At 44.1% G+C, this 117168-nt stretch overlaps 6 protein-coding genes, 3 long non-coding RNA genes, 1 other non-coding gene and 1 pseudogene across 17 annotated transcripts in view; 5 read left to right on the forward strand and 6 right to left on the reverse strand.

Annotated features, from left to right (window-relative positions):
- Positions 1-3236: 3236 nt before the first annotated feature.
- Positions 3237-19192, forward strand: drd4-rs (dopamine receptor D4 related sequence). Of its 2 annotated transcripts, none has more exons than XM_023791298.2 (6): positions 3237-3508; positions 9999-10136; positions 10603-10886; positions 11104-11216; positions 13833-14425; positions 16271-19192. In XM_023791298.2, the coding sequence occupies exons 3-6, from the start codon at positions 10632-10634 to the stop codon at positions 16471-16473; spliced, it is 1164 nt and encodes a 387-aa protein (XP_023647066.1). In that variant the 5' UTR covers positions 3237-3508; positions 9999-10136; positions 10603-10631; the 3' UTR covers positions 16474-19192. The 2 variants fall into 2 exon arrangements, with proteins under 2 accessions (XP_023647066.1, XP_023647067.1); XM_023791299.2 differs by lacking the exon at positions 3237-3508 and adding an exon at positions 5727-5976.
- trnaw-cca (transfer RNA tryptophan (anticodon CCA)) lies at positions 14952-15023 on the forward strand. Its single transcript has one exon. It is a non-coding gene; the product is annotated as a tRNA-Trp (tRNA).
- Positions 18809-18909, forward strand: LOC111833328 (U6 spliceosomal RNA; annotated as a pseudogene).
- A 2389-nt stretch (positions 19193-21581) lies between the features above and the next one.
- Positions 21582-27381, reverse strand: LOC111833229 (uncharacterized). Its single transcript, XR_002835704.2, has 4 exons — positions 27280-27381; positions 24883-24946; positions 24182-24443; positions 21582-22222 (listed from the first exon to the last, which is right to left on the reverse strand). It is a non-coding gene; the product is annotated as an uncharacterized lncRNA (long non-coding RNA).
- Positions 27382-39658: 12277 nt separating this feature from the next.
- LOC111833239 (uncharacterized) lies at positions 39659-49757 on the forward strand. The gene is made up of 3 exons (XR_011983108.1): positions 39659-39868; positions 47473-47631; positions 49487-49757. It is a non-coding gene; the product is annotated as an uncharacterized lncRNA (long non-coding RNA).
- LOC111833238 (kielin/chordin-like protein) lies at positions 44479-67158 on the reverse strand. 2 transcript variants are annotated; one of them, XM_072700803.1, is made up of 18 exons: positions 67020-67148; positions 64651-64712; positions 62331-62884; positions 61012-61084; positions 59659-59786; positions 59080-59227; positions 58835-58917; positions 58293-58386; positions 54454-54606; positions 54283-54380; positions 53918-54011; positions 50064-50237; positions 49810-49892; positions 49531-49624; positions 47446-47610; positions 47203-47234; positions 46668-46704; positions 44479-46419 (listed from the first exon to the last, which is right to left on the reverse strand). In XM_072700803.1, exons 3-18 carry the CDS (start codon positions 62817-62819, stop codon positions 44882-44884), a joined length of 3483 nt encoding a protein of 1160 aa, XP_072556904.1. In that variant the 5' UTR covers positions 62820-62884; positions 64651-64712; positions 67020-67148; the 3' UTR covers positions 44479-44881. The 2 variants fall into 2 exon arrangements, with proteins under 2 accessions (XP_072556904.1, XP_072556869.1); XM_072700768.1 differs by lacking the exon at positions 64651-64712 and having other exon boundaries at positions 67020-67158.
- Positions 67159-78034: 10876 nt separating this feature from the next.
- On the reverse strand, positions 78035-82990 carry LOC111833266 (uncharacterized). The gene is made up of 2 exons (XR_011983191.1): positions 82528-82990; positions 78035-78301 (listed from the first exon to the last, which is right to left on the reverse strand). It is a non-coding gene; the product is annotated as an uncharacterized lncRNA (long non-coding RNA).
- irf5 (interferon regulatory factor 5) lies at positions 82195-89164 on the forward strand. Of its 3 annotated transcripts, none has more exons than XM_023791362.2 (9): positions 82197-82537; positions 85427-85619; positions 86166-86352; positions 86456-86487; positions 86623-86650; positions 86966-87358; positions 87623-88012; positions 88372-88490; positions 88722-89164. In XM_023791362.2, the coding sequence occupies exons 2-9, from the start codon at positions 85446-85448 to the stop codon at positions 88920-88922; spliced, it is 1524 nt and encodes a 507-aa protein (XP_023647130.1). In that variant the 5' UTR covers positions 82197-82537; positions 85427-85445; the 3' UTR covers positions 88923-89164. The 3 variants fall into 3 exon arrangements, with proteins under 3 accessions (XP_023647129.1, XP_023647130.1, XP_023647131.1); XM_023791363.2 differs by having other exon boundaries at positions 87044-87358; XM_023791361.2 differs by having other exon boundaries at positions 82195-82537; positions 86456-86650.
- A 936-nt stretch (positions 89165-90100) lies between these two features.
- Positions 90101-103714, reverse strand: tnpo3 (transportin 3). 2 transcript variants are annotated; one of them, XM_023791359.2, is made up of 23 exons: positions 103414-103714; positions 100911-101111; positions 100317-100390; positions 99847-100003; positions 98379-98522; positions 98050-98225; positions 97581-97719; positions 97348-97494; positions 97079-97186; positions 96683-96774; positions 96192-96331; positions 95802-95993; positions 95300-95391; positions 95138-95214; positions 94982-95042; positions 94764-94904; positions 94558-94674; positions 94365-94459; positions 93696-93852; positions 93442-93609; positions 92456-92568; positions 91296-91371; positions 90101-90793 (listed from the first exon to the last, which is right to left on the reverse strand). In XM_023791359.2, exons 1-22 carry the CDS (start codon positions 103531-103533, stop codon positions 91311-91313), a joined length of 2772 nt encoding a protein of 923 aa, XP_023647127.1. In that variant the 5' UTR covers positions 103534-103714; the 3' UTR covers positions 90101-90793; positions 91296-91310. The 2 variants fall into 2 exon arrangements, with proteins under 2 accessions (XP_023647127.1, XP_023647126.1); XM_023791358.2 differs by having other exon boundaries at positions 94982-95063.
- Positions 103715-106654: 2940 nt separating this feature from the next.
- On the reverse strand, positions 106655-113100 carry LOC111833313 (calumenin). 3 transcript variants are annotated; one of them, XM_023791486.2, is made up of 8 exons: positions 112965-113054; positions 111930-111970; positions 111234-111465; positions 110766-110959; positions 110121-110287; positions 109629-109689; positions 108364-108563; positions 106655-108072 (listed from the first exon to the last, which is right to left on the reverse strand). In XM_023791486.2, exons 3-8 carry the CDS (start codon positions 111455-111457, stop codon positions 107968-107970), a joined length of 951 nt encoding a protein of 316 aa, XP_023647254.1. In that variant the 5' UTR covers positions 111458-111465; positions 111930-111970; positions 112965-113054; the 3' UTR covers positions 106655-107967. The 3 variants fall into 3 exon arrangements, with proteins under 3 accessions (XP_023647254.1, XP_023647252.1, XP_023647253.1); XM_023791484.2 differs by lacking the exon at positions 111930-111970 and having other exon boundaries at positions 112965-113100; XM_023791485.1 differs by lacking the exon at positions 111930-111970 and having other exon boundaries at positions 112925-113072.
- Positions 113101-114365: 1265 nt separating this feature from the next.
- The window catches only part of gtf3c6 (general transcription factor IIIC, polypeptide 6, alpha), a 5362-nt gene continuing 2559 nt past the window's right edge, over positions 114366-117168 (reverse strand). Inside the window, exons 6-7 of the mRNA XM_023791461.2 lie at positions 115008-117168; positions 114366-114863 (exon numbers count right to left, since the gene is read on the reverse strand). The exon at positions 115008-117168 is cut by the window's right edge and continues 932 nt beyond it. The gene's annotated coding sequence lies outside the window, so the exon portion shown is untranslated. The remainder of the gene's footprint in view (positions 114864-115007) is intronic.

The raw sequence follows: 117168 nt of genomic DNA on the forward strand, positions 1-117168 counted from the left end.
CCAGGAAACCGGTCCCCATAAGGGAAAAAAAATGGATATTTGTCACGTTATGGGGACATTATGTCCCCATAAGGATAGGTAAACCCGCTCACACACACGCACACACAAGCACACACACACACACATATGCACACACACACACATGCATGCACACACACACATGCACACACACACACACATGCATACACGCACACACGCACACACATTGGCGTACCTATCTAACTGGGGACCTTCCATTCTATTGCAAAAATCCTAACCCCCCCCCCCCCCATTCCCACTCACACAGATATACCTTTAAAAATGATATAGGCCAATTTTTGAAGTGCACCTATGCATATATGCATTTTTGTATTTGTTTGCTGAGGAGGATGACATTTTTTCACAGCTGTCCATCTTAGTTAATCATTACCATTGTCTGTATGCAAAGTAGGAGGACAGCACCGTCTCAGGAAGATCCATCGGGAAAACGTTTTAAAAGCACGCAGACAGCTCTGCATCAGCACTGTAATACCTCGTGATCGCCCAGGACGCCTGTGCCGTCCGTACTGCTGCGTCTGACAGGCACTAAATATAGTTAAATGGTGGCACTTAATGTACCTGTACATTTATTTAAAAACTTATTTAAAAAAAAAGGAAAAATTGTTTTTGTGCATCATGGGAAACCGTTTCAAAATATTAGGAAAATAACCACTGTTTCAGGATCAAATGTAGGTAGAATTAAAATTCCTTGGGGTACCCAGAAATGCCTCATTAAAAAGCCACAATGTACTGTATACGTGGGCTGCTTAAAAATCTTTTGAGTTTCTTTTCCATACAGAAGAGGCTGATTGGTGCTACTCCCGACTCCTCCTCGGAAAAAAATGACTGAATTGCTACTGGACTGGCGCCCCTTTCATCCCTTTTCATCAAATGTTAATAAAACATAAAATAGCGATCGCCCGAACGTCTCATTCAGCAGCCACTAACCTCCACACCGGGAGAGCACCACTGAGACAGTATTAGGCTTATTATTTCTTTAAATTTAAGATTCCCAATGAACAACTAAAATCACATGTAACCAATACAATGAATTTGCTGTACGGTTCCACTTTACGCGGCAGTTTTTTTTTGTTTTTTTTTTTTACAAAGACGACAGTGAAACCGGGATTTATGGCTGGAACAGACAGTGCTTTGAATACCGACTAAAACAGACTGTTGTGGGTGGGCATGCTTAAATTACATCAACGTTAATCTGAACAACCACTGAGTAATGCAAGAGGGGGAAGTGGGGTTTTTTTGCACAAAGTTGTGGTTATTTAAATAAAACTGTATCTTTCAAAACAACAAAAACAAACAAAAAAAAAAACAGCAAATAAAAAATAAATAAAATGGAAACAACAGTAAATATATCATACAAGACATTAGAATGGATATTGAGATGTTAGTTGTCTTTGCTTAGATATTTACCATTGCTTAGATATATTCCGTTAATATGAATGACTAGTCCATGAATCCAATGCTGACACGTGCTGGTGACTTTCTTACAGTTCAATACGTCAGAAATAACAGCGAAGATAAAGAGAGTTTGAACAGAGGCTAAAAAAGGTCTTCAGCACCTCACTGTCCACCCCTGGCCAGGAACCCAAAACTAATTCATTATCCTCTAATACAACATTTAAAACACAGACAGGACTCAATTGATAGGGACGCAAGATGAAGGGATGCCTCCCTAACAACACCATTTTGTCAGTATTGACCTCCCATCAGGAGAACGACTCCTTACTCATGCTTACATTCAGTCTCGGCGTTATGGCTTAATCACAGCCGCTCAGCTTGTAGCAAACACACCCTTCTGGATGTTCCATTGTATATTACGCCACGGGCATCACATCCAAATATTTTATCAGCTTGGACACTCGTAATGAAGACATTACGATTCAGGCCAAGAAAATGGGCCCAGATTAGGAATGAAACAGTTTTGCTCATAAACGCATGATGCTTATAATGCTTATCAGCCAGTCTGGCGCTGAGATTCAAACATTTCCAGTAGTAACAAATTAATAAGCAGAACTTGGTAAAGGTAGGGAAAGAATTAAGTATGGTACAGCAAAAGTGAAAATGCTCCACGGAAAAGGAACAGGACACTCTAAAGTTATAGGATTCTGAAGGATGATACCAACCAAAATCCCAAAATGAGAATTTGGAACTCTTGACCTGGTAGAACCTGAGAGAAGCACCACTCCACTCCACTCCAGCAGGACCAAAGCGGTCTTAGTGAGGCTCTATCGAAGGCAGGTTCTTCTGCTATGGAGGGGACATCACACAGACATACACAAAGATGTCACAGTAAGTAATTACAAGGCTAGCTTTTGTCTGTCGGTCTCAAGGACTGTCATCCACTCTGATCATGTCTCTCCTTGTTTATTTAATTTAGATCCATAAAATCCACGGTCCGGAGCTCGCTGAGTAGTACCACAATGGTTTTCTGCTTAGTTGGATTGGGGACCCAATTAGTGGAGGCTGAGAAGCAGCTGAACCATAACTCTTCATCAAATGTAAGATGCCAGACTTTCCTCTTCTGAGTCTCTTGACACCTGCAGACTAAAACATCTCCAAGCTGCATTAAAGGCATAGAAGAAATTCACAATCTCGATATTTATTGCATGAAGTGTCCAAATCCTGTTTTGTTCAGGTTGTTATGTTGTTTACGTAACACATTCATTACACATCTATTACAAGGTCCATGAAGCCCCATGAAACAGTAAAGTAGAAAATTTGGCTCAAGTGTTGCCATCTAGAAGCTGGCACTGAAAGCCCACCTGCAGATTAAATACAGGCTGCTGGTTTGACCTCACCTGAAGAGAGACCAGTGGTGAGGGTTGACAGCGTGGTGAGTATGGAAGCAAGATCAGTAGCATAGACTGATTGAAGCAGGAATATGTAAACAAGATCAGCAATGAGGGTTGGAGGGTGAATATGATTTCAGGGAGCAGGAATAAGAGAAGAGCCACTTTAAGATACTGCGGAGTCTTCAGGAAGAGAGATGTGTATGTGGCTGGCAGCCAATCCCAGTCGCCCCAGCTACTAGGGAAAATTTCACAAATGATGGTACTTACTGTAACCTCAATGGAAAGGAAAAGAAAGCAAGAAAAGCAAGGGGTGAACTGAGAGAGAGAGGGACACAGAGAGAGGGAGGGGGGGGGGGGTTGCGCGCATGTTTCACCAGCGTGAAATCATATGTGTGAGCACCAGGTGAAGTTTCACTGTGCCTCTTCGCAGCTGTGTTGTCAAAGCGACGGCTGGCTGAAAGTTTTCTACTTCGCAAGGGGAGGATCAGTGGAGAGCAGACAGAAGGAGCAGCTGCTCCTTTGACTGGCACCTGGAAAAGGCGAAGGAGGACACTGAGGAAGCAGGGCAGCACAATTCAGACAGAACTGCAGGGATGGGAGTCTCGCTCTAGTGATGAGTCGATCCGAACTCAAAGCTCGTTTCCTGGGGGACAATTAGAGAATCAGCCTTGATGGACACTGTAAGTACTGTACATTCTATGTTTTATTTCTTTAAAATGTTTCTGTTAAAAATACAATTATATGAATTCATGTTATGTGTAGATGTAAGAATGTGGTACCTAGTTTATCTTTTGGAAGAGAAGAATTTTTAGTGAAAGGGAAATTCACAAGGCACTTTAAGAATTAAGGGGAACACATTAATGGACACTTGACTTGATTCATTTGACTCATTCAACTTTAAGGAGCACTCTGCTGTCTGAGTCGTATAACCTCGCGTGTTCACATTTTGTGCCATTGAAAGGTCCTGCCGGTACATTTAGCACGGAAATTAATGCATTTTATGGGGCAATCTCGTTTCTGAGGACGAGGTCCTAAAAAGCCTGTGGATCTGAAGACAGTCATTCCAGTGGCCTTTTTTTTTTTTTTAAATCTAATTACTCCCTGCTTTTTCTTTGGGGGGGTTGTATGGGGGGTGGAGGGATGGATCCCCTGTCTGCCCCTGCCTGACTATCGCATTTCCCCCACATATTTCAAATGTTATTTTATTGATTTCCATCTAAATGCTCCAGAGATATATAATGATACAGCCAAATCAGAGCAGGCACCTTAATATACCTCTGTTTGCCCTTTATCAGTTTTTCGTTTTAATTAGTTTGTAATGTGACACGCTCTTGTGTTAATCGAGCAGAACCTCACAACCTGTTGCTAGGAGTTTTGCGCTGGTCACATGCTGTGGATTTTTTCCCCCGCTTCCGTCCATGAATTTGTATGCAAATATGTAACACAACTGTAATTTACCCTCTTTGCCAAACGTGCATGGTGTTCATTTGCAATCCTGCGAGGAATACCGATTAGCAAACGTGGCACGCCGTTCATTCGCATGCGGCGGCTGTCTCCGGAAAGCCAGACCTGCCACCTCCTGTATTCCACGGCACACGCGGCCCGAACGGGAACTCGGAGTCACAACCTCTCCCGTTCCCTGCAGACAGCTCCGCGCCTCGGGCAGAAACTCAGTCAGGATCCCCGGGGGAGAGGCTGTTGATCAGCCACAGTTGGGTGTGGAGTGCCTTGTGGAGAAACAGCGGTACCCCTCGCGTGGGCAGGCCGGACATCACCGTAATGATGGAGTGGGTGTTTTCCCACGCACTTCCATTCAATATGGAAAAAAAACACATCTGCTGCAGCAAGAAATGCAAATCCACAGCGTAGAAATTGTAACTCTATTAGAGTTGCCATTCTACCGAAATTATGTCCTTCATTAACCTCATTTTGAACTAGTGAATCGATGCCAGTCGGTTGCTAATTTAGCTCTTTCCCAGTACGTTTCTTACCTGTAATCTCAGACACTTTCTCCTCCGCACCTGCCCACGCTCTGTAGACCAGCATCTCCTCAGAGACACTTTGCTATTAGTCGACAAGGGAGTCGACCCACTGTCCGTTTCTTTTGGCTGATTAATAACCTCATAGTTTTCCGTTAATATGCATCCATGTCACATTTGTAAATGATATCAATCTGTAACAGCCCATCCACCTCGGATCTGACCCCTTTTCAGCAGCTTGTGGGGTCGACTCTCAGGCCAAAGAATATAAAGGTTCATCTTGCCCTACAGTACATATTATAAATGTTTTACATGCTGTTATGATATAATCAGATCCACCTCCCTGCATTTTCTGCTTCCCCTCCCCTGAGTGTCACACACCTGGTGAGACAGTTTTATTTAATACTTTAGTGTTGGCCAGTTGCAAGGATAATGAGTAACGCTTATCAGGTGAGTAACATTTTTCAGTTTTTTAGAGCTTTGTTGCCATGACATTTCATCTTTACAGATTCAGAGTTGATCAATGATTATTTCTTTACTGCCGTTTTTGCTGTTGTGTTAAAATGTGAGTTATTTAGATAGGAGTGTACGAATGCTGCATCATCTTCCCATTGTTATTAAAATGCCTGTTGAAAAGCTTTTAACCTCAACATTTTTCCCTCACGTAGCATTATTCTCAAACTTCCAGATGGTGGGGCAGTATTCATGCAACCCCCCCCCCCCACAAATGAAGAACAGGCAATGGGTGAATTTTTCAGTGACTTCACATCAGGGAAACAAATGATGTAACTGCTTGCTTATCTCATGCAAATTCATCAGGCAATCAAGCAATTTGTGCAATAATTATACCTCTCGTTATTCCACTCTACATTTTGTCCACTGATGTCACAATTAGCTCCAGTCTTGACCTAATAGGGAGATAAACACCAGAAATATTTAAGAGACGGGGGGATACAATCATGACTATAATGGCAAAGTGATGTTGGTATTAATAATTGAGAAGGATTATTAGGATTATTCATTGGCATGGTATCAGCTGGACGTTCCTCGACCACACCATGGTGTGATTAGCAGGGGAAAAGTCAATGGACAAAACGTAAAGGTCCAGTGCAGGAAGGAGGGCTGTAGCTGCTACCCCGGGGTGCCGGGTTCAAGCCAAGTGGAAAGGGGTGAGGAATCTCGACATACACAAGACATCAAAGTAGTTAGAAGGTTAAAGGAGAAGTGTTGGAAAATCAGTGTGCGCTAAACTATCCAAAAGGTGCTACACAGGAAGGGAGAATTCACACAAAAATCGACCAGGAGCCCTTAATTGCCCCCTAGAGGTGAGGTTGGGGAATAACCGCTTACACCAGCTTGAGATCTCTGCCATGCAAGAGAAATGCAAAACCTGGAGAGGACCAGGCATGCTCTAACCCATTTGTGAGTAAACTTGGGAAAGAGTCAAGAACGTTCAACCTGAAGAAAGACCTCAACAGCCTCATGATGGTAGCAGAAGCCTTGAGCCATCAGAGACCTCTGCGCTTTGCGTTGCTACGTCTTCACGTCTACAGAGGGTAAAGTGGAAAGCAAGGTGAGCTGAACACGCGATGTCAGTCCAAGCCACTTAATATAGAAAACCTGCTGCCATCGGCCAATTCGATTCATAAACTAATTCATGAATGTGCATTGATTTCAGTGAGGCTCATGCTCATTTCTCTATTCATCTTCCCGCTGTTTAATTTTAACTCTAATTCACATTTATACCATTATCAGTTCCCTGTTAGCAGATGCGTGGGACAGAGCCAACCAAGCGGGGAAAACTAAAAGCAGACACACTTTCGTTGGGCGATAAAAAGACTGTCTAGGGGTCACGCGCTAACAGCTTCTGAAATGTCACTACATCACCCGTGACCGGCCGACGCTTCAGACTCAATCACATTCTGTATGGAGACCCGCGGATGTCGGCTTTCCGCACAAGGGGAGATGGGTTCACACATCACACGCCAATGTCTCGGTCATTTTCAACGCCCCGAAATGGCTCATTACGCTGCCTGAACATATGCCTTAGATAGGGCTCATTTCACAAGGGACTGGCGAACACACAACTGTGATTTCAATCGAGGAAATCTGGGCCTCGTTCCAACCAAAACGAGGACAGAAAAAGAAATTGTACAGCAAATAAGGATACAGAATTATCAGCAGAGCCATATTGCTTTTGCAATCTTCTATCTAAGGATAAAAGGGGTCAGATCTATAGAAAGTGGGAGTCAACACTTCCCTAAATCAAATTACATTTTTGGAAAGCACAAAATAAGGCATAGCTAATAAACATAACCAAGGTTCTGACCTCAAGAGCTTCATACATGCCATGAGTTGGCCTTCTAGAGAATTCTTGACAGACCTGAGACGACAGTGATGGAATAACACACTCTTGACAAGACAGCTCAAAAGCTTCCATTCCAGAGAGACTGAATGTCACAGAGAGTAAAGTCATAACTGCCAGTTCTAATGTTAGTTATTTAATGTGGCCTTAATGTACATAGAAACATAATGATTTGGAGAATTTTCTGCACAGATGTTTATGCAGAAGCTCCTGGCAAATTGTCAAAATAAACTCTACGGCAGCCTTTCTGAGGATGTAAAGGGAGCAACAGGCAGTGCAGATATCCAGCAGAAATGTGCTGCACCTACAGAGCTGTAAATGTAATAAAGTCCAGAGGATCAGCAATCATCCACAGGTCAAATGATGCTTGGGAGATACCTACATCCATCCAGACATCATGCATCAGGAATCCATATTTCAATGGTGTTTTCAAATGCTATTCCGGTATGTTAAACTCTTTGCTAATTTGATAATTTGCTGAGGCGGGGTGGGGGGGGGGATGGATGATTTGTCAGCTAATTTTGTCGCCAAGATTTCAAAACACTGCAGTATGACCAAATATCATATTACCATAATACCACACAAGCTGAGGGCAGATTCCAAGTGTATGACTACATTTTTTGTGCCTCTTCCCTCACTAAAGTGGTAACACTTTACTTGAAGGGGCACAAATAATATTATGCTATTACTTATTTATTTACTTATTTGTATCTTTTATCTAAAGTAGCAACTATATTTGTTCATGATTTTTTCAGAATTTGTCCTTCTGTAGTAACTGAATTATTACTATTTGTGCCCGTCAAGTGTCACCAACGAATCGTTGCCTTTTCTAAAAAGTGAAATGTTCTTAGATAATCGGTCCTACCATTAAGAAACTGGACATTTTACACACTTTCAAGACTGCAGAGACTGTTAAACCTGCCATAATTTGTGGAACACAATTAAACTGCTGCATATTAAAAAAAAGATGTTCCTGCAATGATCCGACAGCCTCATTATTACACTTGCTTCCTGTCAGCATATCCTGTTATTAACTCTTGGTAATTATAATGCATCCTGACAGGGCCTCAAACCAGAAATACTATTGTTACCTTAAAGGGAAATCGCTTGTGAAATTCATTTTCTGTAAAGGGGTCCAAATTCTGAGTGGGTGGGGGATGTACAGCAATCAGCAGCGAGTAACTAAAGCCAGTAGTAATAATCGTAAGGTGACTTCAAAGCTTTACAAATAAGGTGTGAAGGCAGAGCTTCCTTGCAGAGGGCAGATTCCATTGTGCATCAGTACAGATGGGCGGTCACAGGACGACAGAGACAGAGAGGTGACAGAAAAATCCCAGGAATGACACGGAGTATTTGCTGCTACATTCTATCATGCAGAATTTATAACACTGCCTCAGATTGAAGACACATCCAGCAATAGTGTGACAAACACCCAAAATGCCACATCTCAGTTTTGCCTCTTCATTCCACGTTGGACTCTGATGTAAGACCGAGTTTCCTGTGCTTGGTTTTAAGTGTTTTCAGTGTTTGGTACCGATTTAAAAAAAAAAAAAACATCCTGGAACATTTCCAAAGATCATTATGGCCGAGTGCTAATTGACACGCCTCTCCAATCAGTTTATATACCTCACTCTCTGACATTTCCTGTTAAATTGGCATTTACATTTACATCATATTATTCATGTATTACATTGAGTCAATTCAGCGGTAAATAGCAGGGACAGACTGGGCCTCAGTCCTCACTGATTCCCACAGTATAAATCGATTACATTCAAACTACCATAAGCCAGATGTTATCAGGTTTACATATCCAACAGGAGTTCTCTGCCTCTCAATGCCTCTGTAATGAAATATTTCAATTTCTTGTCATTCTGTCCTCATACACCTGAGCTCCATTGAGCTATCACACCTTTCTGCATGTCACATGAGTTTTTTTGTTCATTTACCTTGTGTAAAAAGAACAACAAAGCCTAGCAGGACAGCCATTGGCCAACCATTCAGTCACATAAGATTTTTGATAATTTATCACTATCATGAACAAAATCCCTTTTAAAGGCTAGATGCATGTTCTCAGTCATCCTAAGAGCTGCCAGCATTTGTGGATCTGAGTCTTGGGTCTCCTGAGAACATGCAAGGTTTAGCGTGGCAAAGGCAGGAATACACAGCGAGCTGACCAACACGTGTGGCATAGAGCATCGACGACCAGGAACCAGCCAGCATCCCCACAGTGATCTCAGCTAACAGGGAAAGATGATCAGTCCCCCATATCTCACCATGGTGGTCAAAAAAGACCGAATGAGCTCAGCCAACAGCAGCCAAATCTTCTGTTTTCTGCAAAGTCATGCTTGACACAATGTCTATACATATAAACAGTCACCAGTTCTCAGAATTTCTGCTGTCTTAAACTCAATAACTTAGAAAACATTTTCTGCAAGCTATAAAAGGGCCAATTGAACAAAAAACAACATCCTACCTGAAACAGACTATTCTAGGTGCAGATGTGAGTCATAACTACATTCGCTCCTCACTGCTACTTTTGGTTTAGTCAACTGTGATGCCAATCCCCTAAAGCCAAGAGAATGGACTTGGAGGTACTAGGAATAATAGGGTCCTTCTGAGTCACAGCATGGACAAAACGGAACCATCTTCAGAGCTACAGAACTTCTAAGTCACAGGGTTCAGCATAATATTCACTGCCAAGTCACTTCAAAGTATTTCTTTGTGTTTTTTCCGGACAACTTTAAAACCAAGTGTATATATCTCACTGAAATAAGAAAAAAATGTCTCCTCACAACCCCCCCCCCCCCAACACATCTCCCCCGACAGGTGTCCAGAAAGTCGGCAGTGATGATGCCAGTCACGACTGTGGTGGCACCTTTGTCACGCTAGCCTTGCACCAGAGTGGAGACACACTTCACCGTCACGTCACAGCTGCCCTGCTCCCCAAGGCCTCGCCTTCTCAAGGTAGGAGCACAGCGTGTCCTCGCTCCAGACCTCATCTGACGTCTGTTCTTATCATTATTTACCCAAACAAAAAAAACATACACAAAAATCACAGAAGTACTACATAAATTTCTGATACCAGACAGTCTAGAATCTTGAGGGCCATATAGATGCACATTCTCAACTACAATCATTTAGAGCACTTTCCCCATTTTGAGCTTGGCGGATTAGTGTATGCAGATGTTTTTCACTCCGCTTGAGCATTGAAGCACTCATTTCCATATGATTTGATTGAATACTCTGTCTGTCAAGGTCTTTGGTGGTTTAGAAAGCCGTACGTTTTTTAGGACCACTACTAAAAGATTAAGATCAGAGGTAAACACATCATTGCAGATGCTTTAAGCAAACAAATGGGGCTTATTTTCCAAACGATAGAAAGAAAGAAAAGTCAGACGAAAACACATTAAGGTTCCCATGGTGTCCTCAGATGTTCGGATTATACTGGGAGCGGCACAGATGCCAGGGAGCACCATCATGGTCAATGTGACACTCAATGCCACACGGGAGCAGAACCAGGTGCAGTACAACTACCTGGCCCTGGTGTTGGGAGTCCCACTGGTTCTCATCATCATCCTGGGGAACGTGCTGGTGTGCCTGAGTGTACTGACGGAGCGCTCTCTGAAGACCGCCACCAACTACTTCATCGTCAGCCTGGCCGTGGCTGACCTGCTTCTGGCCGTACTCGTTCTGCCGCTCTACGTGTACTCGGAGGTAGGTCTACTACCAGAGTTAGCTCAGTATCCCCCGTCACATAAAAAGAAACATTTTGCCCTTTATTTTGAGCTCCGAAAGAATCTCCCTGAGTATTGCAGTCGTCTACATTCTTAGTAGGCATTCTCAAAGTTCATTTTAACCCATTTCTGTGTTACACAACATGGTTACTGTCACTATTTTAATCAAACCCTTTCATTTTGGGCCGTTTGTTCAGTTCCTGGGCGGCATATGGACCCTGAACACCTACGTCTGCGATGCTCTAATGACCATGGACGTGATGCTCTGCACAGCATCCATCCTAAACCTCTGCGCCATCAGCGTGGACAGGTAAGAGCGGTGGACTCACTTTCTGAGCATGGCTGTGATTATTCCAACACTTATCCTTCCCCTTAGCCCATAAAAGAGGTTCCATCCCTGCAGGAGTGGTTATCTAACCCCAAAAATGAGAGCTGTATGTAGCTCAGTTGGCTAAGCCTCTGTACTTGTAAGCAGAAGGTTGTTGGTTCGAGCCTGGCCTCATCACCCTTGTGGGTCCTTGAGCAAGACCCTTAACCCCCAGCTCCCTGGGTGCTGCTATGGATGGCTGCCCTTCACAGCCAACTTGCTCTCACCTACGTTGAGGGAAGCATAAAGAGAATTTCCCCATGGAGGTCAATGAAGTACCTATTAAATTTGTTGGATGTAGAAATGCACATACTGTAACAGTATGGCTGGTCAATGCAGAAACCATGCTAACTGCACCGTGTACAAAAGCATCCCAAAATGACGGCTCAAGTCTGTGCTCAACCATGCATAGATACAAGGGAAACATTTTGGGACCCCTGAACGTCACTAAGACATCATTATTCTAAAAGACACAGTTTGACAGCCTTTAAATATTCCTTTCCCGTCTCTCCAACATAAAATCTGAGACTTGCTCCACAGGTGTTAACCATGAGACACAATTTTTAGTCAATTTTGCAATCTCACGGCCCTGAGGTAGAAACCTCACAGATTGTCGGCTCATTTCATTGTGCTCCTCCAGCCCACTTGGCAAATTTTGCCCCAGTTGGCAAGTCGAAGGAGACTCTACTTTTTTGCTGTTTCACTCTTTTTTTACCACCCATCTCACTGTTTTCACTGCAGCTGACTAGTAACCCAACCAGACGGTGCACAGATCCCCAAACATAAGAACAGCGTTTCCTCTTAGGCGTAATCCTGACTTAAATGACAATGAAGGCAAAAATTAGATGGAAATCAGAGAGATATGGAGGGCTGGCTTCATCCCCAAGCAGGGATGACAAAGCCGATATTCACACAGACACATTCACATTCATTTTGCTGTGGATTTACAAAAGGGGAAACAAATCCATTAATATCAGCCTATTTCACTGCCACACACAAGCTATGTTACAAATGATGGCAATTTTGTTAATATGATCTGGGGAAGAGGAGGCGTCATTAGGAAAGGCTGCGCTTTACTTGAATTACGTTAGTCAGGGTAAATCAGGTGCAGGCTCTGATCCCTAATTGATTTTACCTGCTAAATCCACTTCACTCTCCATGCATATATGAAGAGGGGGAGGGCAAGCGGGCTAGCTTATGGAAGGATTTCTTTTTTTAGGGTCAAGAAAATTGAAATGTAGATTGTAGATATCAGGGAGAATGGTTAGAGAGGAAAAAAAAAATAAGTCCCCCCCCCACTGGTTTGTAAGAGCGTTTAAGCTGATCTGAGTGTGTCTGGGACTTGCCTAATGTACTGCGGTTCTTTGGGATGTACAATGTGTTAGGATTTTTAGCCTCCTTGTTGAGTGCAGTTATTTCTATTCCTAAATGGCTGAAAAAGCCAGCTTCATATTGCCCTGTCTGCTCTGCATGGTCTGGCTCACAGCATATGGAAGTGAATTAATGACAGAAGTCGCTGATGCAGAAAAGCACGTTAAGTTACAAAAAAGTCAAGCTTCATTGAAGCTTTATTATGGAGCAGGAAGATCATCGTCAATCTGAAAGTTCACAAATAATACCTGGGGCCCCCCGACCTCAACCAATAACAGTCTGCTAGTCTGAGTGGTACCCCAAGACTATAAACAAATAGCACTGCACTGTACATTTTGCATGTCACATTGCTGAGTCATTCCCATTGAATTGTTCATAGCCAACCGGCCATGAGTGTAGAATTTGTGCATCTGCAGGAGTGGCTGTGTTTCCATTGTTCTGTTAAATAATTAAGCCATTGTCTGAACACAACACAGTGCATTGATGCATAATGCAGGAGTACATATGCAGCTGAGCCAGGACAGCGATGGCAACATATTATGGTATGAAAATGCACCTTCCAGTACTGTGATGATTTTAAGCTAAAAGATGTTCAATGCACCATTTATTATGTTTACGACATAGCAAACACCCTGAATTACTGTATAAATCAGGGTTCTTCAAATCTGGACCTCGATTCCAAATCCAGGCCTTGTTTTCAGTTCTCCCAGGTAGTTAGTTTAATAATTACTGATTCTGATTGGTCAGAGGCTTCACACCCGGCTGACAAGTAAAGGAAGGCTGGAAAACCAGCAGTGCTCAGACCTCGAGGACCGTGAGTTGAATAACCCGGGTATAAATGAATGAGTAGAAACTATTAAGCAACCTACGGCTACAAATGTGATTTAGATCTTTAGGCTAAATATTCACTATACATAAAACCTATGAATCTGTCATTAGCCTGTAGAAAGTGTCCAAGCCATTGGCCCATAGACCTTGACAAGCTGATTGGTTGGAAGGATCGGAAAGGCTGAATATCAAATAAGGTTGCTGATCCAATATAAATACTTAAAAGGTCATCTTCAGTCTGGAGCTAGACTTTTCACAAGCTGTCCACAAATAAAAGGTCAGAGCAGGGGAATGGTACTCAGTGTTCGGCCTTTCCTCCATGGGCACATAATGGCCGACGTGCTTCTGCGGCTCTCGCAGGTACATCGCTGTGGTGTCCCCTCTGAAGTACAACAGGAACCAGTTCAGCATGAGGCAGCTTCTCCTGATCACGGCCACTTGGGTCCTGTCCTTCGTGGTGGCGAGTCCCGTCATCTTTGGCCTGAATCAGGTGCCCGGACGGGATGCCAGCGTGTGTAAGCTGGAGGATGACAGCTTTGTGGTCTACTCGTCCGTCTGCTCTTTCTTTGTGCCTTGCCCCGTCATGCTGCTCCTTTACTACTGGATGTTCCGAGGATTGAGGCGCTGGGGCGCCAGCCGCAAGGCCAAGTTGGCGCGGGGCGAGCGGCGCTTCTCGCTGGGTCTTCGCGGCCCCCGGCGCGAGCGCAAGGCCAAGTACCTGGTGCCCGGCTTTAGCCCCACTGAGACTGGCCCGGGACCCACGCCCGAGAGCGACCCCATCACCGGTCAGGCGGACAGCGCGTCAGACGCAGAGGGTCCCGAGCGGCCCCCAGACAGCAGCCCTGGGGAGAACGGGCTGCAGGGACACGTCTCCGGCTCTGGAAGGGGCTCCAGTAGCAGCCGAGTTAGCGGCCGGGAGCGCAAGGCCATGAAGGTCCTGCCTGTGGTTGTGGGTATGTATGAGGAATTACTTCCCCAGTACAATGAGCCTCAAGAACGTAGGGGGATACTTCAACATAACGTATATTTTCACTTTAGTAATTCTGCTGATGCCTTTACCTAAAGCAAAGTACATATTTTTTTGAGAAAACAGGGCCAAACAATCTTTGGGGCAGTTGAAGAGAAAATTTCTGTGGAAATTTAATAGGTTATTTCTTAGATTACATGAGGACTGAGTGAGTTCTGGTTCCCAGTACTGTAACATATGATGAGGAAGCCTGACTTTAGGTCTTTGGTGGTCTCGTGTCAAATAAAACAAAAACGGGAACGGAAGGGTAAATTTAGGGAATGTACTTGTTAAGTGAGATTAAAGGCCGTGTTGATGGGCCCACAAATGGTTCAAATCCTAATCGTAGGATTTGAACCAACAACCCTTCACTTATAGACACAGCATCCTAACCCCCACAGCCAAGTGCAGTAGACAGACTGTAACTGCTGTTCATCGGATTTGATCTTTCCTTTCCTTCACCAAAAGCAGCGGACCTTGTGGCGCAATGGTAGCGCGTCTGACTCCAGATCAGAAGGTTGCGTGTTCGAATCACGTCGGGGTCATTGGTCTATGGTTGTTTTATGGGGAATTGTGCAGGTTAGGGTTCCATGCCCAGAAGGCTGTTTCTTGAATCCAGTTGCCAGTAGAATAAGGCCCTTAACCTCGGCTGCTCCAGTGTTCCCAATACTGGTCGACCCTGCGCTCTTGATGTCCTGTGGAGTATTAAAGCCACTGAATGCTGGAAACATTCCATCAATGATATGCTAATTACTGGTTTCCATGTAAACCAGCCCTATACTGTATTATCACCTCATTGAAGCTCGTTCTATATATATTCTGGGTGTTACAAGATAATAATTATATGTCAAATTTCCTGACTGAAAACATGCAAACCGCACATACAAAGAGACAGGAGTAGGGGGTAGACGCACAACCACAAGGCTGAAAGCTGATTGGCCGCTGGAGCACAGTGAGTATGAATACAGGTCAGGACATTCTTGCAGATATACCGACAACTTTATATTATTATGTTTAAGAGATCATAGTTAGGAATAGTCTCAGAGAATCTTCAGGAAATCAAAGCAACATGCCATCCGAGGCCCACTAGACAGAGGACTCATACAGGGTTTTGAAATCTGTGTGCATATCCATGATCTGCTGGTTTCCAGGGTAAACGTGCTGCGACTCAATGCCCGTTCATTGTCCCTCCTTATCCTTAGGCTGCCTTTGATCCTCGGAGCGGCATTTTAAAGAGCTGGGCTACATTAACTCCAGTGTTCCAGTTTCCTATTCTGTTTACATCAGTTATGATTTTTCTGGCTTCTCTTTATTGCTTGTTTATAGCAAATCCCTGTAAAATTGTAAGACAAAGATAACAAAAGATTAGCATATGCAAAGATCAGTCTTATGCGATTAACTTTATCCACATTTCAGAACCTGAGTAATAAGCATTGTGAGTATGCAGGCAGAACTATCACTACACACCAGCTACTTTAGGAGTTCAAATCCCATGTATGTGGAGTTTGCATGTTCTCCCTGTGTAACGTGGGATTCCGTCTGCGATCCAAAAACATGCAGTTATGCTACCTAGTGTTTGTAAACCCTAGAGTGTGTGTGCCCAATGGTGGACTGGCATCCTACCAGGGTACACTCAACCTTTGTGCCCTGTGGAATAAGCTCAGGACCCCCTGCAACCTCGACCAAGATAATTGGTTTTAAGATGAAATAATAATTATTATGAAAAAGGTTGCTATAAGTCTAGTTCTGAAGATGGAATCATATTAAAGAGACTTGCGTTCCTCTTCCACAGGTGTATTTCTGGCGTGTTGGACCCCTTTCTTTGTGGTTCACGTCACCAAGGTTCTCTGCGTGCCCTGCGACATCGGGCCAACGCTGATCAGCGTGGTGACCTGGCTGGGTTACGTCAACAGCGCCGTGAACCCCATCATCTACACGGCCTTCAACACAGAGTTCCGGAAGGTCTTTCAGAAGCTCCTGTGCTGTCAAACATGAGGAGCACCGGCCGTGACTCTGGTTCTGGTGCACATGGCGCTGTGCCGTCAATGCCTTTAGGTGACGTCATCGTGAAGCGAGGCATGCGTGATGCACATACATACGTCTTCAAACTATGCCGTGTAATTGCTGTAAAATATCGCTTGAATGCAGTAGAAAAATAACTATTGAAACCTTAGCCCAGAGGCATAAAATATGTGGAAAAAAGTTTGTTTGTACTCAATTTGTGCAAGTTTCTTTGGAAAAACAGTGTAATCGTCCTGTTTTGTTCTCTCCTCCATAACAACGTACTAATTTTAATTGAAAGAAGGTCCAGCATCACTCCTTGCATTATCGATTCAATATAAAGAAAATTTTGTTACCCCATGAGTTTGATTCAGGAGCTTCCAGTGACAGCAGAGGCAAAAATATTGTGGTCAACAAGTGTGTCTGTCTTCTGATCTACTATTACAATGTTACAAAGCTTGCAGGGATGATGGGGGCTCAATGAAGTTCAAATCCAGGGGGTTTGGGTTTGATATTTCCTGAGCAGAGAACTTTGCCCCATGGCTCAGTCCCGCAGCTTTCTGGAAGCCTGGCACCCTGTCTCCTTGTTTCCAAGTTTCCATTCTCTAAGTCTCCATGTCTTGGTTCCTATGCTGCAGTTCCACAGTTCACCAGAATGGTACTCTTCTAGCACACCTTGCTCTGGAACCTTCTGCCAAGTCAGCAGCCCCAAGTCCTGGTAGTTGCCTGTTTCCTGAGATGTTCTACCCTATGGACTCAGGGACTGTAAAGCAGAACACTTGGCAATACAGGTGGGAAGGTCCAGTTTGGGGTCTATTCTCATGTTGGATCAATACAGTGTCTTTACCACACTCCTTGTGTGCTGTCCAGCTGTGAAAAGAGGTTTTTGAGGTTTTGTGGATGACATCAAGTATTGTTCTGATGAAGATATTATATGTTAACAAAACGATTTTTATCAATGGTGGAAATAAAAGGAAAAATGTTCTAAAGGGATATGGAAATATAAATATTTACTTTTTGATGAATTTGAGAATATGACTTGTGCATCTAAGACACCATGCGAAGTATTATGGTATGTGAGACTTTTTTCCCGGTCATTAAGAGACAATGATTCTGTAAACAACATTGGACTTGCTGTGCTTTGATGCTGTGACTTTTCCCCTATACTCTGCAAGACCATTCTTCTTCTAAAAAGGCATTTTCTTAAAGCAGGAACTGGGTTGACATTTAACCAACATGCCAGACAGACACGTAAATTCACCAGCCATCTGCGTCATGATCCTCACTCTGATTAGGAAGCATGGAGCTCATAAGGACACAGAAAAATAAGTGCATTAAAACAGTATTTCCCAACCCAGTTTTTGGGGACTCACAGACGTTCTACATTTCTGCTCCCTGCCAGACAGTTCACAGTTTTGCTACTGGGAGCTGGGAGGGAGCAAAAACCTGCACTATCTGTAGGTTTCCGAAGACCAGATAGGGTAACACTGCATTAAATGACTGGAGACAGGCACTATACCCAACTATATCCAACAACAAAATAGAATAGCTAAAGCTATTAGCTATAGTCACTTGCTATGGTTATTGCAGAAGCTTCCAGGTAGAATGTAAATCATAAATGGCATTCTAAATCTCCACAATCCAGGATACTTCCGCAGATCTGGCACAGTTTGTTTGTCTGTGACAGGCGCCTAGGTGATGCCACACAAAAATAGACTTGAATGAGGAACTGTACAAAACCTTGGCCGGGGGGGGTTGGGGTAACCAAGGTAACCAGTCATAATGAAGAGGTATAGAGGCAGTACTTTAGGACAAGGGGGCCCAGTGGATACATTCCCACCCAGCCTCTTAACATTACTAATTTCCATTCCTTTTATTTGATTATCAGTTGGCACAGCAGAAACGTATGCAAAGAGCTAAGCTTTTATCAAGCTTATCTTCACGCAGATGAATTTTACACAAAATTCATGGAGAGGTGGAGGAGCGATTATGACTTCAGCTCTAACCCAATGATATCAGGTCCCACTGATGACCACTGACTCCTACTAACACTCTGCAGTGAAAATATTCTACATCAATACACATTAGTATTACATTATGAATGATTGAACAAATTCAAAGAGCAACATCAAAGTTAAAGTGGACAAGCTTGCCTGGGCTATAGTGGGAATTGTGTTTTGACTACAGGGGTTCGCTTTGCACATTGAAAATAATGACTCCAGAATGAATCCCGGGGCAGCATGGTCAGTCAATGGGGAGGCCTAGTACTTCCTGGAATGGGCTCCAGGCTCAATGAGACCCAATATTCAATAAGCCACTAAGAAGAAAGATGAATAAAAAATATAATATAAAACTGGATTGATACAGAAAAGAGTAGCATGGCCCCTAAGCAAGGATGGCATACAAATTTGTGAAGGCTAATATTCTGGAGGCAATGTGTGACAATGAGTTAAGATACTGTGATTGGAAGGTTACTAGTTCAAATCCCATAGTCGGCAGAGTGATATTGAGCATGAGCGCTAACGCCGGATGCTCCAGGCACCAGCTGGTCCTGCTTTTTTTGTTGTACCTTGCTTTGCATAAAAGTAGCCAATTGCACTTGCTCCTCACCTTCAGGACTGGGGCTTCAGATCCCAGCTTGTTCTCTGCTCTTGTTCTCTGTGCTTGTTCTCTGCTGTGTGAGTTTCTTCCTGCAGTCAAAAGACATTTAGACATTTTTTTTTTCTGGTTGCAATTTTCAGACCCAGTAAGGAGAATAAAAATATATATAGTTGGCTGTCTTTCGTGCTTTTTCTGCTGTGTATATCTAATGTATTGGGACCAGTGTTTGGATTTTTGAATTTTCCCACAGGGATCAATGACGTGCCGTCCTCATTATTATCACTGTTTTTAAATTCCCTGCACACCCCTGTCTGTACACTCCAACATCTAGGTCTCTAGGAGCCTAATGGCATGCAGTCTATGTTAGCATGATAAGCACAGGTTACAGGCTGAGAGATGAGGAATGACTCAAACAGCACCCCCTATGTTCCTTTTGGGGGGGGGGGGGGGGGTTTAGAATCCTTTCCTCTAAAACCATAGTAACATTTACAAAAACACCAGAAAGCAAAAGTTCCTTCGAAGTAATAATGAAAACCGAAACCTCCTCAGTGCTTTTAATTATTTGTGCCCCAACTGTGGAAAAAACAATTATTCTTTAGATTTTAAATTGCTTTGATAATTAGGAGGAGCTGAATGAATTAAACTTAAAAATTGAAGTAATGCATAAACCATTCCCCATAACAAAGTGACACAATAACAATTTGCTCTTTGCCTATAATCTCATCTCAAATTAAAAATGATAAATAGATAAACTATTTCCCCAAAGTTTGACAATCACATTAATTATGTTCCCATGCACAGTACCGCAGGTAAGTTTTCTGAAGGTCAGCTTTCTCATTACAAGAGAGCTAATGTATGATTTGCCCCCCCAAAACTAATATTTAGTGCAGTGGAAATTAGAGCTTTTCCTCTTAATCCAAGGTCATTGCCAAAAGGTGATCTATATTCTTTACAGTAGAGCTTTTCAGCCTGGGCTCTGCGACCCCCTGAGGGTCCATTGAGCATATGCAGGGGCTCTACGGAAGATATATCGCAAACGGGATAGAATTATAATTTTACAATATCTTTTAATGTAATATGTTCAAGTGCAAGGCCGTAGCCAGACCTTGTACAATGGGTTGGGGAGACTAGACTAGTGTTTCCCAACCCAGTCCTCGGGGAACCCCGGAAAGTCCACGTTTTTGCTCCCTCCCAGCTCCCAGCCAATCAGGAATACCGAATACCTGGTACAGGTGCGCTGGGAGCTGCGAGGAAGCAAAAATGTGGACTTTCTGGGGCTCGCCGAGGACTGGGTTGGGGGAAACACTGGACTAGACCCAGTGATTTTACTGGGGTGAGATTGGGGTAATATTTTTGTTAACTGGAGGAGGGGGTTCCCCCTTGGAACATTTTGCCAACCATGGGGACATTATTTATCTCGCGATCCATGGATCGGCCAGCTCTGGATTGCAGGATTATTAAATATAAAGTGTGACGTGCCTGGCACCAGCTGTTACTGCTGTCACCTAGCATGCAGGGCGGGGCTTCCTAGTGATCTCCGTGATGCCGAATGTCGGAGGCTGAACAGTTTCTCTTGTGAAAAACACCCATTGGGTGACATTTCACAATACAGCTCCTTACTAACCTAGTAGTAACTTAGTTACTATTCAAGTACAACTCATGAACAAATATAGCTTGTGGTTAATTATGGGCTGATATTTGTGCCACTAGAAACTGAATATGAATTTTGTATATTTGAATCTGCAGTTATCCGCATTGCAAAACTGAATCTGAATTTAATAGTTTGAATCTGAATTCCAATAACTTGGAAACAGCATTTATCCTCCCTGAAAAGTTTTCAGTTCGCAAATTCAATTTCAATCTATTGTGACACACATCCGGGTCCTTGAGGAAAAGTAATCGACCGCAGGTTCACAACGCAACTCATTTCCACGTTTACGACAGTTCTGCAGATCGGGGTAAAGAGGAGGCGTGTGCCGGGGTGTCACAAGCGCAAATGCAGGATCATATACGCAGTCATCATATAAAAATTAAGCAGTACCGGAACTGCTATATTTTAATCTTTATCGTACCACCACTTCTCACAAGTTGCCAGTACTCTGCTACTCAGAGACAAGCGTCACGCGAGAGTGGCGGGGCACCGTGCGCAGTACCGTTAGTGTTATTGAGGCGCTTCTGTTGTTCCCAACATCCCCGCCGCCGTTCTCACGGTCAATACAGTAGCGACACTTTTATTTCTCCACTTCGAGCGCTGCTTATACAGATCACCATATTAAACGCCAGTCCAACTGATGCTTCCGGTTATTAGCACAGTACACAGAGAGCGCTGTAGACATGCAGCAGACCAGACGCATAGCACTTCAAACCCGCTTTATAACTTTATATTTAGATCGATACAGGGGTATGTGTATCGATGCACTCGTGTTGTGTTTTTTTCTTCCCCGCCAATCAGGAGTCAGGAGCCGCTTGTGTAGATCTTCAGATTCAGCCTTTACTGCCACAGTGAGGTTACAGCCAAGGCTGGACACTCTGCAAGAGTGTGTCCAATACTGTTTTACACTAATTTTTATACATTTTCATATCGTGTAACAATATCTCATCACTTAAGTATCATCATTTCTTCAACCATTCACCATTGTTGTTTTCTCCCTTGATCCACACCCCTAGGTGATGTTTGTCAATCATCTTTTACTGTTTGGTCCCTCGGCTGAACATAATGGTGGCATGACCATCTCTAGTTGTTTTTTTTAAATACCCAGCCGTGACCTTTTGCGAATCCCTTCCTTCAGTAGCAAACCTTGCATCGGTTTTTGTCAGTCACGTGTCTGCACTGTCTGACTGTTACGCTCGCAGGGAAGGACGAAGACAGGTAGGCAAGAATGTACAGCAAGCTGGTTTATTCAAACAAACAAGGCAGACTGTGACGCACATCAATGACGGATCTGGGGAATACTGACTCAGACGCGGACTAAATACATGGAACAAATTCAACATAACAGGCAACAGGTGAATACAATCGGGAATTAACAAGAGGTAACGAGGGGGGCGTGGCACACACGAGGATCGGACGAGCCGGGCGTGACAGAACCCCCCCCTCCCCAAAGGGGAGGTGACGGACGAGACGAGACTGGGGAAACAGGACCTGGAAAACAAGAGCAAAGAACATCAATGAGGGACTGGGAACAGAACAGAAACACAGAACAAGCACAGGGACAGGAAGTAGGACAAGACCCGACACAAAACAGGTAACGTAGACAAGCAGACCAGGAAAGGAGACATGGAGAGCACAAAGAACGGGGGAACAAAAGGACCAGGAGTAAACAGAGGAGACACACAGGGACTAGGAGTAAAAACAGGAGGGATGAAGGAAGGAGGCGGAACAAAGGCAGGAGGACAATGGGGAGCCCAAGGGGCCACAGGCGGATGGGAGGCCGGAGCCGGAGGGGACCACACGGGACGAGGAGACAGACAGAGGGACTGACAGAGGAGGCGGGGAGGGAGCAGGAGGGGATACTAGTGCAGGCAAGCAGGAGGGGGAAGCCGCGGCAGGCAAAGGCGCAGCCGGAGTCGGGAAAGGCGCCGTCCGACGCCAAGCTGAAGCAAGGGGACCCGAAGGCGGGTGATGGGGTGCCGCTGGAGGGACCGCAGGCAGGCGACGAGGCACCGGAGGGGGACCTGGAGGCGACAGCCGAGCAGGAGCCTCAGGACCCACAGGCAGCCACCGAGCTACAACCAAGGGACACATGGGCGATCTTCCACCACCCCAGTCCCTGGGACCCAGTAGGGTAATACAATCCGGGACCTCCTCGGGGACAGAGATTTCAGGGGTTGGTGTCAGGGCCTCGGGCAGAGCAGGAGGCAGAGGCCTAGGAGCCTCGTGCGGAGCTGGGACAGCGGGCGTAGGGACCTTAGGCAAGAGTGGAGGCGGGGCTGTAGCAGGCGCCTCCGGGGGAGCAGGAGGCGGGGCCGGCGCAGAAGCCCTGGGTGCAGCTGCAGGTGGAGGGGGAGCCGGAGCAGGAGCCTCGCGAGCAGGAGCTTCGCGAGCAGCAGCGGGCAGAGACGGGCAGGATGGGCGGAGCTAGCAGGACCTCAGGCGCGGGTGGAGCTGGCAGGACCTCAGTTGCGGGCAGAGCTGGCAGGACCTCAGGCGAGGGTGGTGCAGCAGTGACCGCCCACTCTCGGCCAGCAGGGGGCGCCGCAGCAGGCACCACCAACTCTCGGCCAGCAGGGGGCACTGGCGAAGCAGGCAGGACGGGCGAGACGGGCAAGGTGGCGACATCAGGCAGGGCTGCAGGCGTGGCGGTGGCAGCAGGCAGCACTGACTCGTGGCCAGCAGGGGGCACCTCAGCAGGCACCGCTGACTCGTGGCCAGCAGGGGGCGGCATAGCAGCAACTGCCACAGCAGGAACCGCCACAGCAAGGACCTCGGGCGTGTGGCCAGCAGGGGGCACCGTAGCAGCAACTGCCGCAGCAGGAACCTCGGGCATGAGTCCAGCAGGGGGCGGTATGGCGGCCGCCGGAACAAGCGGGACGGGCAGGACAGATGGCGCCAGCGAGGCAGGTGGGACGGGCAGGACAGGTGGCGCCAGTGAGTCAGGCAGGACAGGTTGGACAGGCGCTGGCGCTTTTGAGGGAGTCTGTTCTGCTCGCAACTGGAGAAGTCTCCTCAATTTGTGTGCCAACCGTTCCAAATCGCCCTGCGGAGAAGTTGGGGTAAAGGCAGCAAACTCTCTTTGAAGCTGTATGGAGAGCTGGGTGTTACGCTTGCAGGGAAGGAAGAAAGCAGGTAGGCAAGAATGTAAAGCAAGTGGGTTTATACAAACAAACAAGGCAGACGGTGAAGCACATCAATGACGGATCTGGGGAATACTGACTCAGACGCGGACTAAATACATGGAACAAGTTGAACATAACAGTAACGAGGGGGGCGTGGCACACACGAGGATTGGACGAGCCGGGCGTGACACTGACACGCCCCCATTCGCCATTTTGAGTTTATCGCGGATGTAAACACATTTGGTTAACAAACTTAATATTTCATATTCAGTGTTTTTTTCTCCACAAAAATTTAATGTTCTATGTAATTAGTAATTTTCATTACCAAAACACACGGCCGGCTGGGGGTGACTGGGGCAGCCACGAAGAGGGCTATCCAGGCTGTGAGTGAAGCTGCAGAGAAAGCCACATGGTGGCTGTGGCTCAAGAGGGCTGATCCGTGGGTAGCTACTGGTACGCAAGTCGGGGCCCGATCACCCCCGGCTGGGTCGCCTGGGCGAGGGTGTCTGATGTTGCGACACCCGAAACACCTGTTGACCCCAGGATACATCACTGATGATGCATACCAGGGCATCCAGGAGATGTTTCTTGCATAGGTGTTTAAGAAAGGAAAAGAGTCAAGAACACCACAAAAATGTCATATTGCATGGACATAACTTTATTGGTCATATTTACATTCTCTATGCATTATGAAGTGCTAAATAATATTCCATACTCACATAAAATTAATACTGATTTCCGCCTCATATCGGCGAGATGAATATTTTAAAAGATATTCAGCATAAACACTGCTAGAAAGCCACGAAATGAACAGGCGAGCCATAACATAAACTAAACTAGAAGTAAAATTCATAACCGTAGCTAGTTTTGCATTAGTCTACCATATTAACATAAACTAGCAGTGCCAGAAATCGTTCATTTAACCACATATACTACCATATACTAACCAGACGTATGGTTAATCTTTATGCTATCGCTTGTGTATATAAAGCTTATTCTCATATGTATCACAAGGTAACGACAAACCTGCGAATCCAGCATTTGTTTTTCTGACATCCCGGCACGCCTCCACTTTACCTGACCTGCAGAACTGTCATAAACGTGGAAATGAGTTGCGTTGTGAACCTGCGGTCAATTACTTTTCCTAAAGGACCCGGATCTGTGTCACAATAGATTGAAATTGAATTTGCAAACTGAAAACTTTCCAGGTAGGATAAATGCTGTTTCAAGTTATTGGAATTCTGATTCAAACTATTAAATTCAGATTCAGTTTTGCAATGCGGATAATTGCAGATTCAAATATACAAAATTCATATTCAGTTTCTAGTGGCACAAATATCAGCCCATAGTTAATTAATACATTTAGTAAGACATAATTCATGATTAATTAAGAGCATAATAGTATATTTGTGCCAGCTCAAGTAAAGTCTTGCCATTTAAATTTAGATTAGATTAGACTTTATTAATCCCACAATGGGGAAATTCTTTGAGAAACAGCAGCAATAATGAAAAAAGACAGTACAAAAAAGGACAGGATCCATAGGATCAGCAAAAAAATAACAATACAGATAATAAAAACAATAGAAAACAATTTCTAAAACTGTATAAATATATAAGTAAAAATGTAAGAAAAAAAGAAACATATACACAATGCTAGGTATATGGATAACAGCTGCTGAAATATATATATATATATATATACACTCACCTAAAGGATTATTAGGAACACCTGTTCAATTTCTCATTAATGCAATTATCTAATCAACCAAACACATGGCAGTTGCTTCAATGCATTTAGGGGTGTGGTCCTGGTCAAGACAATCTCCTGAACTCCAAACTGAATGTCAGAATGGGAAAGAAAGGTGATTTAAGCAATTTTGAGCGTGGCATGGTTGTTGGTGCCAGATGGGCCGGTCTGAGTATTTCACAATCTGCTCAGTTACTGGGATTTTAACGCACAACCATTTCTAGGGTTTACAAAGAATGGTGTGCAAAGGGAAAAACATCCAGTATGCAGCAGTCCTGTGGGTGAAAATGCCTTGTTGATGCTAGAGGTCAGAGGAGAATGGGCCGACTGATTCAAGCTGATAGAAGAGCAACTTTGACTGAAATAACCACTCGTTACAACCGAGGTATGCAACAAAGCATTTGTGAAGCCACAACACACACAACCTTGAGGCGGATGGGCTACAACAGCAGAAGACCCCACCGGGTGCCACTCATCTCCACTACAAATAGGAAAAAGAGGCTACAATTTGCACAAGCTCACCAAAATTGGACAGTTGAAGACTGGAAAAATGTTGCCTGGTCTGATGAGTCTCGATTTCTGTTGAGACATTCAAATGGTAGAGTCAGAATTTGGCGTAAACAGAATGAGAACATGGATCCATCATGCCTTGTTACCACTGTGCAGGCTGGTGGTGGTGGTGTAATGGTGCGGGGGATGTTTTCTTGGCACACTTTAGGCCCCTTAGTGCCAATTGGGCATCGTTTAAATGCCACGGCCTACCTGAGCATTGTTTCTGACCATGTCCATCCCTTTATGACCACCATGTACCCATCCTCTGATGGCTACTTCCAGCAGGATAATGCACCATGTCACAAAGCTCGAATCATTTCAAATTGGTTTCTTGAACATGACAATGAGTTCACTGTACTAAAATGGCCCCCACAGTCACCAGATCTCAACCCAATAGAGCATCTTTGGGATGTGGTGGAACGGGAGCTTCGTGCCCTGGATGTGCATCCCACAAATCTCCATCAACTGCAAGATGCAATCCTATCAATATGGGTCAACATTTCTAAAGAATGCTTTCAGCACCTTGTTGAATCAATGCCACGTAGAATTAAGGCAGTTCTGAAGGCGAAAGGGGGTCAAACACCGTATTAGTATGGTGTTCCTAATAATCCTTTAGGTGAGTGTATACATACATACATACATACACACACACACATATACATATATACATATATATACACACATATGTACATATACAGGGATTTGTCCAAATTTGTCTTAAACCATTTGTTCTCAATACTCTCCATCACACACAGGGCACTTTAGAGACACCAGGTAATGGGACTGAAGCAGGAAACCACAGAACACAGTGGAAGTACAGATGAAAAAACAATTTCACATGCAGAGGAGGATACGAACCCCAGTCTGCGGCAACAGCTCTACCCTCTGAACCAACACATTATAAACAACAAATGAACACTTTTCACAGGTGCAAATGTGGCCTCACTACAACTGAAATTCACACACACTTTTTTAAATTCCACATTCAGGGCAGCTAGCCTGTGGTTTCAAATCAATTTTGCTACAGCTGCTAAAATTACTTAGACATAGGCACTGTCTTATCTCTGCCCATCTTCTCCCTGTCCTAAAATGGTCCTACGTAAAAGGCTACACTGGTTACTTACTTGTGTATTCCTCTTGTCTTGCCACTTGTTCCTAACTCTCATTTGAAAATCGCTTCCAGCTGACTCTCGTTAGCCCCTTAGTAGTGTTTGTACATAAGTACCTGTTTGTCTCGTCATCCCCAGTCCGGTCACTGACGTTGAACCTTTGTATTGCCTGTGCCCTCCCTTGTTCCAGTCCTCCCATTTTTATCCCTCGTAAACCCGTTTATTTCCAGTCTCTGTTCATTGAGTTCAATAAACACCCTTTTGTTTTGCCACAATGCCTGCCCTTGAGTCCTTCATCCATATGTCATGACAGAATGACCGCACTCTCAAAGAAACCTTGCAGTGGTTACCTCAGTCCAGGCTTTCAGGCCTCCCTGTATCCCATGGACTGGATTTCCCATGTTCCCCAGAAGAAGAAGCCAGCGTGGTCTCCTGAACCACAGGATCCTCCCGCACCATCCGCCTACAAGCCGAGGACTTCTTTGGTCGCCTGGATGAATACCTCTTCCTGTGCGTGGAAAGGGTGCTGTCCGGACTCACCCCAGATGTGGATCCCCAGGAGGTGGAGATGGTCCAGCACCTGGTGAAGGCACTGTGATAAGTGGTCGTGCCTGAAGGTGCTCAGCCCGCTAGCTCCCTCCAGCTCTCTGCGGCTTCACCTTTCGGCTCCCTGCAGATCACCACAGCTCTGCCCTCCGGCTCCCCTCAACTCGCAGCAGCTCTACCAGCTGGCTACTCACAGCTCACCACAAATCTACCTGCAGGCTCCCTACAGGTAGCCCCAGCTCTGCCCGCCACCTCCAGCTGTAGGAGGAAGATGCAGAGAACGTTGGCTGCACCCGTAGCTGCCTTCTTGCCTGATCTGGTGCCTCCAGAGCCCTGCCCCTGGGAAGCTGCCACCGCATCCAAGTCTCCTGAGCCCATCCTGGAAGGGACAGCTGCTTGTCCCGAACCTCCCGAACCCAACCTGACTGGGGCCGCCGCTCATCCTGAGCCTCTAGACCCTGGCCCACAGGGGCCCGCTCTGCCCATCCTTGCCTCCATTGTGCCTTTGGAGTCTCTTTGCCTTGACTGTGCCCCTAGAACCTGGCCCAGAATGGGCCACTTCTCCATCCGAGCCTCCAGAGTCTGGCTCACAGGGGCCTGCCCTGCCCAATTTTCCAGGGTCTGGCCAGGGAGGGGCTGTATCTGCTTCTTATGGGCCTCCAGAGCCTGGCTCGGAAGGGGCCTTGCAATCCAAGTCCCAGGTTACTGAACTAGAGGCTCCTGAGAGGGCCGCTCCCCCCACACTACAGGTTCCTGGCCCAGAGAGGGTGACTCTGCCCATGCTCCTGGCTCCCGCCCCAAAAAGGGCCACTCTACTCACGCTCCAGTCTCCTGACAGAGGGGGCAGCTCCACCTGTGCACCAAGCTTCTGGCCCGGAAGTTGCCACTCTACCCAAGTCCCCGTCTCCTACGCCCTGCTTGCCTCCAGGTGGCCCGGCTGCGCCCTGCTTGCCTCCAGGTGACCCGGCTGCGCCCTGCTTGCCTCCAGGTGGCCCGGCTGCTATCCTGCTGCATCTTGCCATTCCATCGGATGCTGCCTCACCATCTTCTGCTGTCCCGTTGGATCCTGCCTTGTCGCCTCCTGGAGTCCTGCCAGCATCTGCCACATCTCCTGCCATCCCACCAGTGCCCACCACGTCTTGGACTTAGAGTGGGACCCTCTGGGTCTTGCCCTGAATCCCGCTCTGTGAAGCTTTGGCCAGAACTTGTTCCAGGTCCTGGAGTGGCGACTGGTAACAGCCGGGGCTCAAGGGAGGGAGGTCGTAATCTCTAGACATTGGTTCATTTTGGTTCATTGCTCCTTGGCCCTGGTCCCAGTACCCTGACCTACCTTTGTTTTCTCCTGGTTTGTGTCACCAATGACTCACTGATTTTTTTTTATACACCTGTCTCTGTTGTCCTTCTACTTGACCGTCCCGTCCTGGTGTTTGTGTCTTGTTGAACGTCCTCTTTGCTGTCCCATTGTCCCAGCCCTGTTGATGTCTCATCTGGTCTAGTCTCTGTCCCGGAGTGCCCTGTCTTTACCCCTGTGCCCAGAGTGCCCACCTCAGGGGTACTGTCTTACCCCAGCTTACCTCCTCTCGGTCATGGCCCTAACGGGCCACACCTGTTACACGTGTATCCCTCTTGTTTTGCGTCTTGTTCCTACCCTCATGTGGAGATCGCTCCCAACTGCCTCTTTAGCCTCTTGTACTTAAGTACCTGTTTGTCTCATCATCCCTGTTTGTCTCATCATTATGTCCTCCCTTGTTCCAGTCCTCCCATTTTGATGCCTCATGATCCTGTTTATATCCTGTCTGTTCATCCATCCATCCATTTTCTGTAACCGCTTATCCTATTTAGGGTCACAGGGGTTCATAGACTTTCTTGGAGGCTAGGGGCACAATGCTGGGAACAGCCCAGGATGGGGAGTCAACCAGTCCTCTGTTCATTGACTTCAGTAAACCCCCTTCTGTTTCACCACAATGCCTGCCCTCAGACCCTTCGTCCTGTATGTCCTGACATTTCAGTGAAGAGCAGGGGGCATGAGAAAACTAAATTTAATAGTCTCAACTTCACACTGCTATTATGAACAAGGCCATCGAGGAAATATTCATTGTCGCTAAGCAACAAATTTTCAAGTTAGGCTGGAAAACAGGGTGAAGTGTGGATATTTTCACACCATATACAAATCCTCTCGCTGCGGTGAGCGTATAGAACAACACAAATTCCAGACAGATACAAAAAAATACTTTAGCCAATTAGCCCTCAGGGGGCTGCTTAGCTTATAAAGTCCAAAAGCAATTATGGAACATTTTGTCAGTATGCTGACCACCCAGCCGCCCTTCATGTCTAAGTGTGTGTTTTTCTCCTCACCTATGAGTTTTTGGTTTCCTTCCTCCACTGTCTTCTGGCATTATGTTCCTATTACCTGATTCATGCTAAATTTTGTATAAATGGATCCTGCATAAGACAAGCAGGTATATAAAATGGATGGATGTATGGGTGGATGGATGGATTGCCACACACTCTTGTCAAGTGCTTTGGGGTGACTATGTTGGGTAACGCACTATATAAACATGAACTGCATTAAGATGGACCATGTCATCTCTCCTTTTGAAGTTCCACCAACCTTCAGTTCAGCTTCTCCAGGTTGAATCAGGGCTATTCTCGCTACTGCTGGCCTGGGTCATCTCAGCACCCCCCACCCCCCACCCCCTGGCAATCCACAAAGACCTACAAAACTAAGATTTGTGGCTCATACAAAACAGGTTTATATATAAAAGCAGCACAAATCAGTCATTAAAACTACATAAGACATGGATTCTTAGTGCTCAAGTGGCCAGCCAAGTGCAGTGTCAGAGGTGGAACAAATGTAATGGCCTGCTCCAAGATTTTCATGAGTGTGTGGGCGGGTTAAGAGTAAAAACTGTTAACTAGGTGGGCCTACGTGTCTGAATGGGAGGTCTTAGCCCCTACTAGCCCCCCTTGTGATGGCTATTATGTGCCTGCCTGTAGTCTCTGTCTCTCTCTCTCCCTGTTCTTCTGCTGTCCTACAGGGGGCACTGTGATATCCAGAGGCCTTTTGTGTGAAGTCCCGTGAGGTTATAAAGGCCAGGAAGAGAAGCCCGAAGAGAGTGAGGCTTGTGATTGTGTTTCTCTACTGTGCTGTGCTGTGCTGCACTGTGCTGTGCTGTGCTGCACTGTGCTGCACTGTGTAATGTTATGTTATGTTACTGTGCTACTGTGTTTCTTCTGTGTTTGATTGTGTTTGTTCCTCAGGAGAAAGGGTACACTGTACACATATCCCCCATTTAACATCCTTTCTATAAACATCTATTCACACTAATGGCCGTGGCATGAAAAATTACAATAAAACTTTTAAAACGTGTGGTAAGGCGGTAGCTAGACAGTGGGTAGGCTGTAGGTAGAGAGTGGGTAGGCGATAGGTAGAGAGTAGGTAGGCTGTAGGTAGGCTGTAGGTAGAGAGTGGGTAGGTGGTAGGTAGGCGATAGGTAGAGAGTGGGTAGGCTGTAGGTAGAGAGTAGGTAGACTGTAGGTAGAGAGTGGGTAGGTGGTAGGTAGAGAGTGGGTAGGCTGTAGGTAGAGAGTGGGTAGGCTGTAGGTAGAGAGTAGGTAGGCGATAGGTAGAGAGTGGGTAGGCTGTAGGTAGGCTGTAGGTAGAGAGTGGGTAGGTGGTAGGTAGGTTGTAGGTAGAGAGTGGGTAGGCGGTAGGTAGAGAGTGGGAAGGCGATAGGTAGAGAGTGGGTAGGCTGTAGGTAGAGAGTAGGTAGACTGTAGGTAGAGAGTGGGTAGGTGGTAGGTAGAGAGTGGGTAGGCTGTAGGTAGAGAGTGGGTAGGCTGTAGGTAGAGAGTAGGTAGGCGATAGGTAGAGAGTGGGTAGGCTGTAGGTAGGCTGTAGGTAGAGAGTGGGTAGGCTGTAGGTAGAGAGTAGGTAGGCGATAGGTAGAGAGTGGGTAGGCTGTAGGTAGGCTGTAGGTAGAGAGTGGGTAGGTGGTAGGTAGGCTGTAGGTAGAGAGTGGGTAGGCGGTAGGTAGAGAGTGGGAAGGCGATAGGTAGAGAGTGGGTAGGCTGTAGGTAGAGAGTAGGTAGGCTGTAGGTAGAGAGTGGGTAGGTGGTAGGTAAAGAGTGGGTAGGCTGTAGGTAGGCTATAGGTAGAGAGTGGGTAGGCTGTAGGTAGAGAGTGGGTAGGTGGTAGGTAGAGAGTGGGTAGGCTGTAGGTAGAGAGTGGGTAGGCTGTAGGTAGGCTATAGGTAGAGAGTGGGTAGGCTGTAGGTAGAGAGTGGGTAGGTAGTAGGTAGGCTGTAGGTAGAGAGTGGGTAGGCTGTAGGTAGAGAGTGGGTAGGCTATAGGTAGAGAGTGGGTAGGCTGTAGGTAGAGAGTGGGTAGGCGGTAGCTAGGCTGTAGGTAGAGAGTGGGTAGGCTGTAGGTAGAGAGTGGGTAGGCAGTAGGTAGGCTATAGGTAGAGAGTGGGTAGGCTGTAGGTAGAGAGTGGGTAGGTGGTAGGTAGAGAGTGGGTAGGCTGTAGGTAGAGAGTGGGTAGGCGGTAGGTAGACTGTAGGTAGAGTGGGTAGGCGGTAGGTAGAGAGTGGGTAGGCTGTAGGTAGGCTGTAGGTAGAGAGTGGGTAGGTGGTAGGTAGAGAGTGGGTAGGCGGTAGGTAGAGAGTGGGTAGGTGGTAGGTAGAGAGTGGGTAGGTGGTAGGTAGGCTGTAGGTAGAGAGTGGGTAGGTGGTAGGTAGGCTGTAGGTAGAGAGTGGGTAGGCGGTAGGTAGAGAGTGGGTAGGCTGTAGGTAGAGAGTGGGTAGGCTGTAGATAGAGAGTGAGTAGGTGGTAGGTAGAGAGTGGGTAGGCTGTAGGTAGAGAGTGAGTAGGTGGTAGGTAGAGAGTGCGTAGGCTGTAGGTAGAGAGTGGGTAGGTGGTAGGTAGAGAGTGGGTAGGCTGTAGGTAGAGAGTGGGTAGGCTGTAGGTAGAGAGTGGGTAGGCTGTAGGTAGCGAGTGGGTAGGTGGTAGGTAGGCTGTAGGTAGAGAGAGGGAAGGCGATAGGTAGAGAGTGGGTAGGCTGTAGGTAGAGAGTGGGTAGGCTGTAGGTAAAGAGTGAGTAGGCTGTAGGTAGAGAGTGGGTAGGTGGTAGGTAGGCTGTAGGTAGAGAGTGGGTAGGTGGTAGGTAGGCTGTAGGTACAGAGTGGGAAGGCAATAGGTAAAGAGTGAGTAGGCTGTAGGTAGAGAGTGGGTAGGCTGTAGGTTATGGAGGGCTAAGAGTGCCAAAATTAAATAAATAAATACACCAATAATTAATTCATTAAATGTGCCATGAATTGTTTAAAATGGGAAATATAAAGATAAATTATTACTTAAATGTGTCATGAATTATTTAAAATGGGAAATAAAAATATCCTTAATTAAATATACCATGAATTATTATCTACCATTAGAAATAAAATCATTATTAATGAATTACATGTGTCATTTACAATTATTTCACTATTTATTTAATTTTGCCACTTTCACCACATCATGAATTAATTTTATCTGTCACTGCGGGTCGTCAACCGAGAGTAACATCTGATTGGTTACCCTGTACAGCAAGTCAAATCAAATAGATCCCAGATAATGGATCGGTACGGGACCCGTCAACATACTCCGAGACAATAGATGACAGTATTTGTTTTTACATTGCTACCTATAATAATCAAGAAGAAGAAGAATTTCGCAACGGCCTTAATTGAGCGATATAGGTAGGGGTGTCACTACCGAAAATGTTACACCTACCGAAAATGTAACTTCCGCTACTACGCATGCGCACGCTTGCGACTTCTTTATGGCATCGCGTCACATTTAATCGTTTGTTGATTTTTGGTGATAATGTCGACAGAGAGGAAAGAGAATTAACAGGATAATGATGGAGTCCTTCGACTTTAAAAGATTTTATTTCGCATTAGGCCTTTAATGCCAAATGTGCTTCAGAAGGAGCGACGTAAAATACAGGGTATGGCCATCAATTTTACAGTCAAAGGTGACATTACTTTAATGTTACCCAGTTCGATGTGCTGTGAAGTTACTTAAACTAAGCCTGCTTTTTTTTCTCCTTAGTCGTTTCTTTTTTTAATTGTATCAGTGTAATTACTACACACTCGTGTCAGTTATGGCAGCTGTGTCTTGTGGTGCTAAATGAAGCAAATTATATTTGTTTCTGACAGACGACCGATTGTTTTATCTTGGGCCAAACCGCACAACATAAACATTGTTTATGTTGTGCAAATAAAAGTTCTTAACTATTATTTTGGAGTGACTTTTAGAAAATGCTGTACATATATCACAGCCCCTTGATAAGCAATATGGGTACACAAGATTAGATTGATATACACCTCAATTTTATTACAATTTCTAAAGAAAAGGCATCTATTCAGCAATACCATTGGGAAAAACCTTATGTAAGATTACTGTCATGCAAATATTACAATCGGCAAAGCAATATGGTTTAAATACCACAATAAAGTGACGGCTGAACTACAAATATAAACATCAATGACTCATCTCACAATACGTGACCAATGAGTGATGATACACGACATCCATGCCCTGAATCACGGTCTGCCGCAAAATGTGAATACTGTACATGCGCAGTGTTGGGCCTGGTCCATGATTGGTAGCGCCATGTTGGAAATGACACAGCTTCAGACCAAAACAATCGGCTGCACAAGATCCAGATAGATCATTGTTTGTCCCGCCTACTGATTTTGATGGGTCACACTGACAGATAAAATTAATTAATGTGGTGAAAGTGCCAAAATTAAATAAATAGTGAAATAATTGTAAATGACACATGTAATTAATTAATAATGATTTTATTTCTAATGGTAGATAATAATTCATGGCACATTTAATTAACAATATTTTTATTTCCCATTTTAAATAATTCATGACACATTTAAGTAATAGTTTCTCTTTATATTTCCCATTTTAAACAATTCATGGCACATTTAATTAATTAATTATTGGTGTATTTATTTACTTAATTTTGGCACTCTTAGGCCTCCATAGTAGGTAGGCTGTCAGCCAACAAAGACACTGTACCGTACAGCACTGCCTGACGTGTAATGTTACAGTACAATATTGGACTAAATGTTTTCACATTGTGCTTTGATAATCCACAATAAAGTTTAAAATACAGAACAATCTGCAAAGTATCCAAACTAATTCGTACTGTAGACATCTTGCGCTACAGCAGGGCAGATTAACCTGTGGCTATGGGAATATTCGATCATTTTCATTTAACGTCCTGTTTTACAGAATGTAATGTATGTAAATGACTGTACATATCTGTAAATATTGTTTGTATGTTTCTCCATCACTGCAGGTAGAGGGAATGGAGCATTTTGTCTGCCTTGTTTGTACCTGTTTTTGGGTGTCAGGGAGATAGGGCAGCTGTATATATTTTATCTTCCTTTGTTTTTGGTAGGTAAGTGTGGTCTGGGTTTGGTGGGGGCAGTTTTGGCCTGGCTTGCCTGTGGAGAAAGAGTGGCTGGTGAATTGCCCTGTATTGGGCAGGGGCAGTGCGAGGCACAGGGCACAGAAGTGGCCACACAGCAGGCGTGGGACGGGGGGGGGAGAGCATAAACCGCTGGTGGTTAATGATGGAGCAGAGGCGGCCCCCTACTCTGACAGGCGATGCGGGCCGGCCATCAGTGGGGAGAGATGTGATTCTTCAGCGTGTGCCATTTTAAACCCCTTATTCTGCAGCAGTAAGGCAGCGGAGCACGCTGCCCCCATATCAGGTGTCAGCTGCCTTCCCCATGACATCCTCCTCTGCTGGCCGCTTTTATTTTCAGCTCCCTTCATCCTCCGCGGCCTCCAGCAGGGAAATGTCAATGCCGGCTGAACTCTGCAGCGTGATTTTCCCCGCTAATGCCACAGTGCTCTGCGTTTCACCTGGTTAATGTTTGTTAATGTTGTTGAGAACAAAGCTGCTTTTTTTTTGTTAACCAAACAAGTACACAAATTCAGACTTTTACATACAATTTATATGAAGTTAAAGTATGAAGAATTTGGGTTTCTGAGCTTGCGTCCTTAGACAAAGGGAGGAGGGGCCTATCACAGTAACCCGGGTGACCAATAAAGCTGGAGTGGGATGTCTAATGTCTAGAGCAGACTTTATTTAGAGATGGTAACTGTTATTATATCAAAGGAAAACAAAGGAAACCTGTGGCTTCTAAAGCCCTTTGTAGCTGGTTTTATTCCTAGTTATTCCTACTGGTGCAATTAACTCAATCAGGGCCTGACGTGCTTCCGGGATGAAACCGCATGGGGGATTATTAGCGGTCTCAATGGAAACGCAGTATCACGGCGGTCATGCCGTTAAACACATCCGCTACTGCGTCACGGTTACCATTGATGATGGTAAATGAAGCAAAATGAAGGTAAATATACACAGGTGGCTGAATGCACACGGTGACATATCTGAGTTGTACCCCACCCCCCACCCCACCACACCACCCACTCCCCACACTGCCATTTCAGGCTAATACGAATAACAAAGGGTCCTCTGTTTATCAGGCAAGCAGATGCGGGTCTCATTTCCATGAGTGATTGTTCTTATGAATGTACGGCAGAATGTCTGTCCGCAGAGGCAGCTACGGAGGGCTCATTCATCTCCGTAAGCCTGATCATCCTGAAATGGTACCCACCCCTGGTCCCATGGTATGTCAAGCTTGGGTCCCCCTAATGTGGTAAATACATACACACACACAGGTCAGTAATTCTATCTTTGTGGGGACTCTCCATTCATTTCTATGGAGAAAACTGTAATCCCAACATGACGACCTTAACCTCTACAAAACCCTAACCTTACCCATAAGTAATCAAACCAAATAGACGTCTTTTGGCATTTTTAGATATTTCATTGGATTCTCAGATCTTTGTGGGGACCTGAAAAAAGGTCCCCACAATGTAAAAGTAACAGGTTTTTATCACATCGTGGGGTACATTTGGTCCCCACAATGTAATATAAATATAATACACACATACATCCATACATACACGCAGACAGACAGATCGATACACCTCTTTCTACATGCACACGCACTGTTTACAAAGTAAGCTGACATAAACCAGCTATTTTCAAATATCCATTATAAACAAAACTATCTAAAGAAAATGTTCTTAGTTAACATTATTTCATTATTTAAAATAATAAAAACAAAACTTTGGCAAATGACTGAACTTTGTTTGTAGATAAGAAATCGGCTTCCTATTCCAACAGCTATTTTAACTCTTCATAAAATGTGTTATTTACTGGTAGGTTGAATAGTGGATTACTTGGAGCTACTATGGTATCATATTGCCAGGATTGTGGGTGTAGTTCTTGGCTGTATGTGTGGAGTCTGCAAGTTCCTCACTGTGTTCAGATTCTTTTCCTTTGGGTACTCTGGTTTTCTCCCATGTTCCACCTTAAATTTACAAGTATAAATCTCATGCTGATTATTCATCATACATTATTATCATTATGTATTGTTTGTTGTCTAATTTTTTTGTCAGGTAAAGTTAACCAATGGCATTGCTCTGTGCTGTAACGTTAACCTCACAGTGGTTTGCCAGTTATTGTCATTACAACAAATCTTTCATGGTCTGGTGTGCTGTGACGTCACCTGCAACCCTCCTTTGCTTGGTCGGAAGGGGGTGCAGAATTTGCTAGTTTTTGCCAGTGGTACCTCAGAACTCAAGGTTAATCCGTTCAAAACTCCGGATCGAGTCCTAAAAAGTTCGAGTTGTGATTGAATTTTCCTCATAAGAAATAATGGAAAACCAATTAATTGGTTCCTGGCCCCAAAAAATTACACCTAAATATGTTTTTTTTAGCATTTAAACACAAAATGAACCAGATAAAACATGAAGAGCATATACTGTACTAAACACATCTAAGCACATATATCAAAACAGTCATTTGTAAAGTAAGAAAATAAATGTATCCAAACAATGTGTCCTGCCCCGATAGTCTGCTCCTTCCCCTCGTTAACCCCCTTGTGGAATCCCCCCTCTCTATTTCATCGCAGGGCATATATACACTCACCTAAAGGATTATTAGGAACACCATACTAATACGGGGTTTGACCCCCTTTCGCCTTCAGAACTGCCTTAATTCTACGTGGCATTGATTCAACAAGGTGCTGAAAGCATTCTTTAGAAATGTTGGATAGCATCTTGCAGTTGATGGAGATTTGCGGGATGCACATCCAGGGCACGAAGCTCCCGTTCCACCACATCCCAAAGATGCTCTATTGGGTTGACATCTGGTGACTGTGGGGGCCATTTTAGTACAGTGAACTCATTGTCATGTTCAAGAAACCAATTTGAAATGATTCGAGCTTTGTGACATGGTGCATTATCCTGCTGGAAGTAGCCATCAGAGGATGGGTACATGGTGGTCATAAAGGGATGGACATGGTCAGAAACAATGCTCAGGTAGGCCGTGGCATTTAAACGATGCCCAATTGGCACTAAGGGGCCTAAAGTGTGCCAAGAAAACATCCCCCACACCATTACACCACCACCACCAGCCTGCACAGTGGTAACAAGGCATGATGGATCCATGTTCTCATTCTGTTTACACCAAATTCTGACTCTACCATTTGAATGTCTCAACAGAAATCGAGACTCATCAGACCAGGCAACATTTTTCCAGTCTTCAACTGTCCAATTTTGGTGAGCTCGTGCAAATTGTAGCCTCTTTTTCATATTTGTAGTGGAGATGAGTGGTACCCGGTGGGGTCTTCTGCTGTTGTAGCCCATCCGCCTCAAGGTTGTGCGTCTTGTGGCTTCACAAATGCTTTGCTGCATACCTCGGTTGTAACGAGTGGTTATTTCAGTCAAAGTTGCTCTTCTATCAGCTTGAATCAGTCGGCCCATTCTCCTCTGACCTCTAGCATCAACAAGGCATTTTTGCCCACAGGACTGCCGCACACTGGATGTTTTTCCCTTTGCACACCATTCTTTGTAAACCCTAGAAATGGTTGTGCGTGAAAATCCCAGTAACTGAAAATACTCAGACCGGCCCGTCTGGCACCAACAACCATGCCACGCTCAAAATTGCTTAAATCACCTTTCTTTCCCATTCTGACATTCAGTTTGGAGTTCAGGAGATTGTCTTGACCAGGACCACACCCCTAAATGCACTGAAGCAACTGCCATGTGATTGGTTGATTAGATAATTGCAATAATGAGAAATTGAACAGGTGTTCCTAATAATCCTTTAGGTGAGTGTATATATACACAGACACACACACACACAGATATATATATACACACACAAATATATATATATATATATATACATACATACACACACACACACACACACACACAGTGGTACCTCGGTTCTCAAACTCACTAGAACTAGAATTTCTTGAAAGTCGAACAAACAGTTTGACCTATAACTCGATCTTAATATCAGAAGTCGAACCGTGAATGCTGACCTAATATAAATTGTACGCGCCAGGAAATGAGTCATACTACAATGCAATTCTTACTTGAATGCCTTCTTCACAGGCTGGACGATTAACTAAATAAAGCAGCGCAACATTACAGTAACTAACAATAAATAAACCACTAACTTACGCGTACTATTAGAGCATTTATTTAAACTTTATTTTACTGAAAACCAGTTCTCACTGCTTTATGTGATATTTGGGAAAAATGGCAGAATACGCATCGGAACTGCCTGGGATACAAATGTCATGCGTGTAACTAAACTCTTCAGCCAATAAGGGCAAAGGTGTGTCGTTACGGAAGCGGTTCCAGTTTGTGCAGCCGGGTGAGAGGTCGCAATGCATCTAAACGTAATGCATTGCGTCAGGATCAGAAATTCAGAATGCGTTGCTTTAAGCCAGGCTGTAAGCAAGTCGAAAGCACCCAATGACCGGACTGGGAAAACAAACTGAAACGCGGACTTAATACAGAGGACAAATGACAACAACCAGAAACAGCTGATCACATGGGGATCCCACACGAGATTAACGAGGGGGCGTGGCACACGGAAGGAGCGGACGATCGGGGCAGGACAGGGGTAATGTTGGGATAAGATCTTTATCGTTTTGGAAGCCATTAAGAAAAAAAATGCTCTTCTTGTTTTATCCTGCTCATTTTGTGTTTAAATGCTTAAAAAAAAAAAAAAAAAAAACATATTTAGGTGTAATTTTGGGGGGCCGGGAATCAATTAATTGGTTTTCCAATATTTCTTATGGGAAGAATTCGATCAGAACTCGAACTTTTTAGGATTCGATCCGGAGTTTTGAACGGATTAACCTCGAGTTCTGAGGTACCACTGGCAAAAACTAGCAAATTCTGCACCCCCTTCCGACCAAGCAAAGGAGGGTTGCAGGTGACGTCACCGCACACCAGACCATGAAAGATTTGTTGTAATGAACCGAGGTACCACTGTACATGCAAAATTATGTACAGTTACTGGGTTCGAGATTCAACTAGCCAACTGTAATCAGCCAGCAAGCACAATGGGAGGGAGAAATAGAAGTTTCAAAAGCTGGAGAGCACCACCAACCAGCACCAGCACAAAAGCCGGTGTTAGCACATCAAGTTCGTACCAAAGCCAAGCACGAAAGCACCAGAATATTCCACATAATTAGCCTACCAGTTAATATGGAAAAAGGTAGGCGATCGTTTTTGGCAGCATTTAATGGGAAGCGGGGATAGTATTTCCAAAGGCTCACTGTGAAACATAAGCAAACTAAATGTTTCAGAGGAAAGAACACAGGCATTTGCCAAAAAAAGAGGAGTGCAACAGTGCACCTTACGGATACAAATCAGGACTCATCGCATATGTGGATAAAAGTGTTCGATTCAAAGAATCATTTGGCGGGCTCTACATGCTGCTGCTATTTGTAATTTGGTATCGGGATCAGACCGGGAAAACATATCATGCCATCTCTAATGGCGCCGGTTTGGCAGATGGTCTAAAGTCCTTTATTACTTGAATAGTTCAATACTTTAATTCTGACTCAGATCGGCAGTGCACGCGCGACTTAATTTCAGCTTTTAGAGCTCTTTTGCAGTTAAAATATTGGAAGAAACTTTTAAAGTCATCCTTAGCCTCCAATACAATCTTCCTTTCTACATTCCTCTCGGAGAGTCTAATGTTATTTTTTAACTCAACTTGTAGACTTAGATACTCCTGCTTTATTTTCAAATCATTGGTTATTTTCCATGGACCATTTTCCTCCTGACTTTATTCTTAATTTCCATAGTAAACCACCTTGGCTGCAGTTTCCTAGATTTAGTTTTGCTGGAAACAGGTATGAAGTCCTCTTGCACTTGCAACAATGTGCTTTCAAAAAATTCCCATGCCTCTCCCACAGTTTTGCTGTTTAACTCCATCCAGTTTACGGTTTCTAGTTTCAATCTCATACCACTAAAGTTAGCCTTCCTAACATTGTAATGTTACATACTTTTGTTTTGGACTTTGCTCTTTGGACACTAAAATTAACCTCAAATTTAACCATGTTATGATCACTACCGTCCAGTGGTTCTAAAACCTCTAATTTTCCAATCCTATCCTGGTTATTAGAGAAAACAAGATCAAGAAGGGCTTCTCCCCTGGTAGGAGTATTAAGAAACTGAGTAAAAAAACAACCCTGTACTAATTCCACCATCTCAAGCTCATTTACATAAGAGCCAGAGACTCTTATGTAGAGTCCCACTGTATCCCAGGTAAATTAAAATCACCCATAACCACCACACCATTTTATTACTCATAATTCTGATATCGTCATATAACATTCTGCTTCCCACTGCAGCTACATTAGGAGTACACCTATCTACATCGGCACATTTTTAATTTCGCAATTATTTAAACAATTGTAAATTTCTGTACAGGAAAAAACAGGCTAGTATGTATAGGGATCGTCACTATCCACACCTTCAGGCATTCACTGGGCATATTGGGACTACTGTATGATGTTGAAAAATGTTTAATTGAAATTAAGATGTGTCTGACTCTAAAGGGTAAACTTCCAAGTTTCAATCGCAGACCTTTGATGTCCACAGGGCCATTAACTCTTGGCTTCTCCCTGGGATTTTGCTCCTTACCATAGCTGTCAAGTGTCCCGTTTTGGCCGGGAAATGACCGTATTTTACCCCTCTTTCCTCCCGTATTAGTATTTTCCCGTAAATCTCCCATATTATAATATCATTTAAAAAAAATCCCTCTGCCTCTCCAAACTGAACTGCCAGTAGCCTCGCGAGAACTGCCACCTGCTGTAGTCTGCAGGTTATTTACAACATTAACCAGGTCATAAATGCGGAGGTTAAAATGGCAATGCTGTGTGCCAAAAACAACGTTACTTTCACCTTCTGTGACGACTTCAACAAGGATACAAAGTCTACAACAAATCTGTATAATAAGTCATTAGTGAATGCCAGAGAGCCACATGAGTGAACATGAGAAATTAAAAGAAAATGTGTAATGAAAATAAAATGCAAATGAAAAGTGATTATTTTAGATTTCTTGTACACCTGTCTTAAAATGTAAGGGATACTGGAGCTTGGTTGGGGTGGTGGGGTGGCTCGCGGTGGGTGCCGGAAAATTTCCCTTATTTTCAAATCCAAAACTTGACAGGTATGCTCCTTACTTGAGACCCGTTTTTCTGCTGATTAAAAAGAGACCATCTGTCCAGGCAGCCATGGTGCTCATCCACAGAGTGCCGTGTACCCCTCTCTGATTCCCATCCTTGGTACTTGAATTTTTATTTGGAGGATTTGGCTGCAACTATTTGTTTTTTGTCAAAATGAACGATCAGACTCCTGCAAAACTACACAGGGTTATGTTTTAACTTTAAATTATTGTGTTCTTATGAATTACTGCATTATAATCCATCGTTTACAGCAGTAAGCTGCATTAAGTTGTGGTAGGTCTAAATGAACATAGCTCCATGGTTAGTCACCTTTGCTATCCATAAGTAGCCTCCAGGGTTTGGGGCTTGATTCCATAGTTCAGTGACATGTTGTTTATATTAACTGGTATCTCTAAATTGTGTGTGCGTACTGTGATGCACTGGAATCCTGTCTATGGTGCTCCTGCAGACAGTGAACATAGACAACAAGACGGCTAGACAACAGGACGATAAGTGAATGTAATGATAAAGTGAATTATAAATAAGTAAATAAATAAGACCAGAATCCCAGGAAGAAATAGAGACAGTGGCAGAAATATATGTGTGGGTAGCAGTGGAGGTGACACAAGGTTACTGATTGTTCATGAGTCTGATTGCAGTTGGGTAGAAACTGTTCCTGACCCTGGAAGTGCGCGTCCGAATGGACTTTAGTCACTTCCCAGATGGGAGGAGGGTGGAAAGTGACAGTGCAGGGTGCTACCTGATACAGTTCACTTTCCTGAGACAGCGTGTAGTGTGGATATCATGGATTGCAGGGAGCTGTGTGCCCGTGATCTTCTGTGCTAAGTGCACCACACGCTGCAGAGCTCTGCTGTCCTGAGCTGAGCAGCTGCTGAACCAGGATGTGATGCATCCTGTCAAGATGGATTCCACAGTACACCTGTAGAATCTGCACAGGGTTGTGGGGGACATCCAAGCTTTCCTCAGTCTCCTGAGGAAGTAGAGGCGTTGTTGTGCTTTCTTGACTATTGCCGCAGTGTGACTTGACCATTTAAGGTCATCAGTGAGGGTGACTCCGAGGAACCTAAAGCTGCTGACCTGCTCCACAGCCTCACCTCTGATGTAGATGGGTGTCACACCCAGCTCCGTCCAATCCTCGTGTGTGCCACGCCCACCTCGTTACCTCCTGTTTCAACCTGATTGTTCTCACCTGTTGCTCGTTACCCTCAGTTTGTCTTGTGTATTTAGTCCACGTCTCGGTTAGTTTCCCCAGTTCTATCATTGATGTTGTCCTGCGTAGTGCCTGGTCTTGTCCTTGTCTGCCCGTCTGTGACCAATAAAACCACGTTTATTGGACTTCACGGCTCCGCTTGCCTGCTTCCCCGTTCGCCTGCACATCGTAGCGTAACAATGGGGCTGTGCTCTGTTGTCTGTTTGCGGAAATCCACAATAATCTCCTTAGTTTTGTTAACGTTGAGGGTGAGGTTGTTGTCCTGACACCATTCTGCCAGGAGTCTGACCTCCTCCCTGTAGGCCATCTCATCATCCTCGCTGATCAGACCTACTGAGATTACTGAGAGATTCTAGGATCTGACTCTAAGGGAGCCCCTGAAGAAACATGAGTCCCCCACAAAAAAAATGCAGAAAGGGGGTGGGGTGCCACTATATAGTTTTTAAAATGGAGGGTTCAACATTTATAAGAAAATACAGGGAAAATCTCAAAGTGGTATTACATTTTTTTTCAGGGGGGACTGAGACAAAAAATTGGACGGTTGAAGCGCCCCCTAAATAGGGTCTAGAACTGCATAATTGCATATTCTGAAACCCTGTATTGGACAAGTAATATGGAAGATTTTATAATGATTAGATTAAACTGTCAGAAATTTAGGCTTTAAATGCCATATGGGTCAATATTCTTCTACAACAGCTATACTCTGCCCTGGGAATATGTGACATGTTGGGTGAAGCTTGGTTGGCACAGATTCCACCAGAAAGATGGGCACCGCACTTCACATGTTCAAACCGGAATAATAGCACACCAGTCAGTCACTTTCAGTAAAGGAGCCTTTTAATTCCTCTTTATGAGAAGATATACAATACTGTGTTGCTTGTGTGACTACCTTAAGCTGTAATCCACATGACATCGATAAGCTATGGTCATAATAAGTATTTTATGGAAGTATTTAAACTTCCTTGTACTGTGATAATTTTCAAAAGTGTACACACTAAATTCCAGCTGTAAAACCTACAAGCCTGTAAGAATAATACATAAAATTATTTTGTGTTTCTGCCTGCACCTTTATGTTAGCTAAATGAAAAAGATGTCACATAAGTGACTTGGCACATAAGAGGTGGGAAGATGCAAATGGCATCTTGTACATTTGTTCCAGAAAATAACATATCCAGTGGTCTCCTTTCACTTCCGTTTCTTCTAATCAGGACTTGGATGCCACTTAAGCCTTGGTCGTTGGGAGTAGTTGAAATGGATTAGCTGCTGCAGGTCTGCGGGCCTTCCTTAGTCTTAGGGATCTGTGATGTGTGCGGACTTCGCAAGGTTGGTCCCCTGTGCAAGGATTGGGGTTAGGGGGATGTCGTGGGTAAATATTTTGGACTTCGCAAGGTTGGTCCCCTGTGCAAGGATTGGGGTTAGGGGGATGTCGTGGGCAAGGATTTTGGACTTCGCAAGGTTGGTCCCTTGTGCAAGGATTGGGGTTAGGGGGATGTCGTGGGCAAGGATTTTGGACTTCGCTAGGTTGGTCCCCTGTGCAAGGATTGGGGTTAGGGGGATGTCGTGGGCAAGGATTTTGGACTTCGCTAGGTTGGTCCCCTGTGCAAGGATTGGGGTTAGGGGGAAGTCGTGGGCAAGGATTTTTGACTTCGCTAGGTTGGTCCCCTGTGCAAGGATTGGGGTTAGGGGGATGTCGTGGGCAAGGATTTTGGACTTCGCTAGGTTGGTCCCCTGTGCAAGGATTGGGGTTAGGGGGATGTCGTGGGCAAGGATTTTGGACTTCGCTAGGTTGGTCCCCTGTGCAAGGATTGGGGTTAGGGCGAAGTCGTGGGCAAGGATTTTGGACTTCGCTAGGTTGGTCCCCTGTGCAAGGATTAGGGTTAGGGGGATGTCGTGGGCAAGGATTTTGGACTTCGCTAGGTTGGTCCCCTGTGCAAGGATTGGGGTTAGGAGGTTGTCGTGGGCAAGGATTTTGGACTTCGCAAGGTTGGTCCCCTATGCAAGGATTGGGGTTAGGAGGTTGTCGTGGGCAAGGATTTTGGACTTCGCAAGGTTGGTCCCCTGTGCAAGGATTGGGGTTAGGGGGATGTCGTGGGCAAGGATTTTGGATTTCGCATGGTTGGTCCCCTGTGCAAGGATTGGGGTTAGGGGGATGTCGTGGGCAAGGATTTTGGACTTCGCAAGGTTGGTCCCCTGTGCAAGGATTAGGGTTAGGGGGATGTCGTGGGCAAGGATTTTGGACTTCGCTAGGTTGGTCCCCTGTGCAAGGATTGGGGTTAGGGGGATGTCGTGGGCAAGGATTTTGGACTTCGCTAGGTTGGTCCCCTGTGCAGGGATTGGGGTTAGGGGGATGTCGTGGGCAAGGATTTTGGACTTCGCTAGGTTGGTCCCCTGTGCAAGGATTGGGGTTAGGGGGATGTCGTGGGCAAGGATTTTGGACTTCGCTAGGTTGGTCCCCTGTGCAAGGATTGGGGTTAGGGCGAAGTCGTGGGCAAGGATTTTGGACTTCGCTAGGTTGGTCCCCTGTGCAAGGATTAGGGTTAGGGGGATGTCGTGGGCAAGGATTTTGGACTTCGCTAGGTTGGTCCCCTGTGCAAGGATTGGGGTTAGGAGGTTGTCGTGGGCAAGGATTTTGGACTTCGCAAGGTTGGTCCCCTATGCAAGGATTGGGGTTAGGAGGTTGTCGTGGGCAAGGATTTTGGGTAGTGTGTGGGCACTGGTGGACTAGCTGTGGCCCACAGCGTGGTTGGGAGTCACCACGATCTATTGCAAGTTGTGTGGGTAAAGGAAAAAAAAAACACAAAAAACAGACATGAATGGCTCATATGATTCACAGAGATAAATGACCTTACACCAAAGGTGAAAATTAGATTACTGTAAAACACAACACAGTACACTACAGAGCACATTTTTGCGCCAGTACAGAGTTAGACTCCATTAACTTCCTAGACAGATTCATTTAGCGGTTCCCACCCCCCTCCCCTGGCACAACCTCCTTGCTGGCACTCTACCTTGGTGCTCAGGGCAATTGATTGGGTGGGGCTCAAGCTGTGGACACAGAAAACACAATCTCAGGGAAAACACATTCTGCGTGCAGGACATACCTTCATATACCACCAAGGGGTCCCAAAGTGAGCTCAATAAACTCAAGTCACATTTAAAACCAAATTAATTTGTATGAATATTTTCCAAAAACACCACTGGTAAATTTCATGTCGTGTATGTTATAAATCAAAATATAACAGTTCCTTGTCTGTGACCAGAGTCTTCTTGGTTACTTTAAGAGTCCTAGACCTGGAGACCAAAAATTCCCATCAGTAGTCATTTGCTGGTGATGAGAATCCTGTGGCAAAAGCAATATTGACTTAAATGTCCATAAAATAAGTTAGTTGGACCTTTTCCTGAGCTGAATGAAACTGGCCATAAGTTTCATAGTAAAATGCAGCTTTTGCACAAAAGGGATTGGAAAAGAGAAAACAATGAAGCAGAATCACTTTCGATTTCTTAGACAAAAACAGCATAGCTAATGATGAGTTATCAGCTTACCTTCCTTTGATCGTCATTCTCTCCTTCTTCACCTTTGAGGTTTAAATGGGAAAGAAACATTATGGCTCCAGGGAAAGGCTTGTGTGTTAGACTTACATTTTGTTTGTCAAATTACTGTCTTTACTCAGGGAAAATTTTAATAAATGAAAGACAAGTACATGAAATATGGAAGATCTGCATGTGACTGAAATCATCAAATGTTACCATCAGAGAACCTGAGTTGTGACCCCGCACCATACTCACCTGAACCTGTTGCTGTTTTAACTTCAGGATAGCAGCGGTTCTGGGGGGGCCTGTAGTCCTGGCAGGTCACTTCCCCACTGCTGCAGATACATGACCTGCGCCTATCTTGTGGGTCTTGGAAGTGCTCTGAGTGTCTATATATGCGTCCCACATAAAGGCATTCATCTAGGGGTACAAGAGGCACTGGTGAGTATGCCTGGAACCATTAGACCGATGTTTCCCAATGTGGTTCCCAGAGACCCACAAACAGTCCATGTTTTTCCTCCCTCTCAGCTCCCTGCCAGACATGTCCACATTTTTGAGCAAAAATATGGACCATTTGTGGGTCCCCAAGAACCACGTTGGCAAACAGTGGTCTATGGTACAATACAGCGTTTGTCAGGTCCACTGTTGGGGGCTGCCGTAGACCAAATATATTTAAGCTTGTAAACATTGTTCTATAAACAGGAAATAAGAGCTCTGACTCTGTAAAGGGAAGGACCAAATGGATTAATGCAGTGGTTCCCAAACTGGGGGGCGCAGAAGTATTGTGGGGGGGTGCACCAATGGGATTGCCTCAGGGGCATATGCCACCCTAAAATAATCTTTTCACAGACTGGACGATTAAACAAATAAAGCAGCGCAACATTACAGTAACTAACAATAAATAAACCACTAACTTACGTGTACTATTAGAGCATTTATGTAATTTATTTAAACTTTATTTTACCAGGTAAATTAACTGAAAACCAGTTCTTACTGCTTTACGTGATATTCGGGAGAAATAGCAGATAACGCATCGGAACTTCCTGGGATACAAACGACACGTTCTTCAGCCAATAAGGGCAAAGTCATCACGGAGGCTGTTCCAGTTTGTTCAGCCGGCTGAGAGGTGCTGTACCATCTGTCTTAAGTCGTCTTGCTCCTGCAAGGTTTTTGTACCATGTGACATGGTGACGCGTGACGACGTTTTGCAGCGCCGGACAAAAAAATCTAACCATATCATGAAAAACGAGGTTTAAAATTTTCTAGATGAAGTGCAGGGAGACTATCAATTAATGGGTATGATTTAGTGTTGTTTTGTGCTATGGTATAGGCAGAAACCTGTGGTTATCATTAAAAACAAAATGCGGTAAACGTAAGACAAACTTTAATTTGTGTACGCCAATGAATATTAACAGGAATGTTAAATCTGCACTTGTATAATTTCAAACTTATGCTGGACTTTTATTTTTAATTGATTGCTCTTTTTTGTCCCACAGTGGTGAAATGGCACCATTTGTATTTTGTAATTACATTTATTTCGCTCAATTAGAAAAGGGAGTTGTACTGTATTTCAAATAAAGTTTGAATCTGAACCTGTGTAGTTTGAATGGGGGGGGCTCAATAATGTTCCTATCTAGAAAAGGGGGGCCCTGCAGAGAAAGTTTGGGAACCACTGGATTAACGCATTCCACATGGAGGGAGGAGGATGAGCAACGCTTAACATCCTCCTAAAGAGGTACTCTCAGGCTGAAGGTTGACATGTAGACAGACATGAAGGCTTTCCAGAGAAAAACTGGACTGAAAGGTCTTCATCATTACTTGTCTCACAACCCCATGGCAAAACTCATAACTTCATTACATTACATTCATTACTTCAAAATGCAAGATATATACACACATCCTGGTACTATGATAGTGGTTACAACTGGGTAAGTTAACTTGGGCTTTGTCTGTGCGTCTTCACAAGAAAGGGGTGGTGTCGGCACTGTAAACTAATGATTCAAAGAGTTGGCCTTTAATAGGCTAACTTTATCATCATCACTCACCAGTTACACCAGTTTTAATCTGAAAGCCTTTACTTAAATCAGCTCGAAGCAGGTTAGGCATGCAGTGTAAATTACCAATACCAAAACAACTTGATTTAACATGATTATGATTCGTAGTACTCCAAACATGGAAGTAAGCCTTAAGAAACCTCAGTAAGCCAGTAAACCTGCTTAATTATACACTCCTCTGGACATGATGACAGAGTGTAATCCCCAGAAAAGGGTGTTATTTTTGTGTCATTTGTTTTCAGCCTTCAACAGAACCCTACAAAACATTCCAACTGAAGTTCCACACCAGAACATCGAGGGTGGCACTCTCCAGGAACCAGATGAGGGTCGCTGCACTGAGATGGGGGACGGGTCGTCATCAAGCATTGGACATGGCCATTCTGCAACAAAAACAAGGCGTCAAACTCTTAGGATGACCACTGTAAACAATACTGTACCTTTTCACAGAAATCCATTCTAAACACCACACCCACTACATTAAACATGTTGGAAGTTTGTAGCCTGTATCTTAAAGTGTTACTCATGGACCAAGTGATCTGCTGAAATTTTCTTGACAGTAACTCACAACACAGCGGCATGTCTTGCATTTGTTGGTAGGGTGGACAAACTCCATTCCATTGACGTACTGTTCCCCGGCATAGTAGCAATCTGAAATGTAGAAACACTTCTGTCGATGTTGTTGACATAGGTGCCCACTATTGGGCTGACTGTGGTTTACTATAGTATGAAATAAGATCATTGACCAGAAAGGTGTTTCGATAGCATGTGTGGACATGCGAGGTGCCATTTTAGGAGGCCGTATCCAAGGTTTGTAGTTACCGTTGCGGTTGTCCTGGCAATAGGATGTACGCTGGGGGTGGTTACAATGGGACTGAGGGTACTGGTGGTACTCGCAGGTCACCTCACCCCTCAAACAAGTGCACTGTTGACATGGGTCCCTTGGGTTGGGAAACTGGTGACCATCGAGGTACACAGCATTCTCGAAGGTGCATTCTGGACCAGGACGAGGAAACACACAGGGAGTTGAGCATCAGCATTACTAGAGAATGGAAAAACACTAAAAGTGACACGGGCACAATTGAATCATATTTTTTCTAGCGTGTCCACCCCCAGCGATAAACACAAATCGGAAATATCAAAATTACTGTCACTGGGAAAACAGGATTTTTTTTTATTCAATCAGGCACAAGCAACAGCTTGAATATGCAAATACAAGGTATACAATTTAAAAGTTATTAATCATGGATGATATTTACAAGAGGGTGGTGATCATGGTCAAGTAATTGGTTAGTTGGGGGCAAGTTACTAAAATTGATGGGTAACCTGGTGATCAAGTTATGGAGACCATGGTACTTTTTCCTATAATTGTGTTTAACAATTCATACATAGATTCATACATGAATTATGAACAACCACTCTCTTCACCACAACAGAACGATACAGCATCTGCATTATCTAGTTGGCAATCCACCATTTTCCGGTCAAGAACCATGGCCTCAGACTTGGAGGTGCTGGTCCGTATCCCACCTCATACTCAGCTGTAAACCGCCCCAGTGCATGCTGCAGGTCACCAGCCAACAATGCCAACAGGACTACGTCATCCTCAAAAAGCAAAGACACGATCCCGAGGACCCCAAACCAGACCCCCTCCACCCCTTGGCTATGCCTAGACATTCAGTCCATAAAAACTACGAATTATGATCTGTGACAAAGGGCAGCCATGACGGAGTCCTACACCTACTGAGAACGAGTCTGACTTACTGCTGGCAATGCGAACCAAGCTCTTGTTCCGTTTGTATAGGGCTGATGGCCCACAACAATGGACCCTGTACCCGATACTCCTGAAGCACCTCACACAGGACTCCCCAGAGGGACATGGCTTTTCCAAGTCCACAAACCACATGTAGACTGGTCAGGCAAACTCCCATGAACCCTCCAGCATCATTGTGAGGGTGATGAACTGGTCCAGTGTTCCGCGGCCATGATGGAATCCGCATAGTTCCTACTGAATTCGAGGTTCCACCAACAAATGGACCCTCCTCTCCAGTGCCCCAGCATAGACATTCCCAGGGAGGCTGAGGAGTGTGATCCCCTTGTAGTTGGGACACATTCCCCAGTCCCCTTTCTTCATACATAGATGCATTAGAAAAAACAAAGATGTAACTTCCATTGATTTATTATTACATAAGAATATATGAAATTTACAAACGAGAGGGGGCCATTCGGCCCATCAAGCTCATTTGGGGAGAACTTAACTAATAGCTCAGAGTTGTTAAAATCTTATCTAGTTCTGATTTAAAGGAACCCAGGGTTTTAGCTTCCACTACACTAGCAGGAAGACTATTCCATACTCTAACTACACGCTGTGTAATGAAGTGCTTCCTCAAATTTGTTTTAAAATGTTCTCCCACTAATTTCCACTTATGGCCACGAGTTCTAGTATTTAAACTAATATTGAAATAGCCATTTGGCTAAACCGCATCCAGACCCGTTAGAATCCTATAGACCTGGATCATGTCCCCCCTTAGTCTCCTTTGCTCAAGGCTAAACAGATTCAGCTCAGCTAACCTCTCCTCATAAGACATTCCTCTATGACCAGGAATCATTCTCGTAGCCCTATGTTGCACCTTTTCTAAGGCAGCAATGTCCTTCTTAAGGTATGGTGACCAAACCTACACACAATATTCTAGGTGGGGTCTTACCAAGGATTTGTATAATCTTAACCTTTGACTTAAACTCCACACACCTAGAGATATAACCCACCATTCTATTGGCCTTTTTTATTGCTTCCCCACACTGGCGAGAGTGGGACATGGAAGCATCAACATACACACCGAGGTCTTTCTCATAATCAGCTACCTTTATTTCAGTGGAACCCATAAAATATCTGCACTTTATATTTCTGCTCCCTGCATGGATTACCTTACATTTATCTGTGTTAAATTTCATCTGCCAAGTATCAGCCCAGTCGCTAATTAAATCCAGATCGCGTTGTAGCCTCTCTGCTGCTAGATCAGTATCTGCTACACCACCCACCTTGGTGTTGTCTGCAAATTTAACCAGTTTACTGTATGTATTGGTGTCAATATCGTTAATGTAAATTAGGAACAATAATGGTCCTAAAATTGAACCCTGCGGTACCCCACTATGAACGCAGGCCCACTGTGACATTGTGCCTCTAATAGCTACTCGCTGCTTTCTGTCAGTTAACCAGTTTTCAATCCAAGCTGCCACAGTTCCTAAAATCCCTGCAGCTTTTCATTGCTTAATAAGTGCAAAAATAAATCTTTGACTTGCATTAAGGACCCTTGACAAACTGACACTGTTGATGCCATACATCGAATAGTTGAATAATCAAACAAACACTTTAGCTACCATTTGTCCTATTTTAGGAAATCAATTAAATATGTTGATCATGCTACAGATTCACTGGTATTAAAATAACATATTGTGAACCAGTAGGTATTAACATATATGGGCTTCCTGGACTTGGTACAGGGAAGTATTTGACTTTCAAAAAGCCTTGGCTAATTCTCCAGCCTAAGCTGGCAGAAAGGTCAGTGGCTGAGAACAATGACTAAATCATCACAGCACTGAAATCAAATCAAGTGGAGAAATCGCCCTTTTGAAGAGAGAATCCTTCTCTTGCTGTGCTCCAGCAGCGAGGTTAGGGACCACCGAGGCAGCAGTCTTAATCAGTCTTGATGGCTTTTTTAAGCAAAGCATAAATGGTTTAATAACATACAGGATGTACTCAATGGGAATTTTCTTCATGCATGCTAAAGACGTAACAAACCTCCATCAAGTTGGCCTCTTTTGTAAATGGGAATGTAGGCATTTATGACTGGTTTTCTTAAAACACCTAAGAACCAGAATAAGTGCAGCAGATCCAATACAAAGCCATGAGGATATCGGATGATTTTTTTTTCCCCCCACCCACTGCTTGGGGTGGGCTGAAGGACCCATTAACTGGGCTGGCTTTCAGGCCTCGTGCCCTTGGTCACTCATAAATTGAGACTTTTCCATTTTATAGAGGAATGGACACTGTAGGAACAGGATGTGCAGCGTCCCACTTCTTGAGAACAGCCTGGTCCGTCTGATCCTAGTGATTACAGCCGCTCAGCTGAGCTCTGTCATTTACATAGTAAGAAGTTCAACTAGCCACTGCCTTTTCTACATACTGGCATAAATCCTCTTTAACTACAAATGCAAGTGTCCCACATGTCATTATGAGCTTCATAACACCCTTCCCTCCTAGTACCCATTTCGACCATGCTGTATAAGACACCAGACATCAAGCAGATAGTGTCGAGCCTGTAAATCTTGTTCACATGGCTCAGTTCTCCTCCCAAGCATGGTTCCATATCGCAGGGAAATGAACATCCTCTGGTTTATACAGCCAAGCGGCTGCACCATCAGCTTCAGGGTTGTACACACAACTACAACAATCCTGGTAACCATTAGACACACCACACTGGACAGGAGAAGATTCCAGTTCATGAATAAGTGCAATGGAAGCGAAGATGATTGTTAATTATGTATGCATTACCAGTGATTCACGTGTGTTGGCTCCACAAGCTTCACTGATTTGATTTATTTCCCACACAGTCTCCAACAAGACAATTGGAAGACTTGTGCTCCACCCTTGTTACTGGCTAGGTTGACGGGCATACCTGAACACCTGGGACAGCACTCTCCTGGTGGCGTATAAGGATTGGAGCATCTCACATCCAAGCAGGCCACTGCCCTGCAAATCACTTTGCCAGTCTGCAGGGTAGATGGACTTGTTGAACCAAAGATACACAGAGCACCCACTACCAAATGGACCCTTCCTTTCCTTGTTTACACAAATTGCAATGCCGCTAAACTGTACTAGCATATCCAGCCACAAGAGGGAGTACACTACACAGAGAACTTAAGAAATAAATTATTTCCCATAGTCCACCTTTGTCCGCTTGAAAATCCCTTTGTCTAGACAGTTTTGACATGCAAAGAAATAGAAACATTTGCAAGGCATAGAAGTTACTGCTGTCCTTACCTGACAGACGCAAGACTTGCAGTGGTCTTTGGGGTCACTGAATGTCTCCTCATTTTTGTAGCTGCGTCCATTGTAGCAGCACGTGTTGGCACATTCATCTGTGGGGATGCAGTTACGGTCAGGAAGGCGATGGCTGCCCAGCGGGCAGCATGGCATCACAGACACACCTACCATCCCCCCGGCAGACTTTCTGGCAGGATATCTGGGGGCACATGACCTCATGGCACTGGGCCTCCCCGTGCAGACATGTGCAGCTCCTGCATGACTGCTGATCCACCGTCCAGATGGAGCCTTCCTCACGCATCACGCCGTCCACCATGCAGCCTGCGCAGGAAGGAGGTGCAGGGAAACATGCCTGTTGTTATGTATTGTCCAGTATATTGGGGTATTTATAACACAAAAAAGAAGTTCATACGTTTCTCACAAAGCCGTCAAGGAATGATTTAAACGGCAAGGACGAAAATGATTATGATGTCTCAGTGAACGCATGCAGCGCTCACAAAGCAGCAGAGGTAAACTTTAAATGGATTTTTAAATGCATATTAGACAAAAGGGAGCGGGAGATCAACAGGCGGATTGGTGCGGCGTCTGCAGTGATGCGGGCGCTGCATCGGTCTGTCATGGTGAAGAAGGAGCTGAGCCAAAAGGCAAAGCTCTCGATTTACCAGTCGATCTACGTCCCTACCCTCACCTATGGTTATGAGCTGTGGGTAGTGACCGAAAGAACGAGATCGCGAGTGCAAGCGGCCGAAATGGGTTTCCTCCGCAGGGTGGCTGGGCTCTCCCTTAGAGATAGGGTGAGAAGCTTGGTCATTCGGGAGGGACTCAGAGTAGAGTTGCTGCTCCTCCGCATCGAGAGGAGCCAGATGAGGTGGCCCCAGGGAAGACCCAGGACACGCTGGAGAGACTGTCTCCCGGCTGGCCTAGGAACGCCTCGGGATTCCCCCGGAGGAACTGGATGAAGTGGCCGGGGAGAGGGAAGTCTGGGTTTCCCTGCTTAGACTGCTGCCCCCGCGACCCGACCCGGAAAAGTGGTAGATAATGGATGGATGGATGGATATTAGATAAAAGGAATAATAATTAAAACTGAAAGCTGGCTAAGAATTTTTTTTCTATGACGGTAAAAATGTTTTAGTGGAACTTAAATCCCTGCATTATAATGTCAGTACAGAATTGAAAGGAAGAAAAAGCCTGATCTTTAATCTAGCAATGTAAGAATTGCATGTGCATAATATGTGATATTGGTATGAATATTATCGTCCAGCCCTTATCATATACTGTAGCCATTTTTCGAGTTCAGTACAAAACACCCTGCCTCGCGTTATATCGTGTGATATCATTCAGCTCTGGTACCAGTTTTTACGCCAGTGGAAAACAAACACTTGGAAAGTACCAAAAGTTCAGCACCTGGTGTGGTGGAAAAGCACCCCAAGACTATCAACATGTACACTGCTGAGAGTACAAAGCATGCAATGAGTCAAAAGCAAATTTATGGAAACCTCTGAAGCCAGGCAACACTCTTTAGGAATACCGGGCTCCTCACCCTATCTCTAAGGCTGACCCCAGCCACCATGCGGAGGAAGCCCATTTTGGCCGCTTGTGTCCGCGATCTCATTCTTTCGGTCACTACTCAGAGCTCATGACAATAGGTGAGGGTAGGAACGTAGATTGACCAGTAAATTGAGGGCTTAGCCTTCTGCCTTAGCTCCCTCTTCGCCAAAACAGAACGGTGAAGCGTCGGCAGTAATGCAGATCCATCTGTTGACCTCCCGCTCCACAAGACCCTGAGATATTTACACTCCTCCGCTTGTGGCAGTAACTCATCCTCCACCAGAAGAAGACAATCCACCCTTTTCTAGTCAAGAACTATGGCCTCAGACTTGGAGGTGCTGATCCTCATCCCAGCCGCCTCATGCTCAGCTGCAAACCGCCCCAGTGGATGCTGCAGTTCACAACCTGATGATGCCAACGGGACCACACCATCCTCAGAAAGCAAAGGCGATCCTGATGCCAACCAAACTCTCACTCTGATTGTATAGGGATCTGATGGCTCGCACCAATGCACCCTGTATCCCATGCTCCTGAAGCACCCCCCCACAGGACCCCCTAAGGGTCACGGTCGTATGCCTTTTCCAAGTCCACAAAACACATGTTGCCTGGTTGGGCAAGCTCCCATAAACCCTCCAGTATCCTTGTGAGGGTGAAGAGATGATCCAGTGTTCCACAACCAGAATGGAATCCGCATTGTTCCTCCTGGATCTGAGGTTCGACCAACAGACGGACCCTCCTCTCCAGTACCCTGGCATAGACCTTCCCAGGAAAGCTGAGGAGTGTGATCCCCCCTAAAGTTGGAACACATCCTCCAGTCCCCTTTCTTAAAGACTGGGACCCCCACCCCAGTCTGCCAGTCCAAAGGCACTGTCCCCAACCTCCATGCAATGTTGAAGATGCGTGTCAGCCAAAGCAACCCAAAGAACATCAAGAGCTTTCAAGAACTCACGGCGAATCTCATCCACCCCCGGAGCCCTACCAACAAGTAGCTGTTTGGCTGCTTCAGCGACCTCAGCCCCAGAGATGGGCAAGTCCTCCTCTGAGTCTTCCAGCTCTACTACCTCCGAGGAAGGTGTATCAGTGGGATTTTGGAGATTCTCGAAATATTCCTTCCACCACTTGACTATATCCCCAGTTGAGGTCGATAGTCCTCCAATCCTGATATAAACAGTACTGATGAAGTTTTTTACTGAAGTAAATGGTTGTAGTATATTATATGACTGGACAATGTCATATCAGTACCAACAACGCATGTCACGCACAAGCAATTCTTACATCACTAGTAAACTCGATTAAGCTCAGGCTTTTGCTTACTTCAGTTCAATACAGACATTATAATGTAGGGAGTTTTTGTTTCGCTAAAACATTTTTACTCTGTCATAGGGAAAGAAAATTTGCAAGTGTTGCAATTTTAATGATTATTCTTTTTCAAGATTATGTGTTTAAAAAAGCACGTTAAAGTTTACCTCCACCACCTTTGCATTGCGCTGCATATGTTCTCCGAGACAATCATAATCATTTTCACCGTTGACATTTAAATCACTCCTAGATGGGTTCGTGAGAAATTTATAAATTTCTTTTTTGTTTAATAAATACCTCAATTTTTATTACAATAAAATCACACTGCAATACTTGAATTTTTTTCAATTCCTACTGCCCTAGTATACACTCACCTAAAGGATTATTAGGAACACCTGTTCAATTTCTCAATAATGCAATTATCTAATCAACCAATCACATGGCAGTTGCTTCAATGCATTTAGGGGTGTGGTCCTGGTCAAGACAATCTCCTGAACTCCAAACTGAATGTCAGAATGGGAAAGAAAGGTGATTTAAGCAATTTTGTGCGTGGCATGGTTGTTGGTGCCAGACATGCATCACTTATTCTTATTTTTATTATTATGTATTTTACTTCATTTATCGTTGTTTTCTGAGTTCGCAACTGTTTTCAAAGTGGCGTTTGAGCTGGATGGTGCTGAGTGACTGTACAATTTCAGTATTGTAAAATAATTCTTTGACTTCTGGCATTTTCTCATCAGTCATTTACTTATTGTCTGGTCAGTGCCGGTCAACCCATCAGGCAACCAAAGGTGGAAATTTCAGGTCGAGAAAGTAAAAATCCAGACCATGATTTTGTTCAACTAACCAGCTGAGTACTCTGTGACTGTGACTCTAAATACTCAACTGGTTGGTTGGGAAAAAATCTTGGTCTGGACCGGTACTTTCTGGACCTGAACTTTCCACCTCAGTAGCTGATGTAGGCAGCCACCTAGCATGGCATCTTTTGAATGGGCACAGTCTTAGCCAGCCAGTTTCACTTTGTCTCGACCAGGGGCGCTGGGGATGAAGCTTGCCTAGGGCACTACACAGACTTTGACCGGTACTGTGCTTGGCATCTGGAAGCTGTTCTTCACCTGTTCTTACATAAACAATACTAGAGGCAGGATGAGGGGGGCTACCTGAGCATGGGAGACAGCAGGAACCTGGAGTCCTCTTGGGGTTGAGGCAGTGGGGAAACTTACAGGTCACCGGAATACATTTCACAAGACCGTCCTGAAAAAACCAGCCAGTGTGAGGGACACCTCCAATCTCTGAGATCATGGCTCCTTCTCAGTTTATTCCTCTGAGGTCATCATGGGATTGCACCCTTTACAGAGTGACATACTATCCTGCCACAGCATGCCTTTGGTTTAACACATGGCTTCTTGGAGACCAATCTCTGGGCAAGGCTGGGCCATCTTTTTTTAATTAGAAGAGCTGTTTAATGCCGTAAAGTGAGAGTGACAGAAATTATAGTGTTTGGTGACACATTGAATTAGAGGAAGATAAAAGAAGATAAAAGGCAGGTCAATTTAGGAGATCTAAAAATGCACATCTTCCTTGAATTTAGGTAGACTAACAGCATATTGTGAAGTTTAATGTTGACTTGATAAACTTAAGCTGAAGTGTGAAACATCTGACTATAAAACACAGAACACACTCATCCAGCAGTTACACTTACTATGCATGAGCAGTTAGTACAAGGGCTGGATCTGGACAGGAACACGTCTCCATTTTTATAGCTGGTCCCTTCATAGACACAGTCTTCAAAGACAACGCAGAGGAGTTAATATACAAACAAACACCACCTCTCTCAAGAGGACCTCTGCTGTGGGTACCAGGCACAGAAGGATCGAAGTTTTAGCATTAAAGCATCAAAACGAGCTTTCAGTTCATTTCATTTTCATGTCATCAGTGGGAGCTCACCATTTCCGGAGGGCATGCAGCGGAACTCTCCGGCATGACAAAGGCAGACTTCATCAGGCCCGTTTGGCATCCATGTGCCTTCCTCAATGTCCTTTCCCTCCCAGAGGCAAATTACCTTGCGGTGTGGAAAAGACTGCGAGAGAGCTCTCTGACCATAGTGAGAAGAGAAGAGAAGAGGAGAGGAGAGGAGGGGAGGGGAGGGGAGGAGAGGAGAGGAGAGGAGAGGAGAAGAGAAGAGAAGAGAGAAGAGAAGAGAAGAGGGAACGATCAGGCATAAGGGCAAGATGAAGAAGCTTATAAAAATTTGTAGTCAGTATGGATTGAAACACCATTCTGTCTGCTTAATAGGATGCCGGTAAACAGAATAGAAAAACTTTATTTATGCCCATGGGGAAACTGGGTTGTTTTCACATGTTCTATCATGCTTGCCAAGTGACACAGACATATACAGTTGAGAGCAAGTTTTGGGGTCAATGCATCCAACACCACTGCAGCAATTGTGGCTGAATTCCTTGCTTAAGGGCTCAATCAGATCCACACACTGCTGAATAGCATTAAATAAATACGCACAATACTTACCTGAGGTATGCCTAGGTCAGGCTCCTGGTCAGACTGAGGCTCCAGGTGTCTGCTGGGAACTTGTCTGTGGGGGACATCTTCTGGAGGGCGCGCAGAATCCTCTGTTGGCCAGAGAATCCCATTCAGATCTGAAAATGGTCAAACAGAAGAAATATCTAGGGGGGAATTCAATAAAAAGATGTAAAACCCCATAAATGCATATATAAGACAAGGCATCACATCATGCATGTCAGCCATTTGTGACCCCAAAACCAAAAGAGACTGACGCAAGCCCAAATCATGGCAGGGAGAGTGTACAGGTAGGGCAACTGACCCCTCTTGTGTTGAGCCTCTTTGAGCCAGTTGCATTCCTCTTGCATGACGGTAATTCAAAATTAAACTGGAGGGCAAGAATAACAAGCAGTGTAGGTCTTTGACAACATGCAATGCCCAGCTGGAGCCCTGTGATGTCATGTCTTTCAGAAGCATCTTACATGAGACAAACCACAAAGACTGCCATTGCCTCTGGGATTCACATTAACCGAAATGATTTTCCTTTTATTTAAACCTTTGCATTTCGGCTCTCTCCTGCTGAATTGCCTTCTTCCTGGTATGGGCACTTTCAACATCTTCCGTCTTTACTGAACTTCAAACACCGATGGTTCATTCTGTTTCAGAGGGCATATCCTGTGTTTTTTTTGTTTACAGATGTTTATAGTCTTATCTGCAGGTTGTGTTTAGTCTTCCCTTTAATGGTAGATGAGCATGTGTCCGTGCAAATCAAAATCAGAGCAATTTGGGTGCTGTATCATTCTGGAATCAACTCCCAGAAGATCCACAATCATGTGCCCAACAGATGCCCAACAGAAACACCATAAACTTATTATGGGCCACAAAGTTCAACAGCAGAAACTTGTTTACTGAATGTCAAGTTTATACTACAATTCGTATTTTTTGTTCTTTTTATCTATTTAACCACTATGCATCTAAAGCAATCATTCATGTATTTGACCATCATTTATGTAACCAGGAAATTTAGACAAGTTGATGTAAATTTTGACCGCTGGTGTCTCCCAAGGGTCAGAGGATTAAATCAGGGAACTGCGAGGAAGGAACTTTATCAGCAAGGAGTAAGTTTGAGGAGAGTTGGTGCAAAATGCAATTTACCTGCTGCGCTTATAACAATATGTACATTTTTTGTGAGACATGGTTTATTAAATGTATAACACTACAATGCAACATTCGTAAAAATGAAAAACTACATAGGTACATTTTGATTGACCGAGGTGGCATGACTGATTTCACAAGTTTCCATATGGGACCTGCATAAGAGAACGAAAGTGTGGCCACCATTAACGAATCAGTGGGCTTTACCTGATGTGTTGGGGCAGTGCCATGGTCGCGTCTTGTAGCCTGTGGTGGAGAGCCATGCGGTTTGCAAAGAACCCTGAGGAAGGATGGGTGAGCATCAAGTAACGTCACTGTCACCCAGATTATCCTGCATGGAAAACTGAAGCACGAGAACTGAAGTGTGCAAACAAAGACTTCGAGGAGAGAGATCATGTCCATTACCAGGTGAAGATGAATAAATGGAAGGAAAAACGTACAATCAAAAACTACTGTATAGAACAATCAAAAGACTTTCTGTCTCAGTGAGAGCAAGGTAACACAGCAGAGAAGATAGGGATTCAAAAGCATACATATGAAACACCCAGTTGTATAAAAGTGTAAAGCTAATGGAAATGTAAGCACTTCAAATTTCCTTCTCTCACTGTTTTGATTTTACAGTAAAAACCAAAGAAGTATTTTACACATTATTAATGTTTCAAAAGATTCCAAACTTCACTTAAAAATTATTTATAATCAGTTTACAACCTTAACTCGCAATGAGTAATAAACTATTTCAGCAAATTCTAGAGTGAAGGACAACATGAAAGTCTGGCAGTGTTGCCATGGCAGCAGTCTTTATCTTTCATGCCTAATCAGAATCAGGTTATTTTAGCATATTATTTGTGTGTCCCACACCCCCATCCACAAAATTGAGCCACTCCCTGTATTTCCATATAATTATACAAATTAGTTAATCAGTTCTCCACTTCACAGAAGGGAGATAGCATGGGAATGCAGCCCAAGAACAGCACTACAATGCAAACTCACTGGCCGTTGTTTCAGTTTCTTTATACTGCCAGTGTCCTTCTGTGACCTGTACTACGAAGCGGGGTTACTGGCTTATCGGGGTAAGTTGTCAGATTTAAGGTAGTCTGGGCAAAATGTAGGTGAACGAATATGAAGTCCATTTAAACTGTGGTACCTTAAATCCGACAACTTACCCCGATAAGCCAGTAACCCCGCTTCGTAGTACAGGCCACTGGTCTTTCTTAGTGATCATCATCTTTTACCTTTCATTCACTTCATAAATACTTTTATCCAAAGTAATGTATGTTTGAGAAAGTATAGTAAGCCAGTCACGGGTGCAATTGGGGATTAAGAACCTTGCCCAGGGCCCCAACGGTTAAATCGCACCACTGACTCTGGGATTCAAACTGGCAACCTTCTGGTCACAGACACAGTGCTGTAACCTGCTGAGCCATACACTGCAAGGCATTCTTTTGAGTGGTAGCCACACTTTGTTGATAAAATTCCTGATGATACTGTTGGTCACAGGGTTAATCTAATAAGTGTGGTTGATTTACCTGGAACTTGCTGGTATAGATTCTAGGTGTGCTGGCAAGGGTGATCTCTAAGTCACTGAGAAACATGGAGCTGAATAAATCCTCAAAATCCTTCTCCAACACCATAGCCTCTTCACAGTTGACAAAAAGCACCACTCTGTTCCTGTTCAGGCTAAGGGCTATATGTGCCCATTTGCCCTTCAAGAATGCTGTGTTTATGGGGAAATGGATCCTAGCAGGCTCCATATGAAAGGCAGCCAGGTAGTCTAGCTCGAGCAGGTTGGAGCGTCTGCTGGAAATCAGCTGGAGCAGAGGTTGGCCGGCGAAATTCATGAAGGCCGGCACGGTGAAGGAGATCAGGGTGCCAGATGACCGCCTTTTTTGCTGGACGGAGAAGTAGAGGCCAAAGGAATCCGTAACTTTTCTTTGGAAGTTGATGGAGTCGTGTTGTGGAAGGGTCAGGTGTTGAACATTCTTATGGAGCCTCCAGGCTGGAAGTCCGTTCTCCATCCCCTGGACTGTGACAATGCCTGGGATGTGGTGTGTAACACCTACAGCTTCCAGCAGGTCAATAGCTGAAAACAGAGTTATTAATGCACAAAAGGATATTGTAAAAATACATCTTTCTGTTAATTTAGGTAAAAGTTAATATGGATTATCCTGTAACAACATTGTTCTTTTCCTAGCATAAGGACTCCTAGCATTTACATGACAAAGCTAAAAAATAATAATAATAATAATAAAAATGTTGGATTTCAGGTACACAACTCATGAAATACAAATTGTGATGTTGCGTAACACCAAGTAACACCATCAGAATCCATTACTAACATCAGTCTTATCTGAGCAATTGTTATACAACCAGGAATATATATTAAAATATTCTCTACCTTTAAATTACATATATAATCTGTCAATTAGTTCTAAACCCACTATGGGTCTAGTTTGTTTTTTGGTAAAGGTAGAATAACAAAATTACTAGGCAGCAAATTTCTCTTGCTATTGTACACTAATTCTTGTTAATGTTAATTTATCTTGCTAATGTACAGTGATTCTTGTTAATGTTCATTTCTCTTGCTAGTGTCTTGCTAATGCTGCTGTCACAGACAGGTATCTCTCAAAATAAAGGCAGCACAAACTGGGAGTCTTAATGCTGCCTTTAGCATCACTTCTAAAGTGGAGGTGAGACTCTTCCACGACGGTGGATGGAACCTCACAGGGTCCCCCATAAATGATGTCATTTGCAGTGAATGTCCTCGCGGGATGCAGATCTTTTACTGATTTCCATGGAAGCACCACTTTACACTCTCCTGAAGTATCAGTGGAGTCATTTCTGAGCTCTGAGCCACTGAGCTTGGCTCCATACAGTCAGCATTCCCTCAAAATGTCTGAGATCTCACATCACGGACAAAATAATGCTAGGCTTTCCAGAAGAGCATCTAGCACCTCTCCCCAAGCACGATGGGAGGTTCATTCCTCAACTAACTCAGGAATAATGTTCACTTACTGAAATGTTTCCTTTTTGGTAGCTACCTTTAGAAGTGTCCAGATAATATTGAAAAATGAATGACAAACAAAATGCCATACAAGCAAACAAATAATATATGGTTTTTACACTGTAAATGTTTTTTATGTAAAACTAACAGTTAAAAACTGTAAAAACTGTAACTGTAAAATGTACAGGTGTAGATTTTCTACTGTACACTGTAAAAAAAAATCTGTTAAATTTACGGTAAATTATTGGCAGCTGTGGGTGCCAGAATTTCACCGTAAATATTACAGTAGTTTAATACGGTACCTATTATTATTCTGTATAATAAACTGTTTAAATCCATATATTTCAAAGATTTTCAGATTAAAATACAGTGGTACCTTGGAACTCAAACTTAATCTGTTCAGAACTCCGGTTCGAATCCTAAAAAGTCAGAGTTTTGATCGGATTTTCCCCATAAGCAATAATGGAAAACCAATTAATTGCTTCCCGGCTCCAAAAAATTACACCTAAATATGTTTTTTTTAGCATTTGAACACAAAATGAACAGGATAAAACAAGAGCATATACTGTACTAAACACATCTAAGCACATTTATCAAAACAGTAATTTGTAAAGTAAGAAAATAAATGTATCCAAACAATGTGTAAAGTAAAAAAAAAAACAATGTGTCCTGCCCCGATTGTCCGCTCCTTCCGTGTGCCACGCCCCCTCGTTAACCCCGTGTGGAATCCCCGTGTGATCAGCTCTTTCTGGTTGTTGTTATTAGTCCTCTGTATTTAGTCCGCGTTTCAGTTTGTTTCCCCAGTCCGGTCATTGTATTGTCCGTCGGCGTTTTGCCTGCCTTACCTGTAATTAAACCCCGTATTCCCCGATACCCTGACGTCTGCACCTTTGTCTCCGTTCCGTCCCTGCTGGGCACGACAATATTATTATAATTCAATATATGAATGGTTTATTATTGATATTAAAATAATTTATAAGAAATCTTTATCTTTATTTATAGTTTTATTATATAATTACTGTTACTGTCTATCATTGTCTAAATGTATTTTTACTGTCTAAATATATATATTCAGCTAGTGTAAACATGCACTATGCTATCACAGCGAATGCGAGGCTCAGACTGAAGTGTTACCCATTTTTTCTACTGAGAGACGTGCTGCGTGACTCATTTCCCCACCATAAAAGTTATCTTAGGTCAGCGTTCACGGTTCCACTTATGAGATTCAGATCGAGTTCTAGGTCTTTTTTTTTTTTTTTTTCGAACTGGTTGGTTCGACTTTTAAGAAATTCAAGTTCTAATGAGTTGGAGTACTGAGGTACCACTGTATTATGTTTTTTTATGTAAAACTAACAGTGAAAAACAGTAAAAACTACAAACTACAACTGTGAAATGTACAGATGTAGATTTTCTACTGTATTGTATTATCCGTTGACTCTGGCCATGACGCCACGTCGCAAATGTAGTCTGGTTAAAAGCTCTTCTACTCATAGCCCTTAACAGGACTGCGAATCATACCAATCACCACAACACCTGCTTGTATAACAGCACACAAGAACAAGCATTACTTCAAACTGGAGGAACAGGGGGAGGGTCACTGTACGTACAATGGGAACTACACATGATGGGTAACATACACAGTCAAACACACGGGGATAAAACTTAAGCAGGGCACCAGTACAGAACACACAATGCATGGAACCTGGAACATTAACTACATGCATGACATAGACAGCGGTCATTCTCAGCACGACAGTGCGGCATGCTGGGACACATGCAAATAGGCCAGAGGGCGCTTGGCTCACCGACGCCACAGTATAAGTTCTGCTGTAAAATTACAGGAGTACCGTTTAATGTACAACGGTATACCATCCATTTTCCAAACCGCTTATCCTTCTGGATCACGGGGGGTCCGGAGCCTATGGGCACAACCCAGGACAGCGGGCCAGCCCATCACAGGGCACACCCACACACCATCCACTCTCACATGCACACCTATGGGCAATTTAGTAACTCCAGCAAGCCTCAGCATTGATTGAGGGGGGAAACCGGAGGAAACCCCACGACGACATGGGGAGAACATGCAAACTCCACACACATGGAACCCGGGTGCCGGAGGTGTGAGGCAACAGTGCTAAACACTGCACCACCCCCAAAACAGTATACCTTGCTTCCATAAACTGTAGAACTATATATTTAAAACTGTATTTTAACACATATTCTGTCATTATCATGTTACAGATTACACCAGTAACTGAAATTATTTCATGTTACAACTAAAAATCGTATTAAATAAAGATAGATTTTATACTTACGAATATTTTATATATTTTAAAAAGTATTTTACCTGATTGATATTTACAGTATTTTCCCGTTATCATTTAAGGTATTTCACAATATTTTTTACTGCATTTTTAAAAATTGTAGTCAAACAATGTATTCAATACAGAAATATTTTGTATTTACATTTACAGTTCCTTTTCTATATTTCACAAAGTCTTTTACCTGATTGTTTTTTACTCTATTTTCCCGTCGCCATTTAAGGTATTTTTACCGTATATTTACGGGCATTTTTTACAGTAACTAACTCAGTAAAAGAGTCATTTTGTGATAATTATCTTGCCCATTTGGCTACTGGAAAGTTTGCTTTTTAGTGTTAGTACTATTAGTAGTATTAGTAATATTAGTAGTAGTATTAGTATTAGTAGTATTTATCTAGTTATTTCGCCCCGGTTGAAATCAGAGTAATACACGCAACTGCAGGCTACAGATTGAAAAGTAATATTTATTGTAAACTTTGTTCAGATGACCTATTATATTTTATTTTAAAAGTATGTGGCGCACGTTTTTAAACACTACGCTTAGATTTGCATTCTTAAACGTATATTGTTCGGTGTATTAAGAAGATATATGACTTATTAAACCACTACTATGTTTACAATCGCAGTGTATCGGCTATAATAAACCAACAAGTGAGTTTTTAAGTTATTTGTGAAATGCTGAAATCTATTCCTAGATTATATTTTCATTTAAATTTTATTTCTATTAAATAAAATTAAAATGACTTTAATACGTGGAAATTTTAAGCAACTTCAAACGGAAAAAAAATATATATAGAAAATTCAGGGTCATTGAAAACTAAAAGTTAAATTTTGCGTGAAAAAAGTAAAAGTAATTTTTATATAGCCACTAACAAATAGCCTTAAAATCTCACCATTCTCCTTGTCGAAATACTGATGAGGAATTTGTTGTTCAGTTTGTGCTAAGAAATTAAAGATGCAGAACACTGTGAGAAAGATACGCGGATAGACCGCTGCACTGCTAGATGGGTCCTCCATTCTCCGCTTCCCCGCCTGAAGGCTGAAGCTGCAGCAATTAGGAGGCGAATATTTAAATGACAACCCGGTATACGTCAGACTGTGAGAGAACGCGTAATTCAGAGAGTCACTGAATTATGCAACATGTGCGAAATCGAAGTTATCAGACCATATTTCAGATCATTAATCAATGCAAACCTCAAACGAAACGGTAATACAAACTTACAAGGGAAATTATAGCACAAAATTACTCAAAATAGTCAAAATTTTATTCAATCCACCCACTCGCCCTCAACATGGCTAGGTGTAAAGATCTTATTGAATTCGTTTGTCCTTGTGCCCAGGGCCGTATCCAGCTATGAAGTCACAGAGGTCCGGACCTCGGTCATTTTTAAGAGCTAAAAATAAAATTTGAAGCTAAATATTTACCTGAATAAAAATTATGCTAACTAACGTTTCTCTTAACTAATTACTTAAAAAAAAAAAGTAGATTACTAAGGGGAGAGTATCAATAATGTGATTGACGAGACCCACCCCCTGAAAATCCCTGATCCCTTAGTCAAATGGCTAATTACTACCAGACCTGATCCTCACCGGTGGTGTACAAGCCATCACTGAATAGGATCTCTATGAATGGATGAAGCCTTATCAAACACAGAAGTTCTTCTCTAAAAATGCACTTAAACCATTCCTGTATGCAAGGAATGTAAGGTCATGCAAAAAAAATGCCTATCTAATACTCTTCTCTGTCATTTTGATCTGATTCTGAAGGTATGTTCATCCAACTTGTACTTAAATATTTATGTTTTGACTTAAATACAAGATGGATCCTTAACTAGGAAATACAGTTGGTTTATAAAACAAAATTGCACCACAATTGCAAAGGCAGATCATACCCATTTTTAGAGATCCTGTATAGCATTTAACAACAAGATAATTGAAAAATTGCAGTATAGGATAAACCTTATTTCCAAGATTTTGTAAAATGCTGGTGATCTATTAGGCCATTACTCACAAAAAAACAATGAATTGGGGGGTGTTTTGAAATTTCTATAGGGAATACCAGCAGGAGTAACGTTGTTGCTGTGCACCCTAATCACGCAGTTCCTGCGAAGAATGGGTCCCAGTTTAATTGTGGCATCTGTATCAATGCCGATGTCTGGTGTTTTAGTGTTTCCACTACTCCGGAGGTGTCCAGGCAGGCAAACTTCACTGCCTGTCCCCCCGCCATACCTCCGGCGCCACCCTCACCTCGCACCATCTGATACCAAGTGAAATTGGCTTGCTGACTCAATGCCTCCATAGTGGGTAGTGGATAGTGGGCATTTACTCCCTGGCTACTGCTGAATGTAACACTATGTTGTGTTGCATGCTGTAAGTCATAAAGAAACATTTAAACCCCAAATAACTGAAGATTAAAATTTTTTGATATAGCCGCATAGCTATACAGTATATATCGTCCACACCTGCCCCTCGTTAGTCTTGTTATCTGTGTTGATTTAAGTGGCTGCCCTCACTCTGTTCATCAGTCAGTCACTGTTGTCGTTACTCCGTGTTAGTCGTAAATCTAAGTCTCTACCAGTCTAGCTCCCAGTTTTAATCTGATACTTTGTGGTTACTCTTTAGTTAGTTCCCATTCTTCCTGTTTTGTTTTGACCCTTCTCGCTCCATTTGTGTTCTGTGTTGGTGAATAAACCCCATTTTTGTGGTGAGCTACTTCATGGATTGTCCCTCTTTTCCGCCTGCACCATGCACCACCGTAACAGAAAGTATGGTGGTGAACTTGAATTAAAGTTTAAAACAATTCTGAGATTCAAGTCAGTGTACAATGGTACGGTCAGCATCCCAGTGTCACATCCCCTCTCAAAAAACTTCCTAGCAAGGTTTATTCAATTCAGCTGCATGCAGATATCGTTCGATAAACGTCATCAAATTCCTCATTGCAGACTAGGCTGCACTTAATGCCTTAACCACTGTCACTGTCGATTAAGAAGCAGGAGAGAAGCTGGAGATATGGGAACGCATGCCAGCAGGTCCAAAAAACAGCTGATGGCGGAGACACTGAGCAGGATCCTTCTTTAGTTCTTTTAGGGCAGCCTGTGCTGCTTGAAACGCTGTAATAACACTACATGAATGTAATAATCCTGCCTCAACCTTGTCAGTTCTACATAAATAATTACATTTAATTAATACATCTAAAAAGCCATAAATAAGGCAATATATGTATGTATGGGAGGTTCCGTGCTGGTGCACGGAACCTTGGACGTGACGTAAGTAAGTATGAATAATTGCACGTAGTACCACTTAGTGGTTACATGGTTATCGCTGCAGACAGAGTAAAATGTCTTTAATGTATATTGGCAACAGTGCATTGTGGAATGTTTAAGTGCCGGGGTTTAGGGCTCCCGATGGCTGTGAATTGGGCTGAGCAGCGACACTCCTCACCGGCACTTTCGCTGACGCTGAGACACCAGGCCAGCTTGTCACTTCACTCTCCCCTGAGTCACCAGGGGTTTTATCCTGCCCTGTCACTCTAATGCCGCTCGCAGCTGTCAGTTATCCTAGCCTGGAAACGCTCCCTAAGTCCCTAAGTGCAGGGAGTCTGTCAGTCTATGTGAGACACCGACTCCCCGGCAGAACTTTCTGGAAGGAATTCTCCGGGTACATCACCAGAGCAGGCATGTCATGGACCGTGAGAAGGAGCGGAAGATGGGGAGTATGGAGAAGCGGGAATGAAGACTGAACCTCGCCCTTCCTGAGACGGGTACGGCGCGAGTCGTAGGAATGTCCTTAGCTACAGTACGCTGCTTTCCATGGCATGTCTACATGGGCTGGGGGGGTCTCGCTCAACCTGTGTCACATTCAAACTCATTAGGTTACCATGGTAACTGCCATGATTGCTTAACTTCAGTCACCAAATACCTCAGCATAAATTCCGCCACCGGTAATTAATTCATATATGGACGATATGCCTTTATATGTCAAATTAAAATGATTGCATTGTGCCCAAAGGATTATGATTTATTTGTATTTTATAAAATATATTTTTACGACAATAATATTTCATCTAAAATCATACCTTCTTTTGGAACTGTGAATAGTGTATATATACACACACAAACATTTTCATTTATGTAGCGAGGGGGTTCAAAATAAAGGTGCAGTTGATTTTTTCATTTTATAGTGAGTGGGATGAAATCACCATGAAATATGTCGTTCTTGCATCTTCTGTTTTCCCATCTGGTACCTGACACACTGCACCAGTGCCTGACCTGAACAGCAAGGTGTGCGGGAGATTTTTGTAAAGGTACCATTACCGTCACAATGCGACTGAGCGTAGGACCGGAAGCTCCCGGTTGCTCTCCAGCTCTCCCAGGCTAAATACTCAGTTTCCAGAATTCGGTTTGGCTGTGTGCCTGTAGCCTCCAGGATATGCTCCTGGCCCTGCAGCCATGTATAGGATAAGCGGTTACACAAGAGGAATGGATGGGTTCAGTTGTGTCACATGCTTAGGACATGGGAGGACGCTTCTGCAAACACACAAGCGCAGGTAGAGAGAGACTGCAGCTGCTGAGACTGAACCTCCTCTTATAAGCCTATAATCTGAGACCTTCATCCTACAGCACTGACGGCTGAGCATGGAGAAGGAGCCTCAAGGCACTGAAACCTTAACTCTCCTCTCTCCGCCCAACAGCCAATGGGTCTCATGCTACATCTACAGGACAGTAGGTGGCGCTGCACAGACCCACAGCCCTGGAGGTGTGAGGCCCCAGCACAACCTTAAATCAGTCGTCTGGTGATAGTAAACTGCTCCAGCCGTCCCTAGATGTGGGATGTAGGAGATGAGACTTCATTGAAAGAATTAAACTTATAACCAGAAGGTTACCAGTTCAAGACTCAGGAAAGACCCTTCTGTAAGCCCATTAAACAGGGTACCTATGCATTCTAGTTGTGGGCTTGTTAGGAAGGACCATATAAAAGGCTCATTTCAGACAAACACATACCACCAGGAGCTACATCCACTGATCTTTTAACCGCTCTGACCATCTCTGTGTTATGTAAGGCCTGGAGTTTAGGGCACAAGGCTGGATGGGATGTAGGTAACTTGAGTGATAAGAATCAGCAAGAAGACTTTGATAAAGTTACTAATGTATTTCTCCATCAACATGAGGGCTATGATGCAACTACTAAGGTGTATTTTCTAATGTATGCTTTCATTATAGGGAACCTCCTATGCCAGAAATTAATTAGTGTGGCAGGACCAAGACCTGGGATTTCCACAAGCATGCTTATCTGCAGAGCATTTCTGTATCATACAGCAATAAATACCATTTACCATATAGTCCAAGGTAACTTTATTTGTTTTTATTTTGCTGAGTGCATGCTTTATTTTTATTCTTATTTGGTTTGATAAATTTTATTCACCTATTGCTGAAATCAGTTCATGTAAATGCCATGTTACTTTACTTAATCAGCAGCCAGCCAATGCTTGGGAGGTCAGGATATTTTTGCAAAGGTCAGAGAAAACAGCCCCTATGGAGAGGTTGTAGCAAAATTCAGCAGTGCTGAGGGCCAGACAGCCAATTCTGCCCGCTGGTGCCTCACCGGAGAAGATGCTGATTGGTTCTTCTTGGAAGGGCGAACAATCAGACTAAACACATCCTCTTCGAGGACACTGGATCGAGAGGTACCAGTCGTATGCTCATTTCAGTGGCATTAGTCACATATCTGTTGGATAAGTGTACATTGTGTGCACCCTGGTGCACGTGGTGGGGTGGCATTCAGATCAGTGGGCTAAGCCTCTGTGGCTGTGATCAGGAGGTTGCTGGTTTGAGCCGCATGGCTGTCATGGAAGAGTCACACCTGAAGGCCCTCAACCCCCAGCTCCATGGACAACACTGCAGGTGGCTGCCCTTCACTACCAAGCTTGCTCTTGCCTATATGTGTGTCATGGAGAGCAAGGGATCCCTTTGACAAGGATCAAAGATAGGCAGTGGTGGGCTAGTGGTTAGGAAAGCACACTTGTAATTGAAAGACTGCTGGTTTGAATCCCTGAGCAGCAAGCCACTGCACCCCAGGTGCTGAATTAGCTGCTCCCTGCTATGTCACATATGGGTTAAATGCAGAGGACACATTTCATTGTTGTGTGTCATCACTTATCACCTAATTCTAATAAAGTATCTTCATTTCCCTTGCTGTCACTGTACATTAGTTTACCATCAATGGACTTTTTCTTTTTAATTAATCAAGGCGCAGGGATCAGTTTTAATGGCCGCATTAAAATGCTATGAAGATCAAACAACACAGGTAGGTTTTTCCGTTCTAACGGTCAAATTACAAATCCATTTTACTTAATAGTATCACGAAACAATCTGTACGCGATATAGAAGCAATAGTTGTTTTTAATGATTATCTCCTTTTCATGTTACAATGTTGACTTACATGCATCAGAAGACAGATAGATTATTTAAAAAGAGTCATTGTTCCTTTTCAGAGTGAATACAGGGTGATGGTTGAGATCCTTAATGAAAATGACAACAGACCCATCTTTCTGCAGGAAGGTGGTCTGATGTTTGACGTAAATGAGGTGAGGAGGTCTTAAGGGCCATTCAACTCCACAAATGTCCCAAGACAAGTGATGAGTGTGTCCTTTCATGTCTATTGCTAGCTAACTCCCGTCAACGCTGTGGCGTTCACCGTACAGGCCCGAGATGCTGATGATGACATCATCACGTACGTTATTGATAAGTCACTGGTAAGTACTGTAACTTGTAACCTCTAGTGAGAAGTACTCAACCAAAAGTCTAGCTGCCAAAAAAATCTTTCATCCCCCTACAGCCAGATGCCAGCCATTTCAGGATAGATCTGCCCAACAGTGGTGACGTGATCTTGGATAAACCCTTGGACTACGAGACCAAAACCCGACTGCACCTAATAATTTATGCAGTAGTACGTTACCGTTCAGGCTTGGTGAAGGACCTTAACACCTGAGAGCGTGCGGTCAAACACCATTATACCATACAGATATTAGGAATGTGGTCAACACTTATTTAACACTAACACAGGAAATGAACACCATGGAAAGGTACAGCACCTCAACCATGATCACGGTCAACATCCTGGATGGAGATGACCAGTACCCACAGTTCCAGCCATGCACAGTCCTAACCCAGGAGATGGTCCACCCTGTGTGCACTAACCCAGTCTACACAGCCAACATCACAGAGATGCAGAAAGTAGGTTTTCCAGCCAGGCTGACAGCAGACCTACCATAGGGGGAGACGGATGGGCGGACGGACAGACGGACAGATAGACAAACGGACAGACAGATATAAACTAGAATCCTACACTTATCTATTTTCAGGACACTGTCTTATTCTTCTCTCCGGGTCCAATTCATGCTGAGGACGGAGACAAAGGCTTGGGGACCCCGGTGGTCTACGCCATTGTGTCAGGTGTGATACGTGCATTTTCCCGTCACTTTACCAAACATAATATGGCTATTCACGTAAAAACCCCCAGGCATAAGAAGGTAGCCATCCTTCCACTTCGCATAATTCCCTGGAGAACGTCTGTTGCAAATAAGAACAGGAAATAATGTGAGTTATGTTAGTCAGTGATCTCCTGGACTGTTGCATTGGATTATTTGCCATCTCGGTACTGGAGGCCAGGGGATAACATGTGAATGAATCTAAAATCTGAAAAAATATCTAATGTCAAGTGTAAGCAAATCTAAAAGAAAATTAACATAATATGTGCCTCCTGCGATAGGTTCTGACGACGGCCGGTTCCACATTAACAACGAGACAGGAGACGTAGTATTGAGGCGGCCACTGAAGAACCGAATCCAGACACTCATTCAGACATTCAGATTGCGGATCATGGTGAGGGGGTGCATCACATTCACAGGAAGCTTATTAAAACAAAACAGGACAGGGCGGTCCTTCCTGCCCCTGGGATAGTTTGTTAATTCCAAAATACAACAGATTGCAGCCTAGTAAACACAAAAGCAGGTTATCAGATCAGCCACATGTCTTGCCAGCAGATAACAGACAGATTTGAACTATGTCCAAATAATTTACTTAATAAAAGTGGGGTGATGAACTATATCAGCTATGAGTTAAAGCAGGAACAGAGTAATCATAAAGCTAGATAAAATAACTCATGGCTATAAAAATAATTGCCTTAATTTGGCCCTAAGGCCTCTCAAGTTGATGACCCAAGAAAGTATACAGTGGCAACTGCCTTGATCCGGGTTCTGGCAGAGAACCGATTCCCACTCCACTTCAACAGAACATCATACAAGGGTTTTGTCATGGAAGGAACCAGTCTGGCCACGCTGGTTTCCACCGACGGGAACAAGGTTCTAGTCATCCAGGCCACAGACCACGACTTCAAAGACGTACGCAGTCTCGTCTTTATTATCCTTAGCTAGGACGCTAAATTCTTGTACGATTAATGACAGATAGCGAGGTAGCTATTTGGGTTCATTGTTAGAATTGCTAGGGTGTGAATTAAATATCCCATGTTTATTTGAGAACCTGTGTCATAATTCTATAGCTGTCTCTGCAGCAGTGAAGGTAGATTAACAGTTAATTCCTTTTAGACTTGCAAGTCTACTGACAGCAGCCGACAAGAATAGAATAAGCTAATTACCACACAAGGCCTTTCTAGCAGCTGAGGGAACCACAGTTTCTGTCAGTGCTCTCTCTGAGTCACACCACTGTCGCATTTGGTCAAAAGTAGTGAAATACTATAAATATTGAAATCAGTCCCCATTCTAGTGAATACCTAAAAATGTGAGCTGAAAATAAATAATAAAATGTGTTTCCTCTGTTTTGTTTCAGGGAGTGAACCCGAAAATTAATTACTCACTGCGGCAAACATTCAATAGCTCAAAACTCTTTCGCATTACAAATGAGGGCTTTTTAGTAGCTATGACCAGTCAGCTGCGAGCCTTTGAAAGGCATGTCTTGCAGGTGAGCACAGGTTTGCGATGTCCAAGGAAAATCGTTCAGAGAAGCCACATCACTTGAAACCTTCATCTACAATGAGGTGAAAGAGAAAGTGCCTCTTCTTTCAGGTGTAAAATGAGAAGCATCATACACAGATGAACAATATCTAGTCAGCCAGTCTTCCCCGGAGGGGGCGTCCCAGTAAATTCAGCCGAAGGTCAGTGTAGGTTCTTGTGTTCCTAATGAAGCTTAGCTTGACGCTCGAAAGATTCTCCCGTCCCAATCCACTCCATAAAACTCCAAGAAACTGCTTCGCAAAATTAACTGTTTACTTAGAGCCTTTTACCAATATTACAAACATAAAATTTTATCCACAAAATAAAATAAATACATTTATATCCAAATTCGAGAGCAATCTTTTCAGGAGGTCAAAAAACTATTTCGCTCCAATATAACCTCTCTCTCCCCAACCACGTGTCCCCGCCCTCCTTATCATATGAAAAGCATTTAGGCTCCTACAGTCAGACCATGCAGTGCTGAGACAAACTTCAGAACCTGAGAGCTACATCTAGGGATTTGCTGTTAAATGTTAAAACTAATAATCTATAATGACAAAAAACACTTTATAAGTATGGCTTTCATGGAAGTGTAACCAGTAGAAAGACCCTTCTCTCCAAAAACAAAACAACTGCGACTGAGGCCTCCAAAATAATATCTGAACAAACCATTTCTGGGACAATTGTCCTCTGGGCAAACGAGGCAAAAGTTGTAATGTTTGATCATAATGCACAGCACCCTGGTTGATGATAATGTACGACCATAAGCACTTCACACCAACCCTTAAGCAGAGTGGTGTTGCTGTGCTGATTTGGGCTCTTATTGTAGCCAAAAGCCCTAAAAAGTCATCAAGTTGACCATGAACTCTTCTCTCTGGAGGCCAATTTGGAATCATCTGTCTGACAGCTAAAGCTTGACTGGAAGAGAGTCATGCAACGCAACATGGAATACAAGCTCACCAGCAAATCTACAACTGAATGGCTGAAGATTAAGAGAACGTGTCAATGTTTTGGAAGTTCAGATCTCAACCCCACTCATAGACTGTGGTTGTACCATTAAGGGAGCTGCGCATAGACAAATTCCCAGGACGCAGAAATAAACGGAAGCTATGTAGGGAAATCTGGTCAAAATTCCTGGAAAATGACTAATAAAATCATACAGAAAACAATTATTCATGTTACTGCTGCTAAACGGGGATCTATGAGCTATTGAATCATAGGGTGTACATGGCTTATGCTTTGTTAAATAATGACATAGTGGAATATGTTACGTCTTGTTTGTCCCTAGAGGTTAGATTGACCTAATTTTAGGGCCATATGATCATATGATATTTTGTTTTGTACTGCTACATAAAACCATAGAACTGAAGGAGGAGTACTTTCTTTTCCACATCACTGTGTTATGATAACTGTAGAAATATTGTGGTGATAAAATCTAAATTGGATAAAGTAGATGTGTAATTGGTAATTTCTGATAAATTTATGGATTTCCACAAAAAATTACTAGAAAGTTCAGTAGGCTGCTATGGGATACTATAGCCAAGTCCTTCTTGGGATTCGAACCAACAGGTTATTGGTCATGTGACTTAACTACAGTAGTACAACATCTGCTGATCTTAATAAAGATTTATCGTTTACAGGTACTTGCAACAGATGAAGAATCGGGTGACACAGCAAACGTTTCAGTGGACATTGAGGTTCTCCAGAAAGGTCAACAAGGTACCATCATGTACAGTCCGTGCAGCATTGAGCTTTATGAATATCATTCTCTTAAGATATCCATGTAGCTCACCAACTTATCCAGCAAAGCAGTAAAGGACACCAATCAGAGAACAGATCTTTACAAACTAGTTTTTTGCTATTTTTTAGAAGCATCCCCCTTTGTAATTGTAAAAGTTTGGTGCTGTTGGTCCTTTAATTGCATATATACCATCCACTAGTTTGTTTTATTTGTTTTTTATGTGTTTGCACCACATTTTTGGCTGGCACTTTGTGTACTGTCTTTACACTTTACATAAGAACATAAGAAATTTACAAACGAGAGGAGGCCATTCGGCCCATCAAGCTCGTTTGGGGAGAACTTTAATAGCTCAGAGTTGTCTGTTTGGAACTCTGTGTAAGCAGCAGAACTTCACGTGGTATCAATAAAGTTAATCTTAGTCTTAAATCTGTCTAGAAATACAAATTACTGTCTTTATTCGTAACTGCAGGAGTGTTTGCACGTTTTTAGTAGACCTTTTTTAACAATAAACAGATTTACACCTATATCCTCCGTTAATTCCATTCAATAGCTCGGATTAATGACCGCACTGTTCCCCGATCACAGTTCCGCGCAGCGCTTTCGGAGAGGAGCGTCTCTACGACGTGAACGTCAGCGCGGCCGCGGTCCTGCTGCTGCTGCTTGCCGCGTGTTTCGCTTCCCTACAGCTCGCTAAGTGCCGGAGGAAGCGACTGCACCGAACAGAAGGGGGCGCCGCGGCACCAGAGAGACACCGCAACCTGGTGATTAGACGCCTTATCGTTATAAAAGTACCATGTTGGTACTGTATATAGTAATCTGCAAGCAAAAAAACTCCTTCAGGAGGAGGAAATACACCAACTACACATAAGGAAAAATATTCTGTTGGTCAAATACATAAAAGTAGGAATTTACTATTGTAAATGTCTCGGCGATGTTGAGTATAAAGATGCTTTAGATTAATTCTTGAACAGATTTGAAACTAAATTAAATATATATATAAAAAATCATTTTCAAAAGTACCTTGTTGCCATTTGTATTTTGATATTTCTTTTCAGGGACAGTTCAGGTGTGTGTGTGTGTGTGTGTGTGTGTGTGTGTGTGTATATATATATATATATATATTTATCAGTTATCCTAAAGACAACATAAAACAAACTTCATACAAGTAAACTGTGGTAGCAGTTTTAATAATTACACAATCACTTAAATTTTATTTTCCCCTTCATTCACAATTCCAACAGATATGCCCGATATGAACATTGATGTTCATGTTTAAATCTTTGAATCAGTGTTTCGACACTGACGGGTATATAAATGCCTTTTTTTTGCAGGGCCAACAGATCAACCCAAGAAGACTTCTGACTTTTTCCGAGGATGTCTTCTGTCACGATGATGCATTGCAGGAGTGTGACATATTAGGATCCATCCTATATGGAAAACAAGGAATTTATATCAAGAAGGAAGACATGCCCACCATGATGATGTGTAACAGGGAGTGCGATGGATCTGAGGTCCCTAGCATAATGGCGCCAGTTTTCGTTATCTCTCAGCCACTCACGAGAGGTGCATCAATCATTCATGCTTCGAGGACCCCACACGGGTCCCTGACTGACCCAACCTCACGTGCAGGAGGGGCCACATCGAGGGCAAACGAGGTCACTGAAAGTCCACATCAATCCGCCGAAGGCGAACAGGCCCCTGAAACAGCTCTCCCACAACGAGAACAGGGGAAAGTGGCAAAAACGCGTGCCACATCACCGCCGAGGGCCGCGGCTTTACGCGAGGCGACATCGGCCGCGCGGAAGATGGAAACAAAGCAGGCTGGGAGCGGATTCCATTCGGCAAATGCCGTAAGGGACAGCGTGACCTCTGCAGCATGCTTGACGGAGCAGACGGACAGCGACGATGACGGCATCACTGATGATGAAGGATGAGATAGAGTCAGTGTGATCTGTACCGAAGACTATAAACCAGGTCTATAAAAAAACTATTACAACTCATCTACCCCAGGGTTGGCAGAGTGATGTCACCATTGGGCCCCTAAGCGAGGCCCTCAATCCCCATCTGCTCCAGGACTGGCTGGACCTGCTATCCTGAATGTATGTCATTTGGGATAAAAGGATCTGCTGAGTAGATAAAACGTGAAATGTAAATATATACCCCAGTGCTGCACAGAACCCAGTGCTGCACAGAACCCAGTGCTGCACAGAAGTAGCTGTTCTGGTGTCACTTTAGTAATATTACATTCAGCGAGGATGCAGCCCTTTTTTACATGTATACTTAATCTTCCAGATTAACGCTGAAGAAGTTTAATGCTATTCTGGATGCCTAAGAACAAATTCTTCTTTCATTTGTGAATATATGTTTGTAAATAAATCAATTTTCTGCATGAAATGACCGTAATGTTTTGCATTAAAAAAAAAATTGCTGCCTTGTTCCTCCCGATTGTCATCACTGGTCGCTGGATGTGGACCAACTGTGCTGAGGGCGGGGGACTGATCTTGTGACCCTCCTGCCACCACAATTATCCTGGCTACCACTTCGGCAGAAACAGACAACACTGACAATTTGCCCACCGTATCCTTCATATTACTATTTAGCCCCAGAAAGAGGTCGTCTTCTCTTTCTTGTGGGCTTAATATGTTGATGAGCTGTGCTCTGATTGGCTGGTTTATGGTGAGGCACTGTGATGGCTCTCACACAACCAACATCTCTACTGGAGTGATTCCTAACCCGGTCCTCAGGGACCCACAGACGGTCCATGTTTTCGCTGCCTCTCAGCTCCTGGAAGCAGTAACGTGGACTGTCTGCGGGTTTCTGAGGACGGGGCTGGGAAACACTGCTCTGTGGTCATGCACTGCATAAGAACGTTTAGGCAAACGACAGACCGCATTTACGATGTCCAATAAGATTATAAATGGAACTGAAACCTATCGCATAGTGATGTTGAAGCACAAAGCATTACTCACGTGTTAGTGGTGATCCTGGTGTAAACAAAGCTACTCCGCTGCCAGTCGTGTAACAGTACAGCACATACAATTATATACAGCACATAAGCCTTGAGAATAACTATGTTATTGATTTATGTATTACTGTACTTGTGACTTGGTGGGTCAGGCTCTACCTTGGCCCCCCTTGCGTGAAGCCAGATCTGCTCAGAATTAGTGATTTCCCTACCAATCACTACAGGAGTTTCACAGCGTGAATCTTTTCCTCTTTTTTGTGGTGCCAGGTAGGCCTGCTGTCTCAGGCAGACTACCCGGGGAAGTTAGCCTGAGGCGAAGCCCTGAGCGGGCCCAGGAGAGAGCACCATGGGGACCTGCTGAAGTAATTTTTTGCCAAGCCGGGGAATTATGCGCAGTTAGCCTGGTGTCAGCTCCTAATTTATGTGTGAGACAGAGAGACATAATTCACTGATCATCTTTGAGTGAGCATCATGCAGAGGTGCTGCATTCACTGCCTTACAATTCTGCATAGTTACCCGTTGACCATTTAAATTTCTGCAGCCTACGGTTGATTCAAAGAGGGAAAGCACCGTAGTTAATTACATTCTCGGATCTTAATAAGAGACAAGCGTTTTCATTTGTCTCATTTCACCGTGCGTCACCGTTAACGTGTGTGACATGCGACACCGTTGAGCGCAAAGTTGACATGATGAACAGAAATAACAAAAAAAAACAGACACAGGTTGCCCCACCCGTCGGGTGGAAAGTTGTACCCTGTGGTTTCCTCTGGTTCAGCTAAGAAACCTGCTACAGCCTTTCACCTTGTTCAGCTTTCACATGAGGTTCTGGAATTTGCCTTTTTTAGAAAAATTTCTGAGGAAAAAAATCAGACCAAAATTCAGCTGAAATGAAATAAAGGAACATTCTGGCAGTATGGTGTCACCTTTAAAACTTGCACTTATTCAACAGAGAGGTACACTGCCCGAAGGTTTTGCCGGGCCACAGGCTACTTAATTAAATCACTAAGAAGTGGTTTAAGTCCACTGTCACAGGCAAGGAACTGTTTGATGTTTAAAATGCAGTTCTGAGAGAGCTCTGTTTGGTGCATTGCAGGGTTAGGGTGCAACACTGCAGAAGCATTAATCAGCTGACCCCTCCACCCTAATCAAAGAGGCATCAAAGAGTGTAAGCCAGGACAGCTGCTAATAACAACACTGATCAAGAGGTATCTTTAATTTAGTAACATTTCAGAAGTCCTTAACCAGCAGCTCAGAAGTACTAATCAGGAGAAGCAATAACATCATCTTAAGACTGACACGTTACTGTATTTCAAAAATTACCATATTTTCCTTTCCTTTGTGTTCCAGCACGGAAACTGGAACAGCATCTGCATCATTTTCCCCATTCACACACTCCAGGGAATATCCCATGCTTATATATAGATGGAGTTTCATGAAACGATCGTTTGTTATCCATTTAGAGAGAATTGTAAAGTTGCCCAGGTTGCTGTGATGTGATGCGTACAGCAGGCAGGACACACCCGTAACGTTAAGCGATAATCACCAGCTGAGCTCTCACATTCCTTTCCTTCCCCGCCTCTGTCTAGGCCTCCACCTGCTTGTTCTCCATCAGCAGGCGTTGCCGCTGTTGGTGTCGCCCGTGGGCTCGGTGCTCCATCGGGAGCAGGGATGGGGCAGGGCAGGACGGGCGCCTGCTCCCCTTCACAGCTGATCCTGATCATGTGGGCCGTTCCTGCTCCATGAGCTCGGCGGCTGCCGCAGGGATCTTACAATAACGCTTTTAAAGTTCCTAGGATCTTTTCCACAACACCCCCAATTATCCATGAAAATCGTAGGTGCATAAAGTGGGTATTTATTTAGCATGTGTCTCCTGAGAATCAAATGACTGCAAATTTCATACCTAAGCTTCAGTGTAGATACATTATTTAAACCTAGCCTACCTAGGTAAAGGTGCAAAATAAACCACCGTTAATTTGCCTTGCTTAAGCTTGGCGCACACTGCCATCTGTCGGTAGGCGGACCGCCTGCATGTTACCGCGAATGCTGCATGTTATTATTTCAAAGGCGCGCGCTGGAGGTCAAATGTGTGCTTTTAAAATACCTGTTTGAAATGTGTCACAAAAAAAATCTGACAGCAATCCGGCTGGTTAAAAAAATACCCCTTTTCCACATAGCTTACCACCGGTTTACGTGCTCGTGCCTCAGCACCTTACAAAGTGAAAACAGGTGGGACAAAAGCGGGGAAAGCATATGCATTTTTAGAGGAAATGAATTAGGCTTTTTCCACGAGTACACTACAGTAGCTGTTTTAGCAGTTATAAAAACACCCAAAGAGTACCGAAACACTAGTCAAACTTCTTCCGTCTCGAAGTACTCATGATACCCGGAAGGGTGGAACCGTCTTCAACTTTGCGTCACTTGTTTCACATCTTATTTTACTGTTGAGTGAGACTTTGGGAGGGATTGATTCACTATTTTGCATTGATTGTTGAGGATGATCCTTTATTTCCAGTAGCGTATTTTTAGTTGCATGCGGTTTATTTAAATGACTTTTATCCAGCCGTGCTTACCTGAGGACTGGCGTGTTTTTCTTTGCCCGGACCACTGCGGGGAGGAGACTTATAAAGCTGGAGGAGTACAGCTTTTCAATCTAAAATCAATTAAAACAACCGAATAGTTCAAACAAACCTTATCAGAGGTAGGTAGGTACGATCACATGTTTCCGCTGGAAAGGCGTCTGTTCAGGTGATGCATGTTTCCATTTTGTTCGGTCTGTAAATGCAGACATGTCTGCTTAATAACTTCTCTTTTGGTTATTGTTATGCACCATCCGGCGGCGTCACACCGACCTTTCGCCGCGTCTTCTGCCGCTGCCTGCGAAACCCTGACCGTATACTAAACGTATAAAACGCTCTCTGTCGGAGAAGTTAAGAAAGCGGTGATCGGGATAACATATGTTTTATACGTTTAGTATACCCAGTTTTGGTGCGATTTTGTCTCCTTATTAAACAGTCATGTATTATTCTTGCTCCTTCAAGTCCGTTTATTTGAAGGTATGGCATATATTAGGCTACTTAGAGAAGTAATATTATAAGAATATTAGAATAAAATATAAGAATCTGGAGAGCGCATAAATAAACGCACATATAAATGTTTAAATATATAGAAGTGCGTGTTAGATACGTATGCATATTTAATATACTTGTGTATAGACGTTCGTTTTTCAGTGGGAAAAAAACTTGCTCACAGTTGCAAAGTGGGCTATATCTTTCACAGCAACACATCATAATCTTATTTAATATGTCTGTCTTGGGAATTGGGTGTTTAGTCTCTTGTGGTTTTGCCTGGTTATCTTCCCCTTTCTGCAGTAACATGCCGGTTTGTCTCAGACCCACTGCATGTCAGGTGTGGTCATCCTCGGAAAACGGCGCACGTACATCTCCGCCGTTACTTTCTTTATCACTTATTAAACCGGATTTGCATTTAACGTACAGGCAAAACAGCTGGCATATTGTGAGTGGTTTGAGGTAGCAGAAACTCTCTGATTTGGAGTATTTTTGGATATAAATACATTTTTGGGTATTATTAAATGCTTGGTGACTCACCTGAACTATAAACGCTTTTGTAATGTGGTTGAGCTCATTGAGCATCCTGAAGCAAATTACAGCATTGAAAATATTATGTTAGATATGTTGCAATTACAGTACGATCTGTTTATAATGTTGGATTGATTGTGTGTGGATGGTAATAATTAGCGAAGACGGCAAGCTTTGCTCCAAAGTAGGTTTAGTATTACCATGTATGCATTATTTTATTATGTTATTTCATATTAAGGGGGACCATTTGTATTTGGTGCACGTATAAAGTTTACAGTGGCTATAATTACCATAGAAACAGTATTGTAGCATGCAGTGCCTATTGCCAAACAGTTTGAGTGATTTTTATATATCACCAAACACAAAAAATCTATATAGAGGTAACTATGAACACACGCACCAGGCTTTCTGATAACGTGATGTAGCATTACATGGGCTCTGGCTATGACTCAGATTAATCAACCACAAAATAAATTCTGCAGATGTCAGGAAAGTAAAAGCCCCCTGACTGAAGTAGTTCACGAAGATCGTATAAATTTGGAATATCTCACTTTCACTTAAGCCATGTGACCCTGAAATGACTTTCTCAGTATCTGATTTCGCCTCTATACACTGTGATGAGTTTGTGTTTTTTCACAAATTTCTTACTTCATGGTGATGAATATTTTCATTTAACCCCAGATAAGGAAACTACTACTTTAACGTTTTCTTAGTCCCATCTGCTACTCTCACTTTCAGTCAATTTTTTATGTATTACATTTCTGTACTATTAAACCAATTTAGTCTGCCTATGCCTCATAATACTCATCTTAGGGGTCAACCAGTTCTTCTCAATCCTGTAATATTTTGTTGAGCAGTAGTACATTCTCTTACATTCCATTATAAACCTAAAATTAGCTACATGAAAAGCAGTGGGGTACTTTGCAAACCCTACAGACTATTTACAAGATAATAAAACTGCTACATACATGCAAATGAGTGTGCAGACTCGTCTCAAATTCAAAATCTCACTCCAGCCAGCTGACGAAATTTGCAACCCCGCTAGTTGAACGGTTAGATAGTAGCATTAAGTATGTTTTATGAACATTTTCCTGCTGTGTGACATCCCCTTTTTGCCCTTCTACAATTGATGTTGTTGCTTTCTGTACTGTAATGGGAATCTCTCCCTTTTTGTAATTCTGTTTTACCTCATTGAGGAGGTTCTCCTTCCTCCTCTTCATCAGAAAGTATCTTCATCTACAAAGCAGGCATCGCAATGTGACCGTCAAGTCTATGCAAGACGTGCCACCATGCTCTTGTAGTTGCGGCATCACCTCGGATTTATCTGAATCAAAAACGGGCCAACTGCTCGTTGGTGTTCAAACACTGACTTGTCCTGCAGCTCCTGTCCATGATTGCGTAACTGAGCTATTTAATCAGCCAGACCGCTGACCTTCCTCTAATGGAGATTGCGATAGTGAATCATGTGATTTAGTTCCTGAATAGCTGGAACCTTAACCTCGACTGTGATTATTATTATTAGTCATGTTGCAATGTAATTCATGAGTTAAGTATGATTTTACTTCATACAAATTGCTTGCTGAGTAATGGATGTTGCTTGCTGAGTAATGGTTAGCAATTTTTATGTGAAACATGATATTTGTAATATTTGTTCTAATCACATGCAAGAACATGCAACTCCTTTACCATAGGGATTGTGGTGGGCATGAACCCCAAGATCAGTCAATCCACATGACTGCTTGACACTCATACTTTGCGTTTAAGCTGTTTTCCAGGATTTCCATTGCCTGTATTTCATCCCAAGACTGTTTTATCACTATGTTTGAAAACTGGCTCTTAGAAGGTTGTGATTTTATGATGGCCGTGTGTTCAAATGGCAGCTCCTGTTTTTTGCTGCTCAACTCCTAGGCATCCGTCTAAAGTAGAGCCTTTGCTGTCATGAGGTCTCCTGCCTCAAATCCATCTCTCCTTCCCATTCCCGCTGAACTCAGGACCGGCTGATCCGCCGTCATGAGCCTCCAACCGCGGAGGATCCGCCTGAAGCCATGGCTCATCGCCCAGGTCAACAGCAGAAAGTACCCAGGCCTGCAGTGGCTAGGGCCGGAACAGAAGCTCTTCCAGATCCCCTGGCGCCACGCCACCCGCCACCTGCCTACAGCTGAGGAGGAAAACACCATCTTCAAGGTGAGCCTGTACCTCAAGCTGCACACTGCTGGCCAGAGATTGAGATACCGGTTGGGGCGTAAGCAGTTACTAGCGACGGTCAGACACACGAAACTTCACAAGTGTACTGCGAAAATATGAAATGAAAGATTGCACCATGTGAGATGAGCACATGGACGCCAGAGTAGACTAAGGTACGTGAAGAGGGCATCGTAGCTTATTGCATAATACCCATGACTGTAATGAACAGTAAGACCTTGAGTTTCATTTCATGCTTCTCCATCCTCTTGTGGGTGGAATTTCCTATTCAGGCTTGCCAGCGGATGCACATGATTGCGCAGCATAGCACACAGCGTACTGGCCGGTTGAGGATCTCAAAGGGATACTCTATTGGTTTTTGAACTTTAGTGAGCTGAAGAACAGGATTACATAACAGAGACCAGCTGTTGGCTTTTTGTGGGTGTACAAATCAGGTCGTCTAGCCGAAATGCCAGGGTTCCTCACAAACCCCTCCACCCCTAAGTTTCATAATAAATACTTCTCCCCCACATTCTGAACCACCTGCAGGCCTGGGCTCTCGAGACAGGGAAGTACCAGGAGGGGGTGGATGAGCCTGACCCAGCCAAATGGAAAGCCAACCTGCGGTGTGCCCTGAACAAGAGCCGTGAGTTCAAGCTGAAGTATGACGGCACCAAGGAGACACCCGTACAGCCGTACAAGATATACGAGGTGTGCGACCAACCGATTACAGGAGGTAACCACGAACCGAACCCCCAGCTGCTCACCCGCTCACACACGGGCATCGATTCACTCTTCACGAAGCGGCGGTATTGATCACGTTGTGCTTTTCGCTTCAGATGGAGGTGATGAAGATGATGAAGATGAAGAAGTAAAGTTGATATTTCCTCTACTAGCAATAGTTTTCATCACTAAGCAAACTGAAACCACATGTACAGTTCACTTTTTTTGTAATTTTATTACTGTGACTGATTCAATTAACTTAATTACATTTCTCTACTTTCAGCTTCCAAACATTGTTGACCTATCTATTGGTAAGACTCTTCTTCTGTTTTGGTTACACTGGCAGCTTTTACTGGGGTTCAGCCAGAAATTTGTCCTGCATTTTCTGAAATTAAATCAATTTATACTCACCTTTCTTAATATAATTTTAAATTCGATTATCACTTTTTTTAATATGAGATGAGGTCAGACAGAACAGGTAGAAAACAGAGGTGTGGGTGGGCGTGTAATGTTCCTTAAGGGAGCGGTCGGGATTAGTCAGACGTGTGTCAGGTGTGGGCGCGAGCAGGATGCGAACGTGCGCTCAAATCCCAGTGGCTGTATTCATCCTCTGCTCTGATTTGCAGACAATCGGATCACTGAGGCTCCCAGCTACTCAAAACTGCATGCACTTAACAATGAAGTACCTTTCATCCGGTCCCCAGTGACTGATGGCTACGTCTCGGCCCACCTCTCGATGATGCCGGTCCCTGGCCACCTCAATGGAGGCATCTCCATGTCAGCCGTCGCACCATCCGCCATGGCCCTCCCGGAGTATCCATGCCACGTTCCGTTAGCAGCAGACCTGAGGCAAGGCGGCTTCACGCACAGTGGCAGAGGAGGCAGTGTTATCGCTCAAGGACAAACGGACGCACCTGTGACTTCGCTCCCAGTACCCATTGAGGACAGCCCCATGCCGGAGGTGCCGCAGGGGCAGCCCTGCATTTACGACCTGCTAAGCAGCCCCCACATGCTGCCCCGTAAGTCCGACAGTCCCCTGGATGTCTTGTGCAGCGGCCAACTTCAGTTGGGAAATCGAACCAGATTGATTTGTACAGTTAGTTATTGGTAGTAACCTACTCTTATTGAAAAAATTGTGGTCATCCTCACTATTATGATAATCCAAAGTCTTCCTAGCATAGACCCTACTGAAGACAAGAAATTCAAAAGCCTACCCACCGGCACAACTCATCCTCTTTCACAGATCAAACCCACTGACGTGGCTTTGTGCCTCTTCCCGGCAGTGACTGACCTGGACATCAAGTTTCAGTACCGAGGCAGGACGGCTGGCTCGCTGACCGTGAGCAATCCCCAGGGCTGTCGGCTGTACTACGGAAACCTGGAGGCCACTCCGGAGCAGGTGGACCTATTTGGGCCAGTGACTCTGCACCAGGTTCGGTTCCCCAGTGCTGCTGAGATCCCTAATGAGAAGCAGCGCTTCTACACGGAGCATCTGTTAGACGTGATGGACCGTGGCCTCATCCTGGAGATCCACGGGCAAGACATCTATGCCGTCCGCCTTTGCCAGTGCAAGGTGTTCTGGTCAGGGCCGGGAGTGCCGGAGCAAGCCATGCCCAACCCCATGGAAAGGGAGAAGAAGATCCGGGTGTTCAGCCTCGACACGTTCCTCCATGGTGAGGGGTAGTTATGCGGGTTATGTTGTTCATTTCAAATTTTTAGAATCTTACTCAAACCTCACTTTTGGTCTCATGATGTTGCCCCTGAATTTGTGTGAATTTGGAAGGGGGGGGGGGGGGTTGGGGGGACTGCCTCATTCAATCAACCAGCTCCTGCCTTTCAACTTTGTTCCAAGTGCATCCTCAATTTCCCAGCTTCCCAAGTTTCCACAGCCACAAATCTGCTCTCTTCCCTGTTGTTCTGCTTCTCCTAGTGTCAGCAAAGGCATTGTGCAGACATCCACAGGGAGGGAGCCTGTAATTATGGGATTCTGTTAGATATGCGTTACTCAAATGCCTCTTCTCTTGTGTTTCAGAGTTGATCATGTACCAAAAAAGCGAAACGCCAACCCCGCCTCCCTTTGAAATCTACTTCTGTTTCGGAGAAGACTGGCCAGACAAGAAGCCCAAGGAGAAGAAGCTAATAATTGTCCAGGTACAGTTAGACCTCCAAAAAGCAAAACAGCCAAATGAATAAAAAAAACACAGAAGTAAGTAGTCCGGTCTAGTTATTTTTGAACTATAGCTGTGATCTTTTGCGGTTGCAGCTTCAGTGACTGTTGCGTGGGGGGTTTCCCCATTGTTATTTGAGAACATGATAGGTCTCCATGTGATAGTTTTTTATATAAGATTACAGAAAATGACACTTGCACGTACCTGCTCGTAGGTGGTTCCGGTGGTGGCCCGGATCCTGACGGAGATGTTCTCGGGCGAGCTGTCCTGGTCGACGGACAGCATCCGTCTACAGATCTCCAACCCTGACCTCAAGGACCAGACAGTAGAGCGCTTCAAGGAGCTGCACAGATTGCTGCAGAGTCAGCATGTTCAGGCCCCATGGATTCCTCCCACCCAACAGATTGGTCACTAAACCCTCTCTGCAACATTCCCCACACCAGGACAGTCTCTCCTACTCTTCTTGCTGGAGAACATCCATACTGTTCCATCTGCTGGCAGCTGGTCTAAACGCAGCTGTGGTTCGGCTGTGCAGGCCCTGGATCAAGGCTGTTTACTAAATGTACTTGCTATTCTCTATGAACTGTTTGAGTGTACAGCTTCACGTTTGAATTTAATAATGGAAGGAAAAAAATAAAGTTTCTTTAATAAAACTGAGAGGCACCGGAGCGACAGTTTGGATTCATCCTGAAACAGCCACATATGATGTTTAACAGCAGGAGGCAAAGGACAGTGAACCCAATCAAAAAGTGACATTTGGTCCAAGGCTGTAGTTTATTTCGCTGACTGCAAATGAAAGAAATTGGTCGTGTTTGACAGGTAAATGCAAGTTTTAAGTATTTGAGTGAAGAAAGTTCGGAAGTTGAAAATGTATCAAAGAACTGACATGTCCCCAAAAACCTCTGTAGCCATTTTTGGGTGAGCGGGTATCACAACAGGGCAGGAAATAGACATGAGCGGGGCCTGCATCACCAAGCTGCACTTCTTGCTTAGCCAGATAACATTGGATTTAAGGTACCCAGGTTTAAGTGGACTTTCTTTGTTCACTTGGATTTAAGGTAGTCTGGGTTAAGTGCAAGTGAACAAAGTTCACTTAAACCTGGGTACCTTAAATCCAACAAGTTTTCTTGTTAACCCAAAGATCCAGCTTTGTAACACAGGAACCCCAGACATTACCAGCTAACTTTTCTTTGAAGGTTCCTCCCAGACCAAAGAACCCAAATGCAGAATTGCACAGTATCTTAAGGATCTAAATATGAATTGTATGTGTGGGCAAAAATCTTTAAAAAACTGGATTTTTAATCGAACAATGTTCAATTAACCTCCAGTTACTCAATCTCAGGTGTGACATACTGGATTGCACTAGTGCTCAATTGTGTAACACCACAGATTATTAACGTTAACCACACCATGCAGGATGCATGGGCACGAACCGTTTCTCATCTCCCTCGTCAAGTGCTGTGTTGCAACCGCGGCATGTAACGTGTCCCGCGGAGACCAAACCCAAGGGCTCCAGAGCATGGAACCTGTCTTACTCGTCTTCCCGCGAACTCCAGAGCTCGGCACTAAATGACACCAGCAAGCCAGTCGTCCTCCAGTTCGTTGTGTTCTTTTATTGTTCTCAAGATGGTTACAACACTGGATGGCACAGCGTGTGTCCAGCTGTGGGCCCCCTGTTGGTGATACTGTTCTCACATCACAATTCGGGAGTGGGGGGGGAACAGTTCTGCCAACTAAAACAATAAAACTCCCCACCGCTGTTTAAAAAAAGCATTAAAATTGACCGCACGACCTGAAGTGTCCTTTTAATAAAGACCCCAGATCCCCCAGCTGGCTGGGCTGTCTGTCTGGCTGGCGTCCACGGCTCTGTGCTGCCCCCCAGTGGCTCAGCGAGCCGTGTTTGTTCAGACAGTCCATGAAAATAAATCATTTATTTAAAAAAAAAAAAAAATAGTCTTTTTCATTCACAGCCAGGCACATCCTTCTTCAGCGGCCCGCCCAGCCTGTAATGGATCCGAGATCTGATGAAATCCAGCCGAACGAGTTCACTACCACCCCCCCCCCCACCCCATAGTTTTATGTGGACAAAGACGTGCCAGGCCTTGGGGGTCAGGGTTGGGGATGCCGTCTCTAAGGGACCTCACACGCGCACGTAGTCTGTCCTGCGTCAGCGGTCCATCGTGTTGGCTCTCCAGCGAGCAGAATCATCTTGGAGTTACACAGTTCCAACGGCGGTCATCCTGTTATCACATCACTGCCTCTCTGCATCTCAATCGAAAGATTGTCCTAAAGGAGAAACAAAAAGGCCATTAAACTCAGAACCGAATTACAAGGAAGGTACAGATGTATGTATGTGCATACCACATAACACAAACAAATGATTGACGACGACCACTGAAACGTTTACACTTCCTTTATTTCACAGACCCTTTTATCCAAAGCAATGTATATTTTTTGAAAAAGCAGGATCAAGTAGTTCCTGGAGCAATAGCAGGGTCAATGGTCGTGCTATTGTGGCACGATCTCAGCCTAAATGTTGCACGATGTTTGAAATAAAACCTTGTGCACTATTAAAAACCCCAAAACGGTTCAGTTTAAACTGGACTGGGCTCTTGTGCTTGCTGAACATGGATGATGTACAGACTGTAAGCAGGAACATGGATGATATACAGACTGTAAGCAGGAACATGGATGATGTACAGACTGTAAGCAGGAACATGGATGACTGGCTGCTAACAGTCTGTACGACGATAAGAGGTGAGTGTGAGCGAATGGACCTTGTCCTTACCTGGTCTCGTGGCAGCTATCGGAACAGCCTTGTGAACTCTCTGATGGCCCAACACACCTGTTTGCACTCTTCAGCACTGCAAGCAGACAAAGTATGCATGTAAGAAAAATGAAAGCAGAGGACATCAACATAGACCGCTTGCTGTCAGGCTCTCAGTGCCAAATTGCCACCTTTCAACAGCTCCGCCAAGCTGAATGATTTCATTCCAGCTGCTGGGCACCATGGCCCTTCGGGCCAACTAGTGCAGTGTTTCTCAATCCATTCTTCAGGGACCTCCAGTCCACATTTTTGCTCTCTCCCAGCTCCCGGCCAGTCAGGAACACCAAATACCTGGTACAGATGTGCTGGGAGGTAGGAGGGAGCAAAAATGCGGACTGGAGGTCCCTGAAGAATGGATTGAGAAACACCAGGCTAGTAAATTTAAGAAAAGAAAAGAAAAAAAAAAACAGGGTCATGGAACAGGTGTGTATCTAGGATGAGGCTGGGTCACTGACATGCAGTCAGACTGCTGGAGCTGGCCTACTTTCTGGAAGCGGGAGGACGGGGCGGCAGGAGTTTACAGCACCAGGTCCTGTTCAGACTTGCCCAGGAATCCAGCTAGATCTCCTGCACAGGTTCTCCGGCGTTCCAGTGACCCGCCTGCCCGTCTGTGCATGCCCGCACCCCGAATTATACATGTCATTAAATAAATAACCCAAAAATAACCAGAGGGGCTCCTGTGAAAGGCTCCTTCCTCAGGCCGAGGAACTTGGGGCACCAGTGAGTTTTAACGCACGTCAGCGCTGGATGCCGTTCATCAGGACCAGAAAGACCATGGGCACCCGGGTGCGGAGACGCCCCCTGACCTCTCAGAGGGCCTCAAAATGGACACAGAAAATCTCTTTCACTTCTGCTTCCCATTCTTTGGTTTTTCACTTTTGTACTTAGACTGTGCCGCGGGCCCCGGTGTTCCGGTGCGGTGAGTCACGGCACACCAATCGGCAGCAGAGAAATGCTCATGATCCACAACGAACATTCTCCTTAACGGTCAGGTATGACTGTACCCAGACGTCTCGGGTACAGCCTGTCTCGCATACTCCACGTGACTGAACCGACTGAGTCCACATGGCCGATGAGGCCGGGATGAAACCGCAAGACGGACCCCGAGTACCGGTGCTCACCTGGTGACCTGCTTGTGGAAGTCCGTGAGCTGCTTGTTGGTGACGGTCACGGCCCCCCCGGACGTCCCCTTGGGGAGTCCCTTGAGGGCATTCTCCAACCACCGGCAGAATGTCTGGAATCGCCAAAGTGACATCATAAAGACTCATTAGACGCTCTCGTTTGTACTCCGTACACCAGCTCTGCCAGATGGCTGACAGATGACGCATGCGAGACAGGATAATTAACATCTGACAAAAAGGTATCGTAGAAACTGTCAGAACTCTGGTGTCCAAACTGTACATGGTGCGCCACCTTGTGGTCTCTGCTGTGTGCAGCAGTTCAGCTAACCCTCCCAGCAAAACTTTCATTCAGTATCTGTGGTACAGTGTCCAATACGTACTGGGTTCTAGGTTTCCAGACACACCAGCTGGGCAGTCACAGCTTTCAATCAAAATGAGTCGAAATTAAAAATACAACCAAAGGACAGGGTGCTACAGAGGGCTGCAGGGGAATGGGGAAAAACGGGAATACCATGGATGTCCGTGGGAATGGGGAAAAACGGGAATACCATGGATGTCTGTGGGAATGGGGAAAAACGGGAATACCATGGATGTCTGTGGGAATGGAGAAAAATGGGAATACCATGGATGTCTGTGGGAATGGGGGAAACGGGAATACCATGGATGTCTGTGGGAATGGAGAAAAACGGGAATACCATGGATGTCTGTGGGAATGGAGAAAAACGGGAATACCATGGATGTCTGTGGGAATGGGGGAAACGGGAATACCATTAATGTCTTTGGGAATTGGGGGAAGAAAAAAAAAACTTTTCCCCCGGAACAACAGGAATGGAGATAAAGTTTATGGCATTTCCATAGGGATGGTATGGGGACCGCTTTGGTCCGCGTGGGGACAGATGGATATGGGGATAGACGTTGTCACTGCGTCACTCTCTAGTGCTGCATACAAACAAAATCTTCATGTTAAGGATGGTGTGACGACTCACAGGCCGGTCGAAGAGCATGACCTCCCAGATGACCTCGGCCACATCGGGCAGCGTGTAGGGAGGCAGGAAGAAGCAGCACGCGTGGATTATCTGCGTGATGAGCTGCTGGCCGTGCTGCTGCATGGCCTGTCCGATCAGCTGCTTGCGGACCTCGAAGTCGTCTTCATGCTGGGGAACACGGAGGCAGCGCGGGTGAGTTGTAGGCTCACGGTGCGGATAGGCAGGGCCACGGCGGCGGGGGCCTGGGGACTCACATCGTTGGTGATGCCCGTGTGGATGAGGTCCCTGATGAACTTCATCACACTGCAGTTGGCGTCCCGGTGGTCCAAGGTGGCGGCTGCAATGGCACACTGGACCAGGTGCACGACGACCTGGCTGCTCAGGAGGGTGACGGGGCTCCGCTGGACAAACCTGCAGCGGGGGGCGGGGGGCGGGAGAGGTGAGGGGGTCAGTTTGAGTAAGAGCAGACACACCGCAAGCCGAGAGGGAGCAGTAGCCAGTCATGGGAATGAAGATGGGGCTCGGAGCCACAGAGGATGACATTAAAACTGTGCCACCTTTCAATAAGGCTGCCCATATAAAGGGTTTATGAATGGTTTATAATCTGGTTATTCATTATGTTGTAACACTTTGTAAATTATTAATAGACAATTTTAAACAAGTTATAACAGTTTTTTTATTAATGAGTTACTACCATTTACAAATGGCAAAAGGGAACCTTATTGTAAAGTGGTACCATTAAAACATAACGTCAATGACCAGTAGGTTTAACCCACTTCCCTTTGGCTCCCAGTCCAGCCACAATGCACTTCTCAATCACCTAATTATGAGTAAAAGCAGCAGTAGTTGTTTATTGGAGTTCAGTGATACTAATGTGGAAGAACCCAGGAAAGGGCCTCTGTGACAAGCCCAGCCTTCAGTACCTCGTGGCCAGTCTGAAGAGGTCATCGACCGTGTCCGGATGGTTTCTCAGGCCATTGGGCTGCTCCAGGAGCTGGAAGGTGGGCATGCAGAGAGCCTGGGATGGGGGGGGGGGAACAGTATTAAAATGGCTGGTAAGGGCGGCAGAATCAATGAGGCCAATTCTAGAAAATTCCAAAGGTGTGAGCCGGGCACCTGCAGCATGTCCAGAAGTCCCTGCCGGCAGCCCTCCTCCATCCCGTACTCGTCCACCAGGATGCTGCCCAGGTACAGGAAGCAGGAGTGGGGATAAACCCGGTAGACGTTCACCATCTGCGCAGAAGATCGTTCACGTACATTCACTCACGAAAAACACAACGCCTTTCCGGTCGGCAGGGACAGACGGGGACGTTTGGAAGCACCTGTGTCACCAGCGGCTGCAGCAGGGAGGCGGAGCCTTTGCCCACACAGCGCACGGCGAAGCGGAGACAGCGACAGCAGCGCTCCACGATGCGGTTGTCGGCTTGGTGCTTGTTCAGTGTCTCCGACAGCACAGGCCAGATCTGGGGGTCGGGGGGAGATTACAATCAGCACCTGCTCCGCCAGCCATGCCACCACGCGCTGGGCAGAACCCACTTACATCATGGATGACCTTCTGGCACGGATGCATTTGCCCATTTTCCACTATCGGGTTTGTGTGCCTGGAACACAGAACAGAACTGCTGGATGGACCTCTAACAGCGGACTAATCTACTGTATTAACGGCACCACCTACTGGATGGAACGAAAATCTTACCTGAAGATGACCGCTAACCTATCCAGCCAAACCGTGGGGTCGGCGGACTTGGAATTGCTGTGGTCCTGAGATAGCAGCTGCGGAGGTGAACATCAAATGTCAGCATGCAAACCTCAACTGTGAAATATAGACCGGAAGGTTCAAACACAGAAAGGCACCCACCTTTTTAAGGGCAACGACCTGCACAGCGCATAGATCACTCAGACATTCAGCTATTTTCTCAAGTGGGAGACGTGCCAAGACTAATGCAGTACCTGCAAAATTAAATCATTTATTACACAAAGTACTCAATTTACATTCACACCAGAGCCACACAAACACCAGAGGCTGGTAAACCCAGTGATCCCAGTCTAGAACACATCTGTCGAGGTGGTACAGAGCTCACAGACATCAGTGATGCCCCTCACAACTAACCGTTGCACTTGTTGCTTTTTAAAATATTATTTATTCAAATTCTACAGTCCATTTTATTCCAATGCGTAATGTTTGCACTAAAAAAAAGCCTTCGACTTAATTTTGTTGTGCATGTGCACAATGATATGAGTTTTAAGAGTGAGCATGGTTCCTGTTTGAACTAAGGGAACTTTTTATGGGAGAGGAATGCGTGTGTGTGGACAATTTCATATCCCATGGGTGGTACCCCGGACTCCTTTGAAGAGGGTACCTTTGAGGAGGCCAACTGCAGCTTCTGTAGACAGGGCGAAGGAGTCGAGGGAGCGCGCGATCTCCAGCAGACCATGGAAGTGCTGGGCCATGTGGTCTCGGCACACAGAGCAGATGCTGAGGATGGCCTTGGCCGCCATTGAAGCCAGGGGCTTCTCCCCCAAACCTTTCATGAGGTAATTCAGCACCGGATCTGTGAGGAGAACGTCGCTTCAGTCAAAGGCGGGCAGATGCGCGATCACACTGGGAGGTATTAGGGGGCGCCACAAGAGACGAGGCAAGAATGTTTCCGTTGGACCAAAAGTCAACGGGAGAAGGTTAGTGAGACATCCAACAAGCCTGAGGTCCAGTTATTCCCTGACTGCATAGTTTTATTAAGCTAATCACGCACCTAAGAAGCGGGGGTTGTGGTTGACCGCCTCACTCATCTCCCCCACCAGCTCGATGCTGGTGTAGCGGACGCCGATGTGGACCGTCTGGGGGAGCAGGACCACCTGCTCCAATACTTCCGTCAAGGTTGGGTTGTTCTCACTGAGTGGTGCAGAAAACATTCATATGATCACACAAAAACCAATGTAGAAATATGGTTGGTGGAGATTAACATGAATCTGACAGAAGAGCAGACATCAACGGATCTAACCAAAAGGATAACCACTTCAAGACTGCAAGAAGGGGTCTATATGTGTATCACTTAGCATGGCACCTCAACTGAATTACTCCAACAAAGCTATCCATCGGTATTACCTGAATATCAGTAAACGTCTGTGCAAGCTAATGGATTAACATTGTTTTCTATAATGCCAGGAATATTTCTCTGGAAAAACTTCCACAGGCTTTCTGATCAGACACCAGGCTCCACCAAGTAGACCTTATCCAACTCACGGATCGACACTCTTGGCGATGGCAGCCATGATGAAGAGTACGGCTTCAGTCACCTCCCAAGGCGGACTGCCTTCCTTCAGTGTGGAGTACAGCTGCAGAGTCAGGCCATTCAAAGTCTTAGCTATTACGCATTTTAAACATGCAGCCCTGCCAAAACTTTTGTCATGAGCAAAGACGGGGGGGGCGGGGAGAGCAGGAGATATCTGACCAACGCACATCCGGCACTTATGAAAAACAGCCAGCGATGCAAACTGCCGAAATGAGGAAGTTGCACAGAAGTAACACTTGTTCATTACAAGAGGAATGCTTGTTCACACCCGCGCTTTGCGTTTGGTATTTGCATAAAAGGTCGACTCATTTCCAAAGCGGCAGGGACTCGGCCACCTTTCTCCTCACCTGTGAGAAACACTCCATCGATCCCACTAAGAAAATAACGTCCTTCACCAGATCTGAGACTCTCATCCGGAATTCTCCAAAGTCATCCGTGTCCTCAGGTATTCCTTCCTTCACGTGAAGAAGGGGGTGAGAAAAGATTCAATCAACTTTTAGTATGATGTATATAAAACGTGCGAAAATCAGTGTTTTAATGATCGGAACACAGGTGTGCACCTATAGGATATGTCGCTATGGAAATATAATGCATATGTGGTCACATGACTGCTCACATGGTCAGCATCCAGCTGGCAATGGCGGGCCAGCCCATGCAGCAGCCTCTGGATGTAGGGCCGGAAGATTCCGTGCAGCACAGCGTCGTTGGTCTTGTACAGGCGCTCCCCCAGCCGGTACCAGAAGTTGAAGGAGATCTCGGCGACCTAACGGCGAAGGCGACACCATGAGGTGAGGAAACAGCGGCTCTGCTTCACATGCGCAGAAGCTTGTGGTTGGGTGCGTGTCTTACCTCATACTGCGGATGCCCCGCGCAGATCAGCAGCAGCTCCAGAGTCCGAAGATCCCCCATGCCCTGGCCGGGACTTTGCACAATCGTCTCCAGGAGGGTCTCGCACAGCTCCGTGAAGATGCGGCAGTAGTTCAGCACCCTGCCACATGGGGGCGCACATGACCACACACGTCAGTCCTCTGGAGTTGACTTGCTGGTCCAGCTAAGCCTTAACCTCCCTGTACATGCCTCTCTCCTTCACCAAAACTGATCCCAAATCAGACTTTTGTCCCCACAGACAACTATAGTTACAGAGAGCAGAATATTCAGAAGCACCATCTGTTCGCTACCTTATGAATACAGCAGCTATTGGAAAAATCCCACCAGCAAATGGGCAACAGAATTCCCTCAGGTCTTCTAACAGATGAGAGCCACAAAAAAAAAGAAAAGAAAATGACGGGGGTAACGGAACAGCCGAACCCAGCCTTACTTGTCCAGGTCCTCGCGGGCCACGGCCATGTGATAGGCTGTCTCTAGGAGGAGGACGCCCCGAAAAAGCTGCAGCGCCAACGCCATGTTGCTGTCCACGTTCTCGATGGCGTACAGCGCCGAGCACACGCAGTCCGAGGCCGCCTCATGCAGGTTGGTGGGGGTCTCGTCCCTCTGCTGCAGGGGTACGAGTGAAGTAAGAGTAAAGTGTGTTCAAGAGTTACACGGCCCGCGCGCCGTTTCACGGGAAGTGTGCACGGGCCACCCCATACGCGTGCAGATCAAACACCAGGGAGATTCTAGAAGATACTCGTCAGAGGGAGGACCCACCAGCACTTGGAAAAGGAGGATAAGCAGCTGACTGTTGGCCATGAAGGTGGTGTCCAGGACCCCGAGGTTGAACCAGCTGCCCAGGCACCGGAAAACCTTGATGAGCATCTTCTCATTACTGCCAGTCTTCTCCACGCATGACACCTGGGAAGGGGGGTGAAGAGAGGAGTCAGGACAACACCCACATTCAGATGCGGTCTGCTTTAATCCCCTTACTAGCTTTCCCAGCATGAGTAGACCTTGTTTAAATGCAAAAGCCTGATTAAGCAAAGACATGAGTTTATACATAAAAACTGAAGGTGCGTCGATTGCAAGTTTCTTGGCCAAATCCGATTTTATTGCAAGTGCAACTGGCCGATACCAATTTTTGGCAATTACGATTTTCTTTCCAAGAACTATAATTGACAGCATATAAACAAAAATCAGCTTTTCTTCTTAATAATTTCCCAAAACTGCACTAAGTTACGGGACCTTCTCTCACTTAAACAAGTCTCAAAATAAAGTGCTCTGTGACCGGAAAGAGCTACAAATAAGAATTAACTGAGAATACGTTACTGTACACCCAACTTAATCTGGCATATTTAACTTTACCAAACAAGAGCAGGTGCAATTTAAATAAAACAAATGTCAGTTACTTATATCATTTTCCAGTATGTTTAAATTCACCCAATAACACGACACTAACATTCTCCTCTTTTTTTTCCTCATCTTAAAATTAAAGTCAAAAAGGTTACAAACCTCCAATTAAAACTGAAGTGTACTGTACTCTTACAAATCATAATAGGTGCAGGGTAATATTATTAATACAAACATCACATGTTATGCATATACAATTCTTGCATCGCTAGTAAGCTAGATTAAGATCAGGATTTTTCAAACTTTCATACTGTATGAACATTACAGCGCAGGGGATTAAAGTTTCACTAAAACATTTTTACTCTGTCATAGGAAAAAACCTTCATAAACAAAAATCAGCTAGCTTTGCAATTTTAATGGTTATTCCTTTTCACAGTTATCTAGTATATGATTAATAATCAGTTTAAAGTCTGCTTCCAGTGTTTCACCATGTTGTCGTGGTGGTTCGCCTACGGTTTACTTTGGCTTTACATGTATTACAAATTGCAAGCTTTGTGTCGTCTACACTCTCAGTGAAGAACTTCCATGCTAATGGCATGTTAGCGTGTGGCTGTGGGCGTCCACGCGGGTGTGAGGTTATTGCCTGCACCACTGTGCATATGATGCGCAGCAAATGCGTAAAATGGACCGGTTCGATATCGGAAATACATGAAACTGAGCGGCCGGTCTCCGGTCCAGGCTGAGCATGCTGAAAATCGGCCGATTCCAGTCCCTTGCTGATCGACCTGTGCATATCTAATAAAACCCATTTTAATGTCCATAACGTACATATACATGTAATTTGAAAGCGGTACATTTGTGGCTAAAGTGAAACATCGGTGAACAGCTCTACCAGCAGGGCAATGACGGTGGCAGAGTAATAGGCCAGGTCCTCGATGATCTCCGTGCGGCGGTTGGCCCCGATTCGGAGGGAGCGGCTATGGACCTCCTCAGGCAGCACGGTCAGAATCTCCATCAGGAAGGTCATGGAGGAGACGTCGCCGCTGTACCTGAGTGTAGGCAGGATGACACGGAATTCAACGGGGATCCACCATGTATGACCGGTGAGGCCAAGTCACCCATAGCTACATCCCAGATTGAGACGTTTCCATTATGCTTATGGTGTAACTAAGTCCGTCAAAACTCCACACCACTGTAATATTATGTGAATTACAATTGGTTACTTATTCTTCGTTTATATATGGTTGTTCTTTGTACTGGGTGTGGCCAAACAAATCAGCATTCATATGCATTTGTAGTATGGTATATATTAGGGTATACGCTTGGGTTGACCAAGTTAGACCAGCAGAGCAGCAAACTTACTTTTCGATGAGTGTGTGAACGCAGCCCTTCCAAGATGCCATCTGGAGAGCCAAATCCGCGATGGCGAGAGCGAGCTGAGGGGAAGGACATGCACATCAGCGCAAAATTTGCAGCCTCCCCCCCCCCCCCAACGCAACCACAGCCCTCAGTTATCAGTGAGCCAAGACCATAAGTTCACAAGAGCATCCCTTCAAAAAGGGAGTCACAGAGGAACTTTTTATCACTGTCACCAGTGGTTTGTTGACTTTTAAAACCACATTGCAAAGATGTGATAAAGGCGACAGGCAGGATAAATGGCTCAACATTATCAAAGGGACCAGTATACCAGCAACTGGGTCTACAGACAATTCAGATCAGGTCATGAGGATGACAATGGGTACTGCTGACTCAATCAGTTTGTAGAAGAAGCAGATCCTCATTGGGGTTAAAGACAATGCGACAGCAGACAGGCGATGGAGTTCATGTCAGTCATCAACAATGACCAGTTTAATCACAACACAGCCAATATAACTCTGCTGTATCATTACCCGTTTCTACGATGTTAAACCACTACTCTATGGCCCACTGGTGGGTCCACTGAGTTTGAGGTGGTACCTGGGTGATGATGATCGGAGAGAGGTCCTTGAGGTTCTCGATGTGAGAGAGCAGCGAGTCACGCAGCGCTATGTGGGTGTCGGCCGGAAGCTCATAGAACGAGGTCTGGATCTTCATCTTCATCGTCTGCGCTGCGAAGTAGCATGACTCCACATCTTGCTTCAGCTGGAGGAGTTGGTCCGAAATCTCCCAAGCGTACATCTGCAGGCACCGGGGAGGATGAACAGTACTGAAGGACTCTGTCACCATGTCAAGAATTAGCAACAAGACTAAGAGTCATCGTCAAGTCTAAATGGAGAACTGCAAGCCTGTGAAGTTAACTTCACAACAGAAAGGGAAACCCAGCAAGCTTCCAGATGTAACTTATTGAAGTCAGACTGAAGCTTATCAATTCAAACAAAGCATGCGTAAAAAGATCACTCCGGCAGTTTAAAGAAAATACTGAAAAGTGATCTGAACAAATCTCCAGTAATAAATCTACAAAACTATGTTAGACACAAACCAGAATTACTCCAAGACGAAGGGCAATATTAATAAAGGGCAGCAATAGTACTCCTGTTTTGTACTATGTCTAGCATGTCTAGAAACTTCTTCATGAAGACCCACTAGTATGTTCTGAATCATCATCTAGTGATGTGACCCCGCCACACTTCACCTTAACCTCACACGCAGAAGGGCTGTAGCTCTGCTGTAGAGTTCTCTGGTACAAGACGAAGCAAGTCTTCCAACAGGAAGTCCCGCTTAACCACGACACTGAAATTACTACCTGCTACAGCTAACATCCTGGCACAGGGAAAGAATTATACTAACCATGCAAGTCTATTAAAAAAAAGACATGAACCAGCATCATAATCATCACCAAGCATCCATATGGCATGCATTGTGAAACACCGCGCTTGGTTTTCATCACACTGTTCCACAGCCCAGAGGATGACACTGATGGTTTCTGGCCGGTATGACACAGGCATTCACATCGTACATATTGACCAGTGGTTTCTGACCTACTATGATATGTATCCCATATCAACCCATCCCTTCTTTATAATGGAAGCTATCAACTCGGATTTCAGGTTAGGCAAAGGAGGTCAGCAGACCCCTCCTATCATCATAGGATTCTTTGGAACTTCCTGGAAGATTTCATGTCTTGCACACAGAGATTCTTTGGAAGGTACACCACTGCCTCAAGATTTTTTCATTTGAACGGTGGGCTTGACTGTAGTTCAATAACGGCCTAAAGTTTCTGACTGACTGACAAGCATCAAAAACTGCCTACAAGAAGTACTTGCGTCCCTAGTCAAAGCTATACCTTTGAAAGGAAGATCTCACAGAAGAATTTTGCAATAAACAAGCATTCTTAAAAAAAAAAAACATAAATCACACAGATACTTTTGCCAATTCAAAGTATAGCAAACCAAAACATCACATTCACACACAGTGGAGCAAGCATGACAGACAAGTCATACCACTCACATCCTTGTCATGTTCAGTCCAAATATTACTAAGTGCTCGTAATCTTGTATAAAAGGCTTATTAAGCACACAGAGGGACTCACTCGGTTTATTTCTGCAAAGGACTTTTCACCCTATCTAATAGTTTAGAGTTCACTGTGCGGTAATGGCTATTTCATAAAAATTAAAGTGCAGCTGACCTAAAACTTGTTATGGCTGTTTCCCCAAGTCTTTCGGTCACCACAGTGTAAATAAAAAAAAGTTCGGCCTTTCATTCTCTATCAAAACTTTTTAGGTGCAAAATGACAAAATCACCCGAAGAACGGGGAAAATTTTAATCCCTCGCATGCAGCAGACGGCTGAAGGTTTTCAGTGGTTGGTCCTCCTGCTAATAATAACTATGCGAAGAGTTCGCTTTTCCTGTGAGGTACAGGCTCATGCATGTGGAAACCGGAACGATACATAAAAAATAATATTCACAGCAACAGCTACCCTACAAGGAAACGGATTTTTTTTCAAAAAGAATTAAAGTAAAAAAAAAAACATCACCAACATGTATATTCTCCTAAAAAAACAGAACTCCAGTTTTACTCCCCAAACTATTACAGAATTACCAGACTGACCAGCTTAGCCGTCAACAGAGGTTAGCACTTTTTAGCAGCTATCTGGGCTTGAATGTAAATAACTGTAGCACAAACACACGAAAACACTTTTATTATTGCCGATATTAATGCTGGATACATTTCAGAGAGGAGCTAGCAATCTCGCTAATTCAACCCTTGCTTTCTAGCATCGCTTCCTGTTCAAATAAATCCCCAAAGGACTCTCCGGCGTGCCATAATGTGCTTATAAAGCATTTAAAATCTAATATATCTTCATGACTTTATTTCAAATTGCCCAAACACATCAGCTGCAGATGACTGCCTGCGCATTCATTTAAGAGACGGAAAGGCTTAGTTAGTTGAGCTAAATGAGGCGCTCAGTCTCAGCCGCATTTTGAGGCTAGCTACTTGTCGGCCTCTTTGCAGCCTCGGACTTTCCTAAGCGATTCTTACCGACTTCTGCAGCTCCCCGAGCCACACTGACGCCCTCTCTTTGCCGGCGGGATCCGGATCGTGATACAGAGCCTGCACTGCATGGTAAACTAATGCAAGGGACGGCTTTTCACCCTCCATGGCTCCGTTCTACGAGGCTAGGCAAAAAAGTGTAATGCAAATATATTGTTAATTTAAAATATACGCCTTTTAATATCTACTTGGCTCTCGTGCGAACTGGTCTAACCGCCATCTCAGTCACACACACACACACAGCATCCCCGCGTGTGCTCGGTAAACGCCCCCGTCTAGAAATGAACCAGTGGGAACTAAAATCAGCGTTTCGCTGGCCGGGGGGTGACCATTTCAGGTTACACAAAATACGCGCGCTTCCCCTTCTTCTTCTTCGCTGGAATTTTATGGCGGGTCGTGAGCTATATAAATGCTACATGCCATCTGCAGCGCCATCAGAATAGATTTTTGGAATTGTTTGTTCATAAGCGTCATAAAAAAAAGCCTCAACCATGGGCCAATACCTTAACAAATTATGACGGGTATTGTGATGAATGCAATTTTTACCAAGGAGCACATGTACAGATAGGTTGGTGAAGCCACTGGCCTCATAAGATGTGTTAAGTTTTAAATACAATTTTATATTCTCAAATTATAAAAACTAAATTTAAGGAACAAATAAAGAGAGTATGTTCTCAGCAAAGCCAGAGTACTTGTCTGGGCCATCCTGAGCCATGTAGCCTCCTTGCCATGCTCTGAATCCAAGTCCAGTAACAGTTCAGGGCTACAATTCAGGAGGCCATTCTTCCCAAACGGTCATCTCTCTAATTCCCCATCTCTTGGTAGGATCACAGAGTCTGTAGGGGGTATCCCATCTAGCCCCTCACCCACTTTCATTAAGAAGGCTGATCTGAGCTGCTGTTAGTCAGAGAGACAAACCTTCCCCTTAACCTGCTACTTTCTGGGAAAAATAGAAAAGGTTGAGGAGGAAGATTTGCATGTGATTAATGGGCTTCATCTGTGTGCTTTCTCAGTCAGTCAAGCCTGTAACAGATCACTGTTTTCTGGGGATTGTATTGTTTTATTTGGGAACTTGTATGCTGTCAAATGAAAGTAAGTACACTATATTGCCCAAAGTAATGTGACACCTGCCTTTACACACACATGAACTTTAATGACATCCCATTCTTAATACATAGGCTTTAATATGGTGTTGGCCCACCCTTTGCAGCTATAACAGCTTCAGCTCTTCTCGGAAGACTGTCCACAAGGTTTAGGATTGTGTTCATGGGAATTCTTGACCAATCTTCCAGGAGAACATTTGTGATGTCAGGCACTGATGTTGGACAAGAAGGCCTGGCTCGCAGTCTCCACTCTAATTCATCCCAAAGTTGTTCTATCAGGTTAAGGTCAGGGCTCTGTGCAGGCCAGTCAAGTTCCTCCATACCAGACTCACTCATCCATGTCCTTATGGACCTTGTATTGTGCACTGGTGCGCAGTCGTGTTGGAATAGGAAGGGGCCATCCCTAAACTGTTCCCACAAAGTTGAGAGCATGGAATTGTCCAAAATTGCTTCGAATGCCGTAGAATTAAGAGTTTAGTAAGAGTTTCACTGGATCAAAGGGGTCAACCCCTGAAAAACAACCCCAAACCATAATCCTCCCTCCACCAAACTTTACACTTGACACAATGCAGTCAAGCAAGTACCGTTCTCCTGGCAACTGCCAAACCTAGACTCATCCATCGGATTGCCAGACAGAGAAACATGATTTGTCACTCCAGAGAACATGTCTCCACTGCTCTAGAGTCCAGTGGCAGTGTGCTTTACACCACTGCATCTGATGCTTTGCATTGCACTTGGTGATGTATGGCTTGAATGCAGCTGCTTGGTCATGGAAACCAATTCCATGAAGTTCTCTACGTACTGTTCTTGAGCTAATCTGAAGGCCGCAGGAAGTTTAGAGGTCTGTAGCTATTGTTTCTGCAGACAGGTCACGACTTCTGCACACTGTGCGCCTCAGCATGCATTGTCCTCACACTGTGTTTTTACATGGCCTAGCACTTCGAGGCTGAGTTGCTATTGTTCCTAATTGCTTTCACTATAATACCACTAACAGCTGACCATAGAATATTTAGTAGCAAGGAAATTTCAGGAATGGCCTTATTGCACAGGTGGCATCCTATCATGGTACCACACTTGAATTCACTGAGCTCCTGAGAGTGACCCATTCTTTCACAAATGTTTGTAGAAGCAGTCTGCATGCCTAGGTGCTTGATTTTATACACCTGTGGCTATGGAAGTGATTGGAACCTGAATTCAGTGATTTGGAGGGGTGTTCCAATACTTTTGGCAATATAGTGTATGTGATTGTTTATACTATGTGGGTTCATGGTATCTGTTTTTTGAACAGTGTCAAAGTGAAATGACTAAGTTCTGATTTGAGCTATGGCCAGTAAAGTTAGCCCACGATGCTGTTAAGTCATGCACCATCAGACCATATGGCCTGTCTTGCAGATGTGCTGGCTGTCCTTGCTTTTGATAGGTCTACAGTCATCTGCATGCCCTGCCGGAACGTTACATCTGGCAACACTCAGGCACCATTGGTGACCTTCATCTGGATAACTGGAAATAGAGCAGATACTGTACAGTGTACTTTGCTTGATTTACAAAAGCTTTACAAGAAATCCATAGACTATCTGGACAGTCTTTTAATAATAATACATTGTATGATATGAGTGACACAGTTTGAAAGTGTGTCTTACCTGAATCACTTAACTCTAATATTTGGTAAAAGTTTTTTTTTTTTTTTTAAAAGAAGTTTTGGGGAGAAGACTGCTTTAAACAGTCATAACTACTAACAGGTTTCAGTGCAACGTAGAACAACCCTCAAATATTTTTATATGTAATCCCAATATAGTAAAACTGTAGGCCATATACAGTAACAGAACGTGATTCCAAAGTATGGGACAAAACCAGTATGGAGAATTGTGTAAATGGGTTATCATGATAGCATCATTTCATGGACCAAATGTACTCTTCTGTGATTCATCTTTCATCAAATTCTACAAATTATCCTCTTAGAACTACAGCCAGACAGCTGCATTTGTCATGATGTTTGATTAATAACCCATGATGTCATGGGTTATTATTTTCCCATTGAGTGATTACCAAAATCCACAGTAATTCCCAAATATATCTTAGTAATGTTAGGTTCATGCCGAAAATGACAACACTTTTGAGGCAGACAGTTTGATACCTATAGACTGGGGAACTGATTTGTTTATTGGATTTTGTTTTATTGACAAAAAAAAAATTAATATCCAACCGCAATGCAGTTACAGAACTTGATTCAAATCCTTGTATTTTACTGCTCATTTTGCGTACAAATTGAGGTAATCATATACACAGGCTTTCAACTTACATACAGTAAACAAAAGTAGTGTTACTAACATTGCATTATGCAGACTATACAAAAGGTCTATATGACAATTCATCGAATTCTGAACAGTGGTTAAGAAAATTGTGTAAAGGGGAGGGGAACCTTCCTCAGAGACCACCTGGCTCACTTCATCCATTGCCCTAGATCTGTGACTTTCAACCCTGGTCCACAAAGACTGCAGTGCCAGCAGACTAATTTTCCCCATTCTCATTAAACCGCTAATAACCTCAGTAGTGAAGTATTGGTTCAATTAGCATAATATCAATTAGCATAATCAAGTGCGTAAGTGCTTGGGTACACCAAACCCCCCCTCCATCCCAAGCAGCCTGCGGGACCAAAGCAGACAAGCACCTTTTGAAATGGCTGTTGCTATTGACAGATATACCTATCTGAAAAACCATATTTCTACAGATATTTACTCTAATTAGTCCTATACCTCCCGTAAACCATCTAATAAACTGGCTAACAGCTTCTTTTTCCTTCCATTTTTTTTTTTTTTTTTTAAGATCAGCTCCCATTTGGAATACAGGAAGTTAAAAAGGAACAACACTTGAAAGGAGTAAAGGCCCCAAGAAATAGTGTGGAGCTCAGTTTGTTAAACTAAACAAATCTATTAAGGATCCATATAAGAAACAATTTATCAAAACATGAACACAACGTAAAACATTCAAAAAGTGTCATCAAAAAACAAAAACATCAAAAGCTTGTTCTTCATTCATATATGGCTTCAAAAGATCACTAGCAAAGCCAATATCAAATCCTCCCATGCTTTATCACAACCTAGCAACTTCCTCCCCCAAGTTAAAAGTTGTACAGTTAAAGGCTGAACACGCTGAATTGCAACCTGATTGTTTTAAAATTGTGAAGGAGCTCCTGTCAGAAAATTTGTTGCAAACAAACGCACACACTGTCTCTCAACCCGCTACGTGCCGAAATGTCTTTCAACTGTGAGTAATCAAGTATAAGAACCGGGTGGATGCAGAAACGCATTTTACATACCAACAGAATACATTGCATGTCCCAATAACTGTCTTATCTGAGACCAAGTATTTGAACAGGAAGCCATAAAATAAATTATTTCTTATCTAGTCAGCATTAAAATCCTTCCCCATGTGGGAAGATTTAAAACTCGTCATGTCGTACTAGAGCTTCTCCAAAGTCGGTGGCTTGACTTCCGACGAACAAATCGTACTTCGCGATTATTTCTTCTTTAGTGAGTTGACCATCCTGAAACAAGTAAAACAGAATTCAGTTCAATTTTATATCCATTCAATCATATAAACACATATTTCACACAGGACAGACCAACGACTCACACTCTCTTTCTAATTTGGTTGCATTGTAACAACTTTCAGAAAGTAATTTTGGGCTTCAAAAGTGCTTCCAAACAAAGTATTGACTTCTAAAAATATGTCAGTTTTTTGCAATTCAGCTAGAAAACAGCACTGGTGAGTGTCTCATAAATCTGCAGTGAGAATAATTTATACATTTAATTTAAATACAGAATTCTGGACTCACCTTGTCCACGTCAGACTCGTAGACCAGGTGCTTGGCTTCTGCTTCAGCGTGGTCATAATCCGAAGGCAGGATCCAGTCCCTCGTTTCTTCCTTGTCCATCTTCCCATCTTTATTCTTGTCCCGGAACTCCACAAACTGCTCTCGCTCCGTCTTCACCCACTCAGGTTCCTGGGGGTCACCCTCATGGTTGTACATGTCCCCTGGTAAGAGGAAGAACCAGTTTTTTTTTTTTTTTGGGGGGGGGGGTGAACTTTTGTTCTGGGTAGATTTAAAGCAGTTTATCCACCAGTCTATAGATCACAATGCAACTGCCTAGCTAACAGAAACTGTATTCCAGAGTAATCATAGCAACAAAGCCTCGGTCACAAAGTGGGTAGGCGAATTCTGACACTGATTAAAAATCCTCCCTGACCAAACAATCCAATTAATCATGTCACCAATGTGACCAATGTGCATTTTTTCCACAAGTGTCGCGCACACCTTGCCTTTCAGTGTACAGATTTCACAGTCTCAATTATTCGCAATGAACGGAACAACAGATTAGCGCTTCTGGCAACATTGCAGCTTAATGGCCCAGGGCATATTGCACATGGTAACTTTCTTTTTTTGTTGTTGAGTATAATCACGAATTATCTGCAGATGATGTTGATGAGGCTCTGTGACAGTAAGAAGGGCTGCTAGTGATTTGACAATAAGTACATTTACAGAGGTAGGTTGGTGCTAAGGGATCGTTAGCAAATTCAGCGATCCATACTGAAGTGAAGAATAGGTCTCCTGTCAAGGATCCTCTATATACTTCCAGCCAGGAGAGGCTGATCCCACTCAAACGGACCCTAAGGTCCAGCAGCTGGGTGCCCTAAGGATTGTCTCAATTATATACTCAAACGGTGTCTGTCTTGCGAACTAAAAATATTTCAAGAAATTTCACTGGAATTTCCTTAATTCAATAAGAAAGATTTCAGCTTATTAAAGGAAATACATATGCAACTTCAGTCTTCCAAATATGCAACAACCAAAAATAAAAAATCTATCAAAAAAAATCTTTATTGCATTGTTGCTGTATGAGAAAATAAACATTTCAAAAGGAGTGACTCTGATCCTTTTAAGTACCAAGGGTGTCTCTCACTCTGTTAGATGTTTTATGATTTGCATGTTTCCACAGTGTGTAGTCTTTCATGTTCCATGCAAACCAGCCAAGTTTAAGGAACTGTACTGAACTGCACGTCAATTTTTTCCAATCAATCTGATGCAACTACTGTACTTACCAATGTATTCCTCCAAGTCAATAAATCCATCAGCATTCTTGTCAATGTCCTCCATAGTTTCCTACAGAAGATAAAGAATAACCACGTCTAGGGTGTTTCTCAACATGCACACTTGACCGTATTTGTCTTCTCCTGTACATGTTTTACCATCATCTTTCATTGCCGAAGACCAGATCCAATACTCAAGAACAGAAGTACGGAGGATGGCAAAATCCTGAGATGTCACTCTTGCCGCAAATATCAAGGATGCATCAGTTGCATCCTCACCCAATGAGACCAATCCCATGATTCATTGAGCCCCAAGTTAGTTCTTGGGAGGCAAGTTAGCAAGACCGGTCCTGCCAAGACCACAATTACGATTCTTGATATTGAGAAACACCCCTTAACTCTGTGTAATACACACAGACACTTTCCACATCCTCTCACTTGGGAAATCACACACTACTCTCCTCCCTCATACACCAATAATTTTCCACTGCAATGCAGACACACCAGCACCACGATGTCCTTCATGTAGTCAAACTCCTCCGGGTGCAGGAAAGCTGTAAACTCTTCCTTGCTGGCGATGAGGTTGCCATCTTTATCGGCCATCTTGAAGCGCCTCTCGTCCCGCGACATCATCTGCTTGTAGTTGAAGCCGTCGTCGGGGTCATTGTCATCTGTGGGGCACACAGCGTTACTGCTCATGTGACACTTTTCAGAGCGGCATTATTGTCACATTAAAAGTGATCGGGGTATGCTGGAGTATACAAAGAAGGGCCAGAGTATACTGAACACAATAAAGGCACTGATTCTGGCTGTAACTTCTGCTGAACATTGGACCTACTCAGCTTCCATGCTCAACTTTTTGCTCTTACCCAAGAAAACGCCAAAAGTTACAATTCAATACTATTCCCACGAGATCACACCAGCCTTGCTCATAGTGAGACCATTCCATACTAGGTACCCCCTACTATTTATCCGATTCTTGTGAACCCTTTTAACTAAGTCCAGCAAGATTGTAGAAAAGAAAAAAAAAAAAAATCGACAAAGACCATACCAACGTATACAATCAATAAGAAAGTCGTTCATGTCGGCGTCCATCTGACGTATGACCGTTTGACAGGAGAGCGACAAACCTCAGAAATGGAGACCTACCAAGCACATAGCCGTAGGTCACGTTCTTGTATTCTTCCCAGGAAATGACGCCATCCTCGTTGAGGTCGTGGCCCTTCCACTGGCGGTCCACGTCATCATAAATCCAGCGCTTCTGCGCAAACTTGATCCATTTCTTCATCTCCTCTGTTGTGACAAACCCGTCTTTGTCTTCATCGATTTTTTCTACAATCTTGCTGTGGAGAGACGAGATCCACAGGCTAGCCAGGTAAGTGACGGCGTGAGGTAACAGACATACTATTTCATGTTGGAATAAACTGATTAAAAACAAAACATGCCATTCACCTTATACGTTCAGCACTGCAAATTTAGGGAATTTATTAAATATGAAAAAACTTCAGGGGTTTATAATGGTAGGAAAACCTGCCACAGAATGACAGATGCACACAACCAAATAGGTACTGAGAATCCTGTGACCATCACCGTACTTAACGTTCAATGGTTCCGTACCCCAGTCTCTCTTTACTCTCCTCGGGGGTGAGCTGGTCAAATGTCTTGGCCTCTTCCTCACCGAGGAAGGCGTCGTGGTCGTAGTCAAAGCTCTCGGCGTCATCGTGCTCCTTCTCGCTCAGCGGGTCATCATGGTGAATGCGGTCCTTCTTCTCCATGGGCTTGCTGGTGGCATACACCACACAAAGCGCAAAGCACATGACCAGCGGCCGAAGCTCCATCATGCAACGCTCTGTCAGGACATGAGATGTTCGATGAGAATCAGAACCTGACCAAGGCGCCACATCAACCTGTTTGGGTCTACTATAGCTGAATATGCATGACATAATTGGTTAACGTATCGGTATTGGTTGATGTCTGCTTAAAAAACATTTTTTTTTTTTTAATCAAGGCATTGGCATCAGCTCTATGTGTCAGCCTTGGTCAGTTTTGCCATCTGATATTTCGACTTTAGTTAATGTTCAAATTCAGCAGCACCAGAGCTAAAGACATAACTACTAAAACAATGGAGATGTTTACAGTGGGCGATCAGCCATTTTCCGTAGTGGAGGATGAGGGATTTCATCAGCACATTCAACACTGAGAACCTCGCTACAGTCTCCCAAGTTGGCACTGCTTCACTGGTGCCACACTGCCAGCGTCACAGGATGGAGATGCTACACGCGTTCATGGGATCTAAAGTAGGAAACGTCTTACACTTGTTGATCACAGTTCCAGTTCCTTAACCATGACAATACCTAAACAAAGAATGTCACAAAAAAGTAATCAAAAGCCTTTTATAGTTGCTTACTATAAAGACGACACAGTCTGGTTATTGTAGTTAAGTGAAGAATGATGTAAAATGTAAAAACACATTTTAATGACTGTTCTCAAAGCCCTGATCTTCCCAAATTATATGTCATTAGCTACCCAGTCCCTGAGGATGGTGTGAGAGATAGAAGAAAACACGCTGAAGCCACATAAGCCACGAGCTAATCCAGAATAAAGACCTGTACTTCGAAGACAAGCTGCCATTGAGATAAATTAATTTATTTAACAACCACGGAGTTTCCTAAGCGGCTGCCACATCATTAATGAGGACCAAGTTGAATTTTAATAATGTATTGTTAAGCAAATAAATGCTTCGAGGAATCGACTGAAACATTAGATCGGCGCATTTCCTTTATGTAACAGACGAATGGAAACGATATTACCAATAACGGACTGGGACATTAACGCTTAGATTTCTAGACATTTCTCTCCCCGACGACACAAACCTTAAATTATGTATGGCATATCTATTTCAGAATTTAGAAAGAATATCAAGACCAACGCTTCCATTTTCGTACGGTTACATAAAAAAACACAAAGCGCACCAATTAAGTTCATTATCAATTAAAAATTTTGGCTGGACGCACGAACTTGTCCGTGACACATAGTGACATAACCCAATATTCTTCACTTATAGAGTAGACTATGAATTGGAATCTAACAGTGTAGAAACAACAATAATTAGTAATAATCTAAAAAAGCACAAATTCCGATCGGCAAACATAAAAACACACAAGGCAAATCAAAAATTCATAGCTTCCAGCCAGCCATCTATGGTATGGTGTGCGGAACGTTATTTCCCGGCAAGATCGAATAGCGGTAAAGCAATGATGTCAGTGCAAAACGACTAAGTAAGAGAAAAAACATGATATCTGAATTACCAGTCCAAACTGAAGTACAGCGCTGAAGAAGCACACCTACCAATAGATATAGTGTCAAACACCTTGCGCGATCTACTCAGTAACCACAGAAGTCTGAATAAAGAAAAGAACGGCGGATCTACGCCCCTTCGCTACAGTGTTTCCTGCAGAAAAAAACAAGGCGGACCAATAAAATCGATCTAGAGGCTCCGCGCGTCAGTGACATACCGTTCCTTTGGCGTCTTCCGATTGGTCCGCCGCAGTAGAACACGGTTATCTGATTGGCTATGAACCGCCACGTCCTCAAACCCGTGGAAGAAATTTATTTTATACTTCATATTGGATACTCAGAAAAAAGTCTGAAGAATAAGTTAATCTATTTAATCCCATCCTTCAGAACTTAAATTAATTTTAATTGTAAACAAAAGTATTGATTTTAATAAAGCAAAGTTATTAAACGTTAAACGGGGGTTGCAGGAGCAATCTAATGGTATACTCCCCTCCCACTGAATCAATTTCTTTGTTTAACTATTCATTTTCTTAATGTGATTAACTGGAAATGAATAGGTCAGGACCTGATAATTAACAATCCAGTTCCTGAAGGCAGAATGGCTAATTAACACGAGTGGCAGCCCTTGTCCCTTCAAAGTGCTCAATGTGCCCCCCTCTGTTAATGTTTATTCTATTTTACATGTAAATGTAGAATATTAAATCATAACCTCGCGACCATGACATGGATAGAAGGCAGCGAGGGCATAACTTTGGCTGGAACATTGTGGGGGTTGAGGTCTCCACCCATTACGGGGGAAACATGATTATTGGGGGGGGGGGGGGCGTTGTATTAGCTGGTTTTGATTTATTGGAGGGACTACAACCCCGATCCCCCCGTAATTTACACCCATGGAAGGCAGGATGGATGGATGCGTGTGAAATCATTACGTTATTTTTAAGAAAACGTATTTCTATACAAAACTGTTTTTCGGCCACTTTAGATAGATGATTATCATTTTTTAACTAATTACACAATCGCCCAATAATTATGCACTGGTCTTCATTATATTGTCCAGGTAGTACCTGACATTGTCAGGGAAACTGATCAAGAATTTGCTGCTGCAATTTTTAGCAAGACCCTTAATCTTAACTGGCCCAGTAAAAAGATAATACTGTAAGCTGCGGTTAAAGGGAACAATTATTAATAAAGATGTCATATCCATAGTCCAACATTTGTTACATTCTTACAATTTTAAAAATGCAGCTACATATCAAAAATAATAGTACGTTGCAGTTCGTTAAACAAATAAGAAATATAATTATGTCATGCAATTTTTTTAATGAAGTGCACCAAACTGTTTATTTGATGTGCATACCAAGTAAAATCTGTTCATGGTATAGTTTTTGTATTTGTCATTAAGTTCATAAATCGGGGGGTTATTTACATTATATTTAATCACAGTAGTCTCAGTAGTTTTAACAGTATCAGATAGATCAATTATATTTTATTAATGCAATATCTTCGGCTTACAGAAAGTTTACTTTTCATAATTCCACTATTTGGCGACTTCCCTTAGTCAAGAATCGGACTGAGCTAAACATTATGCAGTTATTACGTAAAGTTTTTAATATCCCAAAAATCTATTGTCGCGATCACCGTCCAGTGGCATATGAAGCTGTGAAATTCCACTTTCTCGAAAAGATCCATAGTTCACGCTCATATTACATCTGCGAGTCCCCCGCACTCCGCCCAGAGCGCGTCTTCGGCTCCCCATGCCACTGTATCACGCAGGGATGCCCGGCTGATTCCGCTGTCTGCCGCAGGATGCCTTCCGAAGTGCTTCGCACATACATTAACCCCCCCACCGAGTCGATCATCGCCAGCAGTGTCGCAAACACGGACACCAATGTGGCGATAACCAGCACCTTAAGTGGGAGACTCATGTATCTTTCCAGTGGGATGCACGACCTGAGATAGAGAGAAAACATCGAGAAACACGCAAAATCTTTCAGGTAAAATAAGTTATAAGTAAATCTGGCGACATTCAATTAGTATATACCACATGTTTGTAAAATTATATTACGATTCGTCTCAAGATTAAATTTCACCTACGTTTATTTGAAATTCGACGCTCTTTCTTGGACTATAACAGACACCCGTAACTTGCTGGCTTTGCAATTACTTCGCTGAAATCTTTAGTTTAAAGCGGAAGTTTCTGGTTACTTTATAATTTTCGGGTCCTAGCCGACCCCACCTCTCTCTTCCGTGGAAACAGCGGTAGTCACGGTGCTTTCCAAGCGGCGTATATAGTTCTGCTGTTTCATAACAGACCCACATAGGAAAATGACACCGTTTAATGACACCGTTTAATGACCTTCACTCACGGTACAGATGTTGCAGAAAGAATAACAGAGAGCATTCCCCCTTTTCTGTTACATAGAATGACAGCAGCATTGCCCAATAGCCAGCACACCTCTAGGGTTGGGGGCGTGTGCAGTGTTTGGATGCTCTTCCCCTCTTTGGTGAGTTTCCTTTGGCTCCAGAGACATGCATTTAGGCCCAACAGTGTCACAAAGCTGCCCTTGTGTGTGATTGCGATTGTAGCCCGAGAAGGACTGACATCCCATCCCTCATGTGATCCGGCCATGTGCTCTGAGGCATCTGGGATTAGCTCAACAGCCACGTTTTTGGACTGCAGCAGGAAACCCAAACAATCATAATAACATGGGTAACAACCATACAAACCTGACCAATAAATAAAGTTTAAATCTGAAATTAAATTAGTAAAAATATAGTGTGTAACTGTTTCATCACCAGCTAGGGGCGCCACTTGAGATTTCGGGCCCCATGAAAGCATATCACATTAGGCCTCAAACCCAGACCAACCCTATTATCTTCCAACTTCTTTAGAGCCTCTGTCACTCAGGGGCCCTTAGAATCATCCTAACTCCACTCCCCCTTTACAGTGCCCCTGTCACCAGCACACTTTACATCATAATTTGGTTCCATATATTGGACATCGCAAAAGATAGCTGATCAGCCAATGGAGAGATTGTAAACTATTGTAAAGCCTTTAGCAGAGAAGAATGGGCAGCCAGGTCAAGACAGAATTATGAACCTTTTTCAGATCGTTCTAACGGGAGGTTTAGAAGCGGTTAGCATGCATCGCGTACCCCTACTTGTGCAGCTCTGGTGCGAAGAACATCCAGAGCAAGGGCGCACAAGACAGGTAGGAGATGAAGACATCACAGGTTTTTTGCCTGTGATAGAAATGGCAGTTTATATACAAAACTGGGAATCGATCCGGTAGCTCTGACACTGAGGCTGCAGTGCTATCCACTTAGTCACCCTCCAACCAGAAAGGTACATATCATCATTCATATACATCTGAGTCAGCCTCCAGCCAGAAAGGTACATACTATCATTCATATACATCTGAGTCACCCTCCAGCCAGAAAGGTACATACTATCATTCATATACATCTGAGTCACCCTCCAGCCAGAAAGGTACATGCTATCATTCATATACATCTGAGTCACCCTCCAGCTAGAAAGGTACATACTATCATTCATATATATCTGAGTCAGCCTCCAGCCAAAAAGGTACATACTATCATTCATATATATCTGAGTCAGCCTCCAGCCAGAAAGGTACATACTATCATTCATATACATCTGAGTCACCCTCCAGCCAGAAAGGTATATACTATCATTCATATACATCTGAGTCACCATCCAGCCAGAAAGGTACATAATATCATTCATATATATCCGAGTCACCCTCCAGCCAGAAAGGTATATACTATCATTCATATACATCTGAGTCACCCTCCAGCCAAAAAGGTACATACTATCATTCATATATATCTGAGTCAGCCTCCAGCCAAAAAGGTACATACTATCATTCATATATATCTGAGTCATCCTCCAGCCAGAAAGGTACATACTATCATTCATATACATCTGAGTCACCCTCCAGCCAGAAAGGTATATACTATCAAGCATATATCTCTTTTCCCAGCTCACAGGACTCTGATCCCACCCAGCGTGTCATAAGCTTGAGGCCTGAGTACTCGTTGCTATGATTTATTCATGTTACAGACAATCCTGCAATTGTGTCATAACATTTCCACACATCCTGTGGTTTTAACCGATGACTGCACACTGACAGTATTCGTATGACAGCCCCCTACAGGCAGCTAAGATCCATCTCCTTTCTGTGAATTCACACCTAGTCCATTACATGGCTGCTATTTAGCACTACTACTACTAC

Source organism: Paramormyrops kingsleyae, chromosome 1 (genome assembly GCF_048594095.1).
Source record: "Paramormyrops kingsleyae isolate MSU_618 chromosome 1, PKINGS_0.4, whole genome shotgun sequence".
Taxonomy (NCBI): Eukaryota; Metazoa; Chordata; class Actinopteri; order Osteoglossiformes; family Mormyridae; genus Paramormyrops; species Paramormyrops kingsleyae.

Excerpts from the sequence above, each read along its gene's own strand:
- drd4-rs (XM_023791298.2), top strand. The coding sequence starts at position 10,632 with ATGCCAGGGAGCACCATCATGGTCAATGTGACACTCAATGCCACACGG. Across the intron at positions 10,887-11,103 it reads CGCTCTACGTGTACTCGGAG|TTCCTGGGCGGCATATGGAC; the intron begins GTAGGTCTACTA and ends CCGTTTGTTCAG. Across the intron at positions 14,426-16,270 it reads GGTCCTGCCTGTGGTTGTGG|GTGTATTTCTGGCGTGTTGG; the intron begins GTATGTATGAGG and ends CCTCTTCCACAG.
- LOC111833238 (XM_072700768.1), bottom strand. The coding sequence starts at position 67,143 with ATGGAGGACCCATCTAGCAGTGCAGCGGTCTATCCGCGTATCTTTCTC. Across the intron at positions 54,607-58,292 it reads CTGCTGTCTCCCATGCTCAG|GCTGCATGGTGGACGGCGTG; the intron begins GTAGCCCCCCTC and ends CTTCCTGCGCAG. Across the intron at positions 46,420-46,667 it reads CAATTGCCCTGAGCACCAAG|ATCGTGGTGACTCCCAACCA; the intron begins GTAGAGTGCCAG and ends AACTTGCAATAG.
- irf5 (XM_023791361.2), top strand. The coding sequence starts at position 85,446 with ATGAGCCTCCAACCGCGGAGGATCCGCCTGAAGCCATGGCTCATCGCC. Across the intron at positions 86,353-86,455 it reads CGACCAACCGATTACAGGAG|ATGGAGGTGATGAAGATGAT; the intron begins GTAACCACGAAC and ends TTTTCGCTTCAG. Across the intron at positions 88,491-88,721 it reads AGAAGCTAATAATTGTCCAG|GTGGTTCCGGTGGTGGCCCG; the intron begins GTACAGTTAGAC and ends ACCTGCTCGTAG.
- tnpo3 (XM_023791358.2), bottom strand. The coding sequence starts at position 103,533 with ATGGAGGGTGAAAAGCCGTCCCTTGCATTAGTTTACCATGCAGTGCAG. Across the intron at positions 98,226-98,378 it reads TCCTCCTTTTCCAAGTGCTG|CAGAGGGACGAGACCCCCAC; the intron begins GTGGGTCCTCCC and ends GTACCCCTGCAG. Across the intron at positions 95,215-95,299 it reads AGGTCGTTGCCCTTAAAAAG|CTGCTATCTCAGGACCACAG; the intron begins GTGGGTGCCTTT and ends TCACCTCCGCAG.
- LOC111833313 (XM_023791484.2), bottom strand. The coding sequence starts at position 111,457 with ATGATGGAGCTTCGGCCGCTGGTCATGTGCTTTGCGCTTTGTGTGGTG. Across the intron at positions 110,960-111,233 it reads GAGAGTAAAGAGAGACTGGG|CAAGATTGTAGAAAAAATCG; the intron begins GTACGGAACCAT and ends GTCTCTCCACAG. Across the intron at positions 108,564-109,628 it reads TGACTTGGAGGAATACATTG|GGGACATGTACAACCATGAG; the intron begins GTAAGTACAGTA and ends TCCTCTTACCAG.